At 38.4% G+C, this 121,431-nt stretch overlaps 1 protein-coding gene across 3 annotated transcripts; it reads left to right on the forward strand.

The window, feature by feature from the left end:
- The first annotated feature begins 2,516 nt into the window (after positions 1-2,516).
- On the forward strand, positions 2,517-109,909 carry LOC121388769 (hepatocyte nuclear factor 4-gamma-like). 3 transcript variants are annotated; one of them, XM_041520264.1, is made up of 8 exons: positions 2,517-2,665; positions 66,543-66,587; positions 95,513-95,803; positions 97,163-97,278; positions 98,776-98,925; positions 100,659-100,899; positions 101,505-101,741; positions 108,343-109,909. In XM_041520264.1, exons 1-8 carry the CDS (start codon positions 2,641-2,643, stop codon positions 108,876-108,878), a joined length of 1,641 nt encoding a protein of 546 aa, XP_041376198.1. In that variant the 5' UTR covers positions 2,517-2,640; the 3' UTR covers positions 108,879-109,909. The 3 variants fall into 3 exon arrangements, with proteins under 3 accessions (XP_041376198.1, XP_041376197.1, XP_041376196.1); XM_041520263.1 differs by lacking the exons at positions 2,517-2,665; positions 66,543-66,587 and adding an exon at positions 86,197-86,363 and having other exon boundaries at positions 97,166-97,278; XM_041520262.1 differs by lacking the exons at positions 2,517-2,665; positions 66,543-66,587 and adding an exon at positions 86,198-86,363.
- The last annotated feature ends 11,522 nt before the right edge of the window (positions 109,910-121,431 follow it).

Genomic DNA, 121,431 nt, shown 5'->3' on the forward strand with positions numbered 1-121,431 from the left:
CAGACAGGAAAGCACATACCATGGTCTTTGACCATTTGCGATGTACTGGTTGGTACAAGAAAAACGCAGTCAATTGAATGGATACATCAAGGTGGTTCGATTCTGCGACGCAAGCACCTTAAGTGAGCACTTAACCGACTAAGCAAAAATCCCGCCCATAAACTATAAAAGAAATGTCTAACATTTTCAGTAATCAGGCCCGTAGAAAAATATCTGGGAGGGGGCACACAACCTTTAGTGAGGGGGCTATAGTCTAGTGAGTGGAGTGATGGAGGAATTTGTATATTTATTTATAAAAATGTATCAATCAGATTTTAGAAAAGACAGGACATCGGATAATCTCTTTATATTGAAAATTGTTGTCAATAAATACCTTCACATATCTAACAAACATCTATGCTTTATTGACTTAGACATGGGGATAATCTCAGCCCATCCCTTTTAAACATTTTCCACAAATAACATGTGACCCCATTGACTTGCATAACGAAAACCTTTTTCACTTGCTATGGGCTGGCGACCGTTTGCTTCTCTCACAGTCGGCAGACGGCCTTCAAAATTGCTTAAACATTCTGAACAGGTCTTGCTAAACATGGTATCTTACTACATAAACATTGAGAAAACAAACGCTATGACCATAACAAAACACACTAAACAAAACTTGATAGCAAATTCTATTGTGGGGATAACGAACTAAATCAAACAAGAATATACGTATCTGGGATGCACCATAAACTCCCGAGGACAGTTTACTAGTACTAATACAAACGTATTCAACAAAGCTTTCAAAGCTCTCTTCAAAATCAATAGCAGTTTGCTTGGTAGCTCAAGCCCCTCCAATAATCTACAACAATTATTCGATACCCTTGTAAAAACAATTGTTTTATATAACTATGGGAAGCCGATTTCATTGGAATGATAAAGAAACATGATTACACCAAATTCTTCGATAAAATGGAAAACTAACCCTTCGAAAAACTTGATAATAAATGTTGCAAAATTCACACTCCAGGTGGGGATACAAAATCAATAAATATCGATTGCAAAAGCGAACATGGTAGGTACCCGTTAATCGTGGATATTCATAAAACTATGATTAAGTACTGGGCACATTTGGAAAATCTATGTGAATCCAGAAAAATTCTTATCGATGCTGTACAATGCAGCAAAGGGTTAGATGCCAACAAACTAAGCTAGCACAACTTCAACATAGGCTAATGTGTGACAAAAATGGGATTGATACTTCTCTGCTAAAGCCCATGGCCACAAACGACATACATTTTAAAAAACATATCTCAACACAGTTACAAAGCACTCACCAACAGTACTATAATCATAAAATATCTACTTAAAAACTACTTTATTATAAACTTATTGACCGCCCTTTCACACGCGCAACATACCTTGACGTCAAAAATGCAAACTTCCGACAAGCCATAACAAAAACAAGAATATATGCACACCGACTTGTAATTGAAATTGGTAGGTACAAAAATGTTGAACAACACAAAATCTGCAAAATCTGGTGTTGAAGATCAATTACACTTTTTGATAAAATGTCAAGGCATTACAAAACGCAGAAGTATACTATATATAAAAAATACACCAACTAAATCCAACATTTATTCAATTAACAGACACATAGAAACTATTCTTTCTACTTCTCTGCCTAGCACATATTGCTCCAAGCACAGGGCAGTATTGCTATGTTTGAACAAAGACGTCTTCTACTTTTTAATTGCTAGACCTCCTACCTAATGACATCAATTTGTCATTTGTTCAGTTTTGTTACTAGTATATACATTATAACTGTGCTAGGATATTGTAACCATTATAACATGTATTGTTTTTTCTTTTCTTGATGTTGATATTATTGTTCATGTTTGTATAATTCATATTGATATTCGGAAATAAATGATTGAATTGGAATTGGGATGGATGGATGGATGGATGCTTATATGTATGATTTTATAAAATTTAATACAGTTTAAAACAAAACGTTTGAATAGGCTCCGTGGGCCCCCTCGCTACGTTACTGTCAGCCCCCCCCCCCCCCCCCCCCCAGTTTTCACGGGCCTGGTATAATGTGTGTTCCAGCATAAACTCTACAGGCGCCACCACCGACAGAGAAACGTACTAGCGCTAGAGGACACTCGAACTAAGTGGTCCCATTCTCTGACTGATGTTTTACCCGTCCCAACCAGTGCTACATGAGTGCTATAACAAAAGCCGTGGTATGTGCTATCATGTCTGTGATAAACTGCATTTTATAAAAGATCCCTTGCTGCTTTTGCAAAAATGTAACGGTTTATTTTGTAACACATTGTGTCCAAAAATAACAAATGTTTGACATCCAGTTGCCGATGACTAATAAATCAAAGTGATATAGTGGTGTCGTTAAACAAAAAAACTAACTGATATATATTTTATATAGATATATAAAATCAGCTGATGACCACTTCCGCTTTGAAAACGTGTCATATGACACATCACGTGATATCAGATGTGTGGCCTTCTTTTTGAGAGCTTTATCCTTTCTGATAATAACTTTTTTGTTGTTGCGTGAACTTTGGAATCTGACAGGGAAAAAGTCCAAAGGTTTGTGGGACAGATGACCAAAGTCTAAACCTTTGCCACAAAATGAGTGAAAGTTCAACGGGTGAAGGTAAGATGAACTCTGAAATGTTCAGTCGCGGTCGGTAGTCCAAGGAAAAACATCTCTCTTTTTTTTTCCCCCGACCAGAATCAGAGTCCATGCGTATTAACAGTCACGGGTAGTACAATCATGCATATTTTTTCACTGATGCGTGTCATAATAAACATGTGACGCAGCGGTTAGTCGTGTATCCACTGTTATTGCTCTATGACAATGACTCAATGTCATGAACATGTTGTTGTCCAACAAATACCATCATGGCTTCCGGATTTAGAAAGAGGCCCAGTTTGGGTAACATGATGTTACAATATATGATGGATAACAATATGTTTATGTTTAGATTTAGTAGTTAAAATTTGTTTTATTTATATAGATGAATACATAAATGACCTCTTACTGTTTTTCAGTAGTAGTGTAAAGGTGCAGATCTGGAGTGGGGGTACCGAGGTGCACACACCCCTGTTTCATTGACATAAAATTTAAACATTTTTTTTTAAAGACTGTTCAAACACCTCTTGCCATGTCCACTGCCCCATCCCCCCGTTTACAAACAATGAGATGTTGGCTCTAGTCATGAACTACATTGACAGTCTCAAAATAAGCTCAGTGGTAGAGAGCTTGCCTGTCAACCCTCCCAAATTATGCAGGAGACTCCCGGTATTTGATCAAGTCTCCCAAAATCCTGCCTGAAAAGACAATTCTCCCAGGAAATCCTTATTTTCTAAGCATAAAAGAAATTCAAGCTACTGTGGATGTGTATTGATATTCAGTGTTGCCATATATAAAACTATCCAATTTCTTCCTAATAATGCCTCTGACTTGTACGTCTCCCCACTAGGTTACATAATGCAACAAGTGCCAGAGTTGACAGTGAAAGAAAGAAAGAAATGTTTTATTTAACGATGCACTCAACACATTTTATTTATGGTTATATGGCGTCAGACATATGGTTACGGACCACACAGATTTTGAGAGGAAACCCACTGTCGCCACTACATGGGCTACTCTTTCCGATTAGCAGCATGGGATCTTTTATTGGTGCTTCCCACAGGCAGGATAGCACAAACCATGGCCTTTGTTGAACCAGTTATGGATCACTGGTCGGTGCAAGTGGTTAACACCTACCCATTGAGCCTTGCGGAGCACTCGCTCAGGTTTTGGAGTCAGTATCTGGATTAAAAATCCCATGCCTCGACTGGGATCCGAAGCCAGTACCTACCAGCCTATAGACTGATGGCCTAACCACGACACCACTAAGGCCGGTGAGTTGACAGTGACTGTATCAGAAGCATGTATCAATCACAATGTCAAAATCACCTGTTAAAGCAATACAACAATTAGCTATATAACCAATACTTGTAGCAGTTGGCAGTGGGTCATAGGATCAATGTTCTTGATGGACTTGGGGGGGGGGGGGGCGGAGAGGGAGGCCTAGCCCGGTGGTAAAGTGTTCGCTTGATGCGTGGTTGATTTCGGATCGATCCCCTATCGGTGGGCCCATAGGTATAGCGCTATGGAATTGAATGCAACCACAGTCAACAGCGGGTATGGGATGCCTCCCCAAGAAAGAAAATGGGTTAATGTTATATACTGGTAGATAATGTACATCAGATGTAAACATTTTGCCATTATTGAGGAGCTTTACAATGGCACTTTTGTGCTGTAGGTGATGCTTCTGGCCTATGGCAATTTATATATCAACGATGGCAATTACTGTCAGTGGCATCGTTAAGTTCGAGCTCTGGATTAATAAAAAATCAATGTGGTGTCATTAAACAAAACAAACTTTGATGGACTTGGGTCCCTTCCACTATCCCATATAGTGCTCCACGACTGGTATATCAAATGGCATGGTATGTACTGTCCTGTTTATGGAAAAACATGCTACTATTTCATTTCTCAGCAAAAATACTCTTTGTGCTGAACGTGACCTTTTTCTGTCTTTCTTGATCAAATGTCAATGTAACCATTAATTAATGTTAAAAGAAGTTTAAAATTTGCTCATGTCTTGTTAAAGGCATACTGTCATGGATTTAAGGACCTTATTTGTCTACAGATGGATAATAAATAAAAATTACATTAATTGTTGGAAACCAAATCTAGCTATCGCATCACCCTAACTGAACCATGATGGAGTGAAATCCATGTCATCCCTCTCGGCAATTTTAGTTTTTGAATTATGGACCATTGCTATAATTCAATTAGTTTTACAAAATCTCATAATAAATGGAGTATGGTGGTTATGAAGAGGGTTGAATAAAGTACATTTAGGGACAAATCAAATTATTTTTGTTCAGGTAATACTTTGTTAGACCATTAAATAGGTCAATGGTCTGTGACAATATACCTTTAAACAAACATTCCTTTTTTCTGATTATATTGACTCAATAACTATGAGGAAAACTCAGTGATTTGTGCAGGGTATTATGTATTTCAGTTGTGATTAGTGGCCAGTAAGACATTCAGTTATTCCAATGTTTTTTAATGTACATAAAAACATCAATCACAGGGATGGGATTTACCTCAGTCATTTGAATGCTCACTTGAGGTGCTTGCATCACAGGATCGAGCCACGTCGGTGGATCTATTCAACTGATGGGGATTTTTCTTGTTCCAACTGGTGCATCACAACTGGTCAATGGCTCTCTGTAGGAAAGTGCATATAAAAGATCCCTTGCTGCATTAGAAAAAATTTAATGTTCAGGTTTCCTCTGATGACTATGTGTCAGAATTACGAAATGTTTGACATGCAATAGTTGATTATTAATTAATCATTGTGCCTTAGTTGTGTCATTAAACAAAACATACTTTGAACATGAATCACTGAATAAGTGTTACCACCCAATTCTACACAGTATCTGAGCCAGAAGTCTGTGAGAGGAAACCTGCTACATTTTTTCATTAGTAGCAAGAGATCATTTATATTTACCATCCCACAGACAGGATAGCACACACCACAGCCTTTGATATACCAGTCATGATGCACTGGCTAGAATGAAAAACACCCCAATGAGCCTGGCGACGGGGATCGATCCTAAACCGATTGCACTTCAAGCAAGTGCTATACCACTGGACTACATCCTGCTCTTGGAACCATGTTGACTGCTGTTACTGAGTACTATCATATATACATGTATGCAATTCAAGCAAGTGCTATACCACTGGACTACGTCCTGCTCTTGGAACCATGTTGACTGCTGTTACTGAGTACTATCATATATACATGTATGCAATTATTTTAATGTGCTTTGTCTACTGTTACTGTCCATAAAATGTATCATCACATTTGATTAAGTTTGTTTGTATTGTATTGTGAATGATATTTATTGTTATTTTTATTAGTTTAGCATTACCATCTGGCCCACTAATTTGCATTACCCATTACCGTTAAATACACATGATAAACTATTTTCACACATGGTATTTGGAAATATCTTGTAATCGGAGAATACAATGTGGTTGTCTAAAATCTCACCATACATCTGGTTTTTGTTCATGTGTCTTTAATCTTTTGGGAGTTTTTTGTTTCGCTATATGGCTATTCAAAATGGCTTTGAAAGCTTTTGTCCAGATATTTTAATTTTTTTATCCAGATATTTTAAAGATGTTTAATTTGTATATACCTGTGTATGTGAATAGCAACTCAGGAGGACATTTTATATGCAGATTCCATCATTGATATTAAAATAAAATTCTTCATTATCTTAGCAGGGTTTTAAAATGTTTAAGTTTTTATCTTACTAAATTATACATACGGACATTGGATTTGAAAAAATAACCCCACCCAACAAAACAATAATCATGTAGTATGCAGAGATTCCAATATTTATACCACTGCTGTATTTTGGTCATTTCTATATGTAGTAGAGGATGTATTTTAGAAACTAATTTTGAGGCATTTTAGTGTAATTTCACCCTTATAGTTTTTTAGCTTGAAAACCATATTGTTTTACTTGTGTTCTACGAAAGGAGGATTTCCAAGGTAACATGAAGTTTTATATTTCTATGTTGTTCCCCTCTGTGACGGAGCTGTTAAAATGTAATGGTAAGTATTTTACAGTGTAAACATGAATGTTGGTTGTTTATTGAATCTACAAAGTATGTTGCCAGTTCGTTGCTTCAGAACATGTAGTATTGATTTTTTATTCTGTACCAGAGATGACGGAACATGGCTCGAAATAGCAACCTGCAAAAAGCATTACATTTTTTAGGTTTAAATATAGCGGGTTTCCTCTGATGAGTATGAGTCAGAATTAAAAAATATTTGATTCTGATTCCAATGTTTTATAGTAGCTCAAATCCATACGCTTCCTTTCATTTTTCTTCCAAATACTAAACAAAATTTTAAATAATTGGCTAAAAAGAAATCCCGACAAAAATCCAGAATGTAGTTATGCGTATAATGCTTTATAAATATTTAAATTATGTTAAATACGATAAATATCTGCATACATATATACATACATACACACGCGCACACGCACACACATTATTATTTCAGCCCATATCCGATATGTATTTCTCGGGCATTAGCAACAAAATATTTTTTATTTCGTGATAAACAATAAGACACAAACATCTCCAATAAGTATTTGTTGGATATTTACAGAAGTTTTGGGTTCCTATTGATAGAATAATTAATAATAGAGCTAATTCACATTCCTATTGTATGGCCTCCCATTGTCAGTGCCTCCCAATTTGTAAACAGGGCTATTTTTAGGAGATCATGCGTGAGTTCATGGTTAGCGTCCACAAGTAGCCCCGCTATGTGCACATGCGCAGTGGAATGCGAGAGAGGTCTGTTACCAAATGTTTGACATCCAATAGCCGATGATTAATAAATCAATCTGCTCTAGTGGTGTCGTTAAACAAAGCAAACTTTGGTGGCTAAATGGAGAGGGTATTTAAATCCCTTAACACCCCTTCCATGGAACTGTCACTGCATAACCAGAAGATGATTCACATGATTTTTTCCAGGTTCCAGTAACCACTTATTTGGTTACATGAATTATTTTGGATAACCGGTACGTGGTGAGATACCTAATTCCAACACGTTAGTACAATGATACTGTACTATGCTGTTGTTCCAAATGGATTTTAGATTAACTGATTTTCAATAAGATACGATTTGTATGTTTAACTACTGATGTACTGCATATCAAGTGTTCTACTCTCGAGAACTATGATCAGTCCCCATTTGTGGACCCATTGAGCTATTTCTCGTTCCAGCCAGTGCACCATAACTAAGGCTGTGGTATGTGCTGTCCTGTCTGTGGGATGGTGCATATAAAAGATCCCTTGCTTATCATGGAAAAATGTAGCAGGTTTCATCTCAAAGAGTGGGCTGAATTTACCAAGCCTATTTATTTATGACTTACACAAATGTAACTACTTGTATTTACCAGGCTTAATGACTTACACACATGTAACTACATGTATTTACCAGGCTTAATGACTTACACACATGTAACTACATGTATTTACCAGGCTTAATGACTTACACACATGTACCTACTTGTATTTACCAGGCTTAAAGACTTACACACATGTACCTACTTGTATTTACCAGGCTTAATGACTTACACACATGTAACTACATGTATTTACCAGGCTTAATGACTTACACACATGTAACTACATGTATTTACCAGGCTTAATGACTTACACACATGTACCTACTTGTATTTACCAGGCTTAATGACTTACACACATGTATCTACTTGTATTTACCAGGCTTAATGACTTGCACACATGTACCTACATGTATTTACCAGGCTTAATGACTTGCACACATGTACCTACACGTATTTACCAGGCTTAATGACTTACACACATGTACCTACTTGTATTTACCAGGCTTAATGACTTACACACATGTACCTACACGTATTTACCAGGCTAAATGACTTACACACATGTACCTACTTGTATTTACCAGGCTTAATGACTTAACACACATGTACCTACATGTATTTACCAGGCTTAATGACTTACACACATGTACCTACTTGTATTTACCAGGCTTAATGACTTACACACATGTAACTACATGTATTTACCATGCTTAAACACCGCAGAATGGCAGGCTTCATAAATTCAGCCCTATATGTCAATATTACGAAATGTTTGACATCCAATAGCCAATAATCAATAAATCAGTGTGTTCTAGTAGTGTCGTTAAACAAAACAGACTTTTAACTTTTAACTCTAGAACTGTTTGCTATTTTTAATTTCTGTTTTGTGCCAGAAAATAATTTAATCGTACATAATAAAAACAAACTATAGGTGCCTCTACTAAATGGATATGGGTTTAAAATGTTTTGAAACTGATCACTGCATTCCATGCACTTTGACACATTTTAAAACCACAGTTCTCTTATAAAGATTGTAGGGTAAGTAATTTTACCCTCCGTATTCTGCGTATGGGCCCATACTAAATGGTTATGGATTTGAAATGTTTTGAAATTTGTCACTGCATTCCATTGCACTTAATTTGACAAATTTTAAACAGTAGTTTTCTTACTATCATTTATCCAAAAATTAATAAAAATAAGTCCATCAATTTTCATGATTGTAGTGTATTAACTTTTATCATTCATACCTCCTTAGAAGATACCTTGTGTAATATATCTGTATTTTTGTGCAAATAATAATAATACTATATCGTCGTTTGGCCAGAAAATACTTTGAGGGTACATAATAAAACAAACCCTAGCTGGTGCCCCTACTAAATGGTTATGGGTTAAAATGTTTTAAAATTGATCACTGCATTCCATGCACTTAATGTGACACATTTTAAAACCACAGTTCTCTTACTATCATTTATCTGAAAATTATAAAAATATAACTTCATTAGTTATCAAGTTTTTAGGGTGAGTAATTTTACCCTCTGTACCCTCTGGCAGAAACGGACAATAGATGCCCCTACTAAATGGTTATGGGTTTGGAATGTTTTAAAATTAATCACTGCATTCCATGCACTTTGACAAATCTTAAGCCACAGTTTTCTTAATATCATTTATCTGAAAATTATAAAAATATAAATCCATTAATTATCAAGATTTTAGGGAAGTAATTTTACCCTCCATACCCTCTGGCAGAAACCCTGAATTTTAGAACATAACAGTTCAATACATGACCAATTGGCAATTTGCTTGATTTTAATGTTGCGTAACTGACACACAAACAGTACAGTGGTTTATGTGAGAAACCCAATATGTTTTTGTATTGGCCTGATTGGTATGTTTTAATGCTTAAGGAGATCTGGAATGGCAAGCACCTGTAAAACAGGATTGGCTGTTAATGGGTTAACAGTATGCTTCTTGGTTCAGATGTTTGGATGCAAGACACAGGTAATAGTTACCAACCTGTTGATTTAGTTGAGGTGTGACAAACCTATACTTTTTACTTTTATATATATATGTATGTCTGTCTGTCTGTCTGTCTGTGTGTGTGTGTGTGTGTGTGTGTGTGTGTGAGTGTGAAGAGTTCAGGCGATAAACCGATAAATCCAATTTAGTAATTTTCTGCAAAAGATTTTTGTTTATGATTTCTATATAAAACATACATGTATCAAGTCCATAATGGGCGATCTTAAGTTGAAAAAAGTAAAGTAAATAAAGGACAGAATTTCAAAAAAATGCCGTGTATATCAAAGGCTGAGGTATGTGCTATTCTGTCTGTACAATTGTGCATATAAAAGATCCCTTGTTACTAATGAAAAAATGTAGCAAATTTTCTCTTTAAAATTACAAAATGTTTGACTTCCAGTAGCCAATGATTAATAAATCTAGTTGTGTCATTAAACAAAACAAACTTTAACTTTTTCTAAAAACTTATAGCTATGTGCCACCAGTACCATTCACGAGCGTATGAAGTGAAGGGGGGCAAGGGGGCATGCGTTCCCCCGCTTTGTAGCAGCAGCAATGTTTTTTTAAATATTTATACATGTATTTATAATGCGTGTGTGTGTGTGCGCCAATCCCCACTTTTTGGCACCTTCCTACACCCGTGCCAGTTGAAAAAACTGTTAACAGAATGCTGAGTCACTGAAAACTACTACTTCTGAAGTCCTATGTACATATGCTGGACAAATAACACTTGATAGTGATGGTATGTCACTCGATCTTTTGTAGGTCACGGTCAGTCTGACCCAATATCTGCTTATCTAACTCTATGTTTGTTGAGATTTTCTCACAAGATTTACAATGACCCAGTCAGTCCCTTAAAAATGTATTCTTTACTTAGGCCGATTACAAAAATGAACTTGTTTCCTAATGCATGCTGGGAAAAAAGGTAGATAGGTGGGAAATGTTTTTCTTTCTCATCCTCAGGTATATGGGACACAGCTATCTCATTAAAGAAAGTTATGAAAGAAATTTATATCTTTTATGGGATATCACATGTTGATGCTTTATCATCTGACCATGTCATATTAATGAGAGATGGTAATGTGAGTTTGTGGCAGGATTTAACTCACTCGGTTGAGTGTTTGTCTAAGGTGCTTGCGTCACTTGATCGAACCACCTCGGTATATCCATTCAGTTGATTGGTTGTTTTCTCTCATTCCAGCCAATGATTAATTAATCAGTGTGCTCTAATGGTGTCGTTAAACAAAACACACTTTAACTTCTAATGTGAGTCATTAGGCAAGTGTTTTACAAGCTGTCTTGTTAATTTGTAGTGTTAAATTTTATTTAACATAATATGAAACAAACATGGCAAATACAATATTTATGATAAAAAAGTAAAATAAAGAAGTTACTGTTTCAGTCATCTTTGTTTGCTTGTGTAAAATAATAGTTTGTTTACCGAATGGATGAGTGAATTTTTTTCCATCATATGCAGCCATGTGGGTACAAAAAGTGCATCCAACGTGGTTAAAATATTCACCTCCTCGGGTGTACTTTAACTATCCCACATGACTGCATTTGATAGTCTTATATTCACCTCCTCGGGTGTACTTTAACTATCCCACATTGACTGCATTTGATAGTCTTATATTCACCTCCTCGGGTGTACTTTAACTATCCCACATTGACTGCATTTGATAGTCTTATATTCACCTCCTCGGGTGTACTTTAACTATCCCACATTGACTGCATTTGATAGTCTTATATTCACCTCCTCGGGTGTACTTTAACTATCCCACATTGACTGCATTTGATAGTCTTATATTCACCTCCTCGGATGTACTTTAACTATCCCACATTGACTGCATTTGATAGTCTTATATTCACCTCCTCGGGTGTACTTTAACTATCCCACATGACTGCATTTGATAGTCTTATATTCACCTCCTCGGGTGTACTTTAACTATCCCACATGACTGCATTTGATAGTCTTATATACACCTCCTCGGGTGTACTTTAACTATCCCACATTGACTGCATTTGATAGTCTTATATTCACCTCCTCGAGTGTACTTTAACTATCCCACATGACTGCATTTGATAGTCTTATATTCACCTCCTCGGGTGTACTTTAACTATCCCACATTGACTGCATTTGATAGTCTTATATTAGTTTGGAAAATTATTATATATGATAAATCGATTACATAGCACCCAAGTGATTGTTTGTATCATCTTCTTGGTAATCGTTTAAAACAAGATTTCAACATGGCAAGTTAACATTAGATTTAGTTGGGTGACAGGGAACAAAAGATTATTTTATGTTAAGCCTTGGTGCCAGCTGTGTTTCATTTTCTGAATGAAGGTAATGCCACCCCAGCCAATTACATTATCGGTTAGAATCAGTTTGCTACAACTGATCAACTTTCGATTATGAAGTCAGTTAGAAATATATGAAGTCAAGAGGGATTTGAATTATTAGCACCATGCGTCTGAGTGTAGTGAGATTCATTCTACAAATCACTAATTTAGTCTTTACTATATGTTCAGTGTTATTAATCTTCTACTGATGCAATTTGAGGTGACTATAGGTTTTGTCTCCGTCCGTCTGTCTGTCCGTCTGCCCCACATATAGTTTTCTGGACCTTTCTTTCACAATGCCTCAAGTTACTGAGGTGAAATTTTGAATATAGCCTTATCAAGTACTGTTGCAGATCAAGTTTGACTGGAGGGGACTATAGGTTTCATTTCCGTCTGTCCGTTCGTCTGTCCCACATATAGTTTTCCAGATTTTGTTTCACAATATCTCAAGATATTGAGGTGAAATTTTGTGCATCGCTTTACCATGTACTGTCACAGATCACATGTAACTTTCATGGCAATTTACCCACTTTTGACAGAGTTATGGCCCTTGAAATTAGGAGATAAGAAAATCTGTTTTCCTGACTCTTTTTTTCCCCAGTAATACCTTAAGATATTGAGCTGAAATTATGTGTATAACTTTATTATGTACTATTACAGATAAAGTTTAACTTTCATGGCGATTTACCCATTTTTCACAGTTATGACACAAGTTTTAGCTTAGGATATATTGTAGCTAAGTGTCATGTACTGCCTTAGCAGTACTCTCAGAATGCTTGTTTCTGTTAGTGTATATGAAAACAGCCCAAACCTCAGCTTATTTACAATGATGCCATCATCTAAACTACGGGAACAATCACAGTTAACATTGTCTGTGACAATCTGCTATGGATTTTTATAGTGCATCATTATTTTTGACAGTCAGACTATTAGATGTCTGACATACAGTAATTGTGACACTTAGCCTTGTAGAAAGGAACGTTTGTTTAATGACACCCCAGCACATTTTAAACTTTGTCCAGTTGGGTGTGTCACATATGACTTATTTAGATATGGAGATAGGTGTATGCCTGGAGATAGGTGTGTGCCTGGAGATAGGTGTGTGCCTGGAGATAGGTGTGTGCCTGGAGATGAATAAAACATGCTTCAACAACTTCAACCCTGCTGCTTCATTGTAATTTAGGTTTTGATAAATATGAAACTGTTACAGTTGTTTACGAGAGCCTAGCTGATGGGCAGTGATAGCCCATGCCAAATAGAATTTGGAGAAACTAAGCCAGTAGCTGACACTTGATTGAGTGTGATCAATTTGTTACATTAGAACTGCTGGCTGTAACCAACATGGACCTAGGGGGTGTGGGTGTGGTGGGGTGTGGGTGTGGTGTGGGTGGGAAGTAATTTTTATCATAAAGTAGACCTTATGTATTAGACTTATTAAGTATGTTTAGGAGCAAGACATAACCTGATTGCATCTCTATAGGATCATATCCCTGTTGGACCCATTGGGCTATTTTTTGTTCCAGCCAGTGCATCACGACTGGTACCGGTATATCAAAGGCCGTAGTATGCGCTATCCTGTCTGTGGGATGGTGCATATAAACGGTCCCATGTTACTAATGAAAAATGTAGCAGGTTTCCTTTCTAAGACTATATGTCAAAATTACCAACTATTTGACATCCAATAGCCGATGATTAATAAATCAATGTATTCTAGTGGTGTTGTGTAACAAAACAAACTTTAACAATGTTTTTTTTTCTTTCATGTTCCAAATTTCCAAGGCATTTATACTGTTACTTGTTTGAAGGTGTGGGACGTTGCCTAGTGGTAAACTGCTCGCTTGATGAGCGGTCTGTTTAGGATCGATCCCTGTCGGTGGCCCCATTGGGCTATTTCTCGTTCTAGCTAGTGCTCCATGACTGGTGTAAACAAAGACTGTGGAATGTACTATCCTGTCTGTGGGATGGTGCATACAAAAGATCCCTTGCTGCTAATCAAAAAGAGTAGCCCATGAAGTGGTGACAGTGGGTTTCCTCTCTTTATATCTGTGTGTTCCTTAACCAAATATCTGATGCCATATAACAGTAAATAAAATGTGTTGAGTGTGTCGTTAAATAAAACATTTCCTTCCTGTTTGAAGAACGTAACAGATCCAATAATTTTGTCATACATGTTACAAATGTATTGTTTTGACAAATACAGAACAGATTTACAAGTATTTAAACAACAACATCAAGGTGACTTGCAATATGACTCTCACCCTGATGATGGTCACTGGCAGTAGGCCTGACCTGTGCATATTAGTTGAGTCTACCACTATTTAATCATTTCTTGTCACTTCGTTGATATAACATTTGGTCTGAGGCCAACTGTCACCTAATGTTGGTATTAAGGATGGGTATTGCCATTTATTTTGTCTTGAAATACATAGCGATATTAGATGAATGTGTATTGTGTCATGTTGCAGAAAATCGTTGGTTGGTATTAAAAATCTATTTATTTTTTGGGAAGACGACCTCTATATAATGTATGTTAGTTTACTTAGGAATACTGAAGATGCTATCATTTTTATGTTGCACCCTTTGCCTGCAGTGTAATGTTAATATTAATTGTTTCACAACATGGATAATTCTGTCAAGAATATCAAAATATAAATGTGCTGTCTTTTAGTGTAAACAGTGGAATCCCCCAAAACTGGAACTAAACTAGAAAATCATCAAACAAATCAAGTTGGACCGCAAACTAAATATAAATGATTTATTATATGTATATTTTTATTTTTGACAGTTCACAAGAATGTATCTAAAACAAATTCCATGTTTGTAGAAATTGTTGGTTAATATGACCAGAGCTGATTATAAACATTCTAAATTATGTGTACATGTCTGTCTGACTGTGTGTGTATACATGTATATGACTTTATATTTAAAAACTGGCCCCCCCCCTCCTCCCCCCAGTTTCTAACATCTTCTGATGCCTATGCATTCCAATAGGTATCTCGAAGAATGTTTAAAGGAAATGGTTTATTTAACGATGCACTCAACACATTTTATTTAAAGTTATATGGTTAAGGACCACACATATATTGAGGGAGGAAACCCACTGTCGCCACTTCTTGGGCTACTCTTTTCGATTAGCAGTAAGGGATCTTTTATATGCACCATCCCATAGACAGGATAGCACATACCACAGCTTTTGATGTACCAGTTGTGGTGTACTGGCTGGAACGAGAAATAGTCCAATGGGCATACCGACCGTGCATTGAGCGAGCGCTTAACCACTGGGCTACGTTCTGCCCCCAATGCTTGTCACAAAGAGATAACTGTAGTATTTTCCTATCAACACATGTATATTAAGTTAGTACATGTACTGACTATTACTGACCAGTTATGTTAACACTAACAAATCTGTCAGCAGCAAAATGTCAGTTGGGAGGCCCTGTTTGGGTTGTATGGATTAATCTCATTGTTCCCTACAGAAGGTGTGATACTTACATGTATGGTATGGTAACTAAACTCTTATCTCGAGTCCAGTAACAAAGACAGACTAATAAACTACTAGCTGGGAAGGCAGGTTAATGGACACCCTACAGCTACATGTATAATGGGGGCCATAACTTCAAAATGTCTCGGTTTGCCGATTTTAGCCATCATTTTAGAGTTGATCTTTTGGTCATTTTTAAGTAGAAAAACATTTTAAAAAAATTGTTTTAATAAGTTGTACAATCATTTTAACTGGATTAGTAAGCAAACATGGTAGTGTTGTGGGTTTTTTTTTTTTTTTCCTTCATTTGTACATGTAATTTAATAAAAAAAGAAAGAAAAGTAATAATAATAATAATAATAATGAAATTAAATGAAGAAAATAATGATAAAAACTGTAACTGACCAATTTGCTAGGAATATGTCTTGTCCTGTATAGACAAGTACGGAATATCAAATATAGAGTTAAATCAGTTGATACACAATGAACCTACTTATTGATATCAAAGGCTTTGGTATGTGCTATCCTGTCTGTGAGATGGTTCATATAAAAAAATCCCTTGCTACTAATGAAAAAATGTTGCAGGTTTCTTCTCTAAGACTACATGTCAAAATTACCAAATGTTTGATACCCAATAGCCAATGATTAATAAATCAATGTGCTCTTGTGGTGTTGTTAAACAAAACAAACTTTTATATAAAAGAGTAGTTAATAATATAGTTTATAGTCATATGGTAGCAGCAGGTTTCTTTTGTGAAGACCAGGTGTTGCAGTTACGAAGTGGTAGATATTTAATACTGGTGTCATTGTGCTTAAAGAAGGACCGAATGTAGCCCAGTGGTATAGCTCTTTACTGATGCACTCTTGATCTAAAATCGATGCCCCAAGGCTATTTCTTGTTACAGTCAGTGCACTATGACTGGCTGTGGTATGTGCTATCCTGTCTGATGGATGGTTCATATAAAAGATCCCTTGCAACTAATGAAATTTTTTTGCAGGTTTTCTCTCTGAGACTGTATGTCAGAATTACCAAATGTTTGACATGCAATGTGCTCTAGTGGTATCGTTAAACAAAACAAACTCTTTAGTTTATAGCTATAACGCAGCAGCAGCAGCAGCAGGTTTCTGTTATACGTTGTTGCAGTTACAAACGGGTAGATATTTAATACTGGAATCATTGGTGTTAAAGAAACATCACTTTCCTGACAGACACATACATCTATAGACACAGACACATACATATATAGATAGACAGACACATACATATATAGACAGACAGACAGACATATATCTATACACATACACACACATATATATATATATATATATAGACAGACATACATATACAGACACATACATCTACAGACACATACATCTATTGACAGACTCATACATCTATAGACAGACACATACATCTATAGACAGACCCACAAATCTATAGACAGACACATACATATACATGTATAGACAGACACATACACATACATGTATAGACAGACACATACACATACATGTATAGACAGACACATACATGTATAGACAGACACATACATATACATGTATAGCCAGACACATACATATACATGTATAGCCAGACACATATACATACATGTATAGACAGACACATACACATACATGTATAGACATACATATACATGTATAGACAGACACATACATATACATGTATAGACAGACACATACATATACATCTATAGACAGACACATACATATACATCTATAGACAGACACATACATATACATGTATAGACAGACCAGATGCATTCCTGTCTGAATATATTGGCCATCCATTACTGTTGTATTTATAACTGTAGTCATAAATTATTTCAAGGTTAGCTTGAATAAATCACTCATCTGCATGTGTGTGTGTGGTGACAAATGACCATCTAGAACATCAGTATTTTGATTAACAACCAACTGGCAAGTTTTCCATGTAATATTAACCTACTGTTATTTTTCCACTGACTGGTACATACATGTGTATTCCCCACCTCCAAGCATAATGTAGGTTGGTTATCATCTTCATTTCAGTCTTCACTCAAAAAGGTGAGAATTTTTTCATAGGCATTGGATGGGCATGGGGAAGAAAAGTGTGCTCTAGTGATGTTGTTAAACAAAACAAACTAAGGAAAGGGTAGTGTACAGACTCAAAGCCGGCCTCGGTGGTGTCGTGCGTAAGTCATCGGACATAAGGCTGGGAGGTACAGGGTTTGCAGCCCGGTAACGGCTCCCACCCAGAGCGAGTTTTAATGACTCAGTGGGTAGGTGTAAGACCACTACACCCTCTTCTCTCTTACTAACCACTAACAACTAACTCACTGTCCTGGTCAAAAACAAGTTTGAAATAGGCTTGACAGAGTCCGTAAAAAACACTATACCATCATTACCAATTAATTTTATGAATCAAGGAAATTGAAGAGGATTAAACACATGATCAAAATTTACTAATCAGTAATCATTATTAATATATTAATTACTGGCATTCCAATACTAAGACCACCCTACTATTAACACTATTTTTAATAAAACCCACAAGTGGTTATAATAGTGAAGTTTCATAGTTTTGGACATCAGATAGCAGTATTGGTAGTGGTAGTGTAAAATGGTTGTGGTATGTGCTGTTCTGTCTATGGGATGGCACATATAAAATATCCCTTGCTATTAATGGAAAAAATGTAGCATGACTATATGTCAGAATTGCCAAATGTTTGACATCCATTAGCCAAGGACTAATATATCAATGTGCTCTAGTGGTGTTGTTAAACAGAACAGACTTTAACTTTTACTAAAGTTACACCTGTATTAGACATCAGACGGCTGTACCAGTAGTTTAAAAAATGTGATATATTAGATATCAGACGGCTGTACTAGTAGTTTAAAATGTGATATATTAGACATCAGACGGCTGTACCAGTAGTTTAAAATGTGATATATTAGACATCAGACGGCTGTACCAGTAGTTTAAAATGTGATATATCCGACATCAGACGGCTGTACCAGTAGTTTAAAATGTGATATATTAGACATCAGACGGCTGTACCAGTAGTTTAAAATGTGATATATCCGACATCAGACGGCTGTACCAGTAGTTTAAAATGTGATATATTAGACATCAGACGGCTGTACCAGTAGTTTAAAATGTGATATATCCGACATCAATCAGGCTGTACCAGTAGTTTAAAATGTGATATATTAGACATCAGACGGCTGTACTAGTAGTTTAAAATGTGATATATCCAACATCAGACGGCTGTACCAGTAGTTTAAAATGTGATATATCCGACATCAGACGGCTGTACCAGTAGTTTAAAATGTGATATATCCGACATCAGACGGCTGTACCAGTAGTTTAAAATGTGATATATCCGACATCAGACGGCTGTACCAGTAGTTTAAAATGTGATATATCCGACATCAGACGGCTGTACCAGTAGTTTAAAATGTGATATATCCGACATCAGACGGCTGTACCAGTAGTATAAAATGTGATATATCCGACATCAGACGGCTGTACCAGTAGTTTAAAATGTGATATATCCGACATCAGACGGCTGTACCAGTAGTTTAAAATGTGATATATTAGACATCAGATGGCTGTACCAGTAGTTTAAAATGTGATATATTAGACATCAGACGGCTGTACTAGTAGTTTAAAATGTGATATATTAGACATCAGACGGCTGTACCAGTAGTTTAAAATGTGATATATCCGACATCAGACGGCTGTACCAGTAGTTTAAAATGTGATATATCCGACATCAGACGGCTGTACCAGTAGTTTAAAATGTGATATATCCGACATCAGACCGCTGTACCAGTAGTTTAAAATGTGATATATCCGACATCAGACCCCTGTACCAGTAGTTTAAAATGTGATATATCCGACATCAGACCCCTGTACCAGTAGTATAAAATGTGATATATCCGACATCAGACGGCTGTACCAGTAGTTTAAAATGTGATATATCCGACATCAGACGACTGTACCAGTAGTTTAAAATGTGATATATCATTAAACAAACATTCCACTCCTTTGTGGAGGGTGGGGGAGGGACATAGCCCAGTGGTAAAACGTATGGCCGGTCTAGGATCGATCCCCGTTGGTGGGCCCATTGAGCTATTTCTCATTCCAGCCAGTGCACCATGACTGGTATGTCAAAGGCCTTGTTATGTGCTATTCTGTCTGTGGGATGGTGCATATAAAAGATCCCTTGCTACTAATGGAAAAATGTAACAAGTTTTTCCTGTAAGACTATATGTCAAAATTACCAAATATTTGTCATCCAGTAGCCGATGATTAATAATTGTAAACTGATGGCAAGTGTGTTCTGTATTGTGATTGGTTAATTACAATGTACATTATTTTTTGGGGATCAAATGAAAATAACACCCGGAAAGCTAATGACGTCATTAGAAAGTGACGTCATTAGTAATTGGAACAGGCTAAGTTGACGGTTCAAGGTTCTACAGTTAGATTGTAGCCAGGTATTGTTTTTCAAGAAATACCAAATATACAGTTAGTTCCGTTGAAAAACGATTCAGTTTACAGTGGACATAACCATATGGAGTTTTTAGATTTGCAGGTGTTATTGTCTATTTGATGCCCACAAATGTTTCATTTTTAACCTCAGGCTTCGGTCAAAAAGTACATTTGCGGGATCAAATAGACAATAACACCCGCAAGTCTAAAAAACCCTCCATGTGGTTATCTTCTAAATCAGTGTTCTCTAGTGGTGTCGGTACAACAAACTTTAATATTCCCTTCCTTTGTTTTGTGTTATAAGAAAATACTGGCGATACTGCAGCTTTATGTAAACTGTTTTAGCCAGATGAGTGTTTTGTTTGCGATAGTTTCCATGTTGCAGGTGTGTCAGCTGTTCACCTGTGTATAGCAGTAACACAGGAATTGGCTGTTGTGATTCCCCGTGCCTCCACTCCTACTGACGTTTATCAGCCGTGTTTACTCAAGACAGAAATAGGAAAGATATACTTTGAGCTAGCCAGAAATATTTTCTAAGAGATCACCCTTACACAACGGCTGTCCATGCCTCACACATTATAAAATAAAAAATTACAAAGTGTACTTTAATATGTAATAGAGGCAGGACGTAGCCCAGTGGTAAAGTGCTCACTTGATGGTTTCCTGTTGGTTATTTCTCATTCCAGCCAGTGCACCATGACTGGTATATCAAAAGCCATGGTATGTACTCTCCAGTCTGGGATGGTGCATATAAAAGATCCCTTGCTACTAATTGAAAAATGTAGCAGATTTCCTCTCTAAGACTATGTCAAATTACCAAGTGTTTGACATCCAATAGCCAATGATTGATTAATCAATGTGCTCTTGTGGTGTCGTTAAACAAACCAAACTTAATCTATAATGTGTGATTAAAAAACCTGCAGATCCTGTGCTTGTAAAAATGACAGTTTGGAAATTATCATGGCCATGTCTTCCTATCCCAGCCAGTGGTCCAAGACTGGTGTATCAAAGGCCATGGTATGTGCTGTCCTGTTTTTTTTGGGAAAATACACATAAAAGATCAGTAGCTAGTAATGAGAAAAATGTAGCAGGTTTCCTGTGATGACGATGTGTCAGAATTACCAAATGTTCGACATCCAATAACTGATCAGGGCTTCTAGATTATGGAAGCCCCACTCCCGTGGCTAGTGATATTCAACGTTTGGCTAGTAAATAACTACTATTACCATGCCCGATGGGTAGTGAAAAAAAAGTTGGCAAATGTTGCATTTAAGTCTATATTGTAAATATGAATATCCTGTTCCCACTCCTACCTCCCAAATCTTAGTGTTTTTAAGCTAGATCTCCCTGTTTAGGTGCCATATCTGATTATTACTATTAGTAAAATTGTATTTACTTTTAGGTAAAGTAGGGCTAGTGGATTTTTAATTGTGGCTAGTAAAATACATTAATTATTGATCCAATAGCTAGTGGATTTTATAAAAATTCTAGAAGCCCTGCTGATGATTCATTAATCATTGTGCTCTAGTGGTATTGTTAAATGAAACAAACCTTCTTTCATGGTAATACCAACACAAGGTCAAACGTTACTGAAATCTGAACCTTGTAAAAGATGCATATGTATGAGCACAGGAATGTTGTATTTGTAGTTTGCCTGCCCACCACCACTACTAAATAGTTTTTTTTACCCCCTTTTTTTTTAATCAAAATGTTTTTAGATTAAGAAATGAAACAAAACATAATCATGTACATGTATGCAAATAATTAAGAACAATATTTTCATGCATTGAATAATAAGGTGCAATATGTTTTCAAGGACACAAGTATATTTCTAGATTTCTAAATCTGTTGTCGGACATGCTGATTATTGTTAGTAGAAACTAATGACCTGGGCAAGCCACAATAACTGCATTATAGGATTATTGAGATTACATATCTGTATGTACATGTATACTCTTTAATCTGGTTTTAGGATTATTTGTCCAAATTACACAGTAAAGAGTTCATTTAAGAATTGACCACACATATTTCTTCGCTTCATGAGGAGACTTAATTTAGCATAGGAATGCAAATGTTCATTCACTATTATTATTATTTATTTCAACTTATTTTTCATGCTTATATCCAATTACGGTTCAAGCATGCTGTCCTGGGCACACACCTCAGCTATCTGAACTTTCTATTCAGAACAGTGGGTTAGTTGTTAGTTAGAAAGAAGAGGGTGTAGTGGTTTTACACCTACCCACTGAGTCCTTAAAACTCACTCTGGGTGGGTGGGATCCAGTACCTGGCTGTGAACTCTATACCTACCAGCCTTATGTCCGATGACTTGACCACGACACCACCAAGGCTGGTGTTCACTATTATAATTAATCAAATCAGATGATTACTAGATGACATCAAAATGTGCTGAGGTATCATTATACAAAATATTTATTTCACACTAAATTCAGTGCAGCATGTGTGATGTGGCTACAAAACTTAAAATACACAATTTCCACTGAAAGTATGAGCCGGACTGTATGTATGCATCCAGTGATAATGCGAGGGCGGGACATAGCTTAGTGGTAAAGCGCTTGCCTGATGCGTGATAGATCTAAGATCAATCCCCGTCAGTGGGTCCATTGGGCTATTTCTCGTTCCAGCCAGTGTTCCACAACTGGTGTAACAAAAGCTGTGGTATGTACGATCCTGTCTTGGATGGTGCTTATAAAAGATCCATTGCTGCTAATCGAAAAGAGTAGCCCATGAAGTGTGTAGTCCATAACCATATGTCCGATACCATATAAGCGTAAATAAAATGTGTTGAGTGTGTCGTTTATAAAACCTTCCTTTCATGCATTGATAATGCTCTCTTTGGAAATGGTGTATTTTAAGTTTTTTTGTAGCCGCACATCAAGCACCACAAAATACATCCAGTGTGAATGAGCCCTTATTGGATAGTCCTGATATTTAAACATTTATAATTGTTTAACTGATAACTAACAGAGGCATCTATTCATTTAAAATTGTGTGTTGGTTGGAGGTGATAATTAAAACAATATATTTCATGTGACCAGATTTGACAAAACCAGTTTTTCATTCATTCATTCATTCATTCATTCATTCATTCATTCATATCTTATTTCCGTGCTTATATCCAATTAAGTTTCAAGCATGTTGTCCTGGGGACACACTTCATCTATCTCGACTGTCTGCCCAGGACACTAGGTCGGTTGTTAGTGGTTAGTGAGAGAAGGCGGTGTAGTGGTCTTACACCCTCGCATTGAGTTATTAAACTTGTTTTGGGTGTGAGCCGGTACTGGGAGGTGAACCGAGTACCTACCAGCCTACTAGGACCGGTGTATTTCAACAAGAAAATTAAGTTTTATGAATGGGTTACTGTGAAAGTGGAAATTGTTGACACGACTCAAAAATTAGGCTACATTTGTTCCCTAAAAGTCAGTGCATTGACTATAAAGAGCCAATACTTTCAGTTACTTATCCCTGTTGTTGCCACATGACACCCACTGCATTAGATCTGCTCTGATCAACACATTATATGGGGTGTAAATATGTTGAGGCAATCCACTTACCTAGCTAATATATGTCGTATCAGATGGTAGTCACAGACTGTGCCTAGTGCCCTTGACTAATCTAAACTCTACGCTAGAGATGGCAAGTCGGTAATGCGTGTGACAAGATCTTCATTGTAGTGGGATTATGCTTTAACGACACCGTAACCTGTAAAAGGTCTTAGTCACAACATAGTTACACCTGTTTAAGAAGGAAAGAGAGAGAGAGAGAGAGAGAGAGAGAGAGAGAGAGAGAGAGAGAGAGAGAGAGAGAGAGAGAGAGAGAGAGAGAGAGAGAGAGACACAAACACAAATCCAGATTCAGAGTGAGAGAAGGTGGGAGAAAGACAGACAAACTGGAGAGAGAGAGTGAGGGATGGAGAGAGAGAGAGAGAGTTTGAGGCAATTAGAGGGGGAGAGAGTGAGAGGGGACAGAGAGGGAGAAGGAAAGAGAGAGAAATATACAGAAAGGACGAGGAGGGAGAATACTCCAATCAAAACATGTCTGCTTATAAAAAATAAAAAATTGACATACAGTTTTGAAGCCGATTCTAAAAGATTTAAAAGTCCAATAATCAGTGAAGAGCCATTGTTAAGTCTAAGTGGAATTATGATTTTTTTTTATCTCACTTTATAGTAGTAAAAAGGCAAGATATAGGTATTACTCTCCTGATCGTGGCAGCAGTGGTATCAAGTTTCGCATTTAGATCAGTTTCTCACAGATTATAAGTTTACAGTTGCACCTATGGATGTTCTTCATGGTGCACTGAAAAGTTTTGTGGAATTCTTTTTAAATAAATTATTTATTTTTAATGGCTGAAATGTTTTTAAAGTAGTTAAAATGTACAGTGTGAGTATGACTAACTAAAATAAAATGGGACTAATTGCAACAATTAAAAAAAAACTTATTTAGAACGTGGTCCAAAATATTATAATTTTATTAAAACTCCCAATCATACTTAATGGTGAAGTAGACCTAAAAAGAACTGGCTGAAACAGGGGTACCTCTGGCTTCTATCTAGGTCTGTTGTGGAGTAACTATACGTTAGACAGACACAGCTGACATGTGGATGGTCAGATATGTGTTTATTCCACAATGAGTTAGTAATGTGAACTGCAGGTCTCTGACGATTTCAAATTTACGTAACCCATCTCTTTTTTTTCTCTTTTTCAACATGACCGTGTAAATGATGTACTAAATTTAATTTATCCTGCAACCACTGTTTCTATTGACAGAATATGATGATGGATAAAACAGTCATATTTTGTCACTCATGTGACGTCACATGCATAGCTACATTACAAAATTGCTCATTTGACCTCTAGGTCATCATACAATGTGGCTGAAATAACAGAAATAATAGCTTTTTCACATAATTTTTATGGTCTGCAGGATAAAGATAATTACTAGTTAATGACCTGGGATATCTGCTTTATCCTGTTCAGGCCGAATGAGAAATTCCGCTTGGCAGAGCCTCGCTGAATTTCCCATTGTTACTTTCACAGGATAAAGCAGATATCCGACGTCATTAACAAGTTATTCTCTATATACGCACAAAAACTGACTTACACAAAGTTTGACTTTCGAGGGTGACATGTGGATGAAATGATCATTCTCAATTTTTAACAGGCCTGTTGGAAATGCTTTATGCCTCAGTCTTTATAAACATTTGGTTTGCCTCAGTCTTTATAAATTATTTTGGTGCCTCAGTTGTTATAAAGTTTTGTGTGCCTCAGTCTTTATACATTTTTGTATACCTTTAGTGTTTATAAGCTATTCATATTGTGTGATTCCTAATTAGTGTTTTGGTACATTGTACTATCTTTTTTATTTTTTTTAAGATATATAGTTTATTCCTGTATAAATGTTATTGTCGTTAATTGTACTTTGTGTTGATAATGTCTGCAAAAGAGGTGATATTAAAAAAAGGATTATTATAGTCTTGTTTTTATGAAGAAAAAAAGCAAAATATAGTTATTACCTTTTTGATGACAGTGATGGTGTTTGTGACAGCAGCAACAGTGGTGACAATGGCATCAACTTTGCATTAATGAGGTTTATTGCATTATGTTCCAAATAAAAATATGTTTAAAGTCATTAAAAAGTAACTAGAGAATCAGAGTAATGATTTCCCTTTTCAGTTATGAATATATTCAAATTGTCCCCATAGCCAAGATAGTACGCACCATGACCTTTGATGTACCAGTGCAGTGTTTCTGCCAGAAAGAAAGTTTTGGGTATGGCGCTATGGAATTGAATGCAACCAGTCTCCCTCAAAAAGAAAATGGGTTAAGTTTAGGATTAGGGTTAAGAAAATCATACAGTAATGATAAGTCATTAATTTTGTCTGAAGGTTAAACTTAAAAAAAATTTGGGTACCATATCCATTTTACCCTCTGGCAGAAATCCTGCAGTGATGAGACTTCGGTTGAGATGGGGATTCCCCCCCCCCCTCCCCCCACACACACACACACACTTGGTTCACTGAGTGTGATCAATGAATATTAGTGCAGTGAAGGTTTAATGATTTATCGTTATTTGAAATTTCAGATACCAATGGTAACTGGGGGAAAAAAATAAAATGTTTGAAGGTGCTAGGTAGTCTGTATAAATATTTTGATTTGTTTTTCTTTTCTACCTTGTAAGAGCAGATTATTGTTTTGCATGGCCTTTGTCTTTCTTCTCTATTTGTCAATACTGCTTGCTTCTGCTTTCTACAATTATTACAATTACATTTAGATAATCATTTATATTGCATATAGCAGATTGGTACAGATTTGCTTAACATTGACATATTAATATCAATTTTAAAAACAGTATTTAAAATAGAGTACACTTTAAAATAATAGAAAATCAGCACCAGTACACTGAGACTAACAAATTATTTACAAAAACTGAGGCAAGTCTGTTTTTCATTCATTTTTGGTTATTTTTTCGTGCTTATATCCAATTAAAGTTCATGCACGCTGTCCTGGGCACATACCTCATCTATCTGGGCTGTCTGTCCAGAACAGGGGTTTAGTTGTTAGTGGTTAGTGAAAGAGAAGGCAGTGTAGTGACCTCACACCTACTAAACTTGCTCTGGGTGCGAGCCTGTATCTGGATGTGAACCCATCACCTATCAGCCTTAATTCTGATGACTTAACCACTACATCAGTATTTCTCCACTTGTAATTGTGGTGCCTCTATTCAGATACGATTCAAGCATGCTCTCCATGGTATATATCTTGGCTGTCTGTCCAGGATAAAGGTTAACAGTGTAGTAGTGTTAGACATCAGATGAAATTTTCTGATCTACTCTGTTTTCACCAGTTGATCATTATTTTTTATTAACAGCTCAGTAGGAGATGATGTGCAGTCTATCATTATTTTTTGGATAACATAGCTCAGTAGCAGATGATGTGCAGTCTATCATTATTTTTTGGATAACATAGGTCAGTAGCAGATGATGTGCAGTCTATCATTATTTTTTGGATAACATAGCTCAGTAGCAGATGATGTGCAGTCTATCATTATTTTTTGGATAACATAGGTCAGTAGCAGATGATGTGCAGTCTATCATTATTTTTTGGATAACATAGCTCAGTAGCAGATGATGTGCAACCATTTCTTTGTTTTTACTGTTCAATTTCGCTGCAAATTTGTCAGCATACCACTAAGTGAATTGTTCTTTCATTATGACTTTGAAATCGCCATTCACAGATAAGGAAGATTCAGTTGTAATGGTTCATATATGCTAATTAATGTTTAGTCAGATGTAGGTAACTACTGGGTATACATGTTATGTACATGATTGCTGCAAAAATATGCTTTGAGTTGATCTCGCCAGAAACATCGGGACTAAGCAGATTAATTGATATATTATCTGTTGGTGAGTTGATCTCATTGACGACAGACCGGCCTCGGTGGCATTGTGGTTAGGCCATCGGTCTATACAGGCTGGTAGGTACTGGTTTTGGATCCCAGTTGAGGCATGGGATTTTTAATCCGGATACCAACTCCAAACCCTGAGTGAGTGCTCCGCAAGGCTCAATGGGTAGGTGTAAACCACTTACACCAACCAGTGATCCATAACTGGTTCAACAAAGGCCATGGTTTGTGCTATCCTGCCTGTGGGACGCGCAAATAAAAGATCCCTTGCTGCTAATCGGACAGCGGGTTTCCTCTCGAAATCTGTGTGGTCCGTAACCATATGTCTGACGCCATATAACCGTAAATAAAATGTGTTGAGTGTGTCGTTAAATAAAACATTTCTTTCTTTCTTTCTTTCATTGACGACAGCGGATTTAAGGGAAAAGTACACAGACGTATGTTGTTAATATTTCAAAGGGAGGCCACTTGCATTAAGTTTAATGTCACATTTTAGTCTGCCCACTGTCACTCGCATTAATTTAGGGACGCTTTGATTTCAGGATCTACAAAAACTATAATTAAAATGCACTGAGTACATCGTTAATAAAACATTTCCTCTTTCCACCTCTCCAAATAGCCAAAGTTGGTAAATGGATACAATAGGTTGCTCCCTACAGAACTTATTTACTTATGTTCTGAACTGAGGTGGGATGTAGTTCAGTGGTTAGAGCACTCAACTGTGGCTTGATTGTCCATGGTGGGATTTCGCCCCATCCCAGCCAATGCCCCATGACTGATATACCAAAGGCTGTGGTATGTACTGACCTGCCGATGGGAAAACTGCATATGAAATATAATAATGGTTTAAAATAGGAGTAGCTTGTGAAGTGGGAGTGGGTTTTCTCTCTTTCTTGTTTCTTTATCGTTGAATTAACCAAATAGCCATAGTGAACTGTGTACTGTTCATTAATTCCAGTCAGTTCAGTTCAGTTCAGTTCAGTTCAGATCATTGATTCCATTAATTGATTGATCATTCATTCATTCATTCATTCATTCATTTCATTCATTTCATTCATTCATTTAGTCATTCAGTTTAGTTTAGTTTAGTTTGGTTTGGTTTAGAGGGGTGAGATGTAGTTTGCTAGTAGAACTGATATATCAAAGGCAATGGTATGTACTGCCCTGATGCTGGACCTGTGATAGAAACCCACCACCTGCCATCTTTACATTGTTCTGGTCTAACCACTGAAAACCTTTCAACTTATTTTTGTTACATCTGGTTATAGTTCAGGCGTGCTGTCCTGGGCATACCTTAGCTATCCAGGCTCTTACCTGGACAGTCAGTTAATGGTTGGTTGTTAGTGGTTAGCGAGGGAAAAATCAATATAGTGACCTTAAACTACTCAGCTGTTACAACTGAGTGGGACCAGTACCGAGAAGCGAGCCCAGTATCCACCAGCCTTGAGCATTACACTACTGATGCTGGGGCTGGGAGTAGCCCAGTATCCACCAGTCTTAAGCATTACACTACTGATGCTGGGGCTGGGAGTAGCCTAGCCCAGTATCCACCAGCCTTGAGCATTACACTACTGATGCTGGGGCTGGGAGTAGCCCAGTATCCACCAGTCTTAAGCATTACACCACTGATGCTGGGGCTGGGAGTAGCCTAGCCCAGTATCCACCAGCCTTGAGCATTACACTACTGATGCTGGGGCTGGGAGTAGCCCAGTATCCACCAGTCTTAAGCATTACACTACTGATGCTGGGGCTGGGAGTAGCCTAGCCCAGTATCCACCAGCCTTGAGCATTACACTACTGATGCTGGGGCTGGGAGTAGCCCAGTATCCACCAGTCTTGAGCATTACACTACTGATGCTGGGGCTGGGAGTAGCCCAGTATCCACCAGTCTTGAGCATTACACTACTGATGCTGGGGCTGGGAGTAGCCTAGCCCAGTATCCACCAGCCTTGAGCATTACACTACTGATGCTGGGGCTGGGAGTAGCCCAGTATCCACCAGTCTTGAGCATTACACTACTGATGCTGGGGCTGGGAGTAGCCCAGTATCCACCAGTCTTGAGCATTACACTACTGATGCTGGGGCTGGGAGTAGCCTAGCCCAGTATCCACCAGCCTTGAGCATTACACTACTGATGCTGGGGCTGGGAGTAGCCCAGTATCCACCAGTCTTAAGCATTACACTACTGATGCTAGGGCTGGGAGTAGCCTAGCCCAGTATCCACCAGCCTTGAGCATTACACTACTGATGCTGGGGCTGGGAGTAGCCTAGCCCAGTATCCACCAGCCTTGAGCATTACACTACTGATGCTGGGGCTGGGAGTAGCCTAGCCCAGTATCCACCAGCCTTGAGCATTACACTACTGATGCTGGGGCTGGGAGTAGCCCAGTATCCACCAGTCTTGAGCATTACACTACTGATGCTGGGGCTGGGAGTAGCCCAGTATCCACCAGCCTTGAGCATTACACTACTGATGCTGGGGCTGGGAGTAGCCCAGTATCCACCAGTCTTCAGCATTACACTACTGATGCTGGGGCTGGGAGTAGCCCATTATCCACCAGTCTTAAGCATTACACTACTGATGCTGGGGCTGGGAGTAGCCTAGCCCAGTATCCACCAGCCTTGAGCATTACACTACTGATGCTGGGGCTGGGAGTAGCCCAGTATCCACCAGTCTTAAGCATTACACTACTGATGCTGGGGCTGGGAGTAGCCTAGCCCAGTATCCACCAGCCTTGAGCATTACACTACTGATGCTGGGGCTGGGAGTAGCCTAGCCCAGTATCCACCAGCCTTGAGCATTACACGACTGATGCTGGGGCTGGGAGTAGCCTAGCCCAGTATCCACCAGCCTTGAGCATTACACTACTGATGCTGGGGCTGGGAGTAGCCCTGGGAGTAGCCCAGTATCCACCAGTCTTGAGCATTACACTACTGATGCTGGGGCTGGGAGTAGCCCAGTATCCACCAGTCTTGAGCATTACACTACTGATGCTGGGGCTGGGAGTAGCCCAGTATCCACCAGTCTTGAGCATTACACTACTGATGCTGGGGCTGGGAGTAGCCCAGTATCCACCAGCCTTGAGCATTACACTACTGATGCTGGGGCTGGGAGTAGCCCAGTATCCACCAGTCTTCAGCATTACACTACTGATGCTGGGGCTGGGAGTAGCCCAGTATCCACCAGTCTTAAGCATTACACTACTAATGCTGGGGATGGGAGTATCCCAGTATCCACCAGCCTTGAGCATTACACTACTAATGCTGGGGCTGGGAGTATCCCAGTGGTCATTTTTAAAGCACTCGCGAGATGCGAGGTCAGTGTAGGATCAATCCCCATTGGGCTATTTCTAGCCAGTTCATCACAACTTGAACTGGTATGTATCACAAGGCCATGGTATGTGCTATCCTGTCTGTGAGATGGTGCATATAAAAAATCCTTTGCTACTAATGGAAAAATGTAGCAGGTTTCCTCTTTAAGACTATATGTCAAAATTACCAAATGTTTGACATCCAATGTGCTCTAGTGGTGTTGTTAAACAAAACAAACTTTATCTATTTTTCTTCTGAGTGGGAGCTGGTACTGAGATGTGAACCCAGTACATATCAGCCTTAAGTGCAATGGCTTAACCAGTATATCACCAAATGCAGGTACCGAGTCTTCCATCGTGTTATTGTTACATTTAATCTGCTGGTTCTACCTCTGTTGCACCTCACTGTTTATGGGACCGTTAGTCGTTGACACCTCTGAGTGTTTTTATCACCTGTGATTATCAGCCTAATAAAGACTGACACTTGTTGATCTCAGGTGGTGCTCTGGCCTGACATCATTATTACAGTAATCACCTCCATCTCTGCTGGTAATTAATTGTTCACCCCTCTGTTGACCTCTTTGTTTTAATTCACTGGAAGTTTGTTAGCACAGTGCACACAGCAGCTATATGTATGCTATTCAGTACTAATAAATTATTAGAGCAGTTTTAATAAAACATATTATTTACTTTAAGTGAATGTGACCTGATTGTCCCCCTAACCCCACTAAAAAAATGTCGGGTAATGGCAAACAGAATCTTTTTCTGTGTATCTCTGTGTTTTTACTACAACTAGTATATCAAAGGCAGTGGTGTATACTGTCCTATGAGACAGTACATATTAAATATCCTTTGCAGCCTATGAATATTCTGTGTTTGTCTCTCTGTCTCTCTGTCTCACTCTCCCTCTCTTTTTCTCTCTGTCATTCTCATTCTGTATTTGTCTGTCTATCTGTCTCTTCTGTCTGTATGTGTGTGTCTCTCTCTGATTACAGTTTAAAATATCTTTCTGTCTTTCGCTCTCTCTACTTTTCTCTCTCTATATCTCTGTCTTGTCTGTGTATCTCTGTCTCTCTCTGTGTTTCTGTCTGTCTCTGTCTCTCTCTGTCTCTCTCTGTCTGTCTGTCTGTCTGATGTTGTTGAACCTAAGCCCGGTGACATGACCATGCACTGTGCCATCAAGGCCATTACTCTGTTTTTCACAGTTCAGAAGCCGGCATTGTACTAGAGAATAATGAATAAATGAGTGAGTGCGTCTCGGACTGCCCTGTGTCTTGACACACTCACACAAATACACCACTCACACCACACACTCACACATTGCCCTGTGTCTTGACACACTCACACACACCACTCACACCACACACACCACACACTCACACATTGCCCTGTGTCTTGACACACACACACACACACATACACCACTCACACCACACACTCACACATTGTCCTGTGTCTTGACACACACTCACACTGACACACCACTCATACCACACACTCACACATTGCCCTGTGTCTTGACACACACACACACACACCACTCACACCACACACTCACACATTGCCCTGTCTTGACACACACTCACACTCACACACCACTCACACCACACACTCACACATTGCCCTGTCTTGACTCACACTCACACACCACTCACTCACACCACACACTCACACATTGCCCTGTGTCTTGACACACACTAACACACACACCACTCACACCACACACTCACACATTGCCCTGTCTTGACACACACTTACACTTACACACCACTCACACCACACACTCACACATTACCCTGTGTCTTGACACACACTCACACACATACACCACTCACACACACTCACACACACTGCCCTGTATCTTAACACACACTCACACTCAAACACACTGCCCTGTATCTTAACTCACACTCACACACTGCCCTGTATCTTCACACAGACACACTCACACTCACACTCACACACACTGCCCTGTATCTTCACACACACACACACACACACACACACACACACACACTGCCCTGTATCTTCACACACACACACACACACACACACACACACACACACTCACACACTACCATGTATCTTCACACACACACACACACACACTGCCCTATATCTTCACACACACACACACACACACACACACACACACTGCCCTGTATCTTCACACACATACACACACACACACACACTCACACTCACACACACTGCCCTGTATCTTCATAGACACACACACTCACACACACACTGCCCTGTATCTTCACACACACTCACTCTCTCACACACACTGCCCTGTATCTTCACAGACACACACACACACACACACACACACTCACACTCACTGCCCTGTATCTTCACACACACTCATTCTCACACACACACACACACTGCCCTTTATCTTCACACACACATACTCTCACACACACACACTGCCCAGTATCTTCACACACACGCACACACCCACACACACACCACACACACACACACCCACACACCACCCACACCCACACACCACACACACCACACACACACACACACACACCACACACACCCACACATACCACACACACCACACACCACACACACCCACCCACACCACACACACCCACACACACACACCACACACCACACCCACACCACACACACCCACACACACCACACACACACCACACACCACACACACACCACACCCACACCCACCCACATACACCACACACACCCCACACACACCCACACACACCACACACACACCACACACACCCACACACACCACACACACCACACACACACCACACACACCCACACACATCACACACACACCACACACACACCACACACACCACACATGCCACACACACCCACACACACCACACACACACACGTGTGCTGTTTGTCATATTATGTCATGAGACTAGAAAGTTGGTCATTTTGATAGGAAGGAAACTGGGGCTTCCTACTTGTTTTGCGTAACCACACTTGGTAACGTCAATAGGCTGAACAGCTGACTGTGAATCGGTAGACGACCGTGACGGGCAACATGAAATGGATTCAGTGTGAGTAGACATACATTAAACCACATAGTTTGGTGTCTGCAGTCTTGTATATTACAGGCATACATGTCATTTAAAAGCCACAGTATATGTGCATGTTCTAATTCTTTGTGGGTTTTGTCTGTAGATATATGTATCATTAGGGGCTGTCCATAAAATACTGGGATTATTCTTACCCCCCCCCCCCCCAATCTCTAAATGCTTTGTACATTTGATCATTAACCCCCTCCCCATGTATAGGTGTACATTGATATTCCATGTTAAAAAATACATCGGATACAATTGGGAGCCTGCATTGCATTCATTTTACACCAATTAGTGATTTCCCAAGAAATTTGGCAAGGCATGGTAGACCAAACACTTTTGGGGCATTTTTACCATTTTCGTGGCACTTGGTTTTCATTAAAAATACACAAAAATTTATTGAAATAAACATTAATATAATTTATGTGCTTCCTTTAATAAATGAATGGCAAAAGATATAAAAGGCATATTTTATTAATTAATAATGCCTTTTTCTGTGTTTTATAAAGGCAATTTTAGAATTAATTACTGAAGAAGGCTTCTTTAATCTCAGGGCAGCATGGTGCTGATTAAGGCAAGATGGTGTAACACAAGCTAGGGAAAACACTACCAATAAAAAATATAATTTTTACGTATGTACTCTGTCAGCAAAGCCCTCTCCCAACACTACACTCTTTGTATGTAATATCTTAATCCACCTACCCATCTAAGCACAGTCAGACCTCGTTACAACGACCGTCGTTATTACGACATTTACACCATCTGACCACAAATTGTCGGGAACAAATGTATATCAGTGTCATTACACTGGAATTCACACCTTCCAACACCGACAGAGCAAATTAGGAACAAACGTGCATCCGACGTCTCAAAACACCTCTTTACAATGACATTACATAATGACAGATACCTTAGCATGTTGGCAGTACACACACATCCACTTAGAATCCTTGATCTCGTAGTGAGCCGACTATGTCACATGCTGTTCGAGCTACCGATCAATGTCTGCTAAATCTGTAGATCTGCTTTTGTAAATAAGCCTTTAGTCAACCAATTAAAGGATTAACTTCGAACAATCAAGTCTTCTATTTGTATGATATTTTGTAAACGAAACGGGTACCAGTCGTAGATAACTCATGACAATTCGATACAACGGCAGTTTCGATATAACGGCAAAGTGACCAAGGGATGAATATAGTCATTGTAACGAGGTCTGACTACTTAACAAATGGCAGGTTTTAAATTTTGTTTTAGTACCAGCTAGGTTATTTTGAATCGGACAGTGACATAGATTGTATATCAAAAGCCATGGTATGTGCTGTCCTGTCTGTGGGAATGTGTGTATAAAAGATCCCTGTTGCTAATGGGAAAATGGAGGTTTCTTCTTAAAGACTTGAGTGTCAGGATGAGTAATAAATCAATGTGCTCTGGTGGTGGTGGTGTTAAATAAAACAGACTTTAACTTTAAAAACAACCTAAACGTTTCATTGGGGAGGAGGTGTCCCCTTTCAAACAAACTACAGTTGTGCCCCTACCCCACCCCACCTTTATGATATGTCCTGGATCCGATCCTCTAAATGTGTCCGACTAGGAACTGATGTGTCACAGCTCATCTGATCATGACGTCACACACTGTCATCATGTAGATTACCAAAATCCATTTTTATAGTAATTATACTGGGCCACAGTTTTACAAACATGATTACTGGGTAGTAAATAGGATATTAAACTAGCAACCATTTCATATCAAGTTTATGTCCTTGGTAAAGTATTGTTATTTGATACTCAAAATGTTTATGACAAATGCAAATTATTTTACTTTGGACATATACCCGTTATGAAATGGATGCTCATTTAATATCTTGTATAAAAATGTGTCTTGAGAAATCAATCCGTCATTGAGGTTCTTGGTTTTAAATTGTTACCAGCAAGGTGTTTATTAACCGTATGCTTGTTATTTTCCCACATTTTATTGTCTTGTTTCATCTGCTGTTATGTACCTTCATGGTCAATTACTTAAGGGAAGCTTCAGAGTGAGAACAGTGGTAATATACCCTACAGTTATTAAGTCATTAAGTCACCCTTTTCATGCTATACTAAAGATAAATATCAGCAAATAGTGTTTACACTGTTGTCCCCTATCCTCCATCCTTCCCTTCTATGTGATGACAGCAGATTTATTCTTTATCTTTTGTCCATAGGCCAATAAATCACTTTTTGTTCCAGCAAGTGTGCCATGACTTGTGTAAAAAAAAGAGTATGGTATGTACTAATCTGTCCGTCGAATTGTGCATATAAAAGATCCCTTGCTGCTAATTAAAAAGAGATGCCCATGGAGTAGCGGCATCAGGTTTCTTCTCTAATCATCTCTGTGGTCCTTAACCGTATGTTCAACACCATATATCTGTAATTAAAATGTAATGAGTGTATTGTTTCTTGACCATGGGCGTGTGTGTAGCTGAGTCGGTTGAGTGCTTGCTTGAGGTGTTTGAGTCAAAGGATCGAACTACCTCAGTGGATCCATTCAACTTCTTGGGGTTTTTTCTCGTTCCAACCAGTGCACCACAACTAGTCAAACGCGATGGTATGTGCTTTCCTGTCTGGGGAAGTGCATATAAAAGATCCCATGCTGCATTAGGAAAAATGTAGCACATTTCTTTTGATGACTATGAGTCAGAATTTACCAAGTGTTTGACATCCAATAGTCGATGATTAATAAATCAATGTGCTCTAGTGGTGTCATTAAACAAAACAAACTAACTTTCTTGACCATATGTTTCGTAGGTAAAAGTCTTGTTAAACAAATGCTGAGGTGTCATTAAACAGACATTCCTTTCCTTTGATTCTGTGCCATGTGTTAACCTGCTAATTACTGAACAGTCACCAGTGACCCACCTGAACATCACTGTATGCAAATGAGACTGAACAAAACAAAACAAAAAAAACCTGTGAAAAGAACGGAGGTCTGTCAAAAAGTAAGGTAAGTTTTGACTGACAGTTGAAGTGTTTGTTGAACACTTGACAATCCGGCTTAGTGATGCCCTCAACAACATGGCCGACCGGCAGCAGTAATAAAAAAATGAGTATTAGTAAACTGATCCCAGATCACCAAGTGTTGATTGTTGTACCTATAAGACTGGAGCACCATCCCGGCTTGTTAGTCGGTTGTTACAGCAGATCACAAGTCTTTCTGTTGGCTTTAGATTCTCTACACTTCTAAGATCTTTTTCTTTAGTTTTTTGGAGTGTGTGGTAGGCTGAAGTTGTACTAGGAATTGAAAGACTAAATCCGTACTGATTACTTCTTGAGGTATTTTTTGACTTTGTGTAATGTTTTGGAAGATTCTTTATGTTGAAGTTTGACCATAAATTGAAAGAACATCTGCTACTGAATCATCAAATTCCAAATACTTTTGGTTGGCGTTTTGTAAGGAGTTGAAAGACTGAATTATCAGTTTAAAAAACTTTCGAATCATTCTGTCAGAAGTATTGTCTTTTATGCTAGGTTTACATACTTACATACAGAACAAAATAATTTGATTTTGAATTTTTTTGTACAACTTTTAGAACTTGATGGACTGAACACAATTTGAATACAAATCTTTAAACAGTTTTGAAGTGTGGAAATTGAAAAGGATTTTGTTCATCTTTTAGACATACATGTAGTTTTTCAGCTGGTATAGCTGTCTACACTGATTCTAAATACAGTTTGAGTCTGCATTTGGATCTTTTTAAAAATATATTATTAGTCTTTTAAAATATCCCATAAAGCTGGTTTTGTTTTCTTGGAACTTTAGTTGGAACATGTACAGTTTTGTATGGGTTTTCTGTAAAGCAGTGGTATTCTTCTAAATTAACTTCCACTTTAAAGAAACAAAAACAAACATGTATGACCGAGAATATTCATGGAATCCACAAAGCCTTCAACAGTCTGGAGACTGGAACCACAATACAGATCATCACCAAAAAATGGAAAACCTCAATATGGCTTCTCAGTTTCATAATGGACAGACTTCTATCACCGGCAGCGAGCAAGGTTTAAGAATCCCGCAGTCCCTGGCAGCTGCATGTAATAACCTGACGCAGTCACTCTCAGCTACCTGTAACAACGTGACGTACCAGCAAGCTGGGTGTCACGCAGCACCACCAGCACCACCAGCAGCACCAGCAGCACCTGCTCCAGAGAATGGCTATTTTATGGCCAGTCATCACCGATACCGATCGGTTAACCAACAGAACCTGTCACACCCTTACTACCGAATTCCGCACTTTCAGAATGACTGCATGTACGACAGTCGAAATGAGATTCAAGTGCTGCTGAAAAAAAGTAAAGCCTTTTTCTTTGATTGCCTTTTTAAAAACTCATTTTATTTGATGCATGTGCTTTTATTTTTAAATATATATTTAGGAAGCAGTATTTGTTTGCATTCATCATACCAGCCATTGTTACGGTGTTTCAGACATTTTAACAACTAAAAATACATTTAAAATAACATTTCCTAGCTTAAAATGTCAACTAAAATTATTAACTAAATAGATTTTCTTCTTTAAAATATCAGTGTCTTTGTGTCCAGTTGTGTTTCTGTCATTCTAATGTTTGTAGTTGCTCAAACTTCATTTTATTTCCAAATACAATATTTTTCATATTTAATTTTTTTGGGAATGTAAAATCCATTTTAACTTGCTACAAACATTAGGATTACCAAAATCACAGTTAATATTTACACTGATATTTTAAAGAAGAAAATATATTTAATGAGTAATGTTAGTTATTAGAAAGGCTACATTAATCAGAAACCTGTCACCATGGCAGCAAAGTTGAAAAGAAATTATTATTATGTGACATACCGTATGACTCGGATTTTTATTGCATATGTTGTTTACATAATAAAATTAATGATATATATTTTAATGGTTTTGCTGGGTGGAATTAAATGTTCAGTATTATCTTTTTAGTCAAAGGAAAAAAGCTACTGAGACATTTGAGGTTCACATTGCAGTTCAGTTGTAACTCACTGGCTTGGGTGTGATGGGTTGTAGGATCAATCACCCTCGGTGGACTCATGAGTTTGTTTTGTACATCCCAGTCAGTATTCCATGACTTTTACATATTTAAGGCCTTGCTATTTGCTGACCTGTCTGTGGTAAAGCGCATATAAAATATCATTTGCAGTTTGTTGCTGTTCAGTAGTAACCTGTTTAGTTTTTTCTCACTGTCTAGACGAATGTGCAGAAGTTGATATTTTAAGGGGAAATGTTACTATCGCATGCAGCACCACTACTATTGGGCAGCGGTAGGCAGTAGACTCGTTAACTAGCAGAACGACAGTGGTGTGATGTCACTAAGAATAGGTCTAGCACTGAAACACAGTAATGTAACAAAGTAATGTAACAAAGTACCGTCTCTTTATATAAGCTATAGTTTTCAAAACATGTTTTCTTAGTGTTTTCCCTAGCTTGTTTTAGCATGGTGCGGCATCATGCCTCAATAGTCTAGCACCATCTTGCCTTAATCAGTGCCATGATTAAACAAGCCTTTTTCAGTAATTAATTCTAAAATTGCCTGTATAAAACACCCAAAAATGCATTATTAATTAATAAAATATGCCTTTTATATCTTTTGCCATTCATTTATTAAAGCAACCACATAAATTACATTAATGTTTATTTCAATTAATTTTGTGTATTTTTAATAAAATACAAGTGCCCCGAAAATGGTGAAAATGCTCCAAAAGTGTTTGGTCTACCATGCCTTGCCAAATTTCTAGGGAAATCACTATTTTCTCATATATAATTTTTTGTTTGAGTCAATCTAGGATAAAAGGAAAAATTCTTCTGGCAAAAAAAGATGATGTTCTGTGAAATTAAATACAATTCTATCAAAATTTTATGATTAAGAGAGACTGTGATGTACTTTCATGTTAGGCCCAAAACACACCGAAGCTTGGTGTGGGTCTGGCGAGTGTGGCAAAGACAGCATGTCATTGACATCTGGGTCTATAGGTGCAATGTGTTATCAACACCCTTTGGTGAGAACATCATTCGTTATTTTTGATAACACATACTTGTTAACACATGTATGTGTGTTAACAATTTCAAGACATACGACTGGCTGCTCCTAGGTGATGACCAGGTCACCAATGCTATACATCCAATGAAAAAACAGCACAGTCGAAATTGATTACATTGTGACATAGTTAACCTGATAATCATTTGTCTGTGATGCGTAAGTTAGCGACATGTGGAAGGGCTGTAAATAACTTTTAGTCGAAAAAAGATATTAAAATGTGATTTAAAATTGCTTTTGCTCGTTAGATACATATTTTAAAACAACTTGTAAGATAAATGGTATTTAATGCAGAGTATGACAAATATTTTGAAAAGTCACTAGTGGGTTTGTGAAAACCACTAGCCCACCAAGATAAACCAAATTCCTGATCAACTATAACTGGATTTTTATATAATTTTTGTAACATTACACATTTACAAGTATAACAGTAAAATAAAACAAACACTTAAATCATGTTGTAACTTTCAGTTTTTTGTCGTGTTGTACGTTTCGCTTTTGCCCTCCCCCCGGGGAAAAATAATTGAACAAACTCATGGTTGATATCTAAACCCACTATCAAAATAATTAAATTTAAATGAGGGTACGACAGTGTGACACACGGTAATAGATGGTTCAGTGTATTCGGTAGTGGGTTATACATTTAGGGCCCTACTATTTATGTCGCCAGGAACGGTGATGCCAATTGCTCAAATTTTAATTAATGGCCACTCATGTATATATCTATATATCTTTGAATAAATTTACTTCTATAAGCACCAAAAATAAGTATGAAAAATTAACATTGATTAATTAGTACCTTTCCTGTTATTTATTAGAAAAATGAAAGAGAAATGTTCAAATATTGTGTATAGCTGGCACTGTGTAAACATAGCGCATGTTCTATGTCGTTTGTTAGTAGATCTGTAGTTCACGCCAGCACAGATGTAGTGTGTTTTGTCACATTTGACTGTATGGAGTATTTCAAGCTTTGACTAAAAACGTTTCATCGGTGACAGTACATTTTTATTCTCATTGATTTACTCACCCAGCATTGCTGTCGGTGCAAAAATGATAAAGGTGTAATGACTTTTAGATCCTGTATACAATTGTAAAGTAAATAGTCGGTAAATGTTTTAAAAAGTCACTTTTTCCTTTAGTTCCATTGTATTTAAAACTCTGTTTTAGTAGTGAAGATATGTACTTGTGTGTCTGCTGGATGTCATTTTAGTAGTGAAGATACGTACTTGTGTGTCTGCTGGATGTCATTTTAATGGTGAAGATATGTACTAGTGTGTCTGCTGGATGTCATTTTAATGGTGAAGATATGTACTTGTGTGTCTGCTGGATGTCATTTTAATGGTGAAGATATGTACTTGTGTGTCTGCTGGATGTCATTTTAATGGTGAAGATATGTACTTGTGTGTCTGCTGGATGTCATTTTAATGGTGAAGATATGTACTTGTGTGTCTGCTGGATGTCATTTTAATGGTGAAGATATGTACTTGTGTGTCTGCTGGATGTCATTTTAATGGTGAAGTTATGTACTTGTGTTTCTGCTGGATGTCATTTTAATGGTGAAGATATGTACTTGTGTGTCTGCTGGATGTCATTTTAATGGTGAAGATATGTACTTGTGTGTCTGCTGGATGTCATTTTAATGGTGAAGATATGTACTTGTGTGTCTGCTGGATGTCATTTTAATGGTGAAGATATGTACTTGTGTGTCTGCTGGATGTCATTTTAGTGGTGAAGATATGTACTAGTGTGTCTGCTGGATGTCATTTTAGTGGTGAAGATACGTACTTGTGTGTCTGCTGGATGTCATTTTAATGGTGAAGATACGTACTTGTGTGTCTGCTGGATCTCATTTTAATGGTGAAGATACGTACTTGTGTGTCTGCTGGATCTCATTTTAATGGTGAAGATACGTACTTGTGTGTCTGCTGGATGTCATTTTAATGGTGAAGATATGTACTTGTGTGTCTGCTGGATGTCATTTTAATAGTGAAGATATGTACTTGTGTGTCTGCTGGATGTCATTTTTAGCTACACAACTAATGTTCTGTTTGTTGTATTACAGAAAAGTTTTAAATTAAAAATATTTAATGGATATAAAACATGATTAATTCAATTACACACAGAAAAAAGGAAATGTCATGATTCATACACCTATTCACTTCATGGTCCGTGGATATGTCATGATTCATACACCTATTCACTTCATGGTCCGTGGAAATGTCATGATTCATACACCTATTCACTTCATGGTCCGTGGAAATGTCATGATTCATACACCTATTCACTTCATGGTCTGTGGATATGTCATGATTCATACACCTATTCACTTCATGGTCCGTGGAAATGTCATGATTCATACACCTATTCACTTCATGGTCCGTGGATATGTCATGATTCATACACCTATTCACTTCATGGTCCGTGGATATGTCATGATTCATACACCTATTCACTTCATGGTCCATGGATATGTCATGATTCATACACCTATTCACTTCATGGTCCGTGGATAACATTTTTGTCTGGTAACATAGGATTATTGTTTTTGACATTTCACTAATGTAAGAATATCTCTGTAATATTTGAATATTTCAAGAAGGTGTATCATTTCCCCTTTGAACAAGAACCTGTGAGTTGATAACTATCAAATAGCTATCAAATAACGTATACAACATTTTGATTCAGTTGCTTGAAGCATGTGAATGACAACAACCTTTCCAGAGCAAGTAATTAATTCACTGTATCGGTACTTGGTTACAGCGAGAATGGACTGTTGATGATTTTTGTTACCGCGTGTTGCTTGATTTTTGTACGGACTTTTTACATTTTACTGATTTTAGTACAGTGAACACTGGCTATGGCTGTTGCTATGGAACAGACGACAAAAACACAGGTAAAACCTCTATTTACATTGAAGTATAGAAACAAACACGTTATATGCTTCAAAATGAATACATATTCTGTAGTACACGTATTATACAGATTTGGACGTATATTTACAGGAAATGTGCATAAATTATATTAATATTATTTAATACAGTTTCCTGATTATTAATTGTTAAATTTTATAACTAAAGTAGAATACATATATTATAACTCTCAGCAAAAGCTGCAATTATGACAGAAATATAGTATTTATGACTAAATTAGATTAATAAAATTATTGAAAATGCTACAGAACGTTTACTGTCTGGATACGAACTATTGTTTATTTTTAAAGTTGAATTACGGAGTGTTTACGATTTTTGACTCATGATTTTTGTCTTATTTATTTCAGAATTCTATATCAAGATGCAAATATTGTCAAAAACAATTTGAAAATGTTACGTCAGCTGTCGGACACATATTGGAGATTCACCCAAAAGAAAAAGTGTCAATTTTGATACCATCCAGTGACATTTTAACATCTAAATTTCGAACAAGAAAATTTGGTGTATGTAGAGAAAATGTTGGAAGCGATATTAAGGATGTATATTTTGATGTAACTACCAAGAAACTAAACATACCAGTAACATCTGTTAATACTAGAATCTGTTCCAAATCCTGTTTATATTGCTTTCTATCATAATGACAAAATGTCGATCAACAGTTCAACTGAATTGAAAATAAAATAGTCATACTAAATACAGTCATCTCCACTTATTTGCACATCGGTTTATAGCATAATTCGGTTAATCGACTATTTTCACCCAACACGGAACCATTTGCCCTTATAACACTACAAAACATCCAGTTAATTGCACCGACTACAGACTATTATATCGGTTATTTGCACATAAAAATAATTTTTTATAAAAAAAATTGTGCTAAATTAATGTCACAAATTACTGAGAAAGTCTATCAAGCTTTGGCAAAAAAACTCAAATAAATCGCCGATTAATCTGTTTTGTTTGTGCTCACTGTGTGGTAAGCCGACTGTAATTGCTGGTTACAGAGTCGACATGTGGCATGCAAATGGATGGTGTGCACGTTACTACTGGTGAATCACAATGCCCGACTACAAGATTTAAGAATGACATAATTAAGTTGAATAAACGTAACACCTAATGTTTTGTTTGCAATATACTGCTGTTAATCAGAGGCCATCTCAATAACAGGTAACTCTCTGACTATTGTTTTTAGAAGTACTGCCTGTGCACTTGTACGCATGCGCACTCAACTATTGACCGGCCTCGGTGGCGTCGTGGCAGGCCATCGGTCTACAGGCTGGTAGGTACTGGGTTCGGATCCCAGTCGAGGCATGGGATTTTTAATCCAGATACCGACTCCAAACCCTGAGTTAGTGCTCCGCAAGGCTCAATGGGTAGGTGTAAACCACTTGCACCGACCAGTGATCCATAACTGGTTCAACAAAGGCCATGGTTTGTGCTATCCTGCCTGTGGGAAGCGCAAATAAAAGATCCCTTGCTGCCAATCGGAAGAGTAGCCCATGTAATGGCGACAGCGGGTTTCCTCTCAAAATCTGTGTGGTCCTTAACCATATGTCTGACGCCATATAACCGTAAATAAAATGTGTTGAGTGCGTCGTTAAATAAAACATTTCTTTCTTTCTTTCAACTATTGAGGCCGTATTCGATTGACGTGTTCAGGGCCATCATTGGTCTGTATCAATTACGTTATGTTGAGAAGCCTTATTAGTAATTAAAGGATTAGAGATCAATCGACCTAGGCGGTAATGTTTTTAATAAATGTGACTCAGAAAGGGTTGTTGTTCACTTATTCATTAGATGCAGTGTATGCTAGCTATGTCTATTAAACGCAAAAGAAACGATTTATCACTTGCTGATAAATACAAAGCTGTTAAACTTTTAGATAAAAAAATTTCACAAGCAGAAATAGCCAAAAAAATTGGCTGTTCCCAGACACATGTATGCAGAATTGCCGTCAAACGAGAAGATATTCGCACACGATACGAGTGTAATAAAATGAAGCCCGAACGAAAACGGCTACGATCTGGCAAAGCAGAGGATGTGGAGGGCTCCTTGTCAGAATGGTTTGATAGTGCCTGGTCCAGAGATATCCCTGTGTCCGGTCCCATTCTCGGAGACAGTGAGTGGGAGCAAAAAGGGTGACATCATGTCGGGAACTGACAAACAAAAACTTCTCGTCATTGGAAAGAGCAAACAGCCGAGGTGTTTCAGATGGAAAAAGAGTCTTCCAGTGAAGTACGAAAATAGCCAGAATGCCTGGATGATGTCGGCTATTTTCAACAAGTGGTTAGAGGATTTCAACAAAGATATGCGCCTTCAGTGATGACATGTGGTGTTACTGGCTGACAACTGTCCTGCCCATCCACCAAATGAAAACCTGGGAAACGTAAAACTGATGTTTTTGCCGCCGAGAACTATGTCTGTAATCCAGCCATGTGATCAGGGGATCATCAGAAACCTATAAGGCCACTACAGAAGTCAGGTTGTTCACAAGGTAATTGACAACATCGACACCAACAACAAACTGAGTGCGAATGACATTGCCGAAAAGCTAACTTTGTTAGATGCCGTCCACATGCTGAGAAAAGCCTGGAACAACGTCACGTCGTCTATAATTGTAAACTGTTTTCGAAAAGGTGGCTTTTTCAAGCCAGATGTTCAGCAACCTGTAGAAAGTGACAACTCTGATGACACCGACTTCGCTGCACTGACTGGACTAACTAACGAGGAATTTCAACAATTCATCTCACACGATGACACATTGGACTGCCATCAACCACAGACTGACGAAGAAATCTGTTCAGCGTTCACACAACAGGATTCAACATCTACAACGGTAAACAAATCAGATGACAGTGATGACGATGATCACGACTACCTACTGCCCGTCACCAGTGGTGAGATAATGACGATGATCATGACTACCTACTGCCCATCACCAGTGGTGAGGTGAAGACCATTCTCGGCAGTGAGGTGGTGTTTAGAAGAGAATGGATGTGAGGACTTTGACAGGTTGTACCAATTAGAGGATTTATGTGAAACAACATCGGCTGCAAACCGCAGTAAGCGGAAAATGACCAAGTTCATTAACTGGATTCCGTGACATTTCAAATGACACGGACATTGATGTAAATAAAATGTTATATGATATGTTTGTTTTTTAACAGAATAAATGTCTATAATGATTTTATTTATTATTTGTTTTAATTAGTATTAATTGTACATCTGTAATATAATGGGTTGGAATTTTACTAGGGTGAGCAAAGTTTATAGGTCAGGGGGTGGGTGGGGGTTGAGACATGCTTCCCGGTAAATGTAGTGAAAAAAAAAAAATGACTTGGTGGTGGGAGGAGGTTGTCAAAAAACAAACATAACAAAGACCGTTATTTATGGATCATCCCTAAGTCTCTGCTATATTGTTAGACACCAATCAGTCGGACCACACCATGAAGGTATGTATATATGTATGTATGCCACATAAGACTGTCAGATCAAATGTCGGAATTTAACGTGCTTATATCAAATTAATGTTCAAACATGTTCACTGGGGGCACAGACTCTGACTTCCGCCAGAAAATGTGTCCCAAATGAGAAAACGGGGGTAGGGACCATGAAGGTGAAATGCAGACTGCTGGAACTGATAAAGACTCCCTAGCCAAGCTTAACTTTAATTGCTTAAAACTTTAGATTGATCTTTAAACGTCTGTATCTGTTATCAAAAATCATTAGGTATTTAAATTTAGATGCAAGAAAACTTTTCTACAATGGGTATATTTTACCACTCATCGATTACTGCTGTGTAATCTGGGGAAACTGTAATCAGGATGGATTAGAACGTTTACTAAAACTACAAAAGAAAGCTGCAAGGATGATATTAGATGTAGATCCTATTACTCCATCTGCACCACTATTTAAACAGTTAAAATGGATGACAATGGAAACACGAATCCACTATCACAAATGTTTACAAATTTATAAATGTCTATACAATGAAGCCCCAAACTATCTTTCAAACTTATTAATATATGTTGGAGAAAACAATCCCTACAACCTTCGAAATGTAGAGGATAGAAATCTATTAATTCCAAAACCTAAAATGTCTTTATTTAAACATGCTTTCAGTTACTCTGGACCAGTACTTTGGAATAAATTGCCTAAAGCTATCCGATCATCGCCAAATACTGCTGTTTTTAAATATAGACTCAAGATATATTTTCTAAAATAATATCATTTGCCATATATGTATTTTCTATTTGTTCATAAATGTATGTATTGTAATTCTGTATTGTTTGTACCTGAGGGCCTCAGGGAAGATTAGCTTTTGCTAACTGTGTTACCCTCACTAAATAAAGAATTTATTATTTATTATTATTATTATAACAATAGCAAAGTCATTATTTGGGGATCACAGATAGTATCAAAGCTTGCCATATCTTTTGTGATGGAAAGAACACCATACCAGCAAATACATACAAGTTCATGTAATTCTATAGTACGGTACATTTGGTCAATCAATAGCCCGGTAATTCCGGAAACTGACGTCATTTTGTAAACACGCGCACCGATGAAACGTGAACTTTTTGATGGTTCTGTTTCAAGTTTATTTCATTAACTACATGGCTAATAAACTTTGTTTACACTAGTGGATGGTCAATATTTTTTTTTAATGCACAAAGTTTGTGTTATAAGAGAACGACGCCCAGTAACAACTTGTAACAAAGAGGTTTTTTGTTTTTTTAAATGATTTCTGGTCTGGCAGATTAAAACAAAAACGTCATACTAATTATATATATATAGATAGATATATATTTATTTACATTTATATATATCCAACTGCATGTAACATGTGTTAACTATAATAGTTCCGGTATGAAGTACTGCACTGTGCTAGACTGTTTCCCATGCTGCTTTGTAGTTGGATGGCTGTTACAAAGTGAAAGTCGGTACTATATCGGTTAATGAACTAACCCAGTTAATTGCATAAAATCAAGCAGCACCGAGGGTATGCAAATAAGTGGGTTTGACTGTATTCCATATTTCTGAATGTAATGTGCTAGATGGCCTGTGATGAAGATATTGACTGGTTTGGTGTAACGAAAATCACAATAAGCTATTTGAGTATTGTAATATTTTTACAGTACATAACAAAAGAACACTCATTATTAAACTTAAATACATCTTGCAAATGAGTAATTAGCATTATCCAATAAAATCAACTAAATTGTAAACAATAACCTGGATCAAGAAGAATGGATGTTTCAAATGTTGAGTATGTACCAGTAGTACACAATCGAAAATTAACACTCTTTTTAAAGGGACATACCCTAGTTTTTAAACACTAACATATACTTTCGACTATTGTACCCATTTTTGATAACTTAAATAATATTTTACTTACATTTTATAGTTTAGATTATTAATTTCTGTACATTCGAAATGTTTTTGGTCATCCTGGTGTTTTTAATATCACAAAATGCATTTCTCATATTTTTAAAAACGCACGTGCGTTTGAGAAGTAACAATTATGGAGTCGAGTTTTAGTCTATTTTTAGAGGGTATTTCATCATTTCAAAGTCACAGACTCTTGTGTCGATTGTAACTTTATCCAAATGTCTTACAGGTTTGTAGATTAACTAAACTTTGTGTTAATTTTCACGGGTTCAAACTAGGGTATGTCCCTTTAAATAAAAATTAAAAAGTCAAATGATTAAGTTAAAGCTACAACAGAAGTTTTGGGTGTACTCGTGCATAGTTTCTTTGCCATGTAAGGTTTTAAACAACAAGTTGCATTTGGCCAATTTTACACATCTACGTGAGTCGTGCAAACGATGGACGCCATTTAAATGTTTTACCAACCATGTGATCTTGCAGGGACGCTGATGTTTTGAGTTTTGATCCGCATTCTTGGCATGCATATTTTTCAGGGTTATCACCGATACATGGTGTGTTTTCGCATGCTTGAAACACATGCAAAATATTTTTAGCATTTTGGATGGTTGTAAGGCTTGTTTCTGATATGGTTATTCAAATGGCTGAAATAAAGTGACTTATCACAGTATGTCTTATCACAATATGTACACGAATACTTGTATGTCTTAGCATGGTGACGCTTTTTGTGTATAGAAAGTCCTTGTTGAGTTTTATAGACCTTGGAAAACACCTCACATAGCAGTTTGGCATCACCGTGCAAGAAAGTAGCATGCTGCTTTAAATCAAATTTACTTTCGAACATTTGTCACAGCTGATTTTTTTCTTGTCATGCTTAGCCTTGATATGTCGTTTCAAATTACTGCCAACTGGACTTACGTAAGTACAAAGATCACTTTTTTTTCTTTAATACTCCACTAACCTTTGATTTTGTTGTTGATGTTATATCATGTTTTCAGTTGTTAATTAAGGGACATTCCTGAGTTTGCTGCATTGTAAGATGTTTCCAACTAATAAAATATTTCTACGATTAAACTTATATATTAAATATATTTTCTTGTTTAGAATATCAGTGTCTGTATATTCAATGTGTTTCTGGTCATCTTAATATTTGTAAGCAGCCCAAACTGGATTTTGTCTTCAAATAATTTCGTACGTACGAAAAAACCATATTGTAGGAAATAAAATGAAATTTAACCTAGTACAAATATTAGAACGATCAGAAACACGTTTAATATACAGCCACACTAATATTTTATGCAGGAAAATATATTTGATATGTAATTACAGTCGTTAAAAAGTCTGTTAGTCGATAACATCTTAAAAATTGCAGCAAACTTAGGAATATCCCTTAAAGGACATTAATTAATGTCAGTACAGTTGTCAGAATTGGTGATATTGTTTTCTTTGACATCTGGCAAAGAAATGTTCATTGATATATTGGTTTCATTAATGATAACAGACGATTCGTCAATGAATGACAATTCCATAATCAAATGAATTCGGTAAACACACCGTACTAGCGTTAGAAAAACGCCGTAACCTATAAATAGAAATCGTCAAAACTGTATCATTTCTGTTTTGATTTAGAAAAGATAAACATGCATTTTCTGATATTTTAAAGCAATGTTTTGACAATAAATGCTAACATATTTCTTCTATACACAAAATGTATTGCTTGCATGAAAGTTACCGTAAATATAGGTAGTCCTGACATATTTTTTCTACGGATCTTTTTTTTAGCATGCAATATTGCATGACACTGTATTAAATAGTACTTTAAACTACGCTATACATCGCTATGCACTAAATTAAACACGTGCATATATGTATGGTACGTTAAAATTAATATCTGAGTGGTTTGAATAATTAAATATGAAAATTACTGCATAAGAATTAACAATATTGTCTAACAATCTCCCGGAGCTCGTGCAAGAAACGAGCAACACGCCGTAACAAAATCGTCAACACTCCACTCTCGCTGTAACCGAGTACCGATACATTGTAATTAGCTGTTAAAGCTTGTTAAGTTTCCAGTTGTCAGAAACATCCTACAATGGCAGAAAACTCAGGACAGTCTCTTTAATATGTTTTTCTTCTTTATTTATAAAAACATCTAAAAACTTCAAGTCAAATAATTAAGTAAAAGCTACAACAGAAGTTTTGGGTGTACTCGTGCATAGTTTCTTTGCCATATAAGGTTTTAAACAACAAGTTTCATTTGGCCAATTTTACACATCTACGTGAGTCGTGCAAACGATGGACGCCATTTGAATGTTTTACCACATGCACACAGTCCATATCACCGTGTTTATTTACCAACCATGTGATCTTGCAGGGACGCTGATGTTTTGGGTTTTGATCTGCATTCTTGGCATGCATATTTTTCAGGGTTATCACCAATACATGGTGTGTTTTTGCATACTTGAAACATATGCAAAAGATTTTTAGCATTTTGGGCAGTTGTAAGGCTTGTTTCTGCTATGGTTATTCAAATGGCTGAAATAAAGTGACTTATCACAGTATGTCTTATCACAATATGTACACGAATACTTGTATGTCTTAGCATGGTGACGCTTTTTGTGTATAGAAAGTCCTTGTCGAGTTTTATAGACCTTGGAACACACCTCACATAGCAGTTTGGCATCACCGTGCAAGAAAGTAGCATGCTGCTTTAAATCAAATTTACTGGAATATATTCTCGAACATTTGTCACAGGTGAATTTTTTCTTGTCATGCTTAGGCTTGACATGTCGTTTCAAATTACTGCCAACTGGACTTACATAAGTACAAAGATCACTTTTTTTTTTCTTAATACTCCACTAACCTTTGATTTTGTTGTTGATGTTATATCATGTTTTCAGTTGTTAAAGGGACATTCCTGAGTTTGCTGCATTGTAAGATGTTTCCGACTAATAAAATATTTCTACGATTAAACTTACATATTAAATATATTTTCTTGTTTAGAATAACAGTGTCTGTATATTCAATGTGTTTCTAGTCATCACAAAATGTATTGCTTGTATGAAAGTGACTGTAAACATAGGTAGTCCTGACATATTTTTCTATGGATCTTTTTTTTAGCATGCAGTATTGCATGACACTGTATTAAATAGTACTTTAAACTACGCTATACATCGCTATGCACTAAACACGTGCATATATGTACAGTACGTTAAACTTAATATCTGAGTGGTTTGAATAATTAAATATGAAAGTTACTGTATAAGAATAAACAATATTGTCTAACAATCTCCCGGAGCTCGTGCAAGAAACAAGCAACATGCCAAAACAAAAATCATCAACAGTCCACTCTCGCTGTATCTGAGTACCGATACATTGTAATTAGCTGTTAACGCTTGTTAAGTTTCCAGTTGTAAGAAACATCCTACAATGGCAGAAAACTTGGGACAGTCTCTTTAATATGTTTTTCTTCTTTGTTTTTAAGAACATCTAAAAACTTGTCGTTAATATGACTTCACTTGGCGCTTTTTGAGTGTTGTCACATGCTTGTGTGATACTGAAAGATGATATTAGCGGATTCAAGTGAGTGTTGGGTTGACAGAGATATCCATCTTGAAGTGTTTGTCAAGAGAGTCTCGTGTGGAATCAACAGTCAAAACAGGATGCGCAGCGGATCTTAAAAATATTACATTTTCTTGTTTGTTCATGGAAGATCTCGTGTCACAATTGATGTCGACAAGAAATGGAATATTTGTTTAATGTAACTCAGCTAATTTGTTATTTTGGTGTCAGATATACATGTACATGCATATTGTTATTTTCACACTTGATTTGGTAAAGTGCTCGCTTGATGCATGGTTGTTCTAGGATCGATTCCTATTGGTGGACCCATTGGGCTATTTCTCGTTCCACCCAGTGCACCATGACTAGTATATTAAATGCCATGGTATGTGCTATCTTGTCTGGAATGATATATATAAAAGATCCCTTGCTACTAATAGAAAAATGTAGGTTTCCTCTCTAAATGTCAAAATTACCACATTTTTTACATCCAATAGTCGATGATTAAGAAATCAATGTGCTCTAGTGGTGTCGTTAAAAAAAGAAAAAAAGATCTACAGTAAGATCAACAACCCACTTCTACCACATTGGCCACTTGCACGATGAGCGTGATATGATTGCAAACTTCACGAGATGAGATATAAATCATATTTGACAAAGAACATGAAATTTTCTATTTATTATATAACTTTTGACAATTTACCTTTATTTTTAAAATGCCAGCAGCAAAAAGGTTCCGGCTTTCTTACAGCGAAGATAACACTTTCTACAATGATGATAACACATTTCAGAGTGAAATAGTGAAATGTTCACTCTAAGATGTGATATCGTCACTGTGTGACTGATAACACTTTCTACAATGATGATGACACATTTCAGAGTGAAATAGTGAAATGTTCACTCTAAACTGTGTTGTCATCACTGAGTGACTGATAACACTTTCTACAATGATGATAACACATTTCAGAGTGAAATAGTGAAATGTTCACTCTAAACTGTGTTGTCATCACTGAGTGACTGATAGCACTTTTATTTTACCGATATTTTAAAATATTTCACTAAATGTTACATAATAAATAATATTATTTGTTGTTGGCAGATTTTTTACATGTGTACAGTCATGTAGATATTTTATCTAATTTTCTCCAGTGGCTTGTTCAACACTTAAATGGAGGATAAAATCCCCCATCATATTTTGTAATATCCCTGTTATTGTCATGTGATTTGGACAAGAATAGATACTTATAAGGTGTTCTTTTTTGTGTGGATATAAATCATACTCTAAACATGTAAATTTGTCTGCCCTTTAACAAGCTAGCACTGGTCATTGCATGCACTTTCAATATACAACATCGAAAACTGCACAAAGACACACAGTACACAATTTGTAACATATCCAATAATTGCCATCCATCAACATTATTAAATAACTGTTGAATGGCCCCGATATCTATTGACTTATTATTTTTCCAAGATCATCTGCAAAGTTCTGTATAAAAGGTCTTGTTATGTCATGTGTAGTCTTGTCTATTGAAATTATTTTGTCCATGTAGTAATAAGGTATGTAAACTTTGAAATGTTATAAATGAAAGAAACTGCAAAATGACTTATTATGGGTTTGAAGTTTGTGGTAGACTGTACATGCAGAAAAAAGAAAGAAAAATGAATTGGATTTTATTGTGAAACGACACATAATGTGTAAACGTAGTGTAGTATGATTGGTAGTGTTTATCTGCAGCACTTGTGTCTGTCTGTCTAACACAGTAAGTTAATGGTTAGCTGTTAGTGGTTAGTGAGAGGGAAGTTGGTACAGTGGCCATTGAATAATTAAACTTGCTCTGCATGGGAACCGGTACTGGGAGATGAACCCAGTACCTACCAGCCTCAGGTCTGATGGCTTAACCACTACACCATTGAGGCTGGTATTGGATAATTGAGAAACTATACAAACAGGGTGTGAACATACATTGGTGTTGTTTATTTGTAGCACTTGTGTCTGTTCTGGACAGTGGGTTAGTGGTTAGTGAGAGAGACGTCTGTACAATGGTCTTACACCTATTCATGGAGTCATTACACTTGTGTCTGTTCTGGACAGTGGGTTAGTGGTTAGTGAGAGAGACGTCTGTACAATGGTCTTACACCTATTCATGGAGTCATTACACTTGTGTCTGTTCTGGACAGTGGGTTAGTGGTTAGTGAGAGAGACGTCTGTACAATGGTCTTACACCTATTCATGGAGTCATTACACTTGTGTCTGTTCTGGACAGTGGGTTAGTGGTTAGTGAGAGAGACGTCTGTACAATGGTCTTACACCTATTCATGGAGTCATTACACTTGTGTCTGTTCTGGACAGTGGGTTAGTGGTTAGTGAGAGAGACGTCTGTACAATGGTCTTACACCTATTCATGGAGTCATTACACTTGTGTCTGTTCTGGACAGTGGGTTAGTGGTTAGTGAGAGAGACGTCTGTACAATGGTCTTACACCTATTCATGGAGTCATTACACTTGTGTCTGTTCTGGACAGTGGGTTAGTGGTTAGTGAGAGAGACGTCTGTACAATGGTCTTACACCTATTCATGGAGTCATTACACTTGTGTCTGTTCTGGACAGTGGGTTAGTGGTTAGTGAGAGAGACGTCTGTACAATGGTCTTACACCTATTCATGGAGTCATTACACTTGTGTCTGTTCTGGACAGTGGGTTAGTGGTTAGTGACAGAGACGTCTGTACAATGGTCTTACACCTATTCATGGAGTCATTACACTTGTGTCTGTTCTGGACAGTGGGTTAGTGGTTAGTGACAGAGACGTCTGTACAATGGTCTTACACCTATTCATGGAGTCATTACACTTGTGTCTGTTCTGGACAGTGGGTTAGTGGTTAGTGACAGAGACGTCTGTACAATGGTCTTACACCTATTCATGGAGTCATTACACTTGTGTCTGTTCTGGACAGTGGGTTAGTGGTTAGTGACAGAGACGTCTGTACAATGGTCTTACACCTATTCATGGAGTCATTACACTTGTGTCTGTTCTGGACAGTGGGTTAGTGGTTAGTGAGAGAGACGTCTGTACAATGGTCTTACACCTATTCATGGAGTCATTACACTTGTGTCTGTTCTGGACAGTGGGTTAGTGGTTAGTGAGAGAGACGTCTGTACAATGGTCTTACACCTATTCATGGAGTCATTACACTTGTGTCTGTTCTGGACAGTGGGTTAGTGGTTAGTGAGAGAGACGTCTGTACAATGGTCTTACACCTATTCATGGAGTCATTACACTTGTGTCTGTTCTGGACAGTGGGTTAGTGGTTAGTGAGAGAGACGTCTGTACAATGGTCTTACACCTATTCATGGAGTCATTACACTTGTGTCTGTTCTGGACAGTGGGTTAGTGGTTAGTGAGAGAGACGTCTGTACAATGGTCTTACACCTATTCATGGAGTCATTACACTTGTGTCTGTTCTGGACAGTGGGTTAGTGGTTAGTGAGAGAGACGTCTGTACAATGGTCTTACACCTATTCATGGAGTCATTACACTTACTCTGGGTGGGAGCCGGTACTGGGAGATGAACCCTGTACCTACCAGCCTCAAGTTTGATGGCTTAAGTTAACCACTACACCATTGAGGCATGTCTTGAATAATTAAGATACAACACCAATAAGGTAGTAGTATGGTTGGTAGTGTTTATGTGCAGCACTTGTGTCTGTCTAAGACAGTGAGTTAGTGGTTAATGAAGGAAAAGTCGGTACAGTGGCCTTTCATCTACCCATTGAATAATTAAACTTGCTCTGCATGGGAGCCGGTGCCAGGAGGCAAACCCTGTTTCAAGTCTGATGGCTTAACAATTACGCTGTTCAGGCCAGTCTTAGATAATTAAGAACCGACACTGATAGGGAGTGAACATAGTATGGTTGGTAGTGTTTATTTGCAGAACTTGCTGTTTTTCAGCACCAAGTTGACTCGTGACAGGGTGAATTAGACGAGTATTTAAGTCGGTCAGTTAGTCACAGCACCGTGTGCATCTGAGTCACTCACAGCTGATGTAATGTCGCAGTTTCACTTCACCTTTTGTCTCCTGTACATCAAAACACTGGCCGTTTGTTGTCTTTCAACAGTAGGAAGCCGTGTTCAGATTCTAACAGGATGTAGCTTAGTGATAGAAAGGAAAGGAATATTGGTTCAACAACACTTCAGCATATTTCAAACAACTGTACAGCGAAACCTGTCTAAACCGGACCCTGAACAAACCAGAACCCTGTCAAACTGGCCAAGTTTAAATGTCCAGAATTTAAAAAATTCTAAAACGCTACCCTCTGAAAACCGAATCTTGTCTAAATCTGATAAATATTAGTTCTCCTGCGTGATCTAGATGTCGCATGCGAACTGTCTGACTGTTGACCCTGCAGCTTGCCTTTTGGGTATATATACATCATATGTGATTATTTCATTGTGGCTAACTGCATGCGTTTTGTAGATGCACACATCCAAACTAGATGCTTTCATTGAAACTAATTATTTTTCTAGCTTTTTTATCCAGTTTATGAGCCTTTAGACAGGTTTCACTATAGAAATGCATATTCACATAACCGAGTGATATGAGGGAGGGGTCCGGATCTAACTCGCATGACGGAGTGATACGAGGGAGGGGTCCGGATCTAACTCGCATGACGGAGTGATACGAGGGAGGGGTCCGGATCTAACTCGCATGACGGAGTGATACGAGGGAGGGGTCCGGATCTAACTCGCATGACGGAGTGATACGAGGGAGGGGTCCGGATCTAACTCGCATGGCGGAGTGATACGAGGGAGGGGTCCAGATCTAACTCGCATGACTGAGTGATACGAGGGAGGGGTCCGGATCCAACTCGGATAACAGAGTGATATGAGGGAGGGGTCCGGATCCAACTCATATAACAGAGTGATATGAGGGAGGAGTCCGGATCTAACTCATATAACAGAGTGATATGAGGGAGGGGTCTGGATCTAACTCATATAACCGAGTGATACGAGGGAGGGGTCCGGATCTAACTCACATAACCGAGTGATACGAGGCAGGTGTCCGGATCTAACTCTCACGACAGAGTGATACGAGGGAGGGGTCTGGATCCAACTCTCACTACAGAGTGATACGAGGGAGGGGTCTGGATCTAACTCATATAATAGAGTGATACGAGGGAGGGGTCCGGATCTAACTCGCATATAACAGAGTGATACGAGGGAGGGGTCCGGATCTAACTCATATAACAGAGTGATAAGAGGGAGGGGTCCGGATCTAACTCTCACGACAGAGTGATACGAGGGAGGGGTCCGGATCTAACTCACATAACCGAGTGATATGAGGGAGGGGTCCGGATCTAACTCACACGACAGAGTGATACGAACGAGGGAGGGGTCCGGATCTAACTCACGTAACCGAGTGATACGAGGGAGGGGTCCGGATCTAACTCTCACGACAGAGTGATACGAGGGAGGGGTCCGGATCTAACTCGCATAACAGAGTGATACGAGGGAGGGGTCCGGATCTAACTCACATAACCGAGTGATATGAGGGAGGGGTCTGGATCTAACTCTCACGACAGAGTGATACGAGGGAGGGGTCCGGATCTAACTCACATAACCGAGTGATATGAGGGAGGGGTCCGGATCTAACTCGCATAACTGAGTGATATGAGGGAGGGGTCTGGATCTAACTCTCACGACAGAGTGATACGAGGGAGGGGTCCGGATCTAACTCACATAACCGAGTGATATGAGGGAGGGGTCTGGATCTAACTCTCACGACAGAGTGATACGAGGGAGGGGTCCGGATCTAACTCACATAACCGAGTGATACGAGGGAGGGGTCCGGATCTAACTCACATAACCGAGTGATACGAGGGAGGGGTCCGGATCTAACTCTCACGACAGAGTGATACGAGGGAGGGGTCCGGATCTAACTCTCACGACAGAGTGCGAGGGAGGGGTCCGGATCTAACTCACATAACCGAGTGATATGAGGGAGGGGTCCGGATCTAACTCTCACGACAGAGTGATACGAGGGAGGGGTCCGGATCTAACTCTCACGACAGAGTGATACGAGGGAGGGGTCCGGATCTAACTCTCACGACAGAGTGATACGAGGGAGGGGTCCGGATCTAACTCTCACGACAGAGTGATACGAGGGAGGGGTCCGGATCTAACTCACATAACCGAGTGATACGAGGGAGGGGTCCGGATCTAACTCTCACGACAGAGTGATACGAGGGAGGGGTCCGGATCTAACTCTCACGACAGAGTGATACGAGGGAGGGGTCTGGATCTAACTCACATAACCGAGTGATATGAGGGAGGGGTCCGGATCTAACTCGCACGACGGAGTGATATGAGGGAGGGGTCCGGATCTAACTCGCACGACGGAGTGATACGAGGGAGGGGTCCGGATCTAACTCTCACGACAGAGTGATACGAGGGAGGGGTCCGGATCTAACTCTCACGACAGAGTGATACGAGGGAGGGGTCCGGATCTAACTCGCATGACTGAGTGATACGAGGGAGGGGTCCGGATCCAACTCAGATAACAGAGTGATATGAGGGAGGGGTCCGGATCCAACTCATATAACAGAGTGATATGAGGGAGGAGTCCGGATCTAACTCATATAACAGAGTGATATGAGGGAGGGGTCTGGATCTAACTCATATAACCGAGTGATACGAGGGAGGGGTCCGGATCTAACTCACATAACCGAGTGATACGAGGCAGGTGTCCGGATCTAACTCTCACGACAGAGTGATACGAGGGAGGGGTCTGGATCCAACTCTCACTACAGAGTGATACGAGGGAGGGGTCTGGATCTAACTCATATAATAGAGTGATACGAGGGAGGGGTCCGGATCTAACTCGCATATAACAGAGTGATACGAGGGAGGGGTCCGGATCTAACTCATATAACAGAGTGATAAGAGGGAGGGGTCCGGATCTAACTCTCACGACAGAGTGATACGAGGGAGGGGTCCGGATCTAACTCACATAACCGAGTGATATGAGGGAGGGGTCCGGATCTAACTCACACGACAGAGTGATACGAATGAGGGAGGGGTCCGGATCTAACTCACGTAACCGAGTGATACGAGGGAGGGGTCCGGATCTAACTCATATAACCGAGTGATACGAGGGAGGGGTTTGGATCTAACTCACATAACCGAGTGATATGAGGGAGGGGTCTGGATCTAACTCTCACGACAGAGTGATACGAGGGAGGGGTCCGGATCTAACTCGCATAACAGAGTGATACGAGGGAGGGGTCCGGATCTAACTCACATAACCGAGTGATATGAGGGAGGGGTCTGGATCTAACTCTCACGACAGAGTGATACGAGGGAGGGGTCCGGATCTAACTCACATAACCGAGTGATATGAGGGAGGGGTCCGGATCTAACTCGCATAACTGAGTGATATGAGGGAGGGGTCTGGATCTAACTCTCACGACAGAGTGATACGAGGGAGGGGTCCGGATCTAACTCACATAACCGAGTGATTTGAGGGAGGGGTCTGGATCTAACTCTCACGACAGAGTGATACGAGGGAGGGGTCCGGATCTAACTCACATAACCGAGTGATACGAGGGAGGGGTCCGGATCTAACTCACATAACCGAGTGATACGAGGGAGGGGTCCGGATCTAACTCTCACGACAGAGTGATACGAGGGAGGGGTCCGGATCTAACTCTCACGACAGAGTGATGCGAGGGAGGGGTCCGGATCTAACTCACATAACCGAGTGATATGAGGGAGGGGTCCGGATCTAACTCTCACGACAGAGTGATACGAGGGAGGGGTCCGGATCTAACTCACATAACCGAGTGATACGAGGGAGGGGTCCGGATCTAACTCTCACGACAGAGTGATACGAGGGAGGGGTCCGGATCTAACTCTCACGACAGAGTGATACGAGGGAGGGGTCTGGATCTAACTCACATAACCGAGTGATATGAGGGAGGGGTCCGGATCTAACTCACATAACAGAGTGATACGAGGGAGGGGTCTGGATCTAACTCACATAACCGAGTGATATGAGGGAGGGGTCCGGATCTAACTCGCACGACGGAGTGATATGAGGGAGGGGTCCGGATCTAACTCGCACGACGGAGTGATACGAGGGAGGGGTCCGGATCTAACTCTCACGACAGAGTGATACGAGGGAGGGGTCCGGATCTAACTCTCACGACAGAGTGATACGAGGGAGGGGTCCGGATCTAACTCACATAACCGAGTGATACGAGGGAGGGGTCCGGATCTAACTCTCACGACAGAGTGATACGAGGGAGGGGTCCGGATCTAACTCTCACGACAGAGTGATACGAGGGAGGGGTCCGGATCTAACTCTCACGACAGAGTGATACGAGGGAGGGGTCCGGATCTAACTCACATAACCGAGTGATACGAGGGAGGGGTCCGGATCTAACTCGCATAACTGAGTGATATGAGGGAGGTGTCTGGATCTAACTCACATAACCGAGTGATATGAGGGAGGGGTCTGGATCTAACTCAGTTGGTCAACACACACTTGAGGTCATTGAATCACAGGAGTGAACCCAGCTGTGGACACATTCTCGGAATGGTTTTTAATTTTAACCACATCCCAACCATTGCCCCTTGACTGGTATATCAAAGGCTGTGGTATGAGCTGTCTTGTCTGTGGGAAATTGCATAAGATCCCCAGCTGCTAATTGAATAGTTTTGCAGATTTTTCTCTAAGCCAGTCTTTAATAAATAAATGCGCAGTAATGGAGTCGTTAAATAAAACAAACTATTAAGCAAGCTTTCCTTCGTTTTTATCTGTTTAAATGGTTTGGTGGAGAAAAGGATGGTATATAGCTTTGACAAACACTGAGCATCTACATTATTTCCATTAAGTAGTTAAACTCGTGAACTCTGTGATTGGCAACAAGGGATCTTTTATATGCAGGATCCCACAAACAGGATAGTACATACCATGACCTTTGTTACACCAATTGTGGAGCACTGGCTGGAACTGTTATGTGCAGGTCTGTGAGGGTGTATATGCAACCAATGAACATGGTTTAAGTTAATGTGTGTGAACGCATCTGCATGTACATACTTATAAAATATCAGTTACAATTTGCTAAATTTATTTCTATTGTGTATTTTATGCCAAACCAAGCTGCATGTGACCCAGTTAAATCTAATACACTCACCTTTTTGTAGCATCCATTGGTCATCTGTACCCTAGAGATCTGGTGACTTGAGGATAAAGAAGTTTTATTTTTAAAATTGGCCTCAGTTGGTGATAACAGATTTGGTCTTGGCTGTGATTCAGCAGATTGGAAGTCCTATGCTAGTAACTGTTTTGATAGTTTTATCTTGTTGATTGATGTGTACAAGGTTACCAGCTATCAGGTTTGAAACCTACTCTGGCTTCAAACAGTTTAAGCTGCCAAATACAAATTTGGTATTATCTTGTTACATTTACCAAACAACCAATCTGATAATTAATTCTAATAAGCTGTTACTCTTTGGTGACAGACAGACAGACAGACAGACAGACAGACAGACAGCAATTACCAGCCTGATGATCTCTCTCATTTTCTATTGAGGCTGATTCTAAAATATTTTCATAATATCATCATTGCAAAGCTATATTTAAGAATTAATATGCCTCTGTTCTACTTAATTTTCTTTAGCTAAGGGAGAAAAACAAGAGCCAAAATTTAATAGCTAACAACAAATTGCCAAAAACCTGAATAATTACATCTGCTGTGTGTGTAGGGCTGGTAATGGATTTCAGTACTAATGGTTCCTGAACAGGATAATGGTGAGAAACCTGAATCGGACACTCTTTTGGTTTCATCGAAAATGATCGATGACATTCCGGGAGCCCTAATGGATTACTGTTTGGAATGGGAAAACACTAATCTCGACTGTCTGGGTAGGTTGTGGCTATTTCAACAACCGTATTTCTCGGCCCGTGTGGCCATGTAATATCATTGTGTTGTGATGCCCACCTGATATAGAAGATATGCTGCAATAATATTTAAAATAATATTTTTGTTAAAGGGACATACCCTAGTTTCAACCCGTGAAAATTAACACTAAGTTTAGTTAATCTACAAACCTGTAACACATTTGAATAAAGTTACAACTGAGTGAAACATTTAGTATGTGACTTTGAAATGGTGAAATACCCTCTAAAAATAGACTAAAATTCGACTCCATAATTGTTACTTCTCAGATGCACGTGTGTTTTTAAAAATATGAGAAATGCATTTTGTGATATTAAAAACACCAGGATGACCAAACACACATCGAATGTATGGAAATTGATAATCTAAACCATAAAATCTATGTAAAGTATGACTTAAGTTATCAAAAACGGTTATAATAGTCAAAAATATGCGTTAGTGTTTAAAAACTAGGGTATGTCCATTTAATAACCATACAGTGATATAATACAATATATATATATATATATATATATATATATATATATATATATATATATATATATATATTTTTTTTTTTTTTTTTTTTTTTTTTTTTAAAGAAACACATCGAATAGTAGAAAAATAAATATATTAATTAATTGCCAATACTGGCAATAAAAACTAAATAATGCCTAGGCTGGAAATTGACAAGGAGCAACAGGCCACTGATACTCCAAATACACATGTATCTCAAAATATTATACAGCTATTTGGATTAAGAATTTATTACTACCAATTACTAGTATGTTGACACCAGTATTAAATTGAATGTCATAGACTGATATATGATGAATGATTTAAATTTATATAAAATTAAAGTACATGTAAAGTTTATTTCAGCACAATTAAAAGGTCTAAAACAAATGATCAAATTCCAGTTTTTCTAAGTTTGGTAGATACAAATTAATAATGTCGGGGTAGGAGGGTTAGGATATTTTGGTCTTTTTTGTTGTTGATATGACATAGTGTGAGTGAATGGATGAGCGAGTGAGTGAGTGAGTGAAAGAGTGATTTAATGATTGTGTGTGAGTGAGTGGAGACATGTTCTTTCTGCTTTCTAGTTTTGGTAAATATCTCTCTGTTGCTCAGTTTGGTCAAGGACGAGTAATGTTTCCATTTTGCGAAGGTTAAAGCTATAACTGCATATTACAATATAAGCCATATTCAAAACATCAATACACACACACACACGTGCACGCACACGCACACACACACGTCTATTCTGATGGAAAGAAATAATGGAATATTTCAATTCACAAGTGGTAAGAGTAAACATTGACTTCAGCCACAGTATGAAGAAGTTAACTGTGTTACTGGCAGTCAGCCCCACACTACTGACATTCAGTCTCATTACAACTGTGTCCCACACTACTGACATTCAGTCTCATTACAACTATGTCCCACACTACTGACATTCAGTCTCATTACAACTGTGTCCCACACTACTGACATTCAGTCTCATTACAACTGTGTCCCACACTACTGACATTCAGTCTCATTACAACTGTGTCCCACACTACTGACATTCAGTCTCATTACAACTGTGTCCCACACTACTGACATTCAGTCTCATTACAACTATGTCCCACACTACTGACATTCAGTCTCATTACAACTATGTCCCACACTACTGACATTCAGTCTCATTACAACTATGTATTTTACAGAGGTATAATTACTCTAGTAGTGAATTCAATTTGGGCTCAAATATCATGTATTCCCTTATTTGTTCATCAATATACATACGTACAAAGCAGCAGGGTGTGCACTTGGGATTTTGTTTTGACTTGCCATTCGGGCGAGTCATGTCAGCACTTTGACTTGCCATTCGGGAGAGTCATGTCAGCAGTTTGACTTGCCATTCGGGCGAGTCATGTCAGCACTTTGACTTGCCATTCGGACGAGTCATGTCAGCACTTTGACTTGCCTGTGCAATTTTTTAGTAGTCCGAAATTTATTTTTAAAAAAGAAAAAAGAAAAAAGTATTGTACTTGGCATACTAGATCAGTTCCAATGGGCTTACGCAACTCTGCTCTAAAGTTTATCAGAATTTATAAAGAGGTAGTTGTTATGCAAATAACTAACTTTTTATTACTATTTCAACCATTCAAATGTTAACATATGTAGCAATATTGCCATAAATATTAGCAAAGTCACACATTTCAGTAGTTGAAACATTCAGTGGATTAGAATACAGCCAAAACTTTTTAGAACAAAACTGTTCAGTGTTTTATCAAAACATATATATGTTTTTCATGTTTGCTTTTTTGTGCTTAATTATAAAAATGCTTATAAGTAATTAAAGACAAATTACCAAATGGTGTCCTCGACAACTAGTGCTAACAGATAAAAAATTTGGAACATGAATATATCTAACAATTTTCATGTTTTATTAGTTCTCTTGTAAATGAATGTTCATAATGGTAAAATTGTTTGGTTAAGAAACATTGATACTTTTAATAATATATAAACGAACTCCAAGAAATATTTTTATGTTAAAACATATAAGGACTATATATTTTTGGCATGTGTATGTAAAGATAGTCTTTCCAGAAGTTATTACAATCATGTAACTTCAAAAATCAATTTCGGTCACCGAGTGGGCGACTCACGATAAGTTTTTGACTTAATGTTGTTGTTTGCACTCGCCTGGCCACCATAAAATGCACACCCTGCATCTCTGTAATCAATGTTTCTGTAAAAACTTTAATTAAAAAACTAAAATTGCCGAGAGGGTTGACATGGATTTCACTCCATCATAGTTCAGTTAAGGTGTTGCGATAGTTAGATGTGGTTTCCAACAATTAATGTAATTTTTATTTATTATCCATTTTTAGAGAAATAAGGTCCTTAAATCCGTGACAGTATGCCTTTAAGTCGTAGGATCGAATCACCTCAGTGGACCCATTCTTCGGTTTTTTCCCCCCTCATGCCGGGGCAGGACGTAGCCTAGTAGTAAAGCGTTTGCTTGATGTGCGGTTGGTCTGGGATTGATCCCTGTCAGTGGGCCCATTGGGCTATTTCTCGCTCCAGCCAGTGCACCATGACTGGTATATCAAAGACCGTGGTATGTGCTATCCTGTCTGTGGGATGGTGCATATAAAAGATCCCTTGCTGCTAATTGGAAAAGAGTAGCCCATGAAGTGGCAATAGCAGGTTTCCTCTCTCAGTATCTGTGTATGGTCCTTAACCATATGTCCGATGCCATATAACCGTAAATAAAATCTGTTGAGTGCATCGTTAAATAAAACATTTCCTTCCTTCCCCTCATGCCAACCAGTTCCCAACAACTGGTATGTCAAAGCCTGTGAGATGTGCTGTTGTGTCTGTCAGAAGGTGCATATAAAAGATCCCATGCTGCTAATGGAGAAATGTAGCGGGTTTCCTGTAAGACTTAATGTTAAAACTTACCAAGTGTTTGACAACCAGTAGTCTAATGCTTAATAAACCAATGTGCTCTAGTGCTTTTGTTGAACAAAACAAATTTGTTTTTGTTCCAAGGCTGAAACTTAACTTCAAAAACATGGTGGCCAGCAGGGCCAGTTAAAATAAGTTGTTACACATTATTCTCAAATTAATGGTTGGTCAATGGAGTACCTTTGTAAAGTTCATAGTTGGCCTCAGCAAATAATTGGGTGATCAGGAGACTACTAAATTTCTAGAGTGCTGGCACCCCCACCTCAATAAATCCAGTTTAGACTATCCACTTATATAAAATGGACCTGCTCTGCGATGTAAAGTGTACCTGCAGTATAAAACGGACCTGCAGTATAAAATGGAGCAGGTGTCTTTAAAGGGCACATATGCTATATAGTATACACTTGTATGAAAATGTTACAATGTACCTCTGTATTAAATGCACTTGCTCATAAAAGCCATGTTTTGTTGTGTGACTGTTAAGGAGAGGTTTGACTGTATTAGGGTTCTGTTTGTCAGGTGTTAACCAAACAAACTGACTTGACTTTCATTGTAATCATTTATTTGGAGAAAAAAAACCGCAGCTCTATTTTGATGTATAAATGTAAAATATAACAATAGCAGGGGCATCCTAATTATGGGTTTTTTCCATTGTTATAATTGTACACCAGGATCTGACATGTCTGCTTGCTTCTCCCCCTCCCTTCCTCACCCCCCTCTGATGTACAGTTGTGGCAGTTGTTTTAGGGCAATGATCTAGTTAGGATCATGTTCATGCATGTTCTTTGAGGGGGAGGGAATGTGTGTGAATCCAATAACATAGTTCTCTCTCCCTTTATTTAAATGGTTTGCCAAGTACATGTGTGTATATATATATATATACAACAATGCATAGATATGCTCTTGTCTGATGCAGATTCATCACCCCAGCCGCACCTCACCCAAGCCCACCTAGATCTTTGTTTACTATTACCTATTATCAACTAACTATTACCGTAATAATTTGATTAAAATGTTAAATTTTTTACTTCCAGATTCAGATGGTGGCCTAGGTGACAGCTCAAATCAGACACTTTCAGGTGAGTACAAGCATGGAACCAAGGGGTGGGTGACGGGGGTGCCTAAAATCTCCCCAAACTCAAAAGTCCCTTGAACATCACATGTTTTGGATGTATAATAATGAATTTGGTTTTTTGTTTGTGTTTTTTCTTTGGTCAGCTGCATATTTTTGGGGACATTTGCTTACATATTATTGTGTTAGTTTATTTTTTACCGGTGTCATGAAACAAACATTCCTTTCCTTTTTAAATAGCTGTACTGTAGTTTTAAAATGTACCGAGGTGTCATGAAACAAACATTCCTTTCCTTTCCAAATAGATGTACTGTAGTTTTAAAATGTACACTTTCCTTTCCAAATAGCTGTACTGTAGTTTTAAAATGTACTGAGGTGTCGGTAAACAAACATTCCTTTCCTTTTCAAATAGCTGTACTGTAGTTTTAAAATGTACTGAGGTGTCATGAAACAAACATTCCTTTCCTTTTCAAATAGCTGTACTGTAGTTTTAAAATGTACCGAGGTGTCATGAAACAAACATTCCTTTCCTTTCCAAATAGCTGTACTGTAGTTTTAAAATGTACACTTTCCTTTCCAAATAGCTGTACTGTAGTTTTAAAATGTACCGAGGTGTCATGAAACAAAACATTCCTTTCCTTTTCAAATAGCTGTACTGTAGTTTTAAAATGTACACTTTCCTTTCCAAATAGCTGTACTGTAGTTTTATAATGTACCGAGGTGTCATGAAACAAACATTCCTTTCCTTTTCAAATAGCTGTACTGTAGTTTTAAAATGTACACTTTCCTTTTCAAATAGATGTACTGTAGTTTTAAAATGTACTGAGGTGTCATGAAACAAACATTCCTTTCCTTTTCAAATAGCTGTACTGTAGTTTTAAAATGTACTGAGGTGTCATGAAACAAACATTCCTTTCCTTTTCAAATAGCTGTACTGTAGTTTTAAAATGTACCGAGGTGTTATGAAACAAACATTCCTTTCCTTTCCAAATAGCTGTACTGTAGTTTTAAAATGTACTGAGGTGTCATGAAACAAACATTCCTTTCCTTTTCATATAGATGTACTGTAGTTTTAAAATGTACCGAGGTGTCATGAAACAAACATTCCTTTCCTTTTCAAATAGCTGTACTGTAGTTTTAAAATGTACACTTTCCTTTTCAAATAGCTGTACTGTAGTTTTAAAATGTACTGAGGTGTTTTGAAACAAACATTCCTTTCCTTTTCAAATAGCTGTACTGTAGTTTTAAAATGTACACTTTCCTTTTCAAATAGATGTACTGTAGTTTTAAAATGTACTGAGGTGTCATGAAACAAACATTCCTTTCCTTTTCAAATAGCTGTACTGTAGTTTTAAAATGTACCTAGGTGTCATGAAAGAAACATTCCTTTCCTTTTCAAATAGCTGTACTGTAGTTTTATAATGTACCGAGGTGTCATGAAACAAACATCGAGGTGTCATGAAACAAACATTCCTTTCCTTTCCAAATAGCTGTACTGTAGTTTTAAAATGTACTGAGGTGTCATGAAACAAACATTCCTTTCCTTTCCAAATAGCTGTACTGTAGTTTTAAAATGTACCGAGGTGTCATGAAACAAACATTCCTTTCCTTTTCAAATAGCTGTACTGTAGTTTTATAATGTATCGAGGTGTCATGAAACAAACATTCCTTTCCTTTCCAAATAGCTGTACTGTAGTTTTAAAATGTACCGAGGTGTCATGAAACAAACATTCCTTTCCTTTCCAAATAGCTGTACTGTAGTTTTAAAATGTACACTTTCCTTTCCAAATAGCTGTACTGTAGTTTTAAAATGTACACTTTCCTTTTCAAATAGCTGTACTGTAGTTTTAAAATGTACTGAGGTGTCGGTAAACAAACTTTCCTTTCATTTCCTTTTTAGAATGAATGAATGAATGAATGAATGAATGAATGAATATTTAATGACACTTCCAGCACAAAAATATACATTGCTATTGGGTGTCAAACAAAGGTCTTTCCTTCTTAAATAGCTGAAATTTAAGAATACACTAAGGAGTTGGTAAACAAAACTTTCCTTTGATTCTCATGACCACTGTGTGCTACACCAGTAATTAGTGTCCAGCGCTGATTACTAATAGCAAAGTTCACAGGCCTGATGGGCCTAGACTTTGTTTAATCAGGAAAGACATCCTCTGTACTTTACTCGGACTCCAGTACAGTGGGAGTCGCCACCATGTTCAATGTTCACAAATTAAGACCCTCACTCCATCCCTCATATAAACACATGTACATTGCCCTCTTCCATTTTATTGTTTCACCCAGTGGTCCAGCATTTCACTCATGCTGGACACGATGGTACAAACATAGGCGTGGTAGATTGATGGATACCCATGTTTTTACAATTGGTGCTTGCGGTTTTATGCTGTCGGTAAGTAATAGTTTACCACCCTGCTTTGCTTCCCCTGTGAAAAAGAACTGGAGGTAAAGTTTGTTTTTGATTCTAGGATGGTGTTGAATATTCTCACTATTCATTCAAGATGGTTTTAATATTTCTGTACTTAGAAAATGAAAAAACTAAATGTGTGTATAATCATTGGAGCACATTTTAAGACTGGTTATTTAGTCTCTTAAAGGAGCTATATATCAAAGTTGCATTATGACTACTACCTGCAAAACATGTTTATTAACTTTTCTTTGAGTGTGAGTGCGAATAATTTTTACATGCTCATGCATATACCACTAGAGTTTCGAGCATGTCCGTCCCGGGGCCTGTCTCTGGATATGAAATGTAAACATGCCTTCAACTATAAGCCAATAAAACATTACAACCAAATAATTTCATTGACTAGTAGAATTTTGTTTTAATTTGTAGAATGATTAATGGATGACGGGCCGAATTGGGTGTGTTCAGTTGAGGCGAACACTCCATAATGTTCTGCAGGTTTTTGCAATTTCTGTGTCACACATCTCTAACTCTGACAGCCCTATCTAGCCTGTCTAGCTGCAAACGGAATGTATTCCACTGGTAAAACACTCGCCTGATGCCAGGTCAGTTTGGGATTGATCCCTATCAGTGGTCTCATTTGGACTATTTCTCATTCCCGCCAGCACACCATGGTATGTGTTATCCTGTTTGTGGAATAGTGCATATAAAAGATCCCTTGCTGCTAATGGATAAATATAGTGGGTTTCCCTTTTAAGACTTTATATCAAAAGTTACCAATTGTTTGACATCCAGTAGCCGATGATTAATAAATCAATGCTCTAGTGGTGTCGTTAAACAAAAAAACTAATTTTTAAGTTTCATTTTATCTAGCTGCTGACAGACAATTTGCCAGATTTTGTTGAGTTGTTGATCTCATAAGATATGTTACATATTCAGACAGGACTGTAGTTGTTTATGTGGTGTGCAAGCAAATAATAATGTCCATATTCCTGAGTTATTGATCAAAGATTTTGTGTAGAATATATTAATATTTAATGATTTGTAATAAAATAAAAGTAAAACTAGTGAAATATGGCACTTGAAACAAAGATGTAGCACCTTTAAGATGTTTAGTTATTACAACTCTTTGTCATCTAAAATGGATAATAAATAAAAATTACATTAATTGTTGGAAACCACATCTAACTATCGCAACACCTTAACTGAACTATGATAGAATGAAATCCATGTCAACCCTCTCAGCAATTTTAGTTTTTGCCATAATTCACTTATTTTTACAAAATGTCATTAATAAATGGAGTATGGTGGTTATGAAGATGGTTGAATAAAGTACATTTAGGGACAAATCAAATAATTTTTGTTCAGGTAATACTTTGTCAGACCATTAAATAGGTCAGTGGTCTGTGACAGTATGCCTTTAATTACTATTCTGTCCACTTTTGGTCCAAACATAAATCGTGAAAAAAACATTACAGTGACACAGATTCCACATGAGAAACTGTAACGATGTCACCGATTTGTCTGTCTGTCATCCATCTGTCCATCCCATTCATCGATTATATTAACCCATCCATTTCAGACATTCATTTAACCATCCATCCGTCCATCCGTCCTTCCATCCATCCTTCCATGCATCCATCCATCCATGCATGCATGCATCCATCCATCCATCCTTTCATCCTTCCATCCATCCATCCATACATCCATCCATCCATTGTATTTATTACTGCAATATTTACACAAGACCCTTCACATTTGGGGTTTTTCTCAGTTCAAAACTACATGAGTGTTTTTTTTCAGCATATTTCATTTTATTTCAATTTATTTTCGTGCTTATATCCAATTAAGGTTCAAGCACGCTGTCCTGGGCACACATATCGGCTATCTGGGCTGTCTGTCGAGGACAGTGGGTTAGTCGTTATTGGTTAGCGAGAGAGAAGAGGGTTTGGTGGTCTTACACCTACCCAATGAGTCGTTAAAACTCACTCTTTGTGGGAGTCAGTACCGCACATTATGATCGTCAGCTTTTGTATGTTGTATGTTGGTAGCCAACGGGAGACCACTCCATCCATTTGCTAACAGTGTGGGTGTGGGTAATTTTTGGCATGCTTCCATCTGAGAACTGTTCAAGCATGCCTGTTGTGGGCACATCCTCTGACTTGGCCAGAGAATTGTGTCCATGACAGGCGCTAACAGAAGAAAACTTTGTACCATGTGAGTGTGGCTGGAGATTCGCTGTTGATTACAACAGAAGCCAGATTAGACCCTGAACCCCACACACATGTCCAGTTTATCAGTGGTGGACAGAACAGATTCAATCATAATACGTGTCCATATATCGGTAAATACGTTTACTGGTCTATATTAAGTTGGTACAATTGTAATGCACCAGCCTCAGTGGTGTGATTAAGCCATTGGACATAAGACTGGTAGGTACAGGGTTCGCAGCCCGGTACCGGCTCCTACCCAGAGCATTAAAACTATGTTTCTACCCTGATGGGGATTGGAGGAGATCTGGAATCATAAAGGCAAACTGAGTTTATTTTTAAATCTTCAACTTTTTACCTGTACAGGGCTGAGATGTAGCCCAGTGGTAAAGCACTCACCTGTTGTAGGGCTGTGATGTAGCCCAGTGGTAAAGCACTCACCTGTTGTAGGGCTGTGATGTAGCCCAGTGGTAAAGCACTCACCTGTTGTAGGGCTGTGATGTAGCCCAGTGGTAAAGCACTCACCTGTTGTCTGGCTGAGATGTAGCCCAGTAGTAAAGCACTCACCTGTTGTAGGGCTGAGATGTAGCCAAGTGGTAAAGCACTCACCTGTTGTAGGGCTGATATGTAGCCAAGTGGTAAAGCACTCGCCTGTTGTAGGGCTGATATGTAGCCAAGTGGTAAAGCACTCACCTGTTGTCTGGCTGAGATGTAGCCCAGTAGTAAAGCACTCACCTGTTGTCTGGCTGAGATGTAGCCCAGTAGTAAAGCACTCACCTGTTGTAGGGCTGATGTAGCCTGGTGGTAAGCACTCACCTGTTGTCCTGAAGCCCGGTGGTAAAGCACTCACCTGTTGTAGGGCTGAGATGTAGCCCGGTGGTAAAGCACTCACCTGTTGTAGGGCTGAGATGTAGCCGAGTGGTAAAGCACTCACCTGTTGTCTGGCTGAGATGTAGCCCAGTAGTAAAGCACTCGCCTGTTGTAGTGCTGATATGTAGCCCGGTGGTAAAGCACTCACCTGTTGTAGGGCTGAGATGTAGCCCGGTGGTAAAGCACTCACCTGTTGTAGGGCTGATATGTAGCCCGGTGGTAAAGCACTCACCTGTTGTAGGGCTGAGATGTAGCCGAGTGGTAAAGCACTCACCTGTTGTAGGGCTGAGATGTAGCCCAGTGGTAAAGCACTCACCTGTTGTAGGGCTGATATGTAGCCGAGTGGTAAAGCACTCACCTGTTGTAGGGCTGATATGTAGCCAAGTGGTAAAGCACTCACCTGTTGTAGGGCTGAGATGTAGCCCAGTGGTAAAGCACTCACCTGTTGTAGGGCTGAGATGTAGCCGAGTGGTAAAGCACTCACCTGTTGTCTTGCTGTGATGTAGCCCAGTGGTAAAGCACTCACCTGTTGTAGGGCTGATATGTAGCCAAGTGGTAAAGCACTCACCTGTTGTCTTGCTGAGATGTAGCCCAGTAGTAAAGCACTCACCTGTTGTAGGGCTGATATGTAGCCCGGTAGTAAAGCACTCACCTGTTGTCTGGCTGAGATGTAGCCCAGTAGTAAAGCACTCACCTGTTGTCTGGCTGAGATGTAGCCAAGTGGTAAAGCATGACCTGTTGTAGGGCTGAGATGTAGCCCAGTGGTAAAGCACTCACCTGTTGTCTTGCTGAGATGTAGCCTGGTGGTAAAGCACTCACCTGTTGTAGTGCTGAGATGTAGCCTGGTGGTAAAGCACTCGCCTGTTGTAGTGCTGAGATGTAGCCTGGTGGTAAAGCACTCACCTGTTGTCTTGCTGAGATGTAGCCTGGTGGTAAAGCACTCACCTGTTGTCTTGCTGAGATGTAGCCTGGTGGTAAAGCACTCACCTGTTGTCTTGCTGAGATGTAGCCTGGTGGTAAAGCACTCGCCTGTTGTAGGGCTGAGATGTAGCCTGGTGGTAAAGCACTCACCTGTTGTAGGGCTGAGATGTAGCCCGGTGGTAAAGCACTCGCCTGTTGTAGGGCTGAGATGTAGCCTGGTGGTAAAGCACTCACCTGTTGTAGGGCTGATATGTAGCCCGGTGGTAAAGCACTCACCTGTTGTAGTGCTGAGATGTAGCCCGGTGGTAAAGCACTCACCTGTTGTAGTGCTGAGATGTAGCCCAGTAGTAAAGCACTCACCTGTTGTAGGGCTGATATGTAGCCTGGTGGTAAAGCACTCACCTGTTGTAGTGCTGAGATGTAGCCCGGTGGTAAAGCACTCACCTGTTGTAGGGCTGTGATGTAGCCCAGTGGTAAAGCACTCACCTGTTGTAGGGCTGATATGTAGCCAAGTGGTAAAGCACTCACCTGTTGTAGGGCTGAGATGTAGCCCAGTGGTAAAGCACTCACCCGATGCGTAGTATGTCTAGGATCGATCTCCGTCTGTGGGTCCATTAGGTTATTTGTCATTCCTGCCAGTGCACCATGACTGGTATATCAAAGGCTGTAGTGTGTGCTCTCCTGTCTGTGGGATGGTGGATATAAAAGATCCCTTGCTACTGATGGACAAATATAGCGGGTTTCCTCTAAGACTATATCAGAAATATCAAATGTTTGACATCTAATAACCGTTGATTAATAAATCAGTGTGCTGTAGTGGTGTTGTTAAACAAAACAAATTTTAACTTTAATGACACCTCAGCACACTAAACACTTAAACTGTAAACCTTTGTTTGATTAGTGATACTGTGGTACATTTTGTTTTTCACTGGAAGCTATTAGGTATCAAATATGTGGCTGTTGTGACATACAGATGCCTTTTTTTATTGTTTGGAATTTACTACACGCTATTGATTTTTAAGCTTTTTTCCAAACACGTTTACTTTTCATCTTCAAACCAAACTGAAATTATTTACAAAAAATATTTTTGTAGGAGGAAGAAACAAGATGATATAGACTGTAACATATCAAAGAAAATATTCGATTCTTTAATGACACCCCAACTCATTGTTTAAATAAGAGAGTGTTTGACATTGGATATATCACTAAGCTACAATCCCACTCATTGTAATCTGTAATGTGGGTGCGTGCCAGAACAATAACCATCACGTGCGGGACTTGCTGTCGGAGAAATAATTTCGGGTATTACACCCGATTAACAGCTATTATACGAAACCCAATACAGGGGCAGTTTACCATTGTCCACAGATTTACTGTTATCAGACAAATAGATATTAAATTGCCAGTATATTGTCCGAGAGGTGAGGTAAAGATAAAGAGGATGGGAGGCTGTCTTGGGCCGTGTTAGGCTATCGGAGCTTATCTCGAGCAAAAGCTGTGTGTGTGTGTGTGTACAGATTATTACTGTCAAGTTGAAGATGTTACTTGTACTAACTGTTGTTAGTGTATGTACTTGAACAACATGTTCAAACCTGTTTCTCATCCTTTTATTTTAAATAATTTTAATGTCTAAATCCAAGACATTTTTTAAATCTGTTTCTGATAATTATTAATAAAACAAAATTTGATCTTTGATTTGATTTTTTTTTCAGTTAGGTTTGTAATAATTATTAAAAGTAATTCCAGTCTGAATTATTGAAGAATTTGTAAAAAGCATATTACATTTTTTTTTTAAAAAGGTATTATTTTTTATATTCTCTTGCTTATTTTCAAAAAACAATTATAATTTAACACTTTTTATTATTATTTTTTAATTATTTTAAAACTATTAATTGCTCATTTAGAAAAAAGCAGAAGACTTAATTATAAGTTAAAATATTTATTTTGAAACTGACAAATTAAGAATTAGTTCTAGTTATAAAATGTATTATTTTAAGAATGTTGGCAGATTTGTAATTGGAACAGTTTGTTATAATTCTTTAGTTATGTACATTTATTGTTTTAATATTGCCACATAAAGAATTTAAAGAAACCTGTTCAAAAATACTATTTTAATTATTTAATTTGTAAATGTTTGCTTCTCAGTGTACTACAGTAAAACTCCCCGCTATAAAGACCAATATTTTAAAGACCAGAATATTTCTGTGTTATTTTGTAGTAAACTAATCCGGTATTAAGACCACCCCACTATTACAGATTATGACCAGTAAAGTCAGACCCAGTGGTTGTTTTCAGTGTATTTGGACCCCATAAATGTGACCACAGCATTTACTTGTCATGTCACATAAGCTACAAACAATAAATAACACGGTAAAATCTTGCCTTGTTGTACACACTATGGTGTTAAAGGTAATTGCAGGTATATATGTTGCTCAAACTAGTAATTAAATATTCTTATATTTATTTAGTTGGAAAAACAAAGATATTACTTTTGAACTAGAAAATCATAGTTGATTTCTGTATATCTTGCATACAGTAATATTAAAAAGTAACTGTTATACAGAGTAATATGTTTCTTATAAAAGAGAACTGTCGGAAATAGAATAAAAATTATTTCCGTCGATTATTTCTTACATATGAAACAGACAAGTAAATATTTTGTAAATATCTATTTAATGATAGTCTACCTAATTTAGCATTTACTTGTTTTGGGTCTCATTGATGTACAAGATGGTGTTTACTCTTGAAATTAAAAGAAAGATGTCAGTAAACAGGTGATTTGTGCACTTTATTGGAACAGACTATAACAAATTTTGGTCAACATGTGTCAATTTCATTGCTGTGAGGGACCTTTTCTGATGATGGTTTTACCCCTATCCCTCTCCAAAACAAAATATGTGTAGATATTTATAAGTAACTTTTGAGCAAAACTGTCAAGAACCATTCTGAGTTTGTGATCTATTATACCGGTATTAAAGGCGCTCAATCATGGATGGTTGACCTAATTATTGACCCAACAAAGTATTATATGACAAATATATACATTTGATTTGTACCTAAAAGTACTTTATTGAACCATCTATATGACCACCATATCACACTTATTATTGATATTTTATAAAAATAATTGAATTATGGGTACGGTCCATAATTCAGAGAGAAAAATAATGGCTATTTGGAGAGCAGAGGTGTGACGAATTATTTTGAGTCACGTGATGGGCATCCCCCAAATAACTGCAGTGTGAAAAATGATTTACCAAGCTCATGTAACGAAAATGCTTGACCGTCCTCTGCGATATAGGGTAAATAGAAAAAAATAACAATGAAAATAAGTTATTAAAAATTAATAAAAACATGTACTGAATGATAATAAGCTTATATATTAGTTTATTTTAGTAAAAGAAGCATGTTGAACGTCGACAATCTCGACTAGTTAGGCCTTTGCATCTATAGGTAAATTTATCGTTAGTCGTATGCAAAAAAACCTCTAAACATCTGAATCACAAACTTCATTTTATGCTAAATATGCCATAACAGATTACTTGGGATAGGAATTGTTACATTTTAAAAGAATACTCTGAACTAGACGGTGTTTATATACGATGTGACTATATATATACGGCAGTCGTGTATATAGCCTCCGGTAACAAGAGCTGGCTATTTTCACAGCAAAAAAGTATATAGGCGGTAAATAAGTATTTGATTGATCCATATTACCAAACCATCTGGAACAGGAGGAATCCATACTAAATACTGTACGAACAGTGCATTTTCTGAACAGGGGAGACGGGGGTGGGGGGAGTATATGAATCTAGCAAACCCTTTTGTGTACGTTTTCCTTAGACATATGAATAGCGTAATACTGCCCTTACAGTACTAACAAAAAATTAATAATTAATGAATGAATGAATGAATGAATGAAAAAAAATAAAAATTACAAATTATAAGCTGCTGGGGTAGATTATCTGAAAGAAACTAACTTCGGACAGTACACAAACTAACAACAGGGCTTGAACTTAATAATTTCTCACTGATTGCAATTTTGAGGCTGCTTATGTAAAAAAAATTAAAAGTTAATTTTACTGCAAAAAAATATGAGTAAAAGGTTATTTTGCTGTATTTAGTCATATTTCAAATTCTCGAAATTGCAAGGGGCAATAAAACTCAAAATACATATTTTGTATACCAGTAACGCTGAGACCACTCCCGGCACTGTATCGGTACTTGGTTAAAGCCAGAGTGGAGTGTTGATGATTTTGTTACGGCGTGTTGCTTGTTTCTTGCACGAGCTCCGGTAGATTTTTAGACAATATTGTTTATTCCTATACGGTAACTTTCATATTTAATTATTCAAACCACTCAAATATTAATTTTAACGTACTGTACATACATGCATGTGTTTAATTTAGTACATAGTGATGTATAGCGTATTTTAAAGTACTATTTAATACAGTATCAATATTGCATGCTAAAAAAAAAGATCCGTAGAAAACATATGTCAGGATTACCTGTGTTTACGTAACCTTCATACAAGCAATACATTTTGTGTATAGAAGAAATATGTGAACATTTATTGTCAAAACATTGCTTTAAAATATCAGAAAATGCATGTTTATCTTTTCTAAATCAAAACAGAAATGATACGGAGTTTTGATGATTTCTACTAATAGGTTACAGCATTTTTCCAATGCTGTTATGGTGTGTTTACCAAATTTGTTTGATTATGGAATTGTCATTCATTGACGAATCGTCTGTTACCATTAATGAAACCGATGTATCAATGAACATTTCTTTGCCAGATGTCAAAGAAAACAATATCACCAATTCTGACAACTGTACTGATATTAATGTTAACATTAACAACTGCAAACATGTTACAACATCAACCCCAAAATCAAAGGTTAGTGGAGTATTAAAAAAGAAGAAGTGATCTTTGTACTTACAAAAGTCCAGTTGTCAGTAATTTGAAACGTCAAGCCTAAGCATGACAAGAAAAAAAATCAGCTGTGACAAATGTTCGAGAATATATTCCAGTAAATTTGATTTAAAGCAGCATGCTACTTTCTTGCACGGTGATGCCAAACTGCTATGTGAGGTGTTTTCCAAGGTCTATGAAACTCCACAAGGACTTTCTATACACAAAAAGCGTCACCATACTAAAACATACAAGTATCTGTGTACATATTGTGATAAGACATACTGTGATAAGTCACTTTATTTCGGCCATTTGAATAACCATATCAGAAACAAGCCTTACAACTGCCCAAAATGCTCAAAACCTTTTGCATATGTTTCAAGTATGCGAAAACACACCATGTATTGGTGATAACCCTGAAAAATATGCATGTAAAGAATGCGGATCAAAACTGAAAACATGAGCATCCCTGCAAGATCGCATGGTTGGTAAGCACGGTGATATGAACAAAATGTGTGCATGTGGTAAAACATTCAAATGGCGTCCATCGTTTGCATGACTCACGAAGATGTGTAAAATTGGCCAAATGCAACTTGTTGTTTAAAACCTTATATGGCAAAAAAACTATGCACAAGTACACCCGAAACTTCTGTTGTAGCTTTAACTTAAATCATTTTAATTTTTAATTTTTAGTTAAGAACACTGTTAATTTTCGACTGTGTAGTATTGGTACGTACTCGACATTTGAAACATCTATTCATCTTGATCCAGGTTATTGTTTACAGTTCAACTGATTTTATTGGGTAATGCTAATTACTCATTGGCAGACAGACATGCAGACAGACGGAGAGAGACAGAAAAATGGAAAGCAATATAAACAGGGTTTGGAACAGAATTTAGTATTAACAGATGTTACTGGTATGTTTAGTTTCTTGGTAGTTACATCAAAATATACATCCTTAATATCGCATCCAACATTTTTTCTACATACATCAAATTTTCTTGTTCGAAATTTAGATGTTAAAATGTCACTGGATGGTATCAAAATTGACACTTTTTCTTTTGGGTGAATCTCCAATATGTGTCCGACAGTTGACTTAACATTTTCAAATTGTTTTCGACAATATTTGCATCTTGATGTAGAATTCTGAAACAAATAAGACAAAAATCATGAGTCAAAAATCGTAAACACTCCGTAATTCCACTTTGAAAATCAACAACTGTTCGTATCCAGACAGTAAACGTTCCGTAGCATTTTCAATAATTTTATTAATCTAATTTAGTCATAAATACTATATTTCTGTCATAATTGCATCTTTTGCTGTGAGTTATCATATATGTATTCTACTTTAGTTATAAAATTTAAACAATTAATAATCAGAAAACTGTATTAAATAATATTAATATAATTTATGCACATTTCCTGTAAATATACGTCCAAATCTGTATAATACTACAGAATATGTATTAATTTTGAAGCGTATAATATATGTTTGTTTCTATACTTAATCAATGTAAATAGAGGTTTTACCTGTGTTTTTGTCGTCTGTTCCATAGCAACAGCCACAGCCAATGTTCACTGTACTAAAATCAGTAAAATGTAAAAAGTCTGTATCATAAACAAGCAACACGCTGTAACAAAAATCGTCAACAGTCAACTCTCGCTGTAACGGGGTACCGATACAGTGCCCGGTCCCTCTCTAAATTTATGTAATGTTTCTGTAACAACCGCCCCAACTCACCTCACCGCGACGTGATTTTACCAACATTATAATACATATAATAGTGTATTATTATTATTATTATTATTAGCCTACTACTACCTTTTTGGGGTGGAGGGGGCAGTGTTTTATTGGGGGGGGGGAGGGTGGTGGCTATAAGAATGCAAGATTAACATGTGTGCACACATGCACAAACGGCAGGCTGAACTTGTCCCTGCACGTAGAACTGGATTCAATTGGGTTAAGTAATAATTAAGCCAACCTTTGGATGGCAAAACATGTGACAGTAGGCCCCTATACTGTTTTCTTTTTTGTTTGTGGGTTTTTTTTTTACGCTGGACAGACCGAGTGACCACTTTGCGAATCAGTCAAAATAATTTGCAAACGTTTAAATGAAAAACGACTGGCTGGTCATATGCCACATTTGTGATGCTGGAAAACATGTTATCCGTTTTTGAACCAAGCACTATAATGTTGTAACTGTCTAGACTCTATCCCCTGCTAGATTCCATGCACACACTATCTCAAAGTTGCATAATGACAGGAAATAATTTTATCTACTAGTGGAAAATACATTTTTATTTGAGATTTTTTTTTATCACAAACAGATGCTCACATATAACTTCTGATATAGCACCTTTAAATGGTTACAAGATTGTATAAATTTGTAATGTACTTATATTTAATTTATATTCACTAAATATGCTGGTCATAATTAATAATTTATGCTGCAATTCAAAATAATCAGTTAACTTGCAGTTTTAAATAAAAAGTTTCTTTAAGGGTAAATGAAATTGATACACATCGATCATAATGTGTTATAGTCTGTTCCAATAAAGGTCACAAATCTCCTGTTTACTGACAACTTTCTTTCAGTTTCAAGAGTAAACACCACCTTGTACATCAATGAGAGCCCAAACAAGTAAATGCTAAATTAGGTAGACTATCATTAAATAGGTATTTACAAAATATTTACATGTCAGTTTAATATGAAAGATATGAAGATAATTTTTATTCTATTTCCGACACTACTTTAGTACTTTATTTTTTACAGAAACTGACAAGAAATGCATACTTTAAGGTACAATCTGCCAAGTGTGACAGAAGTTACACGTTTTTATTGGCTTTGGGTCAGTGGACGTCCTAAAACATTGGGAGGGTGTCATTTTGTTCAGACCACTGTTAATCTCTATTGTGTAATAAGTTGCAAGCTCATAAATAACTGGAATGAGGACTGAAGTTGGTGAGACACTTGATTATTCCTGCATTTCAATGTAAATGTCAATACACCGACATAACATATTCATTTGATCAGTTTAGACATTGCTGATGACAACCAGAAAGGAGGGTGAGAGGTAAAATTCACAATCAATAGTTACAAACAATCATCATTTTCAATGTTGGTAATTTGATATTAGGACCACCCCACTATTAACACCAAGTCCTGCCGATAGTCACAATAGTGCAGTTCCACTGTAGTTAAGATTCTATGACTTGGTGTTATGTCCATAAACGAGATGAACACAGTGCAAGTACATGTATGTGTTTCTAGTATCTAAAATCTTCAACTTGATGAACTTTGCTTCCACAGCAGCTAATTGTTTCATCTGTGAGTCACTGCACATGTGTTTGTACATGAATACATCTCAATATATGTACCAACATACTTGTGTCTTGACAATTTATATATCAGATAAGATATATATTTTCTGTTGATAACAGGCATACTGATGTGTTTACAATAACTTTATCAAATAAGAGGATCCTAAAATATTTAATTATTTCACAATTGAACTGACCCATATTTTATCTTCTAAAACTACATGGCATATCTGTACTATATATACTGAAATTGTGTTTGTGTGTGTGTGTATGGATGATGAAGCATTCTGTCCTTGGCTGTCTACACTGTTGGTCCAGAAGAGAAATTAATGGGTGTTAGAATAACCATCTAATAGACAACAAATAACCATAGTTTAAAATGTGCTGAAGTAGTGCCCTCAAACAACTATTCACCGGCTTCGGTGGCGTCGTGGTTAGGCCATCGGTCTACAGGCTGGTAGGTACTGGGTTCGGATCCCAGTCGAGGCATGGGATTTTTAATCCAGATACCAACTCCAAACCCTGAGTGAGTGCTCCGCAAGGCTCAGTCGGTAGGTGTAAACCACTTGCACCGATCAGTGATCCATAAATGGTTCAACAAAGGCCATGGTTTGTGCTATCCTGCCTGTGGGAAGCGCAAATAAAAGATCCCTTGCTGCTAATCGGAAAGAGTAACCCATGTAGTGGCGACAGCGGGTTTCCTCTCAAACTCTGTGTGGTCCTTAACCATATGTCTGACGCCATATAACCGTAAATAAATTGTGTTGAGTGCGTCGTTAAATAAGACATTTTCTTTCTTTCTTTCAAACAAGTACATGTATTCCTTCTGTTTCCAAATAGTATACCTTAATTAAAATGTTCCAAGGTGTGATCAAACAAATATTAATTTCCTTTCTAAATAGCTATAGTTTAAAATGTTCCACGGTGTGATTAAACAAATATTCATTTCCTTTCTAAATAGCTATAGTTTAAAATGTTCCACGGTGTGATTAAACAAATATTCATTTCCTTTCTAAATAGCTATAGTTTAAATGTAACTTTTCATATGCAGGCACATGTGCAAAGAAAGGGTTTTGTTCTTCAAAATCCCTCCCTGCTGAAGCAAATTTTCTTTCTGTTTTCCAATATATTTTTCATCGGCGCATGATTCGATCCCCCTATAAACTTCACTTGCCACAGTCTAGACCCTCCCCTACATAAATGCTTGAACACGCGTCGGATATGGTAAATTAAAACATTTAAAAATCTCTTTGTGATGGGGGAAGAAGCCTCTGTATGATATAGAGATTTGCACCTTTAATAAGTAGTGACTGTGTCTAAAATATGTTAATTGACACATGATATGTGATATTAAAAGACGAGCCCCAGCTTAGCCTAGTTGCCCTTGACTGACAGCACTTAGAGCAGCCATCTCATCCTGAAGGAGGTGGTATCCTTCACGCGGACCTGGTGTCTACTCCAGTTTAACACTAATCCACTAAGTGCTGAATTAGTATCTACTTTCAGATGCGAAACAATGTCGTATTTATTACACAGACTGTAGCAAGTTTAGTGTAAATGTTCAGTTGTTTGCTTTGCAGAAGGATTTAGTGTGTGTGTAAAAATGCAAGAAGAGAGCAAATATTTTTCTAAATTTAAAGATTTATATTCATCTTAAGATATTGTATGGTATTTTTGGCTACATTTAAGTTTCTTTCTTAAAATGTTGAATTAAAAAAATGTAAAAAATTGTTATATGAACGTTATTTCTGTGTATTCCCTGACCGAAAAATTGTGTCCCCAAATTAATATTTTAAAATGTTATCTGAAAAAAAGACGTGAATACATGTTCTTATACTTTTCTGATCAGTCAATAAGTTGTGAATGTCTGAAGGTATATTACACTGAATGATCAGTCTGTAAGTTGTGAATGTCAGAAGGTATATTAGACTGAATGATCAGTCTGTAAGTTGTGAATGTCAGAAGGTATATTACACTGAATGATCAGTCTGTAAGTTGTGAATGTCAGAAGGTATATTAGACTGAATGATCAGTCTGTAAGTTGTGAATGTCAGAAGGTATATTAGACTGAATGATCAGTCTGTAAGTTGTGAATGTCTGAAGGTATATTAGACTGAATGATCAGTCTGTAAGTTGTGAATGTCAGAAGGTATATTACACTGAATGATCAGTCTGTAAGTTGCGAATGTCTGAAGGTATATTACACTGAATGATCAGTCAGTAAGTTGTGAATGTCAGAAGGTATATTAGACTGAATGATCAGTCTGTAAGTTGTGAATGTCTGAAGGTATATTAGACTGAATGATCAGTCTGTAAGTTGTGAATGTCAGAAGGTATATTACACTGAATGATCAGTCTGTAAGTTGTGAATGTCTGAAGGTATATTACACTGAATGATCAGTCAGTAAGTTGTGAATGTCAGAAGGTATATTAGACTGAATGGAGTAGAAGAATCAGGGTCAGTTGATGGTCAAGGCAGTTTTTTAAAATGTTGAACCAACTTGAAATACAGGTAACCATGCACATTCTCACGTTCATCCTGCCTCTATCACTGAAAACCATCAAGTCAAATGTCTGGACATCATTGTAGCCAGGTGCGGGACATAATCCAGTGGTTGATGCACAGTCGATCTGGGATCGATCCCCGTCGGTGGGCCCATTGGGCTATTTCTCGTCACAGCCAGTGCACCACTACTGGTATATCAAAGCTATGGTATGTACTATCCTGTCTGTGGGATGCTACTAATGGTAACATGTAACATGTTTCCTCTCTATGACTGTCAAAATGACCAAATGTTTGACATCCAATAGCCAATGATTAATAAGTCAGTGTGCTCTAGTGGTTTGTTTTGTTTAACAACACTACTAGAGTGCATTGACTTATTAATCATCGGCTATTCGATGTCAAACATTTGCTAATTTTTACATATAGTCTTAGAGAGGAAACCCGCAAATTTTTTCCATTAGTAGCAAGGAATCTTTTATATGCATTCATCCTACAGACATGGATAGGCAAACTGGCCTCGGTGGCATCGTGGTTAGGCCATCGGTCTACAGGCTGGTAGGTACTGGGTTCGGATCCCAGTCGAGGCATGGGATTTTTAATCCAGATACTGACTCCAAACCCTGAGTGAGTGCTCCGCAAGGCTCAATGGGTAGGTGTAAACCACTTGCACCGACCAGTGATCCATAACTGGTTCAACAAAGGCCATGGTTTTTGCTATCCTGCCTGTGGGAAGCGCAAATAAAAGATCCCTTGCTGCTAATCGGAAAGAGTAGCCCATGTAGTGGCGACAGCGGGTATATGTTGAGTGCGTCGTTAAATAAAACATTTGTTTCTTTGGCTAGGCAAAACGATGGCGTTTGATATACTAGTCGTGGTGCACTGGCTGGAACCATAATGGACTGCAATATAGCATAACAAGTGGTCGACTTAACTTTGTCTGCTACCCAATAGCCAGTGTGTTCTTTGTTGTGGTGTGTTGTCATTCATTCATTCATTCATTCATTCCAAAGACATTTACCTATTTAACTAACAGACACAGTACTTAGTAAATAGACAATACCAACGTCGATGACCGTCACTTTATGCACCTTTATTTTGGCTTCATACACAATAAATTCAATATACCTTACTGTAATTATATTACAATATTTTCTTAAAACAATGAGATCCATCAGCAGTCTTCAAGCAAATACATTTTACTAACACTTTAACATTGAAAGTTTTCCAGTGTTCATGCACCTCAATTTATTGCTAATAGGGAGATGCAAAGTGATATCATTAGAATATAGACGGCATTCAAATTTAAAATATTAAGTTAAATTTTATAAAGATAAAAGAAAAAAGTACCATGCATCAAATATATGTTATAAAAAAAAACTAAAAAACTGAAAAACTTGAATATGTATTGTATGTCAAGCCAAAACTATGGTGCATTCAAAATCTGTCATCGACCTTATTATTCATAACTTGTACCTGTGCAATTCTAAAACCTAATGAGTGTAATATGCACATGACTGTTAAATAAATATTGCTGTGAAAATTTGCTGTTGTGACTGTGTCAAAGTTCAATAAGTATTCATTGTGTATAATATCAAATGCTTGCTTAGCAGAAATACATTTCTTATAGCTCTTGCAAAGTTTGTTATAAAATAAATCAAAATCAATTACAGAAGCATTTACATAATTAATGTTGAACAACATTAACAGTGGTGTGCAACCGTAGCTAATAACTGAATGAATTTTATGTTGAATAGTGCTTGATTAGGGTGAACTGTTTTTCCAATACATGTATAATCCTCCCTTATTGACTATAAACTGGTAACTTTTACTATGACCGACTGTTGAAATGCTGGTTTTTGACACGGACTGTTATGCCTATATGATACAATATATACATCAGAATTGTTTTATTCAAAGGTTGTAGCATGTATTGCCCATCTATAAATCTATAAGACAATGATTCAGGGCTCCTGAACCCAAACATAGTCACTGATCTGAGAACAATAAAACCAAAGATTTAAAAAAAGAAAAAAGAAAAAAAGGAGTGGCAATAGCGGATTTCTTTTCTAACTGGTGATGAAGTGTCACAATTGCCTGTGCCTCAACACCTAATTAAACAGTGGGCTGAGGTGTCCTTGAAGAAATATTTCTTTTTCTTGTGCATGTTTTGGCATCCACATGTCCAATTTGCAGTGCTCTTCCTCAACCCAGTCACATGCCTAATAGCCTGAGATAACGAACTCCTATTTTAAAACAATGGTGACTGGTGAGATCTACTTAACAGTCTATTGTCAGGCTGTGTATTATCGTACCTGTACGAGTGCTGTCATCGGCCAACTTACTGCTGCTGCAACTTGCTGCTTATCTACGTCAGTACTCTGATAATCTTGATTGAGTGGGGGGTGGGGCACTTGTCAATAGGATACATTGTCTTTAGCACAATCGGCAGTATTTTAATGAGTTTTAATTTTATTTCTCAAACTTGTTTTGTTGGTTGTTTTTTTCCTTCTTGCTGACAAGACTAAGTTATGGATTCTAATATTGTAATGAAGATGTACCCACGATACCATCTGTTTCCTCATGGTATAGAAATGCTGTATGAAAATGACGAGTTAGGTGGGTTTATATATATCTCATAAGTAGAAGTTGTACTTTGCTACGGCAAAGGTTTGCTGTTGATCGATGTACATTGTACCTGTGTAATGAATGTTTTGTGGACTATAGTCTGTAGGTTGATATCAAGTCTCAAATTTGTTTATTAACTAGCAGTAAATGTATACATTTGTTTTATTGTTTTAATTTAGATTTTTCTGTGTTATGAATACAATTAAAAAGGTGTATTAAAAATTTAATCTATTTATTGATAAAAAAAATAAATATATAAATGTGGTTTAGTAGTAGTGGTTGTATTTTAATAATACATTTACCTTTTACTCTTTTACCCTTTTTTGATGGAGATTTATAACTATTGTTTTTATTAAGATTTAAAAAAAAATCAATTTATTAATGAAAAATAATTTTTAAATAAACAATAAGAATTTTATTGACAAAAAATATTTCATTAATAAAAAAAAGCTAATACCAGTGATAGTGTTATTTACCATTATAATTGTAAACTTTTAGTTAAAAATAAGTCAGTTAGTTAAACAACAATAGATGGATTTAAAAAATAAATATTTTATATACTACTACATAGACAACCAATAGTACTTCATAGTCAAATGGTGATTAGTTTATTCTAGTGGGGTTTTTATTGGCATGTGTTTACATCAATATTTTACATTAGGTAAAGATTTTAATAGAAATATATACAATTCAAGGAAATGACAGGACATAATTTTGACATATAGCAGTGTTTGGTTTTGTATAAATGATCTACTGCTTGAATTACTGAAGCAGTTACTAAGTTCCATGAGATGTGAGTATCAGGGCAGCTTGTTATTAGTATTCTGTGGACCAGTCATCGTGATAAGGCCAAGATAATGCTATAACAGTTTTTAACATGATGCATTAACAGAGCCATAGTTTTTTTTAATCAGTTACAGTAAAAGTTTGTTTTGTTTTAATGACACCACTAGAGCACATTGATTTATTTATCATCGGCTAATAATTAAATCTCTGTTACATTCAGTACAATATAATGTCATCCCATTGGTCCAGCGCCGTGACAACAGGAGTTTGTTCATTTCTCGATGAATGTAAAAATTACGTTGTCAGGGAATGTCATGTCTGATGACGTCATTTTATATTGGTAATTTGTCTTACTGAGCATTATTGTTTTAACCCCCCAAAAATTATTCACAATAAAATATGAACTTTTAATGTTATTATTAGTAAGTATGTTTCAAATTTAATTATAAGCATTGTCTGTTATTTCTTTTACGTTCATTTGGGTATGAACAAAAAAAAATCCGCAAACTTCCGTGAGAATGGCTTTTGCCAATTCACACAGTTTGCAGATGATGTTTTTTGTTCATACCCCAATGAACGTAAAAGAAATAACAGACAATGCTTATAATTAAAACAATACCGCTCAGTAAGACAAATTACCAATATAAAATGACGTCATCAGACAATGCTTATAATTAAAACAATACCGCTCAGTAAGACAAATTACCAATATAAAATGACGTCATCAGACAATGCTTATAATTAAAACAATAACGCTCAGTAAGACAAATTACCAATATAAAATGACGTCATCAGACAATGCTTATAATTAAAACAATACCGTTCAGTAAGACAAATTACCAATATAAAATGATGTCATCAGACAATGCTTATAATTAAAACAATACCGCTCAGTAAGACAAATTACCAATATAAAATGACGTCATCATTGTGGTGCTATTGAATTTAAAAATGTTCCATAGGATTGAGTCCAAAAATTAAAAGGTTTGCTCAATTTTCATGAAGTATTTTTGTGCACGATTTTTGATATAACAGTCCTCTGCACTGGCTGAAATGAGAAATAGCCCAATGGGCCACCAACGGATCAATCCTAAACTGACTGTGCATCAGGCAAGCACTTTACCACCCATAGAAACAGTCAGACATGACTTTAAGACCGGTGTCTGCTTAATACAGGTCAGTTTATACTATATAAGATGATTTGGGAGAATAACACTGTGACCTTTTTAATATAGGTCAGTTTATACTATATAAGATGATTTGGGAGAATAACAATGTGGCCTTTTTAATATAGGTCAGTTTATACTATATAAGATGATTTGGGAGAATAACAATGTGGCCTTTTTAATACAGGTCAGTTTATACTATATAAGATGATTTGGGAGAATAACAATGTGGCCTTTTTAATACAGGTCAGTTTATACTATATTAGGTGATGTGGGAGCATATCAATGTGGCCTTTTTAATACAGGTCAGTTTATACTATATAAGATGATTTGGGAGAATAACAATGTGACCTTTTTAATATAGGTCAGTTTATACTATATAAGATGATTTGGGAGAATAACAATGTGGCCTTTTTAATACAGGTCAGTTTATACTATATTAGGTGATGTGGGAGCATATCAATGTGGCCTTTTTAATACAGGTCAGTTTATACTATATAAGATGATTTGGGAGAATAACAATGTGGCCTTTTTAATACAGGTCAGTTTATACTACATTAGATGATTTGGGAGAATAACAATATGGACAATTGGGGGGGGGGGGGGGGCAACCCCCCCCCCCCCCCCCCCAAAAAAAAACCTGACAAAACAAAACAAAAAACAAATTACAACAACAATAATAAAAAAAAACAGAACAGAGGAAAATTAAAACAAAATCACCAAAACACCAGACATTGGTACAAGGAAATTTGACTTTGCTTTCAACAAGAATTTGTTTTATGCAGTCTTCTTACATTTATATATATATTTATATATATATATATATATATATATATATATATATATATATATATATATATATATATATATATATATTTTATAATTAAAAAGAGATTATTAAAAAAAGTGCAGTATACTTTTATGGGTTTAATATTACATCATATTACATGTATTTGGGTAATAATGATTTTGTGGGTCAATCATTCATCTTATTTGGTGTTATGATTCTGCTTCATCAAACATGGTTATCTCCCTTTGTATGAGGATTAATGCCCATTACCTCACATTCACTAACAATTGCTGCAACTACCTAATCCCATTTTGATTATCTCATCCTATATAATGAACACCAAACCATAGTATTCTGTAGTAAATAATTCCTCGCCGAACGTGCAGGCAGTATAACTTGTTGCTTAATGTGTAAGAGTTTTGTAAATGTAAACACAAAACAGAAACAACAATTTTATTTTAAAGTAAAAATGTTGGAAGACATCCATGTTGGATACGACTCGATTATTTACAATCTTCTGCAATGGGCAGAGTGGGGTGAGTTTGTTTGTTAGCATGGTTTACAGTCAGAAAAACAGTCCCGAGTCTGTTACCAGTATAACATGTTTCCAACTTATAGAACCTTTATAAACACTAAAACTACATAATAAAGACATTTTCTTGTTTAGAGTACTGGTGTGTGTATATTCAATGGGTTTCTGTAGTTCTAAACTGAATGTTATCTCTTGATAATGTTGTATATACAAAAATGTATTTATTGGGAAATAAAATGGAAGTTCAACCCTGATAGTTAATCATGGATTTCTGCCGTTTTTGGAATTATCTGTGGTATTTATTTTGCCATGGAACTGTTGGTCATTTATTTCACTTTTCTTAATGATTATTATTTTTGTAATACTGATTAAACTCCACTGATGTGTTAACTGTAAAACTACTGTGGAAAATGCCGCGGAGATTATATTGTTCCACAGCATGCATTTTGCAGTTGTTTTTCTTAATTGCCAGTCTTGAAGTTTGACCTACTACAAATATTAACATGACCAAAAACAAACTGAATGCAGACATTGATATTCTAAACAGAATTGTGAAAAACTTATAAAGTCTGTTTTATTTTTCTTTGGTTAATGCTTCAGTGAATCAGAAGAAAATGATTAAGTGAAAAAATATTTTATTGCATAAACAACAAAAGGTTTTGGCACAAGTTTGCCAACTTACTAGGCCCTCTCCAACATGTATATACATTAAATATAATACTAATGGCAACAATTACTTAATTATAATTACATGTCTGTTACATTCATTATGACATAACATCATCTCATTGGTCCAGAAGTAGCAATGGGAGTTTGTTCATTTCTTGATGAACCAAAAAATTACGTCGTCGGAGAACATCATATAAGAACGTCATTTTATATGGGCAAGTTGTCTTATTGAGTGTTGTTGTTTATGGACTGACAATAATTCAAAATAAAGTATGAAGTTTTTGTGTTGCTATTAGCAAGTATGATTCAAATTTAATTATAGGTATTGTCTGTTACATGTATTTCTTTTACGTTCATCTGGGTATGAACAAAAAATCTTCCGCAGACTTATGTGAAAATGACTTTGCCAATTCACACAGTTTGCAGATGATTTTTTTGGTTCATACCCCGATGAAAGTAACAGAAATAACAAACAATCCTTAAATAATGTAACAGCAATGTATATACGTATAATGAATGAAACAATGGATGGATGGATGGATGGATGGGTTTGGGTGGGTGGGTGGGTAGGTAGGTGGGTGGGTGGATGAATAGATGAATGGATGATTATCCTAACATGAAAGATATATTGGTATGTTGGTAGGTTGGGTGATATACAATGGGACAGTACAATATCATGTTTTTGGAAAATAGATGATTAACATCAATATAAAACTTGTTGTTATTGTTAATAGATGATTAACATCAATATAAAACTTGTTGTTATTGTTAATAAAACAGTGCAAAGAGCTGTGAAAAGTTACATCAATGAAAACCCCAATGATATATACCAAGACAAAATAATAAGAAAAAAATATTTTTATTTTTATTTTTTTTATAGCCAGACCATCAAAATGGTGTATGTAGTAAACAGACAAAAAAAAAGAAAAAAAGACTAAACTATACCATAGCACTGGACTATGAATGTGAGGCAAACATAAACAGACAGATTAGTTTGTGTTGAGTTGACAACACCTTAAAAGATCTTTTCACATGAAAATGTCTTGACTGTTTGTTCACCATATCATTTTGGAGATTTGACCAGCAATATCAAGTTTTGGCTAACACTGACTTCCTGTATTAAATCTGCCTTCCTGTATTAAATCTGCCTTCCTGGATTTGTTTTCACCCTTGTTTGTTCATGTGTTTAGACCGTGTTGGATGGAATCTCATTTACACACCATTTCATAAGTGCTTTTTTAACAACTGGTTACTGAGACAGAATCTCTGATTTCTTAATTTTTAAAGCAATATTTACACATAGAAGATCAGGTAGAAATTTGTTTAGGTTTTATGGTTGTTAAAGGAATACAGGCCACAGGATTTTCTGTTGGGTTGAGTGCAGGGGGTGAGGCTGGAGGTGAGATTGAGTGCAGGGGGTGAGGCTGGAGGTGGGGTTGAGTGCAGGGGGTGAGGCTGGAGGTGGGTTAAGTGCAGGGGGTAAGGCTGGAGGTGGGTTAAGTGCAGGGGGTGAGGCTGGAGGTGGGGTTGAGTGCAGGGGGTGAGGCTGGAGGTGAGATTGAGTGCAGGGGGTAAGGCTGGAGGTGGGTTAAGTGCAGGGGGTGAGGCTGGAGGTGGGGTTTGAGTGCAGGGGGTGAGGCTGGAGGTGAGATTGAGTGCAGGGGGTAAGGCTGGAGGTGGGTTAAGTGCAGGGGGTGAGGCTGGAGGTGGGGTTGAGTGCAGGGGGTGAGGCTGGAGGTGAGATTGAGTGCAGGGGGTAAGGCTGGAGGTGGGTTAAGTGCAGGGGGTGAGGCTGGAGGTGGGGTTGAGTGCAGGGGGTAAGGCTGGAAGTGGGGTTGAGTGCAGGGGGTAAGGCTGGAGGTGGGTTGAGTGCAGGGGGTGAGGCTGGAGGTGGGGTTGAGGGCAGGGGGTGAGGCTGGAGGTGGGGTTGAGGGCAGGAGGTGAGGGTGGATTTGGAGTTGAGGACAGGGGGTGAGGCTGGAGGTGGGGTTGAGTGCAGGGGGTGAGGTTGGAGGTGGGGTTGAGTGCAGGGGGTGAGGCTGGAGGTGGGGTTGAGGGCAGGGGGTGAGGCTGGAGGTGGGGTTGAGGGCAGGAGGTGAGGGTGGATTTGGAGTTGAGGGCAGGGGGTGAGGCTGGAGGTGGGGTTGAGTGCAGGGGGTGAGGCTGGAGGTGGGGTTGAGTGCAGGGAGTGAGGCTGGAGGTGGAGTTGAGGGCATGGGGTGAGGCTGAAGGTGGGGTTGTGGGCATGGGGTGAGGCTGGAGGTTGCATTTTTTGGAAATGGTGGTCAACAGCAGAAAATATTATATTTATAAAAACATGTAAGTGGACTTAATAATAATGGTATTTATCCTAATATACAAAAGCCCAGTGGTAAAGCACTCACCTGATGCATTGGGCTATTTCTCGTTCCAGTCAGTGCACCATGTCTGGTATATCAAAGGCCATGATATATGTTATCCTGTCTGTGGGATGGTGCATATAAAAGATCACTTGCTACTAATGGAAAAATGTAGCAGGTTTCCTCTTTAACACTATATGTCAAAATTACCAAATAGCCGATGATTAATAAATCAATGTGCTCTAGTGGTGTCATTAAACAAACATACAAAATTATCCTAATGTCGAATGTCATAAACCCATTTAATATGTTGGTGCATTAATCTGTTTAATACTTTTTGCTGTTGTTTACCAGTACAAGACCTGAGCATCTGAGAATAACATTTAGTTACAGATTTAGTTAAAAGTGTTTGATGTCAAACAACATTTGTGTCAATCGTGATCACTTCAGATTACTGATGAAGCTGAGTTTAGAATTGTGATTGACTAAATATCAAATTAAAATGTTTTTTTTTTTTGTATGTATAAAATATCAACCTTGTCTAGTTAATTGGTATTTTTCTTGGTAGAGCCTTGACAAATACCAATTAATATAGACTTAGTTGATATTTTTCATGTTAAAAACACTCCTGACAAATCTTCTTTTTATAGCTGTAATAGTGAGGCATTTGCCTTTGAAGCTACTAGTATCTTAAAACTCTTGTCCATGATAAAAAAATGTAAATCATAAATTTGATTAGGAGATAAGAGAGAAAACTATATTACTTTCAAAATTTGAATTTTTTAAAAGAAGCTCTTTTGACACATATGTCTTATATTTGTACAGGGGACACTCATTGTCATAAGCATACATTTTTTGAAGCTACATGTATACTTATTGACCGTAATGACCTATAACTGCTCTTCACGCATTTGTTTTCTGTAGAATAAGCTTGGAAATCTGAATTAAGCTACTGCAGCTGAAGAGTAATCAAGTAACACGTTTAACCTGATAGGCAGTGAGTGCCAAGATAACCAGTTTGAGCAGGTATTTGTTGTGAGGAATGCAGCGGTATCAGCCCCTCTTAAAACAAGTGCTGGATGATAAGGGAATGGTGTGTATCACACTACAGGACCAGTGATTAAAAACCCTGTTTTGTAACCCGGGCAGTCCCTTTCCAGCCCCCTGCAGTCCCACTTCAGATGAACAGCCTCTTGAGCACTGGTTGCATCAGTTTGATGTGAATTGACTTGTCTTTGTTTTTGGATGTCTTGGTTTTTTTAAAAGCCTGTTTTGTGACCCTGCCGGTCCCCACAAACACCCTTTGAGAAGAGCAACCTCTTGAATGGTGATTACAGCAACCAGCTTGATGTTACTGTGAATCGGCTTATTTTTCAGTGGTCTCCTTTTTAAAAACACAATTGTGATTACGGTCTTATTTAGGGGAGTGTATTGTTAGAGACCAGTGCTAGGTAACAGTCTTGAAAGAGTGAGGTTATCCATTGTGGTATTGAAAACAGTCTTGAATTTCTAGTTTGAATTAAGCATAATTTCCATATTTAGGGATATTACAGTTTAAGCTGGAGTTTGTGTATTAACTTTATTAGAACCCGGTATATGTTACAGGAACTGGATTTGTCTGATTGGAGTTTTGTAAAATGTATGTTAAGTTTACTAGAACTTGGAATCTTGTGATTTGAGCTCGGGTAAATGATATTTCAAGTTAAGTTATGTTATATAAACTGAATTCTTCTGATTTGAGCTGGGATATGTTACAGAATTGATTCTTGTGATTTGAGCTTGAGTGAATGGTATATCCAGTTTAAAAAATAGGATTTTTCCGATTTGAACTGGGGTCAATGGTATATCAAGTTTAATATTAGAGAAACTGGATTTTTCTGGTTTTAGTTGAATTAAATGGTATGTCAACAGAAGTAGAGTTACAGCAACTGGAATTATCTGATTTGGACTGGAGTAATTAATATATCAAGTTAACTAGTGTTTCAGAAACTGGATTTATCTGATTTGGACTGGAGTAATTGATATATCAAGGTAACTAGTGTTTCAGAAACTGGATTCTTCTGATTTGGACTGGAGTAATTGATATATCAAGGTAACTAGTGTTTCAGAAACTGGATTCTTCTGATTTGAACTGGAGTAATTGATATATCAAGTTAACTAGTGTTTTAGAAACTGGATTTTTCTGATTTGAGCTGGACTAAATGGTATATTAACTGAAGTAGAATTCCAGCAACTGAAATCCTCTGATTTGAGCAGGAGTAAAGGATATGATCAAGTCTGGTACAGTGGCAGTCAGGTTTTTAAAATTTGAGCTGTGTTTAACAACTGTGAACTGAACACTTGCACTTCAAAAGAATCTTTTCTGTGAGCTATGTTGTACAACATGATAGAAAAATACCATCAAGAGCCATGTCTGTGGATGTTGTATGGTTAGTTCTCCTGAAATACTTTTATTTTGTTATTGTTCCGTAAGTTCAAGTCATAAAAATAATTGCATCTTGGTGCTACTTTCAGCCACGTTTCCCCCTATGTTTTTCAACACGCTATTTTTCAATGTACCCTTGCTCATTAACTATTCCATTTATTCAGTATATCCCTTTTTAATTATCCTTGTTAAAGTATGTTATTTTTTTTAGGAACTTTTATATGCACTTTCCAATAGGACATTGTTTGATTACCAACTGTGAACAACTTGTAGTTTGTGGAAGAGGATATGATAGTTCTGCCAAGGATAATTCATCACAACTCTCTCCCTCGACCATGTGTTAAACAACCATTTGTTAGACACAAAGTAGTCATAATTTAAAAATATAGTGATGTGTCATTAAAAAAAGATTCTTTTTCCTTCTTATCTTTAGAACCTGACCCGCTGAATGTTCAGACCCTGGGCGGCGCGGCCCAGAGCCTGCCGTCCCCGACGAGTGACATCCTCAGTCAGTTCTGTGCCATCTGCGGGGACCGGGCCACGGGCAAGCACTACGGTGCCGCCAGCTGTGATGGCTGCAAGGGCTTCTTCCGCCGCAGCGTCAGGAAGAACCACGTTTATACGTGCCGCTTCAACCGCAACTGCATCGTCGACAAGGACAAGCGCAACCAGTGTCGCTACTGTCGACTCAAGAAGTGCTTCAGAGCCGGGATGAAAAAAGAAGGTAGGTTACTGTTTTACAATTGATCGGTGGTGGGGGATGTGTGTATGTGGGGGGGAGGTAGTATTGTAGGTGTGTGTATGAGGGGGGGGGGAGGTAGTATTGTAGAATATGACCAGCAAAGAAGTGCTCAAAGCTGTGAAAAAAGAAGGTAGGTTACTGTTTTACAATTAATCAGTGGTGGGGATGTGGGGGGTGGGTGGGTGGGGGGGAAGTAGTGTTGTAGAATACGACCAGTTAAGATGTGACCAGTTAAGAAGTGCTCAAAGCCGTGATAAAAAAAAGGTAGGTTATTCTTTTACAATTGATTGGGGGTGGGGGTGGTGGTGGGGGTGGGGGGGTGGGGGTGGTGGTGGGGGGGGGGTTTGTGTGTGTGTGCGGATAGCATTGAAGTGTTTTAGAATTGGATGGGGGACAGATGTGTGATGGTGCAGGGTAGCATTGTAGTGTAGGACCAGTTAACAAAAGCTCAGAGATGTGATGAAAAAAGAAGGTAGGTTAATGTTTTACAATTGATTAGTAAGGTGGGGGTGTTTGTCTGTATGTGTGTGTGTGTGTGTGTGTGGGGGGGGGGGGTAGCATTGTATTGTACGACCAGTTAAGAAGAGCTCAGAGCAGGGATGAAAAAAGGAAAGCAGGTTACTATTTCACAGTTGATTGGAGTGGGGAGGTGGATATGTGTGTGTGGTATGTGGGAGGGATTGGTGTGGGGAGGTGGATATGTGTGTGTGGTATGTGGGAGGGATTGGTGTGGGGTAGCATTGAAGTGTAGGATCAGTTGAAAGGATCTTAGAGCTGGGATGAAAAATAGGAAGTTTCGTTACTGTTTTGGAATAGTATGTGGAAGGGACAATAGATAGGGTGGGATTGGCATAGGTGTCTTCCAACTCTTCACTGTTGAAAATCATAGCGTATCACCCAGGGTTGTGTCCATAGTGGAAATGCACAATTTTAACCAAAATGTAGCCTCATGTTTAAAATGGTACACAAGTTTTGTCACTTCTTGCTGCCGAAAATTGTAGTTAAGTATGAATAATAATGAGCAATATAAGTAAATAAAATAAAAAAGTCTATAAAAAACCCTATCTGTATATTGTGATACAATATAAAATGCTCTTTATGAAAGCATATGATGTGTGGAATACAGTGTTGTAGTGTCACAACTGCTAAATATGAATATTATGGAGAATTATAAATAAAAGGTCTTTGAAAAGTGTCTGTATGTTGATACATCATGTGTTGTTACTCCTTCATGAAAATATATGATGTACGAAATGCAGCGTTGTAGTTATGTCACAACTGCTAAGTAAGATCTATGAAAACTGTGTGTATGTTGATACAACACCAGTTGTTATTTTACAGCAGTGCAGAACGAGCGTGACCGGATCAGTGTGCGAAGAACTAGTTACGAAGACATCGCTCAGAACGGGAGTCTGTCCGTCAGTACGTTACTCAACGCGGAGGTTCTGTCCAGACAGGTAACACACATCAACTGTAGGAAGGCAGTGATAGCAGAAACAACAAAAATTTATTAAAACTGAAATTGTGGTTGTATCGTTCATTAGTTAACAATGTTACAGACTTTAATAATCTGTTTTTCAAATAGTTTATAAACTGTTGATTTAGGTTGTTATAGGTTTGAAATTAGACACTGCATTTCATATATTTTGACAAATTTCAAACAGCAGTTCTCTGACAGTAAACGTAATTTTAAAAATAAAAATGTATTCTTTAGTTTCCAAGATTTTAGGGTATGTAAGGACTGGTGACTATCGTACCCTCTGGCAGAAACCCTAGCATGGCAGTAGCCAAAGCCTCTGTGAGGACTGGTGACTATCGTACCCTCTGGCAGAAACCCTAACATGGCAGTAGCCAAAGCCTCTGTGAGGACTGGTGACTATCGTACCCTCTGGCAGAAACCCTAACATGGCAGTAGCCAAAGCCTCTGTGAGGACTGGTGACTATCGTACCCTCTGGCAGAAACCCTAACATGGCAGTAGCCAAAGCCTCTGTGAGGACTGGTGACTATCGAACCCTCTGACAGAAACCCTAACATGGCAGTAGCCAAAGCCTCTGTGAGGACTGGTGACTATCGAACCCTCTGACAGAAACCCTACCATGGCAGTAGCCAAAGCCTCTGTGAGGACTGGTGACTATCGTACCCTCTGGCAGAAACCCTACCATGGCAGTAGCCAAAGCCTCTGTGAGGACTGGTGACTATCGTACCCTCTGGCAGAAACCCTAACATGGCAGTAGCCAAAGCCTCTGTGAGGACTGGTGACTATCGTACCCTCTGGCAGAAACCCTAACATGGCAGTAGCCAAAGCCTCTGTGAGGACTGGTGACTATCGTACCCTCTGGCAGAAACCCTAACATGGCAGTAGCCAAAGCCTCTGTGAGGACTGGTGACTATCGAACCCTCTGACAGAAACCCTAACATGGCAGTAGCCAAAGCCTCTGTGAGGACTGGTGACTATCGAACCCTCTGACAGAAACCCTACCATGGCAGTAGCCAAAGCCTCTGTGAGGACTGGTGACTATCGTACCCTCTGACAGAAACCCTAACATGGCAGTAGCCAAAGCCTCTGTGAGGACTGGTGACTATCGAACCCTCTGACAGAAACCCTAACATGGCAGTAGCCAAAGCCTCTGTGAGGACTGGTGACTATCGAACCCTCTGACAGAAACCCTAACATGGCAGTAGCCAAAGCCTCTGTGAGGACTGGTGACTATCGAACCCTCTGACAGAAACCCTAACATGGCAGTAGCCAAAGCCTCTGTGAGGACTGGTGACTATCGAACCCTCTGACAGAAACCCTAACATGGCAGTAGCCAAAGCCTCTGTGAGGACTGGTGACTATCGAACCCTCTGACAGAAACCCTAACATGGCAGTAGCCAAAGCCTCTGTGAGGACTGGTGACTATCTGAAACATTTGCCGAGCACAGGTTTGAGATTTCGTATGTTTGGTTGCAGGTGACGACCCAGTTGACGATCGCGGACCTCACCAACAAGAAAGTGGCCGAGGTTGATGATGTGTGTGAGTCGATGAAGCAGCAACTCCTCATCCTCGTCGAGTGGGCCAAATACATACCCTGCTTCTGTGAACTACCTCTAGATGACCAGGTTAGTGCTGCTGGTGCTTCTGGTAGTGGTGGTGATAGTGATGATGATTATTATGGTTATGTTGATGATGATGATGATGATGGTAATGTTGATGATGATGATGGTGATCATTATAATGATGATACTAATTATGATGATGATGATTATGGTTATGATGATGATGATGGTGATGATTATGATGATGGTAATGATAAAGTTTGTTTTAATGGATCATTGGAGACACAGCACAAACTTCTTTTACACTAACAACCTCCCTGATAGACAGTGCCGAGATAACTGAGGTGTGTACCCAGGACAATGCTTGAACCTTAATTGGATATAAGTACATGTATAAAAAACCAAATAGAAAATATGAGTTTATGTCTGCCTTCTGTGACACACTGTCCCAGTTAGCCACCATGTAGTTTCATGTTAATTTATTTTCATGTTTATATATCTAGTTGAGGTTCAAGGACACCATCACTTCATGTACACTTGTCTGTGAAACCTGCTCCACATAAATTAGCTTTGCTGATGACAATATGCACCACATTCCTTCCGAATAACAGTATATCAGGAGACTCCAGAAAAGTCTTTTTGTTGTTAGTGTGACATGATTTACCAGTGACCGACAAAGAAACCATGAAATTAATTTGCAGGCATAATGCTCATTGTTTTGTGTTAACTGGCCTAGTTTCAGTTTTACGGTGAGAATGCAGTTACATATTGAGGACTTGGTTGAGGTTGAGTAAATGTGGGTGCTATCTCTATCCCCCTTTCCCTTCCCTTTTTGTTTCTGTCACTGTCTGTGTCCCTCTCTCTGCTTTTTCTCTCTCTCTTTGTCTATTTCTCATACACACAAACACACACTCACACATAAGTTTCTCTTAAAAACATGTACATGTATCATTGGCAGTTTATATCAGACAGCCGACCAATGTGTTGAGAACAGCAACCTTGAACTTTACTTAGATATATACTGAAGACCAAAATGAATGCAAATCAGGATTATGGTTAGTTTGTGATTAGACTAGGTTTACTTGATGACCAACGCTCAGTTCTGGGAAATGGAAAATGGTATATCAACCAGCAATCTCCTGAATTTTCATATATATGTGGTGGTTTTGGGGTGGGTTTTTTTTGTTTCGGCACACCCGAACATGTCAGGTACCCTATTTATTTACAAAAAATCACACATTCTGTATACATTTAACGAGTTATTTGACGAAATTAACTGAGTCTCAATGAGTAACTAAAATTTACAGGTAAAATCAAATTGGAAACATGAATATTATAAAAGATATTATTATCATACATGTGTATGATTTGAAAGTAGGTCTAATGATAATTTTATATACCTGGTTAACTTAAGCATGTTCATTTTAGAATAACATTTGTAATTCACAGGCATCTGTGCATGTTGCAAGGATGTCTTCAGAGCACCAATATGCTCAACTGCAGCAGAATATTCAGTTTCTAGACAATTTTTAAAAAGTGTCATTTCATTACATGGCTTATTTTCTTACTCAAATTGTTTTAATTACTTTACTTCAGAGAAAAATTCCCAAATTCAACGCGTTATTGCCAACTTTAATTGATATACCAAATACAATTCTGAATGCATTTAACCTGAAATTAGATCCAAAAAGGTTTTGAAAAAGATATTCCACATCATTCTTTTTGTGTTCAATATATATATTAAGTATAAAAATAAATGGCTGTATTGATATAGACATTATCATGTTGTTTTGCAGGTGGCACTACTACGAGCTCACGCTGGTGAACATCTGGTTCTTGGAGTAGCACATCGCTCACTTTCGCTCAATGACATCTTGTTGCTAGGCAACGATGCCCTCATTCCTCGAAACACCACCGACGTGGACATAGGACGCGTGTCCTGCAGGATTCTTGACGAACTCGTGAGACCGCTACGCGAAGTGCAGATTGACGATACAGAGTTCGCTTGTTTAAAGGCAATAGTGTTTTTTGATCCAGGTATGGAAATTAGTCATGGTTCAAGTAGAATTTGCCTAAAATTAAAGGGAAATAATAGACTTCAACCCGTGTCAAAGGCCATGTCATATACAGCCCCGCCTATGGAAGAATGCTCATAAAAGATCCCTTTTTACTTTATAGGTAGCAGCAGTAGGTTTATTGTCTTGCCTTTTTCAGCCATGTGACAAAATAACCATATGTTTGACCCCAAATAGCTGTATTTGACATGTACCAGATCAAGGTTTTCAGGTACCAGGTTCAGTTAAAATGATTGGGAATAAACATGTTTAAATCATTTAACATGAATGGGAATAAACATGTTTAAATCTGTGCATTTGGTTAAACATGTATTGATCGGTTTGTTTCCTCCCCCCCCCCAGCCATCTTCCGATGCTTGTGGTCTGAGTAACATGCAGAGAACCAATTAAAATGAGAGTTACGCGTGTTTAAATCTGCATGATACGAGTTGAATGGTTTTGAATATATGTGGTATAAATGAACAAGTTAAAATTTATGATATACTTCTGTTCCTCCCCAGATGCGAGTGGTACCTGGTTCAGTTATAATGACTGAGAATTAAACAATATTCTTGTGTTCCTCCCCAGATGCACGTGGTCTGAGTGACGTCCAGAAGATCAAGGCGTTCCGGTACCAGGTGCACATGAACCTGGAGGACTACATCAACGACAGGCAGTATGACACACGGGGGCGGTTCGGCGAGATCCTCCTCCTCCTGCCCGCCCTGCAGAGCATCACCTGGCAGATGATTGAACAGATCCAGTTCGCCAAGCTCTTCGGCATGGCCAAGATCGACAACCTACTGCAGGAAATGTTACTGGGAGGTGGGTTACACGTTTGTTTAAGGCTCACCGTTACCAAGTAAAAAGTGTTACTAGGAGGTGGGTTACACGTTTGTTTAAGTCTCACCGTTACCAAGTAAAAAGTGTTACTAGGAGGTGGGTTACACGTTTGTTTAAGTCTCACCATTACCAAGTAAAAAGTGTTACTAGGAGGTGGGTTACACGTTTGTTTAAGTCTCACCGTTACCAAGTAAAAAGTGTTACTAGGAGGTGGGTTACACGTTTGTTTAAGTCTCACCGTTACCAAGTAAAAAGTGTTACTAGGAGGTGGGTTACACGTTTGTTTAAGTCTCACCGTTACCAAGTAAAAAGTGTTACTAGGAGGTGGGTTACACGTTTGTTTAAGTCTCACCGTTACCAAGTAAAAAGTGTTACTAAGAGGTGGGTTACACGTTTGTTTAAGTCTCACCGTTACCAAGTAAAAAGTGTTACTAGGAGGTGGGTTACACGTTTGTTTAAGTCTCACCGTTACCAAGTAAAAAGTGTTACTAAGAGGTGGGTTACACGTTTGTTTAAGTCTCACCGTTACCAAGTAAAAAGTGTTACTAGGAGGTGGGTTACACGTTTGTTTAAGTCTCACCGTTACCAAGTAAAAAGTGTTACTAGGAGGTGGGTTACACGTTTGTTTAAGTCTCACCATTACCAAGTAAAAAGTGTTACTAGGACGTGGGTTACACGTTTGTTTAAGTCTCACCATTACCAAGTAAAAAGTGTTACTAGGAGGTGGGTTACATGTTTGTTTAAGTCTCACCGTTACCAAGTAAAAAGTGTTACTAGGAGGTGGGTTACATGTTTGTTTAAGTCTCACCGTTACCAAGTAAAAAGTGTTACTAGGAGGTGGGTTACATGTTTGTTTAAGTCTCACCGTTACCAAGTAAAAAGTGTTACTAGGAGGTGGGTTACATGTTTGTTTAAGTCTCACCGTTACCAAGTAAAAAGTGTTACTAGGAGGTGGGTTACATGTTTGTTTAAGTCTCACCATTACCAAGTAAAAAGTGTTACTAGGAGGTGGGTTACATGTTTGTTTAAGTCTCACCGTTACCAAGTAAAAAGTGTTACTAAGAGGTGGGTTACATGTTTGTTTAAGTCTCACCATTACCAAGTAAAAAGTGTTACTAAGAGGTGGGTTACACGTTTGTTTAAGTCTCACCGTTACCAAGTAAAAAGTGTTACTAGGAGGTGGGTTACACGTTTGTTTAAGTCTCACCGTTACCAAGTAAAAAGTGTTACTAGGAGGTGGGTTACACGTTTGTTTAAGTCTCACCGTTACCAAGTAAAAAGTGTTACTAGGAGGTGGGTTACACGTTTGTTTAAGTCTCACCGTTACCAAGTAAAAAGTGTTACTAGGAGGTGGGTTACACGTTTGTTTAAGTCTCACCGTTACCAAGTAAAAAGTGTTACTAGGAGGTGGGTTACACGTTTGTTTAAGTCTCACCGTTACCAAGTAAAAAGTGTTACTAGGAGGTGGGTTACACGTTTGTTTAAGTCTCACCGTTACCAAGTAAAAAGTGTTACTAGGAGGTGGGTTACACGTTTGTTTAAGTCTCACCGTTACCAAGTAAAAAGTGTTACTAGGAGGTGGGTTACACGTTTGTTTAAGTCTCACCATTACCAAGTAAAAAGTGTTACTGGGAGGTGGGTTACACGTTTGTTTAAGTCTCACCGTTACCAAGTAAAAAGTGTTACTGGGAGGTGGGTTACACGTTTGTTTAAGTCTCACCGTTACCAAGTAAAAAGTGTTACTAGGAGGTGGGTTACACGTTTGTTTAAGTCTCACCGTTACCAAGTAAAAAGTGTTACTAGGAGGTGGGTTACACGTTTGTTTAAGTCTCACCATTACCAAGTAAAAAGTGTTACTAGGAGGTGGGTTACACGTTTGTTTAAGTCTCACCGTTACCAAGTAAAAAGTGTTACTAGGAGGTGGGTTACACGTTTGTTTAAGTCTCACCGTTACCAAGTAAAAAGTGTTACTAGGAGGTGGGTTACACGTTTGTTTAAGTCTCACCGTTACCAAGTAAAAAGTGTTACTAGGAGGTGGGTTACACGTTTGTTTAAGTCTCACCGTTACCAAGTAAAAAGTGTTACTAGGAGGTGGGTTACACGTTTGTTTAAGTCTCACCATTACCAAGTAAAAAGTGTTACTAGGAGGTGGGTTACACGTTTGTTTAAGTCTCACCATTACCAAGTAAAAAGTGTTACTAGGAGGTGGGTTACACGTTTGTTTAAGTCTCACCATTACCAAGTAAAAAGTGTTACTAGGAGGTGGGTTACACGTTTGTTTAAGTCTCACCATTACCAAGTAAAAAGTGTTACTAGGAGGTGGGTTACACGTTTGTTTAAGTCTCACCGTTACCAAGTAAAAAGTGTTACTAGGAGGTGGGTTACACGTTTGTTTAAGTCTCACCGTTACCAAGTAAAAAGTGTTACTAGGAGGTGGGTTACACGTTTGTTTAAGTCTCACCGTTACCAAGTAAAAAGTGTTACTAGGAGGTGGGTTACACGTTTGTTTAAGTCTCACCATTACCAAGTAAAAAGTGTTACTAGGAGGTGGGTTACACGTTTGTTTAAGTCTCACCATTACCAAGTAAAAAGTGTTACTAGGAGGTGGGTTACACGTTTGTTTAAGTCTCACCATTACCAAGTAAAAAGTGTTACTAGGAGGTGGGTTACACGTTTGTTTAAGTCTCACCGTTACCAAGTAAAAAGTGTTACTAGGAGGTGGGTTACACGTTTGTTTAAGTCTCACCGTTACCAAGTAAAAAGTGTTACTAGGAGGTGGGTTACACGTTTGTTTAAGTCTCACCGTTACCAAGTAAAAAGTGTTACTAGGAGGTGGGTTACACGTTTGTTTAAGTCTCACCGTTACCAAGTAAAAAGTGTTACTAGGAGGTGGGTTACACGTTTGTTTAAGTCTCACCGTTACCAAGTAAAAAGTGTTACTAGGAGGTGGGTTACACGTTTGTTTAAGTCTCACCGTTACCAAGTAAAAAGTGTTACTAGGAGGTGGGTTACACGTTTGTTTAAGTCTCACCGTTACCAAGTAAAAAGTGTTACTAGGAGGTGGGTTACACGTTTGTTTAAGTCTCACCGTTACCAAGTAAAAAGTGTTACTAGGAGGTGGGTTACACGTTTGTTTAAGTCTCACCGTTACCAAGTAAAAAGTGTTACTAGGAGGTGGGTTACACGTTTGTTTAAGTCTCACCGTTACCAAGTAAAAAGTGTTACTAGGAGGTGGGTTACACGTTTGTTTAAGTCTCACCGTTACCAAGTAAAAAGTGTTACTAGGAGGTGGGTTACACGTTTGTTTAAGTCTCACCGTTACCAAGTAAAAAGTGTTACTAGGAGGTGGGTTACACGTTTGTTTAAGTCTCACCGTTACCAAGTAAAAAGTGTTACTAGGAGGTGGGTTACACGTTTGTTTAAGTCTCACCGTTACCAAGTAAAAAGTGTTACTAGGAGGTGGGTTACACGTTTGTTTAAGTCTCACCGTTACCAAGTAAAAAGTGTTACTAGGAGGTGGGTTACACGTTTGTTTAAGTCTCACCGTTACCAAGTAAAAAGTGTTACTAGGAGGTGGGTTACACGTTTGTTTAAGTCTCACCGTTACCAAGTAAAAAGTGTTACTAGGAGGTGGGTTACACGTTTGTTTAAGTCTCACCGTTACCAAGTAAAAAGTGTTACTAGGAGGTGGGTTACACGTTTGTTTAAGTCTCACCGTTACCAAGTAAAAAGTGTTACTAGGAGGTGGGTTACACGTTTGTTTAAGTCTCACCGTTACCAAGTAAAAAGTGTTACTAGGAGGTGGGTTACACGTTTGTTTAAGTCTCACCGTTACCAAGTAAAAAGTGTTACTAGGAGGTGGGTTACACGTTTGTTTAAGACTCACCGTTACCAAGTAAAAAGTGTTACTAGGAGGTGGGTTACACGTTTGTTTAAGTCTCACCGTTACCAAGTAAAAAGTGTTACTAGGAGGTGGGTTACACGTTTGTTTAAGTCTCACCGTTACCAAGTAAAAAGTGTTACTAGGAGGTGGGTTACACGTTTGTTTAAGTCTCACCGTTACCAAGTAAAAAGTGTTACTAGGAGGTGGGTTACACGTTTGTTTAAGTCTCACCGTTACCAAGTAAAAAGTGTTACTAGGAGGTGGGTTACACGTTTGTTTAAGTCTCACCGTTACCAAGTAAAAAGTGTTACTAAGAGGTGGGTTACACGTTTGTTTAAGTCTCACCGTTACCAAGTAAAAAGTGTTACTAGGAGGTGGGTTACACGTTTGTTTAAGTCTCACCGTTACCAAGTAAAAAGTGTTACTAGGAGGTGGGTTACACGTTTGTTTAAGACTCACCGTTACCAAGTAAAAAGTGTTACTAGGAGGTGGGTTACATGTTTGTTTAAGACTCACTGTTACCAAGTAAAAAGTGTTACTAGGAGGTGGGTTACATGTTTGTTTAAGACTCACTGTTACCAAGTAAAAAGTGTTACTTGGAGCGAAGTCTCACTTTGCAATATAGGTATTACTTTTCCAATGGGGGAGGGGGGGAGTTAGCTCAGTGCTGTCCTGAGGTGCTTGCGTCACAGGATCAAACCACCTCGCTGGATCCATTCAACTGATTGAAGTTTTTCTCGTTCCAACCAGGCCTGTGGTATATGTGTTCCTGTCTGGGAAAGTGCATATAAAAGATCCCTTGCTACTAATGGAAAAAATGTAGGGATTTCCTCTCTAAGACTCTGTCAGACTTAGCAAATGTTTGACATCCAATAGCCAATAATTGATTAATCACTGTGCTCTAGTGGTGTCGTTAAACAAAACAAAACCCTTTATTAAACTTTTCCAATGATAACGACATTGACTTTTGCATTTAGCTCAATGTTCAGCTCTATTACTCCAAACTCGAGGTCAAGTTCAGTCAAACTTGATTTGTAGTTACATCAGTGAAAGTTTGTCTCAAGGTGTGTTAAATTTTTAGTTTTTAATTTAATAAAATTTTAATTGAATATTTTTAATTTAAATTGTTTTTCAAAAGTTTAGTTTTAATTTTTCTTAACATGCATTGTGATAAACATCTGTGGATACAATTATCAGCAATACCAATATTGTTCAGCAAAAGTCTTGTTGGATAACAAGTGAAGCATATTGAGAACTTTTTCCCACATCCCTCCTTCCTAGTACTATCTGTACTGATAAAGCAGAGCGTAGTTTAATTAGACAGCAGTAAAATACTTTCTAGATAGTTTTGTGCTTCAGGTTAAACCAGATAACTGCATAGGGAAATTGTTCATAAATGTTAGCATTTCTTACTGATGCGGAATGCAGGCCAGTTGTGGTCTGGATCCTGATTGAAAATCTTAGGTGATAATAACATATAGCAAAGATTAATTATGGCTGATCTTTATAGTTTCGTCCTTCTTTGTGTACCTGTACAATGTTTCAACTGTTCAGTTTAAGTGATAGAACGATCATTGGTAGTTACATTACTAGGATTGTCTCCCTTTCACCACCGTCACTAATGATATGCAATATCCTATATGCAGTTATATATATGCAATACCATATTAGTATATGCAATATACTAATAAAAAAAGAAGCCTGTGCTATACCTCAGTTTAGTAACCAGTTTCGGTTTTATAAACAAATCATTTTTTTGTATCCATTATTCAAGGGAGGCTACTTTGAATTTTGTTTACTGATAATTATTTCCTAGGTAACCAAATCAATTTCCAATACTAATAATGACAGCATGAATAAAACTTATACAAACATGCAGTGCATTTATAAAAAGTATTGCACTTTACATTTAATCTACCTGCATGAAATGGAGTGCCAAAGAATGTCGTTTGTTGGCATCCCTCCATTAACAAAATACAAAAACAATTATTGTATGATATTTTGCTTTCTGTGTCTGCTGTGCATTGCATAACAACTGTTCGTTAAATTAAAATATATTAATTTATTGGCAACAGATTATGGAAATTGTACAAATAAATACATTCTCATATTACTAGCAATCAGAATTGCTTCTTTGCCATAATTATGTGATGGTAAACTGTGAATCGGAAGTTCGTAATAATGTTGGATAATAATATTCACTGGTACGTTAGTTCTCAGGCTCATAGGTTTCATTAATAACGGGATCAAAATATTTAAGCTAAATGCATTTATCCAAATATAAAAATAAAGTTCTTGCATATATAAACTATTTGCAGTATTCTGGTTACCTAATTTTCAAACATGTAAGACTACATGTCGGAATTACTAAATGTTTGATATCCAGTAGCTAATAATGAATTAATCTTATGTACAAAGCAAACTTTAACCCTTTTTTTGTAGGATCCTGGCTTCATATTCATAAACGTACATAAGTCAATGTATGATACCTATCTATGTACTTTAAGTATGTATTTAGGTATCATACATTGACTTAAGTGTGTTTATGAATATGGATCCAGACATTTTGTTAAATGCAAATATCATGAAAATATGTAAAAATTACCAAATGTTTTGACATCCAGTACCTGATGATGAATTAAATCATATGTGCTCTAGTGGTGTCATTAAACAAAGCCAACTTTAACACTTTCTTTGCAGGAGCCAACACAGAAGCTGCTGCAAATGGCTCTACGTCATCTGGGTCAATTTCGCCATCAATATCCAGTCCCTCCAGCTTCCCCGACGCTTTGAATTCCATCTCCCACTCGGGGGAGAACATCCAGATGGCCCACCCTGTTGAGCCGATGCACCTCACCCCAACCCACCCTGGCAGCATGAGTCCCACAGCTCCAACGTCAAGCCTCGACCAAGTCCATATGATGCAGCAGCAACAACAACAACAACAGCAGCCGCAGCAGCAGCAGCAGCAACAACAACAACAACAGCAGCAGCAGCAACAACAGCAACAACAGCAGCAGCAGCAGCAACAACAGCAGCAGAATACACAGACTGGGATGTCACAGCATCTTGATATCACCGAGCCCCTATCTCTGATCGTTAATCAGTGTAGCGACTCGAGCATGGCCTTCCAGGAAGATGCATCCCCCATACCCTCTCCCCACACCATGCCCAGCCTGACGGAACAGTATAAAGTGACCCCGGTTTCACAGCATTTTAAACAGGAGGTTATGTGATGACAGTATATTTTACATAGGAGGTTATTGACAATAACAGTGATTTCATAACATTGTGAACAAGAAGTTGTGTGATCAAGAGGTTAGTATCGCAACATTTTAAACAGGAAGTCACGTGATGATGAATCCAGTTTCATATTTTAGACAGACAGTCTTTGTGATCATGTCGCTGGTTTTTCGCAACATTTTAAACAGAATAATCATATGACCATGTATCCAGTTTGACCTTTGAGATGGGAAGTCATGTGACTGGCACTGGTTTTGAAACCTATTGAAGAGGAAATCATGGGATTGTGACGCCCATTTTGAAAACAATATTTAAACAGGTCATGTGATCGGAACAAAAATATTGACAATTAAATTAAGGAAATCATATGACCTCGAATTCAGTTTTATTTTTCAAACAGAAAGTCATGTGACTGTGGCACTGGTTTTGAAGAAGAAATCATGTGATCGTGATGCCCATTTTGAAAAATATTTAAACAGGTCATGTGTTCAGAACAAAAATGTTGACATTTTAATTAAGGTCTTCCAGTAATACAGTGAAAGTTGATATGATGGAAAAGAACTATTTGTATGTGACGGTGTGCCTTAGAATACTGAAAACATTTCAAGAAAGTTAGATGAGTTGTTAAGGAATAGTGATGTTGTTAAGTAAAACACACTTTGTTAAGGAATATATTTTCATGACTTGTTATATAGAGCAATTTGATATGTCATCAATGCACTTTGTTTCCAATTTGTCTATAGTTATTAAACCTGTTTGTAACAGCCACTCATATGGACCACCCGGTTGTGGCTATTATGATGTGGTGGCCTTTATATTGAGGTAAAGTAAGTTTATATGTAGTCTAACCTGTCTTTAGTGACCATTCAAGCATCCTAACTTTATTAGTTCCCAACCGGTTCAACCAGAGGGGACTACAGGTTTAATGTCTGTCTGTCTGTCTGACTTTCTGTCTGTCTGTCCATCTTTCCCACATATTGTTTTCTGGACTTTTTTTTCGCAATGCCTCGAGATATTGAGCAGACATTTTGTATATAGCTTTACCATGTACAGTTACAGATAAGTTTGACATTCATGGTGATTTACCTAATTTGTTTTACAGAGTTATGGTTTTTGAACTTGGGGGCTTGGTAGGGGACATGTATTGCTTTAGCAGTATAGCAGTACTCAGAATGCTGGTTTAATTTTGATTTTTTTTATCATGCTGCTTATCCAATTATGGTTCAAACACACTGTGCTGGGCACACAACTAAGCTATCCAAGACAGATGTTAAAGGCTAATCAATAGTGAGATTGGTTTAGTGATATTCTAGGTTGGAGCTGGAAACCTAGAGAAATCCTGAATTCATTCCTGTTTATGATCAAATGGCTTTGTGTAGAAATATAATGTTTTCATTTTAGTACTATTTATTAAATATGTTGATAGTGTAGATTAAAAAATATATATACATGTATATGGAAAGAATTGTAGTTTTTTCAATATGGGTTCCAGCAAATACTTTTAAGATTGTTCTGGGCCACTTCATTGTTGACAGTTCAACAATGATCAGAATTTCAATTGAAAACTGATCACCTATAGTCCATCCCATCCATCCTACAGTCCATCCCATTCTATAGTCCTATAATCCATCCTGTCCTATAGTCCATCCCATCCTATAGTCCATCCTACACATTTTTTTTTTGTAAATAATATTTTTTTTTACTATATTTGTGTGCAACTTAGAAATCAATCGGCTCAAAAATAAATAACTTGTAGTAAATTCCATAGTATGAAAAAATGTGTTCCCTGTGGGAAGGACTATAGACTTTCAGTTGATGAAAGTACTGAGAAAACCATTCTCACCTGCGAATGTGGACCACAGTAAAGTGAGCACAAAGTTATTTCTGTTCATAATTTCATGAACCAAATAATGTTAAGTGGTTGATTTTGTTGCAATTGGGAATCGTGGATGCATCTTTTAACAAGAAATTGGACTATATAGGTCTGCTCAGTCTGATAAGGAATTATGATTGTCCTAATATAGCCTGGCTCAGTCTGATGTGGATATGTGCCATAGTTTAGTACAGATTGAGTTGATCTCATTTGAATTAAAAATAGCAGCTATAATGTGTGTAATTTTTTATTGCTGTGAATTTAATATAATGTGAATTTGTAGTGAATCCTGTAGGAGAATGAAATAATCAGCATAGATGTGATTTACTGAATGTTTTTAGGTCACCAGTCTTGTTATTCAACTACAGTTAATATAAGATTTATTTAACAGTGATAAAAATAAGTAGATTTTTATAACAGTCCACCGGACAAATACATCTAGAAATCTACTTGTCCATCAATATTTTCACTTGTCCAAATAAATGGTTTGTTTTATTCAAGTACCTGGATGATGTTTGTGATTGCTCAAAATAAAACTGCACTGACAATTTTTACTTGTCCACTGGACAACCACCGAGGCACATTTTGGTTGTCCGAATAGATTTTCACTTGTCGGGACAAATGGACAAGTGCTTATTTCGAACACTGTTTAACAGTGCTAATATTCCTAGAAATACAGAAATTTGAATATGAAAATATAGCTTAATTAGGTGTGATGACTTTAGGTGTGGATCCACGGGGAGGGAGGGTGCCCCGAAACTCCCGTATTCATCAGAATAATACAGTAGATTTATTTATTGTTATTGTGAGACATGTAATATCTTGGTTGGCGTGGTATTTCAAGAGAAGACTGCCATATTATAATTCCTGTTAATGTACTTAGTGCATACTGTGGGTGTCCTTTTTAAATGTTGCACCCCATCCTGAATATTGTAGATACCCTTTCTGAAACATTGCACCCCTTCCTAGAAAACTCCTGAATCTGCCCTTAGGTCATAGGATCGATCCCCTGCAGGGGATAAACACATTTGGGCTTTTCCTCTATCAACCAGTGTTCTAAGAATGGTGAATCTGATATCTCAACTGTCTTGTATTAGACACCTGATAGCTTTTGTTTAAAATGTAAAATATTCCTTTCCTTTAATTCAACGTACTTTCACTGCCTCCAATTCAGCCATTTATTTTTCATTTCAACTTATTTTCATGCTTATTTGGGCACACACACCTCAGCTGTCTGGACTGTCTGTCCAGGACTGGGTTAGTTGTTAATTAGTTAGTGGTTAGTGAGAGAGAAGAGGGTGTAGTGACCTTACACCTACCCACTGAGCCCTTAAGAACTCGCTCTGGGTTGGAGCCGGTACCAGGCTGTGAACCCTGTACCTACCAGCCTGTAGACCAATGGCTTAACCACTGCGCCACAGAGGCCGGTCAATTCAGCCATTGCAGAGCTTGCCTTGAAGAATAAAATTAGGAGTTGGGGTGATTAATTGCTCCCCTAACTAACTTAGATGATGGGGAGCCATTTGAGATATGACCATATTGGTACCATATAAATGCACATAGTAAAGTGAGTTGGACGTATAAATTACTGTCATTGATCTACATTCAGGGGAGTGATGGGGAGGGAGACCGATAGCGCCCCTTAAATGGTGAAGTCTGCCATTCAACCAACCTGGTTTAAAAATGTGTTGAGAACAGTGGTACTATGATATATGGCTCAGATTGTTGCTATTTGTGGGGGTTGAGGGAAGAAGGGTGGAACAGCCATATTTTATTTACAGGAAACGCACATCACTATTTGTTCAATATAAATGATGACATGTCTATTATAGTTTGAAATGGGTCTGTTCGTCCATTTGTGTGTTTTAGGAATTAATATCTTACATAGTAGAACTGTGCCACATTGGCTGGATTCAGATTTATTATGAAAATGATCACACATTTTGTTCAGAATTTTCAGATTCATACAAGTCATGTTGATTACACTTGTTATGAAATTGATGTGCAATTGTGCTTTCATGTGTTCACATGCCATATTTATGCTGATCTGGTTATTGTAAAATGTTCACTTATGTGTGGAAGGTTTTGTTGTTTTCTTGAAATATACATCATTGATAGTTTTCACTGCTTTTGGAAAATATATTTTTTTTAAATTAAAATTTAAGATGACAAAAGAATTGGAGTATTTCTAGTCAACATAATCGGGTTGGGGAGTTTGTACTTTGTTTTTAATTGTCTCGCTTCAACGAATATTGAAAGGCAAGCTACAAGTGTTAATTTGTTCAGCTGTTATATTTTTGCGTTTATCCCTATAAAACGTTTTCATGTTTAATCTCTCACAAAGTAAAACGAATGTGTGAAAAACAGAGTAAATTTAATTAGTTAAAAAATTTTTAATATCACAAAATGCATTTCTCATATTTTTAAAAATGCACGTGCGTCTGAGAAGTAAGAGTTTTAGAGGGTATTTCACCATTTCAAAGTCACAGACTCATGTTTCACTTAATTGTAACTTTATCGAAATGTGTTTCCGGTTTGTAGATTAACTAAACTTCGTGTTAATTTTCACGGGTTGAAACTAGTGTCTGTCCCTTTAACTAAACTTAGTGTTAATTTTCACGGGTTGAAACTAGTGTCTGTCCCTTTAACTAAACTTCGTGTTAATTTTCACGGGTTAAAACTACGGTCTGTCCCTTTAAACAGGTGGTTGTTATATATTTATATAGGCGTCCTTTATAGACAGGCGGTTGTTTTACAAGGAATGCTTTATAACATGTTCAACACCAACAAGGACACACACAAGTATGTATGCATGCATACTTAATATAAACAAGAATAATGGTTTTTGAAAAATATTTAATGCTATGCAGTCATGATAAATGGATATTTTACTAACATTGTAATGTGATTATAGACACTGCACAACAATGCAAATTATTGTTTTGGCAACTAGTTTTTGATAGTGTGTGTTAGTATGAGTGTGTCTGCATGAAAGCATGATTCAAGAGGGCAAATGAAATTTGCTCAACTTGTCAGAGAATTATTGCATATGCAAATCTACTGAGAACACCTTTAATTGTGTTCAGTATAATTGTAGTTAGATCTAAGATCTTGTGCTCAAAGAACAATGAAATAATAATAAAAATGTTGACAAAAATAACTGACATTTGTTTTTATTCTCATAGTGTATGAGCTCAGCAGTATTCTTTTAATCTTACGACATGAACACAGATTTGGGGTGGGACGTAGACCAGTGGTAAAATGTCCAGACAGTGCATCACGACTGGTATATCAAAGGCTATGGTATGTGCTATCCTGTCTGCAGGATGGTGCATGTAAAAGATTTCTTGCTACAAATAGAAAAATGTAGCAGGTTTCCTCTCAAAGACTATGTCACAATTACCAAATGTGTGATATCCAATAACTGGTGATTAATTAATCAATGGGCTTTAGTGGGGTCATAAACATAACTGGACAGATTTGTCCAATGTCAAAGGTGTTTGATGTTTATACTAAAAACAAAACCATAGGCGTATGGGCTCTTATATGGGGGGGGGGGAGGGGCGGGGGGTTGGGGGCGGGTAGGCTGTCTTTTGCCCAAATTAAACAAAAATGTCCGAATCTGGATGACAACATATTAGCATTACTGCAAAACAGCTGTGCAGGGTTGCAAATGAAACACTGCATTTTTACATGGATTACGACTAATTTTAAGGTTAGAATGGTGGAAATAAATGGTAAAAAGGAATCAGGTTAGCACATTTTGCCTCACTATTGGTATAATGTTAGCCCAAATATGAGGTTTTCCTCCAGTAATTGGGAAGCAGTGGCCCCTGTCCGCTGCCTCGTACACTTATGTCAGAAACTGCAAATCACCATGCGATTTCATGATCCTATTCCAGTATGTGAAGATGATTAAAATGGATGGGAAATGTAGTCGCTAGAGCGTTGAGCGGTGTACATAATAATGTAGGTACAGGTAAGACACCATATCCCCATGACAACTCGTAGCGTGAGGATATTTAACTGGTACTCTACACAATTTCATGATAGTGGTTAGGCCTGCAGTGCAGAATTATGTGCTGATGTTTACAGAGCAGGCAAAAGAGCTGAATTACGTGATCGTTGTTACATAGCAGGATAACTGGTGCAGAATTTTGTGATGATAGTTTCAGTGTGAAAAAAGATTCAGAATTACGTGATGATGGTTACAATGAAGGATAACCTTTGCAGAATTACAGAATGTTGGTTACATTGCACGACAGTGCAGATTACGTGATGATGATTACAGTACAGAATAATTAGTGCTGAGTTATGTGATGATGGTTACAGTACAGAATAATTAGTTCAGAGTTACGTGATGATGGTTACAGTACAGAATAATTAGTGCCGAGTTACGTGATGATGGTTACAGTACAGAATAATTAGTTCAGTTACGTGATGATGGTTACAGTACAGAATAATTAGTGCAGAGTTACGTGATGATGGTTACAGTACAGAATAATTAGTGCGGAGTTACTTTTCCACAGACAGGACAGCACATAACATGGTCTTTGATACACCAGCCGAGGGGCGCTGATTGGGACAGAAAAACTTCAATCAGAGAATGGATCCACCGAGGGGAATCGACCCTATGACCCCGTGTACATCAGATGAGAGCTCCACCAACTGAGATAGATCCCAATTAAAAAAAATACATCGGCTATTACACGTCAAACTATGGTAAATATCCACTTAAAGAAGAATGTCTACATATGGCCCACAAATCTACCCCAATAAAGTTAAACAGTTTTGTTTTATGTAACGACACCACTAGAGCACATTGATTATTTAATCATCTGCATTGGTTGAATGCTATCAGTGTTGGGTGATCTGTAATCTTGAGTCTATTTTTGACACGTGTCTATACACGTTTTAATCTTGCCAACATCGATGAAGTCCAAAAGGCTTGTAACCATTATGTCTGAGGCCAAATAATGTGTGTGGGGGTACCCACTGTCCTGGAATTAGTCACTGGCGAAGTCCGAGGTAAAGTCCGGGATGGGCATGCCCGAACCTTAAGTGGATATAGGCGCGTTAGTAGAGTTCCCCCTCCAGTCCAGTATCACAGGGGTGCATTAGTAGAGTTCCCCCTCCAGTCCAGTATCACAGGGGTGCGTTAGTAGAGTTCCCCCTCCAGTCCAGTATCACAGGGGTGCATTAGTAGAGTTCCCCCTCCAGTCCAGTATCACAGGGGTGCGTTAGTAGAGTTCCCCCTCCAGTCCAGTATCACAGGGGTGCGTTAGTAGAGTTCTCCCTCCAGTCCAGTATCACAGGGGTGCGTTAGTAGAGTTCCCCCTCCAGTCCAGTATCACAGGGGTGCGTTAGTAGAGTTCCCCCTCCAGTCCAGTATCACAGGGGTGCGTTAGTAGAGTTCCCCTTCCAGTCCAGTATCACAGGGGTGCGTTAGTAGAGTTCCCCCTCCAGTCCAGTATCACAGGGGTGCGTTAGTAGAGTTCTCCCTCCAGTCCAGTATCACAGGGGTGCGTTAGTAGAGTTCCCCCTCCAGTCCAGTATCACAGGGGTGCGTTAGTAGAGTTCCCCCTCCAGTCCAGTATCACAGGGGTGCGTTAGTAGAGTTCCCCCTCCAGTCCAGTATCACAGGGGTGCGTTAGTAGAGTTCCCCCTCCAGTCCAGTATCACAGGGGTGCGTTAGTAGAGTTCCCCCTCCAGTCCAGTATCACAGGGGTGCGTTAGTAGAGTTCCCCCTCCAGTCCAGTATCACAGGGGTGCGTTAGTAGAGTTCTCCCTCCAGTCCAGTATCACAGGGGTGCGTTAGTAGAGTTCCCCCTCCAGTCCAGTATCACAGGGGTGCGTTAGTAGAGTTCCCCCTCCAGTCCAGTATCACAGGGGTGCGTTAGTAGAGTTCCCCCTCCAGTCCAGTATCACAGGGGTGCGTTAATAGAGTTCCCCCTCCAGTCCAGTATCACAGGGGTGCGTTAGTAGAGTTCCCCCTCCAGTCCAGTATCACAGGGGTGCGTTAATAGAGTTCCCCCTCCAGTCCAGTATCACAGGGGTGCGTTAGTAGAGTTCCCCCCAGTCCAGTATCACAGGGGTGCGTTAGTAGAGTTCCCCCTCCAGTCCAGTATCACAGGGGTGCATTAGTAGAGTTCCCCCTCCAGTCCAGTATCACAGGGGTGCGTTAGTAGAGTTCCCCCTCCAGTCCAGTATCACAGGGGTGCGTTAGTAGAGTTCCCCCTCCAGTCCAGTATCACAGGGGTGCGTTAGTAGAGTTCCCCCTCCAGTCCAGTATCACAGGGGTGCGTTAGTAGAGTTCCCCCTCCAGTCCAGTATCACAGGGGTGCGTTAGTAGAGTTCCCCCTCCAGTCCAGTATCACAGGGGTGCGTTAGTAGAGTTCCCCCCAGTCCAGTATCACAGGGGTGCGTTAGTAGAGTTCCCCCTCCAGTCCAGTATCACAGGGGTGCATTAGTAGAGTTCCCCCTCCAGTCCAGTATCACAGGGGTGCGTTAGTAGAGTTCCCCCTCCAGTCCAGTATCACAGGGGTGCGTTAGTAGAGTTCCCCCTCCAGTCCAGTATCACAGGGGTGCATTAGTAGAGTTCCCCCTCCAGTCCAGTATCACAGGGGTGCGTTAGTAGAGTTCCCCCTCCAGTCCAGTATCACAGGGGTGCGTTAGTAGAGTTCCCCCTCCAGTCCAGTATCACAGGGGTGCGTTAATAGTTTCCTCTCCAGTCCAGCGTGGGGGTATCACAGGGGCACATTAATAGAGTTTCCCCTCCAGTCCAGTGTGGGGGTATCACAGGGGTGTGTTAATAGTTTCCAATCCAGTCCAGTTTGGGGGTATCATAGGGGCGCAGATAATAGAGTTTTCAGTCCAGTCCAGTTTGAGGGTATCACAGGGGTGCAGATAATAGAGTTTCCAGTCCAGCTTGAGGGTATCACAGGGGCGCAGATAATAGGGTTTCCAGTCCAGTCCAGTTTGGGGTATCACAGGGGCGCAGATAATAGAGTTTTTAGTCCAGTCCAGTTTGAGGGTATCACAGGGGCGCAGATAATAGAGTTTCCAGTCCAGCTTGAGGGTATCACAGGGGTGCAGATAATAGTTTTCAGTCCAGTCCAGCTTGGGGTATCACAGGGGCTCAGATAATAGTTTCCAGTCCAGTCCAGCTTGGGGGTATCACAGGGGTGCAGACAATAGAGTTTCCAGTCCAGTCCAGCTTGGGGATATCACAGGGGTGCAGATAATAGTTTCCAGTCCAGTCCAGCTTGGGGGGTATCACAGGGGTGCAGATAATAGTTTTCAGTCCAGTCCAGCTTGAGGTATCACAGGGGCGCAGATAATAGATTCTAGTCCAGTCCAGTTTGGGGGTATCACAGGGGCGCAGATAATTCATTTGCTCTGAAAAAAAATTGTTTTAAAAACTAATTAAATAAAGTAGTTAAAACAAAACAAAACAAAACAAGCTTATGCTACACCGACAATTTGTCTTTTGTTTAACTGCACCACTAGAGCTATTGGATGTCAAACATTTGAATATTTGACATGTAGTCTTAGAGAGGAAACCAGCTATACTGTTTTCATTAGTAGCGAGGGATATTTTATATATAGCACATGCTGATAGTCCAGTAGTCCAATGTCTTCAACAAACTCAAAATGCCCTTTAAGAATTTTGTTACCCTGCCTTTACAAAATCGTGCAAACACCAGGATGACTAAACACACGTCTGATTTGCCAGAATTGACATGTAGGTTAACAGTGGGGGGGGGGGGGGGGGGGGGGGGGGGGGGGGGGGGGGGGGGGGGGGGGGGGGGGGGGGGGGGGGGCAAGAAAAGAAGAAGAAAGAAAAGCCGCAATAGCCGAAATTATCTTATACTGCCTGATATCTAGAGACCGTAATGTACTTCTAACGAAACAAAGATCTTGGCAAAGTACCAGAATGGTCACCTATGGAATTCAGTTTATAATACAGGACTCGTGACCTCTTTAATGACTGAATAGCGTTTGGCTAATGAAAACTAAATTATAAAAAAGAGGAAGAACAAAAACGAGAACGAACCCCCCCCCCCCCCCCCCCCCCCCCCCCCCCCCCACACACGTAAGACCCTCTGCATTATTGCACTATATTTATAGACTAATGATGAATAACAGAATATCCGTTGCTTGTTCATTTCCATTTTGTGGTGATTATTTCCCAACGCGAAATTGATACGATTTTGTGAGTCGCATCCAAAGTAATACTTTTGGCCAACTGGGTGTTATTATTATGACGATGTAAATACACGCCGTGACGCAGTTAGAAATAACAATTTAGAGAATACACATATTAAGAATCTAAAACATCACCTTGCTGTAATTATATGTATAACAAGTGCGCATCAGCGATAGTTTCAGTGTGAAATATTTGCAGTCCGAATTCATTTAATGTATATATATATTTGAGCATTTATTAAATGACATCACGGCCGTAGCTAGCGGTGGGGGGGGGGGGGCAAGGTGGGGTAGCAGTTGCCCCCCCCCCCCCGAAAAAATCCGGAAAGCATTGTAGAAACTTAAAAAAAATTCTCTTCTTGGCTGTTTAAGGAGTTTTAGACTATTGACTACTCAGTTGCACCCCCAAACAAAAAATCCTAGCTACGGCCCTGGACATAATTTTACCTTCGAACGAGTTGTTTGAAAATTTCTTTAACGAGCTAGCGAATTGGCTACATTTTTAAAGGAGTTGTAAGATAAAGTCTTTAACAGATATTAGGGGGGTGGGTTTCGGGGGCAGCATGTCTTGAGCCCCTATAAACTACACTCGCCACAGTATTGACACCAACCGCTCCCCCCACCGCTCTCCCCACTTCCCTGCTAAAATACCTGCACACGAGTGTAGTTATCTATTTTTTATATATCCTCAAAAACCATGTTTAAAAGAAATTTAAACACCTTTTCCAACGAAAACTCAATAAATACGGCGCTTGCTTTTGCTGAAGTTAATTTATAAATACATCATACATTTGCAATCGGTTTTGGTAATTTTATTTTTATTGGAGAGTTTGGCGTTTAAGTCGTCGCCATAGAACAGCCAATGATCAGAGTGGGAGTGGGAACTATTTTCTCGTGCCCCTATCCACAGAGGTTCAGGCACGCCCACTACGGATTTAGCCTCTGACTTCGCCAGTGACTAACTCCGGAGCAGGAGGGGGGGGGGGGGGGGGGTAAGTTTGAAGTGGGCGGAATTTGGAAGAAAGCCATTTAGTACGGTCAGCGCGAGCGCGGACCAAATAGCAGACACTTCATAAAGCTTGAAGTACACCGAGTGGGAGCCGTGCTCTGATTGGCTGAATTTCGATTCCTCGGTGAAGCCTGTTTTTTACCTAAGTCTATGAAGAGTAACTGCATACCAAAACATGTCTGGACTCTAAAATTTAACCCAAAGTAGGTAAGACTGCTCAGCCAAAAGGTATTAAGGTGATTTTGAGCAATTGAACGGGCGCCAAAGTAAAATGCGTTAGACTACTTATAAAAAAAATAAACATAAGAATTTTGAACTGCTTCCAAAACGTTTAAAGTCTAACTAGCCCAATAAAAGAGGTTACTCACGGAGGAAAAGGAAGTTGGTAGAGGGGATGTCGTCAAGGAGAGCTGATGAAGAGGGTCGAATCCAGATGGTGGAGGGCTTGCCGGTGTGTGGACTTGGCGATGCTCTCGGTGATTGGACGGTAGTCCTCCCCGGCAACGGTCTTGATGACGCGGTGGATGGTCGGGTTGTCCATTTCATCGAGAAGCATCCCTTGGTGGAAAAGTCCCCTCCGGCGGACAGTAAGGCAGATCCCTCTCCCATCTTTCATAATGATCCTCCTCACCGGAGAGGTTCGTAGGTCTCCGGACCAGGTTCGCATAAGAGCCGACGGACATCCCCGATGTTGGTCTTGACCAGCCTTGCGTAGCCAGACTGTAATGCCCAAGGCTGGCCGATGGTCGGATCCTCTATCGGCGACGGTGAAGTCGGTGTAGGCGGTTGAGTCGGCGGACTTGGCTTGTCTGGTTGGTCGCCTGGGGACACAACCGCCTTCCGTTTCCCAACGGCCACAAGACGGGCCTGGGTTTCTGCAACGCCACTCTTCCTGGGTGGGCGTGGCATCGCTGGAAACCCGGAGGCTGAAGGCTTCGGAGATGTGGGGGGCGATTCCATCAGGGCCCGGTTAAGGTCCGTTTCCGGCTTCGCCACTGGCAAGTCAACAGCTGGATCCAGCAGGGCTGTATCAGTTGGTCTCGCTGGTGTAGACTGGGGCTTGGGGCGTACAACGGAAGAAGTCGCCGCCGATAGTTGAGCTACCGGTTTTGACTTCCCCCGGTCCGCCCCTGGCGCGTCCGTCTTTCTCCTCCTCCTCCTCCTAGATGGCTTCCTCGCTGGTTCACCGTACACCAAGGTCACGTTGCCCGTGGCCCGGTGTACGTGAAGCGGTTACTCCAAAAGCACTCCGTACGAAGCAATGAGTCCCCCCAGGTGGGGGGGTAGCTCGAGAGAGCAGGCGCACACGTCCTGCTTCAACATTGTTCAAATCGGACTGGTCAGATGATCAGATGTCTTTACATTAAATGGAACACCAACAGGTGTGGGGTATTTCCGTGCAATACCCCACAATCTGTAAGTGTGTAAGAAATTAACGGTAAAAGTACATGTAGTT

This window comes from Gigantopelta aegis, chromosome 14 (genome assembly GCF_016097555.1).
Source record: "Gigantopelta aegis isolate Gae_Host chromosome 14, Gae_host_genome, whole genome shotgun sequence".
In the NCBI taxonomy this organism is placed as follows: Eukaryota; Metazoa; Mollusca; class Gastropoda; order Neomphalida; family Peltospiridae; genus Gigantopelta; species Gigantopelta aegis.

Excerpts from the sequence above, each read along its gene's own strand:
- LOC121388769 (XM_041520262.1), top strand. The coding sequence starts at position 86,276 with ATGGATTCTAATATTGTAATGAAGATGTACCCACGATACCATCTGTTT. Across the intron at positions 97,279-98,775 it reads CGGAGGTTCTGTCCAGACAG|GTGACGACCCAGTTGACGAT; the intron begins GTAACACACATC and ends GTTTGGTTGCAG. Across the intron at positions 100,900-101,504 it reads AATAGTGTTTTTTGATCCAG|ATGCACGTGGTCTGAGTGAC; the intron begins GTATGGAAATTA and ends GTTCCTCCCCAG.